Source organism: Rana temporaria, chromosome 1 (assembly GCF_905171775.1).
Source record: "Rana temporaria chromosome 1, aRanTem1.1, whole genome shotgun sequence".
Classification (NCBI taxonomy): Eukaryota; Metazoa; Chordata; class Amphibia; order Anura; family Ranidae; genus Rana; species Rana temporaria.
The window spans coordinates 205,217,666-205,361,844 of record NC_053489.1 but is presented as its reverse complement, the minus strand read 5'-3'; the positions used below and the strand labels follow the sequence as shown (position 1 = coordinate 205,361,844).

The window sequence follows — 144,179 nt, the reverse complement described above, 5'->3', positions numbered from 1 at the left end:
ATAATCTTTTTACAGAACGGATTACATGTTTTTACAAGGACTTTAACTAGGGCTTATTTTTGGGGTAGGGCTTATATTGCAGCCATCCCAGAAACTCACACTAGGTCTTATTTTCAGGGTAGGGCTTATTTTCAGAGAAACAGGGTAGTATAAGCTCTCAGATGGAGATGAAACCAAACTGTTTCTTCAATTTTTTTTGGTCTAAATTATATCACTGTATTGACATGAACTTAATAAACTTCTGGTAAATCTATCAAAAAGGTCAAAACCTCTGGAGCCTTTAACCCATCTATGAGGCCTTCCTATTGAATGTTTACCTAAATACCACTCTCCCTCCCACACAATCACTCTCCCTCAGTATTGGAACTTTATATTCCATTAGTCCTATGTACTTAAAGTAGAACTATAGGTAAAACTTTTTTTTTCTTCATTTTCGATTGCGTGAGGGATGGTTTTAACCCCATGTCAGATTTTTTGTGTCCCACTGCAGAATGTTTCCTTTACTTCCTGTCCGATAGCCAACCAGGAAGTAAAAGGAAATCCCTGAAAATTAGGGACTTCCTTGGAAACCCCCAGGTCACCAGAACCAGTGTCCCCATTCGAAGATTTCCTCTCTATTACTATTCTGGGGACAACCCAAATTTGGGGAATTTCATTTACTTTAACTCTTAATGATAATTGTAAATAAGACAAATGGAGAGGGCAAATCTCCTTAACGGGGGCACAGGCAGCAATACAAACTGACAAGCATTCTAATCCCTATCCGCTCTATTTAAAAAAAAAAAGTTTTGCCTTAAAGCGGAGTTCCAAAAATGGAACTTACGCTTTTCGGAAACCCCCCCCCCCCTCCGGTGTCACATTTTGCACCTTTCAGGGGGGAGGCGGGAGCAGATACCTGTGTAATCCAGGAATTTGCTCCCACTTCCGGGAATAGGTCGCTCCCACATACATACATTACATACATTCAGTGCTGAAAGTGCCAGAACTGCGTTCCCATTGAAAAAAAGCCCTGCATGCACTAAAGTTCTCCAAGAGCAGATATTATTGCATATTCAGTGTGAGGCTGACATACTGTTTGTATATAAACTCACTTATACTTATAGTATATACTCACTTTATTAGGTACACCTGCTCAATTGCTTGGTAACATAAATTGCAGTCAGCCAATCACATGGCAAGATCCTGTTCCTTTAAGGATTGTTATACAGCACAGTGCCTATGCTGTGTCATTTGGACCCCTGTATCATCTAAAATACCTGGCTGATCCTGCCTAGCTATACCCTCCTCTCTGCAAACTGACCATGATAATCATGGCTGCTGTGCCCTGAGATGTTGCCATTCATGCCTGTTCCTGACCATCTATTGCCGACCTGGCTTGTCTGAACACACATCCAGTTTATTGTCTGCCCTGCATGCACCTGCTAGCTCCCACTGGAGCTTTCTCTAATGAGGACTAATGAGAATGAAGATAAAATAATAAAACTAAATAAGCGAACAGAGATTTCTCCTTAAAGCGGAGTTCCACCCAAAAATGGAACGTCTGCTTTAAGTGCAGGTGACCCCTTAACATGCCACATTTGACATGTAATTTTTTTGGGGGAGTAGCGGGTACCCTGTTTTAATGGGCACCCAGCTCCCAAATCCTCCCCTGGCTCCATGGCGCTGGAAGGAAGCTCACCTCTCCCCCCTCCCTCCCTGCAATCTTCTAGGACACTTCACAGAAGCTTGCCCAGCCGTTCACAGCGTCCAGCGTGACTCGCGCATGCGCAGTGTGCTCTTGGCTGTGAAGCCACAGCCGTGCGCCCACAATTAGAATGCTGGCGCCTCGGAGAGGAGGGGGAGAGGAGCGAGGCTTTCTTCACCCACATCGCTGGACCGTGGGACAGGCGAGTGTCTGATTTCTAAAAGTTAGCAGCTACACTTTTTGTAGCTGCTGACTTTTAAATGGGTGGAACTTCGCTTTAAAAGAGCATAGCTCCATCACCTTAGAACGCAAGTAAAAAACTGAGGGGTCACAGAGTGGTGCAGGGTTATTGGGAGGCACCCAGTGGGGAGGCAAGTTCTCAAAAACATACCAGCGCTCAATCACCTGAAGGCACAAGCCTATAATCCAGGGTCTGTGAATACTCAGTCTGTATCCTTTACTGTAAAATTAATTAAACTCAATTTCAATATTGATAAACCTGCAGTGTTCATTAAAAAAATACCTGCTGAACCTACTGCCTAGGCATGGACTACCATTTTCACTATCAAGAAGCTAGTCCACAGCATTATGTTGCAACCAACGCTGGAGTGATTGCATGTAGACAGAAAGTGGGTAATAAAGCTGGAGGAGACCAACAGCGTGACATGCATGAAAGAATGAAATATACGAAAAATAAATGAAAACAGTATTTTGAGAACAAATAAAACACAGCAAATGTTATTGATGCTGCACAGTGCTTTGGCATATGGAATTTCATCCAGTGTGGGTACAGATCTACCAAATACTGATGGCTTAAGCTTATCACATATCACAACTATATCTTAGCAAATTCCCTCCCTTCTATATCAGAAATGATGAAAGCATTATACAGTATATAGTATGGTATATAAAATGTGATAATATATTGTTTCCTCGAGTACTCTGGGATAACCTTCCCAAGCTGCACCTCCATACAATATCTCTCTCTTTCATTTGCTGTATCCCCATTTCCTACTACAACTACTGCCTGAAAAGCAAGCGTCACTCTTAATTAAAAAGAACACTAACACCTCATGCTGAGGAATCAGAATGCACGGAGCCTGTCAGTGCCACAGACCTCTATGAATATTTAATGAAATGGATATCCATTCCCACAAAACATTGTTTTAACAAATGAAAGAAACACAGAGAATAAAAGATTTTAGGTCAAACGCCTAATAAAAAGTATTGATCTTTATAATGAAAAGAAGTTACTGAAAAATAATGAATTGTCTTTTTACTTCATTAAAGAAGATGTGCAGCTCAAGCGTCTGCGTTATGTAACTTGAGAAACTGTTTAGTGTAAATCATCATCTATTGGATTTTAAGGTATAACTTTAAACTTTTTAACAATGACTGTCACAGATAAGTGGATTGAAAACTTTTCCCTAAGCACAGCTAACAAAAAAAAAGCTTTCTTCCACAAACGAGGGATTGAACACCCCCAGAGCGTATCTATGCTATAAAAGGATTAAACAAGCAGATAAACTTTCATGTCCATTGATCCACCTGGGACCAATCCCCATCTTGATATTCTTAACGTGATCCTTCAGTTTAGCAAACATAATCCTGCCAATGAGTCAGGACTCCTAACCTACATACTTCTTCTGGGTCATCAACTTACTTAGTAGCACTGCAAGGACAAAGATGACAGGCCCGCAGATTGCACTTGACAAGCAAGTTGCAAGTGGTAGCTACATTATTTATATTGGAACACTCAACAACCTAAGTCACAAAGGGGCCCAGTGTATCATGGGTTAAAAATGAAATATTACTATTGCTGTAATCATATCAGGCAGATCGTATTTAACGCCCATATGTTTAATGAAAGGAATATTCCCAGAGAGGATGTATGAACAGCAGGGGATAGTAAGCTGAAGCTTGCTTACAGACGTACTGTGTCCAGGGAAAAAAGTGTCACTTAATCGCCCCTGGGGAAGTCTTTTATGCTGTCAATTGATATGCATGTCTTTATCACAATATCAAGATTGAGGTTCCAAACAGTTAACAACTCCAGTACCTTTGCAGTGAATGATGGACAGGTTTAGCATCACAGAGACACACAAGCCTAGTTCACACTATTGTACAGTGTTGCTCATCTTCCTTTAAAAAAGTAATTAGTTACAGTTACAAGTTACTTGTCCGAAAAAGTAATTGAGTTAGTGACTCAGTTACTTTATTGGCAAAGTAACTAGTTACTCGGCAAAGTAACTGAGATTTTTTTGTAAACCAATAAAGAAAGAGGACAAAATTGGGATACGCAAGTTGAAGTCGGAGAGCATGAGCAACACTGACCACAGAACAGAACTGATATTGTTTGTAAAGCTTAAAATACTCCAATTATCTGTCTATATAAGTAATAGAAAGGCCTTAGGCCTGGTGTGGCGAAATATGAACTTTGTGCTACTGGCTGAGCTGACTGACTGCTGATATTGCTTGTAATTAGATTAAAAGACTCCAATTATCTGTCTATAAATATATAACAGGCTGTTATATAGACATATAATTGGAGTCTTTTAAGCAATATCAGCAGCCTGAGTCAGCTCAGCCAGTAAGCAGCACAAAGTTCACATTATTTGCCACACCAGGCCTAAGGCCTTAGACTAGGCCGCTCCCCCCCCCCCCCTCCGGCTCGACTCCTCACCTGGCTCTGGCTGCGCAGGGGCCACAGTCGGTCGGTTGGTGCTGTCACTCACTGTGACCGTCTGCTTGCGTTCTAGGACAGGAGTCAGTCAGGACTGGTATCCCGGAGTCCGGACCACGGCGCCGACCGCGACCGGTGGTGGAGCGGAGCCTCTGCGGAAGACGGGAGATGTCGGCGGCTGGATTGTGAGTGACTCACTCAGTCAGGTGAAGTCACAGTAGGTGAGGAGGACTCGGACTCGGAGTTGAGCGCCAGACTCCCTCGGCAGGCCTCCTCGACACACGACACTGCAGGCGGCCGCGGGCAGGAGACTCCAGGCGCGTGCATGCACCAGCGCCACCCACCCACGACGAGTCATCACGAGTCCGACACTCACATGACCCGCGGCGACGAATCGAATCCGAGACAAGAAGATGATGTGCAGTGTGACCTTCCTTGCCCAATCACAATCCACAGTGACTGAGTGACAGACAGTGATCATCATCACTCAGACAACGACCCCAGATTCTGCCCGGACGGACCGCTCAATGTAATCTCGGTAACGCCGCCCATGTAGTTGGAACGGCGTTGCCGAGAGGGTAAAAGTAATCAAGTAGATTACTAGTTACCCGCAGGAGGCCAATCGTTAGGTAACGGCGTTTATTTAATTGCCATTACTTACAACACTGCTATTGTATGTACTAGCCCACTGGGTAGAACGAAAAAAAAAAACTGAAGAGCTTGGAAAGAGCCGCTGTACTAACTATGTGATGTTAATACAGCGATCTCCCCGGCTAAGCTATTGTGTTCTGACAGGGGCAGCCCCCCCGCCAGGACATACTGGTCAGCCCTTTCAGCCATTGGCCGGGAACACTGAACGGATGGCAGCGTGCAGACCTTTTTTGGTCATGCCCCTGCGACAGAAGCCAGCCAAACTTTCAGCAGGCTTCAAGCAGCTTTCTCTAGGGCCCCTTTTACAGGATTGGACCGATTGGGTCCACCTGTCTGTTTTTCAGGTGTACCCGATTGGGCCACCCATTGTTCTCTATGGGGAGGCAGATTTCAGCGGACAGGCTATCCGTTTTCACCCAATCTCCCCCATAGAGGAGAGCGGGACTCTGACAGGTCATCTCTCTGACAGGTCATCTTTTGGCGGGCTCCGCTACCTCAGTGGAAATCGCTCCGCTGATCCCCGATGAGGAAGCGGAGTCCATCAAATTGGATTTGCCGCATGTGAAAGTGGCCTAAGACTTTAAAGCACCATTCAGCTTCTGTTTGTAAATATTGAATACAGATCTTCATGGGAGTATTTTATCACTTTAAACAAGCTGCAAGCAGGCTTCAGCAAGCTTTCAACAAGCTTTCAACAAGCTTCAAGTAGTAGTAAAGCCTGCCAGCAGCTTGGCTAAACCGGCACACCTTAGGCCCCATACACACGACTGAACATGTCCGATGAAACTGGTCCGCGGACCAGTTTCATCGGACATGTTCGGTCGTGTGTACGGCCTATCGGACCGTTTTCCAGCGGACATTTTTCCAGTGGACCTTTTCCAGCGGACAAAAGTTTCTTAGCATGCTTAGAAACTTGTCCGCTGAAAACCTGTCCATTGGACATGTCCACTGGTTAGTACGTCTAACCAGCGGACCGAAATCCCGCGCATGCGTCGAATTGATTCGACGCATGCATGGAAGCATTGAACTTCCTGGTTTGCGCACGTCGCCGCGTCACCGTCACATCACCGCGTTCTCTGTCCGCGGGGATTTTGGTCTGATGGTGTGTACACACATCAGACCAAAATATCCCAGGAAACATGTCCGATGAAAACGGTCCGCGGACCGATTTCATCGGACATGTCTCCTCGTGTGTACAGGGCCTCACTACAAAACTCTACTACTTCACAAACAGGTATAGTTCTAGTAAGGTTTTTTGTTAATTGATCATTGACAATAATTGTTATTATCAGAAGCCATCCCCTAATTTATGGTTGATGAATATATATATATATATATATATATATATATATATATATATAGAGAGAGAGAGAGAGAGAGAGAGATCTATCTATCTATCTACCGTATTTATCCGCGTACACCCCGCACTTTTTTGCCCTGAAAAACAGGGAAAAATCATGGGTGCGCGATATACGCCAATACCCGCTTCCCGCGCTTTGTTCGAACCACTGCGCCGACATATACCGAGCGCAGTACACTCGGGTATAGAAGGGCAGGCTCGGCTCCTCTCGCGGTCACGTCGTGTGCGTCCTGTATGTCATTTACGTGAGAGGAGCCTAGCCCGCCCGACTATACACGAGTGTACTCCGCTCGGTATATGTCGGCGCAGTGGTTCGAACAGAGCGCGGGAAGCGGGGATGGCCGCAGAAGGACGCCGGACCGGACGAGGCCGCCGATGGACGCGCTGGATGACGGGCAGGACGCGATGGACGACGGGCAAGACACCGACGGACGAGGGGCATCCAAACTGTAAGTATTTTTTTTTTTGCAGGAATCTTCCTTCAAATTCGGGGGTGCGCGCTATACGCCGGGGCGCGTTATAGCTCGATAAATACGGTACACATATATATATATATATATATCTCTATCTCTATCTATCTCTATCTATATATCTATCTATCTATCTATCTATCTATATATATAGATCTATAGATAGATCTATATAGATAGATAGATATATCTATCTATAAAGACATATCTATCTATCTATCTATCTATCTATCTATCTATATATATATATTTGTTTTATTACCTAGCTCCCTCTGATCGTGTGTATGCGGCCTAAGTTTCTAAGGCCGCGTACACACAATCTGTCAAACCGATGAGAACGGTCTGATGGACCGTTTTCATCGGACCAAACCGATCGTGTGTGGGCCCCATCGGTTATTTATCCATAGGTTAAAAAAAGCAATCTTGTTTTAAATTTAACCGATGGATACCTAACCGATAGAAAAAAAACGATCGTTTGTAGGCACGTCCATCGGTTAAAAATCCACGCATGCTCAGAATAAAGTCAACGCATGCTTGGAAGCATTGAACTTCGTTTTTTTTCAGCACGTCGTTGTGTTTTACGTCACCGCGTTCTGACACAATCATTTTTCTAACCGATGGTGTGTAGGCACGACTGACCATCAGTCAGCTTCTTCGGTAATCGATTAAAACGATCCATCAGACCATTTTCATCGGATGGACCGATCGTGTGTACAGGGCTTTAGTGCAGCCCTTTCCCTCCAACTCTCTTATGTTCTCTTCTGGTAATGTATAATTTAGTGTCTATGCTGGCCAAGCTCCTCCACTCCTCCCCTTACGCCGTCCTAATAACCTTTTATGTAGCAGTCAGGGGCGGAGGGAAGAGAAATACTATACAGAATCATTTAAGTGACAGCTCTGAGTATGTTTGGGCTACTGGCATTAAATCCAAGGCATTCTCTAGGCTTCTGGATGTCTACCCAAGAGAGACTATTACAGTTAAAAGAACATGCATAAAAAATGTACATGCACACATAGGGGGTTATTTACGAAAGGCAAATCCACTTTGCACTACAAGTGCAAACTACAAGTGCAAAGTGCACTTCCAAGTGCACTAAGAGTGCACTTGGAAGCAGGGCTGGACTGGGACAAAAATTTGGCCCTGGACTTCATCCAGACTGGCCCATTTTGACAGGTCTCTCCTATGGCGGCCGGACAACTCCCGCAAAGGCCACCCAAGCCCCCTCTCCCCCTTCACTAGCCACTAGCTGTTCTACTTTATTAGAGTATCATGGTTGGTACTGGTACTCTTATAGGCAGTACCAGTGGGGAAGCTAGACATTATTTCACCCGGGGCAAGGAATCAGTTCGGTGCCCCCCCTTATGGGACAAGATTAGGCAGAAGTGAGAAACTCCCAGGCCATAGCTGTTGAGTCAGCTGTCTTTCCCCCCCCCCCCATGCTCCTCTGTCCCCCCCTGCTCCTCTGGTCCTCCCCCTGATTCAGGCACACCCTAATCCCTCTGTGCAGCACAGATTCCTCCTATTGCCCTGCCCCCCCCCATTTCCCCCATAGTGCTGCCAGCTTTCCTCCTCTCCTCTCCCACAGGCTGCTGTGGGCACACTGATGGTATTGGATGAGGGGGGAAAGGGGTTGGTAAATATGTAATTTAATGACCCCTTCCTTTAATAAATTAACACAGTGAGTAATCAGTAGTGTGTTTTTGAGCTTTGGGGTGCACACCCAAATGCTATAGGCTGCGCACACCTATGCCCTCAGATTTACAGCGAATGCACTTCCAAGTGCACTTTCAGTGCAATTTCAAGTGCAGTTTGCACTTGTAGTGCAAAGTGGATTTGCCTTTAGTAAATAACCCCCATAGTCTCATAGGGAGATTGTTGTTAAAATCAATGGACGAGTGATAGGGTCTCTTTTGTATTGGGTTTTGTAAACCTTTAAGTATAAGAAAAGTAAATGATGAATTACAGAAATGTGTCAATTTTGCAATGTTTGAATCATGGTAATTTCCCTGTTAATAACAAGCAATTACATATTTACCAATATACCTAAACAGATTTGCAGCCAAATTATTTGTAGCAATGCCTGATTTCTCATAAAATAGAAAACAAATATTCTAAGAAGGCAAACAAGCGATGTGTAATAAACACAAGTGCACACACCAATGCACTACTGCCAACAATATAATGCAGCTTGCAGATGGGCCAAACAATCCAGAATGTTACAGTGTGCAAACATCCCTCTCAATTAGGGGACAATTTGGTGGAACATCATCTAGAGTGTTTGCATGTACAGCAGATATTTAGGACAGAGTGGGATTTTATTTCTGGATTGTTGAATACTTTGCTCCGATGAATACATAAAATTGAGAAAACAGAAACAAAATGTACACAAATTGCTTATACGAGCTTCCTTATCATTGCCAGCACAGTATCATTTCGCATAATGCATAAAAATGAAGCTTTTCCCATTCCCAGCTTTAAACGTCTAACTAGGCACAGCTGCTGGTAATGTTTCATTCTTCGAGAAAATGCGCCCTTTTTGTGTACCATTCTTCACAAGAATTCATATTTTATGCATCACGATCTTCATCAAGTCCAGATTGTTTTGCAGATACGCTGCACAGGGACTGGGAAGTTGCTGAGGGTGCAATCAGAAAGAGTTACTATCTCAGACGGAAAAGGTATTGAAAGACATATGGACATCTTAAGAAGAACAGCTTTAATTATGTAAAGTCGTTTGTTTAATTCTGTGTCCTACTTACAAGCACTGAAAGCATTTAGGAATTGTAATCTCAGGGGAAAAAGCAGGACTTTCTGAGGGCATCTTATCAAACGCCTACAGACTGCCTGTTTATTACACACTTTCCACCTCTTCATGCAGGAAACAGGTTCTGGTTTGATCCTTTGTTCCCTTTGAATACAAGTACAGAAATATAAAAGAAAGTTGTAACAATTAAACACAGATTAAATAATTTGATGAAAAGATGCCCCACATTGTATTAAGTACCGTATTTATCGGGGTATTGCGCACTCCGGCGTATAGCGCGCACCCCTAATTTTGACCTCTTTTTCCTGTAAAAAAAAATGTTATTACATTTTAATACTTACAGTTTTGGTGTCTTGTCCGGCGTCCATCGGCGGACTCGTCCGGTCCGGCGTCCGTCTGCGGCGTCCTCCTGGCTTCTCCCACGCTGTCTTTATGGCGAATCCCCGCTTCCCGTGCTCAGTTTGAAGCCTCCGCCGACGTATACCAAGCGCAGTACACTTGCGTATATTCGGCCAGGCTCGGCTTCTCACGCATAAACGTCACAGAGCGTGACTATGGGTGAAGCCGAGCCTGGCCGAATGTACCCGAGTGTACTGCACTCGGTATATTGCGGCACAGGCATTCAAACTAGGCGCGGGAAGCGGGTATCGGCGTATATCGCGCACCCATGATTTTGCCCTGATTTTCAGGGTAAAAAAGTGAGCAATATACGCCGATAAATACGGTATATTGTATTTTTAGGAAATGCCTGCCCGGTAAATAATATTCTTATATTATTTACCTATGGACTGGTCTATTATGGATGTGCACACACTGGCTTTGGCTACAATTTAGTCAACAGTATGAGGAATAAGAAGATTCCTCACAATAAGGGTCATTGAAATGTTAGGAGGTCCAGCTGAGATTTTTATTTATTTTTAAGTCAGCAGCTACAAACACTGTAGCTGCTGACTTTTAATAAGCACACTTACCTGTCCAGGGTGCCCGCGATGTCGGCCGCCCAAGGCCGATCCGTCCTCCGGATCGTGTGCCATCCTCACTAAGGGGCTTCACTGCCCGTTTCCTGCTGCGCATATGCGAGTCACGTGTCGCTTTGTGAATGGGCGGCTGTCTCCTGGGACGCACACAGGTCCCAGAAGACACATGTACATATGACAAGAGGCTGGAACCCAGATGAGCAATAAAATGTGAACTAAGTCTTGCTATAATGAATAAGACTCAAGTAAACACTGTCAGAAATAGAGAAGGAAAACATTATAATTGTTTTATCATGCTTATGGCAAAGTTTACGTTTTTGTGGGTTTTAGTCGAGATGTGCAAAAAGAAATCACACAAACACTTGTAGGTATAACATTTAATTAAGTAATGACAGGTACAGATAACAGATTTAAAAATCTTAGAAAATATAACAAGTGCCACGGAGTCCTGTCTGGCGTGGCACGATGATCAACTAGACGTATGCATAACGCAGTTCTGAAGAGGAGACTTGTGTGTAAGTAAAGGACCAACTGTAAGCAACATTACCTTCTAAGAAAGATTCCTGACATTCCTATAGTGTGAAATCATCTAAGGTAATCAGGCTTAGAATTAATTCTTATATATTGTGAGACAATTTTTTAACAAAAATATGAAATTTTCCCATCAAACAATTTTAAACAAGGTGCCCAGTAATACTGGACGTTTAAAACAACTGTGGTAACTTATTTGTGCTCTCACAACATCTACAGATGTAAACTCAAACTGCTCATATTTTGCATTCCATTATTCGTGCACACTGCAGGCTCCTGTAGTCCTAAAGTTAATCATCTCACTGTTGCCAGATGGCTCCCTGATTACTACGGTCTGTGTCCAGGTGGCACAACTGTAGTTTTTAAACACTTTTTTGTATTATTTCCCAAATCCGTTAATTTCTGGAAACATTAAAATGAATTCAGCCAAGAGCTACATGAAAGGGCAAAGCAAGGGTCTACGTAGGTCTCTATTGCAATAATCTAAGGGCAGACTTGTAAATTGAATTTTGCCTGTCTGAGTATTTCAGATAATACATTTATATATTAGTTCTACTGCTTCTACACCCTTATGTTTCCATTTTACAAAGCTACAGCTACATTTTCACAAATCTACTATAGCATTTTTATTTACTAAGAATATAAGGGCCTGTGTCAATGTTTTTTTCTTTGCACCAGATAGGTTTTGTATTTCTATACAGTCTATTGGAATGCAAAATCTCTCTGAAGCAAGTCAAAGTCAGAAGGAAAATAACTGCACCTGTCAACAATTTTTGAATGATCTCAGAAGACAAACAAATGTCAAACTAATACCATGTTACAAGCCCAAAGCCCATCAACATAGGCCAGTACACATAGGGCCAGATTCACATACATTTCCGCTACGCAGCCGCGGCATAACGTAATCCATTTATGTTACACCGTCGCAAGTTTGCAGCGTAAGTGCCTGATTCACAAAGCACTTACCTGTAAACTTGCGGCGGTGTAACGTAAATGCGCTCGGCACAAGCCCGCCCAATTCAAATGGGGCGGGCACCATTTAAATTAGGCGCGTTCCCGCGCCGAGCGTACTGCGCATGCTCCGTCGGGTACATTACCCGACGTGCATTGCGCTAAATGACGTCGCAAGGACGTCATTGGTTTCGGCGTTAACGTAAATGGCGTCCAGCTCCATTTACAGACGACTTACACAAACGACGTGATGTTTTAAATTTCGACGCAGGAACGACGGCCATACTTAACATGGCTTAGAACACCTAGGGCTCAGCCCTAATTTTACAACGCGTATCTCGACGGAAACAACGTAAAGTTAGATCGACGGGTAACGCGGACGTTCGGGGATCGGCATAACTAGTCATTTGCATATTCTACGCCGAACGCAATGGCCTTGCCACCTAGCGGCCGGGATAGAATTGCATCCTAAGATCCGACAGTGTAAGTCAATTACACCTGTCGGATCTTAGGGCTAGCTATGCGTAACTGATTCTATGAATCAGCCGCATAGTTAGGACGGGCGGATCACAGAGATACGACGGCGTATCAGGAGATACGCCGTCGTATCTCTTTTGTGAATCTGGCCCTGTGTTCCCACATTTATATATATTTACCTTTTTATTTGTCAGCTATTGTCATTAAAACAGAACTAACGCCTGAAAAAAAAGCTAGAAGGTAGCAATTGTACCTCTTTTAGCCTTCGCACATTTTCTTTTTTGGCCTACACTGCCTGTGGCCCACAATCGAGCCTGGTTTTATAATACCCTCACTATAGCATGCATGCTCAGCTTTTTTTTGTAGGTAAACTTAACATACTGTGTATATAGGAGGTGGTATAAAATGTTATTGATTTTAAAATGATTTCAGTTATGATGAAATCATTTTTATCATGTTGATATGAGTCACTACAGGCACTAATTACCGGACTATACGGCTATAGAAAGACATTGAAGTCTATGAAAGAAGCAAGTCAAACTGAATTAGTAGAGTGGAGTTATACTTTACCACATTGACTAACGTAAGTGAAAATTCGTCCACACATTTTTTTATTTTTTTTTCAGGCTGCTGTAGCACAGATTGTTTGGAAAGTTGCCATAGCAATGTGCGGCGACAGAGGAAGGTCCTGCCATGTTATTATGGCAACATAGATGTGATCCGCCTTAAATCGTATAATTTCCTGTCGAGAAATAACATTATTTTTGCTTACAGTACTGCCCACTGACTTCTGGGAAATGATGACTCACATTTCCCAGGAGCACAGGCGAGGAAGGAAGTGATGCAGAGCGCCGCAGACCCAGAAGTGGCAGATTAGGAGCCACTACATAGCAACAGGTCATTTCTGGTGAGTAAAAAAAAAATCTTCTCAAATGTTTCTTAATACTATGAAAGGACTGTAAATATGTAAAAATGTTTTTATGGGTGGAACTCTTTACTTTGCTATTGTCACAAAAGTGGGTGGGCTTTGGGCGCAGTGCTCTGTGACCCGAGCCCATCCTTGAAGTCAATTAGAGCCTCATGCTCTAATCATGTGCTTTAAAAAAAAAGATTAGGGGCCGGGTGCATGGATTAGGAGGGCCGTATGGATGGGCCGCCACTGCCTTAAAGCATAACTAAACCCTCCTAGGCTTAACAGTCAAGGAAGCTGACAATTTGGCCTCTGTTTGATCTGCAGTTGCCATGGCGCTTAACATGTGGTCACCAGTCATTTGATAGCTTATCAGTTCAGTTGAGAGCACAGGCAACTGTAAGGCCCAGTACACACGGCCGAGGAACTCGACGTGCCAAACACATCGAGTTCCTCGGCCAGTTCAGTCCTGGAGCCGCCGAGGACCTCGGCGGGCCGAGTTCTCCCATAGAACAACGAGGAAATAGAGAACATGTTCTCTATTTCCTCGCCGAGGTCCTCGTCGGCTTCCTCGGCCGAAAGTGTACACACGGCCGGGTTTCTCGGCAGAATTCAGCCAGAAACTCGGTCGGAAGCTGAATTCTGCCGAGGAAACTGGTCGTGTGTAGGGGGCCTGATAGTTATCAGTCATGGTATGCCTTGAATGTAATTGTTTTGGGAAACAGTTAAATCCACTTTAACGCAATGCACACAAAGCCTCAGGGCACCAAAGTCTGAATTGGGTCTATTAAAATCTGCAGCTCTGAAGCCTCCTATATCATCTTAATAAATCCAGCCTAATAATTCACAATGCACAATTCAGACACACCCCGCTGATAAATCTACTAAACTTATAAGATCTCGAGAGCAGAGTTCATTGGATAATTACTTGTTAATTATGGTAAGATGACCATGCCAACTTTTAGCAGGGCTAAAATACGCAAAGCATGCTGTGCAAAATGATTGGTATGGCCAAATTGGTAATACAAGTGGACTGGGGCTTAAAGGGGTATGGCTGTATAAAAAATTAGCCTAAGGTTGCTTCTTAAAACAGCATGTACAAAAATTCTTCAAAAATGCACTGATCGAGGTCTGTTTATTCTACAAATTCATGTGACACCTAAATAGTATGACAATAAGTTTAGGTAATTTATATACATTTTAGGTGTTGCTATTGTTGGTTATTTTAATATAAAGTAATATAGACCTTTATTAAAGGGTAACTAGGGGGTTTTAATCAGGTAATCTTAAAACGGAACTAAACTCACTTCAACAACTGTTTATTAATTTGTCCCTGCTCAACTCACTCCTACACAAATGCTAACAAAATGTATTCAGTTTTTTACTATTTAGTTGCTTTTGTTCCGCAAGGCAGGACTGCATGCTGTCCATCCTAGGCCAGATATTGTAATTAAATGTTATTAAAAATGACCTTTCCTTTTCAATCTGCAGCCAATGTAATTTTATGAGAATGAATTGCAATATGGCTACATGGAGTTGTTCTGTACACAGAATGTGTACTGACCACTCCCCAGAAACATAATTTCCTGCTTGTGTGATTGGCTCACCAATTTTTTCCAGCAGTCTGCCTAAGATACAAGTCAGATTTTAGGCATCCCCTGCAACAAAAGTGTAATTTTTGGAGAGATACTTTCAATCGGAGCACATCTAAAGGGATGCAGGCCCAGCAGATTTCCTCATTAGTGACCTGCAGCTGCACACCTGACAGTTAATTATGAAACCACTCCCATTAGACCCACTGAGTAAAGAGGCACAGACAAACACACATGTGTTGTTGGAGGCTTTTGGGGAGAGAGCTGGGGGGCCCTTCTTCTACAGTGAAAGGTCACCACAGCATTCCAGGGACTGGCGAGAGAGCTGTTTGCCTGTTGCTGATACTGCTAGCAGAGACTGAGCCACTTAGAGCAAGACATCAAGTGCACCCAATCCATATCACACTCATACTGCACTCTATACCCCACTAAATTTAAACCTAGAGTGCCCCTATACCAACCCTTTACCGCATTACACCAAACCTTTACCTCATCTGAAGCACATCTACCTTGCACCTGTGTTGAGACTATACTGTACCTATGGTGCATGCAGGTTAACTGGGACTGTTATTAAGTGCACTAACGCTTCTAAAGGGCCCCAACGACAGCAAGCAGAAGAACATCTCAGAGCACTGTATTACTTTCTGTAGATTCCTGTGATATTGTAAGTTTGTTCACTCAACTTGGTGTATCAGAGGGTGGGGTTCTTGAGAAGGTAGAGGCAAAGAACAGAGGACTCATCCTATCCTGTGACTCCTTTGGGGGTAGCATTACACAGTTTACACATGCTTTGGACTAAATCCTAAATCATAGTGTGCAGAGTTGAGAGATAAACTGTTCCTATTTTTTAATTCTAATATGAAGATTAACTAGAAAAAAAAACAAGCTAAATATGCCCCAGCAGATTGACAGGTGGCTCTATCTGAATATAAGATTTTTATTTTTTTTAAATCATGTATGTAAGTGTTCTAAATGGACATCTGGAGATTTGGCTATGAAGTGCTCACCTCAAAAGAGAGATTTATGTGTGCTGCATTTTCGATGGATGCTAATAATTTATGATTGCTGTTTCTGCAAAGCGGAAAGCACATTGCTGCCACTTTACCAGTGTACAAGCCCATAAACCTGACTTATGCTCATCTGATTAAACTACATCCAGGCGTGTATTAATTGCATCCTCCATCTTAATAGAGCTTTCTATGTCGAAAAAGAATACAGATGAAACATGCAGCATAATTAATTTTTAGACGGATTCACTCAATAAATATAACAATCCTTTTCAAAGTAAATGTTGCTACTTATTTTTTTGGAGTTTGCAAACTAAATGTGCCCCTATAGAAGATGGCATTCAGATTTGTCTGTCAATCACTGGGGATCCAATTTCCTACTAAATGAAACTCATCTTTACTGCCATAGAAATAAAAATTCATTCAAAACAGCCAAGTCTGAAGGAAGCAATTTATTGAAAGTGTCAGGTTTGCATAAATTAGGCTGAAGAGGATAGTGGTAATGGCCTCAGCCTCTGGAAGGAATACTCAGAGCAGATCTCGCCTGAACAATTAAGACAGAAATTTTTCTTGAGGAGGTGAACATGCTGTAACGCTGATTAAACAGGTGGGCATCAGGGATGAGCTGTCGTATCAATTTATCAAACCTTCAAACTTTGCAAGAGCAAACTTTGTCTCAGTCGGGGCAACTTTCACCTGTGTTCATGGCAGAGCTGGCAAGACATTTGCTACCATACAACAAGCTTCAAAACATTTTCTGATAAGTCAAGGTCAGAAAATGTTCTGTGCTATACTGGGCCCAAAGCCAAAACCTTTTTTTGTCTCTTTATCATTTAAGGTCTCACAATAAATATCTCAAAGGCATAAATAAGTTGAAAAAAATAAATATCAATAAAGGTAAAATACAACAATTTTTCACAAAAATAAAATAAAAAAATGACAATTACGCTCAAGACAAATGGTGTCCCACTTCTCAAGATACAATGCTCAGAAATAAATGGATTTTACCGACATGGAATAAGTACCATAATGTACATCTCTATCATGGCCACCTACAACACAGACATTTAAGGCAGCCAATAGTACATATCTAAAAAAGTACAACTGCTAACTAAACACGTCACAGCATATAACTACAACAACGCAGACAAGACTAGTAACAATGAGCACTTTTCTGGTGGTAATTCCCTTTAAAACTTATAACTTTAATACTTGTACCTAATTCAGGCAAGCATTTGCACCAGAATCGTCATGGGCAACAAATGCATGTAGTTATAACTACTGTCACTTCAAGCACTGTGGCAGAAACAGATTAATAAAGAGTTTGCAGATTAGAAAACTGTCAGTAGGAGGCAACGCCTTCCCAGATGAGATGCTATTAGCCAACCTATCCCTCATCCCCAAGCCGGACAAAGATCATTCACTCCCCCAAAACTTCCGTCCCATCTCTGTCCTAAATAATGATATTAAAATTTTCGGTAGGATCCTAGCTGACAGGCTTGCCCAAGTAATTTCCCCATTAGTACACATAGACCAATCGGGCTTTATTCCCAATAGACAGATCACAGATAACATCAGGCTTGTTACCAATATTATTCAAGATGCTAACCTACACTCACGTCAGACATGTCTTCTTAGTCTTGACATTCACAAGGCGTTCGACAGCGTCAGCTGGTCATACCTGAATAACCTACTACCCAAATTCGGTATCTCTGGAGCATTTTTGCAGGGATTCAATGCTCTCTATAGCTCCCCAAAAACCCGTATCCGTTTACCTGGCATAAACTCTGACTTTTTTCCTCTTGGTAGAGGCACCAGACAGGGTTGTCCCCTGTCCCCACTCCTCTTTGCTTTGGCCATGGAACCTTTGGCCCAAGCGATCAGAACTAACCCAGATATCAAAGGCTACACCAAGGATCAAAAAGAATATAAAATTAGCTTATATGCGGATGATGCACTGATATACATCACTAACCCCCATCTCTCCTTACCTATACTTCTTCAACAACTTGACCTCTTCCATAAAATCTCAGGACTTAAAATCAATTTAAGCAAAAGCTCAGCATTGTCAATCAACATCCCCCCAACTAACCTTGGCCTACTACAATCCAACTTCCCTTTTACTTGGATCACATCCTCATTCAAGTATTTGGGCATTAACATCACTCCACTTCATAGTGACCTATTCAAAACTAATTACATCCCCTTATTCACACGCATCGCCTCCCTCTTGAAACACTGGTCCACTTACCATATCTCCTTCTTAGGCAGAGTCTGCGCAATTAAAATGAATATTCTCCCCAAACTCTTGTACCACTTCCGTACACTACCAATCAATGTCCCCAAATCTAAAATTGAAGCCCTACAGAGACTCATCAACAAATTCATTTGGGCGGATAAAAGACCAAGATATAGCTATGCTCTACAATTTAGATCTCAATCTGCAGGTGGACTTGGTCTCCCGAACTTATGGAAATACTTCCTATCTGCGCGCCTGTCACAAATTTCCCAATGGTTCTCCCCAAATAAAAATATCCCCTGGTTGAGCTTTGAAACCTCATCCATACACCCACTCCACTTACAGGGAATTCTTTGGTCCAAATATGTCCTTTACAAAGACCTTATCAAAAGAAATATTATAGTCGCCCATGCATTCAAGCTTTGGCAAGGTTCTAGAGACATTTTTGCACTATCCTCTGATATCTCGCCACACGCATCATTCTTAGGTGACCCTAGACTCCCCCTTGCATTTAAAAATAAACACCTATTCTCACTTTGGATTCACCATGGCCTGACCTCCTTGGGCTCACTGCAATCCAAGTGGACTTTTAGATCTTTCGATTCCCTTCAAAGAGACTTTAACCTCCCCCCATCAGAATTGGAAAGATTCCAACTGATCAAATCCTTCTTCCAAACATACTACTCTATCTCCACGAACACCCAAATAACATCATTTGAGAGAATCTGCAAATCCTCATCCCGAGATAGGGGCATGATCTCCACACTATACACATACCTCAATGATTTTTCTACCCCGGAAAAAACCCAACCCATGCTTCACTGGGAGTCAGATCTCAATGTAGAACTCCCACTGGAGACATGGAACTCTATGATAGAAAATCTCAAGAAGAGCAATAAGGCAGTCTCCTTCAGAGAATCCCCTATCAAATTGTTTACAAGATGGTATCTCACACCTTCGAAAATTCATTCCTTCTACCCCTCGGCCTCTTCGGCTTGCTTTAGAGGCTGCGGATCAGAGGGTACCCTTCTCCACCTATTCTGGAGCTGCCCTTACCTCTCACAGATATGGTTGGAGGTTGCTCAAAGATTTGAGCGCTCCTCCAAACAAAAAATATCCCCAACCCCCTTAATCTGCCTTCTATACAATAACATCCCGGATATTCCCCTTCCATGCTCTAGACTCCTTCACTCACTGTGCAGCTCGGTTCAGTGGATGATAGCACTTAACTGGAGGTCTAATGTAGTAATATGGTCACAAGTGCTTGATAGGATGGAGCTTTTGAAGATCTCTGAGCGAATATTTCACACAATCAATGACAGCCTACACATCTTCGAAACGAAATGGTCATACTGGTAGATCACAATTAACAGTTTTTTTGACAACTATGTACATTCTTAGCTCTTGTGCTGCACAACATTGTATACCACTTAAATATTGTCAATTATTGTTATAATACCTCATGTATTACCGTCCTCCTGATATGCCTTTTAAAAAAAATTCTATGCCTTTATATACCTATGCTTGTACTTTACTTTTTTTTTGTACTATCCAATAAAAAACTTTTGTAAACAAAAAAAAAAAAGAAAACTGTCAGTAGTTAAGACCATCTCTGAGCTGGCATACAGAGGAACGCCAATACTAGAGTGGGGAATAAATAAGTGGTGCAACGGATCGTCATTGATCCGTGATCCGTCAAATGCAACCACTGCACCCAGCAAATGCAACCACTGTGCCCGTCAAACGCAACCACTGCACCCAGCAAACGCAACCACTGTGCCCGTCAAACGCAACCACTGCACTCACAAAACGCAACCACTGTGCCCGTCAAATGCAGTCACTGCACCCAGCAAATGCAACCACTGTGCCCTTCAAACGCAACCACTGCACCCAGCAAACGCAACCACTGTGCCCGTCAAACGCAACCACTGCACTCCAAGATCCGCTCTATCTCCCCCTCCCACCAACTCTCCGCCTCTGCCCGCTCCCTCGAGTCCAGAATTTTTTTCGACCATGGACAAACATAAGATTCGCACATGCATGATTCGGAGAGTGTTAGTGGATTGGGCGGGGCTGTTGCTGATGTTTAAGCATCTCTCCGCCTCCACCCGCCCGCTCGAGACCATAATGTTTCTTGACCGTGGCTAGCTCCCGTGCATGCGCAGTAAGTTCCCGTGAAGTAGTGCATGCGCAGTAAGGGCCCGCCGCCAGCTGTTTGAGTGACGGAGCCACCCCGGAAGTGACACGGTCGAGATCCTGCATGGGTCCAAATTTTTTTTACAACACCGCAACAAGCTTCCCTGACCTTCCTGATTGCCTGGAGTTCGCTCCTTTCCTGGATCAGCCTCTGGAGTGCATGAGCGCGCTCCTGCAGCACATCCGCAGCCTACACCTGCCTTGGGACAGCCCACGGCGCCGGCCTACCTCCTGGAGTGGCGACCATCTTGCGGCCTAGGTGAGCTCCCCTGCCTTCCCTGACTGCCCAGTGTTCCATTCTCCCCTGGAACGGCCACCAGGCTGCCTGTGGCGGCTACCCAAGTGCTTCCACATTCTGCCTCTACTTTGGGGAAGGAATATTTTTAAATAATTTAAAAGGGTTCATTAACAAAAAGACAAAACTTATGTTTATTTGTCTTGTCTTTTTTTTTTTTTTCTGATCCGAAAAATGATCCGATCTGTGACTTTGATCCGAGAAACGTTCCGAACCGTGAGTTTTTTGATCCGTTGCACCCCTTGAATAAATGCAAGCTTCCCGCGCAGGGCTCAATTCCCAGCTGCATTTAATCTTATTAAAAAGACTACAGTTATACTCAGCTGAGAACCAGTGACATTTTTAAATTACGGTCACATGGCTGAAATAAAGATACTTATCCTTGTGTTAAAGCTTTGTGAATTGAGCTTTTTGACACATAAGTGTTAAAAAGACTGAGGTGAAAGGCTAGTCTAGTGAGTCCTTTCCACTTTAGTAATATAAGGTTTGGAGTTTAGGCACACGGGTATCTTTATTCCCATATATCTTCCGCCACATTTTTTAGTAAAACAGATCAAAGTTGTAGTGCACATTAGGTCACCATAGAGCATATTACTTTTCTAGATAATAAGAGGTCTCCTCACCCACTGTTGAACAGAGAACAAAAACACGTCAAAGAAAAGTGTGACATTCTGCTTGTCAAAAAATAGCATTAAAAGGTGATAAGATTACAATTCTGAATTTTGACATTTATGGTCCAGTTAGTTAGTACAGAAAACAAGGAATTTTCTATAGGCAGAGCCTCAAACTTTTGAATGTACATGAAAAATCAGGAACACTTAAAAACTATGCAAGTACAGTACTTGCCATTTCTACTGGTTAGCAATGGTCTCTAAAGGTGATGTTGTCCGTGTGCTACAATCGGTATGTATCATTACTTAGCCTACTAGGAAATTCTAATTTTAAACTGGATTCCAATGCACTTTATACGCAGTCCTCTGACCCTCTATATAAGGGTCATAAAACTGCCTTTCATATAAGTCAGTCTACAACAATAATGAAAAGCCGTCATTAGGACAACTGTCATTAAAACATGCCATAAGGAAGTTGTTACAAATCAATAGTGGAGTGAATTAAAATAAAATAAACATACCAATAAATTATTAAAACTGTAAGACTGCAGCAAACTCCAGTACCACTTTAACTAACTATCTCTCTACAGATATCTAACATTAAACTGTATAGGTGTCCTATTCGCCATTACTTTTGTTTCCAATATTTTTTATTAAGTTTTCAAAGAGAAAAAAAAAATCAGGGAGAGGGGTATACAAAGAAAGTTAGGAGCGGGGGGGGGGGGAGGGAAAATATGCACCCACAGTCCACATCTGGGGGGGCCATCAATCCAATACAGATTATTGCATATTTACACATAACAGTTACATATCTAGTATCCAGTATCCATAACGTTCCCCCCAGAACCATCTCCTAACAGGGATAATCGTCAACTTAGCCCGGGATCCCCCAGTTGTGGCGCTATCCAGGCCCAAAGGGCCAACATACCCCAGCCCACTACCTCTGAATTGGTAACATATCAGTAGTAGAGCAGAGAGGAAGGAAGAAGAGGAGGAAAAAGGATAGAAGAGGAGAAGGGAAAGAAGAGCGAGAGAGAAAAAAAAAAAAAAAGGGGGGGGAGGGATGGCGCATCCCCATCCACCAGCCTTGAGTTGGATCAGTGTACATTCGTGAGGTAAGTGATCCAGGGATCCCACACCTTATCAAAAACCTTGACTTTGTCATTCAGAATGGCTGACAACCTCTCGTTCACCATGATCCATGACAACTTAGACTTCAAGAGGCAAAAAGGGACAGTGGGGGATCTCCATGACTTGGCGATGGAAATTCTAGCTGCCACAAAAATAAAAGCTATCATTTTTTTCAAGTACTTTGACGTACCCTCCACCGGGCGTCCCAGCAGTGCATGCAGAGGCGACTTAACGAGGTTCACCTGGGTTATAGAATAGATAAAATTGTAGGTGCGTATCCAGAATCGCCTCACCTTTTGACATATCCACCAAGTGTGATACATGGAGCCGTCCTCATTGCACCCTCTAAAGCACCGCGGAGACGCCCCTGGGACAAAGGTGGCTATTCGCGCAGGGACCATGTACCACCGTAACAACACTTTGTAATTGGCCTCAATTAAAGAGGTGTTAATATAGGATCTAGACGCCCCCTGTATCAGCTTGCTCCATTCTGCCATTTCAAGAGCCGTGCCAAGATCCTGTTCCCACTTTTGCATATAAACCAACTTTTGAGTATTAGAGGACAACAAGCTGTAGATTATTGATATGTGACCGGAGTGTTTGTCAAAGGTTCTACAAAGTTGTTCCATAGCCGTTGATGTGGAGAGGTCTGAAGAGCGGTTCAAAGTCCCCAAAAAGTGAGCAATCTGAGCGTATCGAAAGTATTCAGCTTTTGGATCGCCATTACTTTTAACAGGGATTGGATACATAATTTTTTTTTTTAAGGCTATGAAAAGACTGAGACATGAACACAAGGTAATAATCTGCAAACAGAGTGAGCCTATGGGTTTAAACCCCATTGCTACTCCTTGTATGTAAATAGTCTTTCTCAAGGTAATTGCCAAGTGTTTAATCACCAGGTCATATAAATCAAAAGGTGAGTGGCAACAAAGATAAGTTCTGCTAAACATGGGTAAGGGTAATGATCCCATTTTATCTAATCCTGGCTATGAAGGATATAATTTTTCTCACTATTACGGGTGTTTTTATGCCATTAAGGCTGCATTCACACCTGAGCGTTTTGTCGCCTGAAGCGCGACGCTCAAATACCCTAGAGGGGAAAAAATACATTATTCCCTATGGAGATGGTTCACATCTCCACTCCAATACGCCTGACGCCGAACGCCTGAAGCTCAAACAAGTTCAGGACCCTTTTTTGTCGCGCGTATCGGGCGGCTTGGGCGTATTTGAGCGTTTCCATTTCCCATAGAAAGTAATTGAAACGCTCGATTCAAGCGACTAGCGCGATAACGAGCGTTTGCTACGGCCGTTTCATCGCTTTAATCAATAGAACATTTCACCCAGGCAGAAGATTAAAAAAATCTACCAACATAGCAACAAGTGATGAAAAGATGATCATTTTTCCTATTGGCTAAAATAAAAAACGTCGAAGTACAAAAACGTCGGACAACGCTGTATGCAAACATGCAAATACGCATGAAAACGCCCGAACGACCGACGCTCAGGTGTGAATGCAGCCTAAGGCCCCGTACACACGAGAGGATCGATCCGCTGAAATTGATCCGCGGATCGGTTTCAGCGGATAGATCCGCTGATGTGTACGATCCAGCGGATATTTATTTATTTATTTATTATTTATTAAAATTCTTAAAAGTACAAAAAAAGTACAAAAAGCAGTCAGTTACCCGTAGGCCTCGATGCGCCGAGAACAACAATACAGCAACAACCAAAAAAAAACACACACAGGCAGCGGAACAGATCAATTTAAAATAGTAGCAGATTTATCCGCGGATATATTTCGGGCCGACCGATTTCCAGCGGATAAAAATTTCTTAGCATGCTAAGAAATCTATCCGCTGGAATCGGCTCCAGCGGATCGATCCGGTGGTCTGTACAGACTCACCGGATCGATCCGTCCGAACCTATCCCTCGCATGCGTCATAATGATTCGACGCATGCGTGGATATCCTTATATGACAGCGTCGCGCACGTCGCCGCGTCATCATCGCGGCGACGGCGCGACACGTCACCGCGGTGTGAATTCGACGCGGATTTCGATCCGATGGTGAGTACACTCCAGCGGATCGAAATCCTCAGAGGATTTATCCGCGGAAACGGTCCGGAGGACCGTATCCGCAGATAAATCCTCTCGTGTGTACCCGGCATAAGGGTGGCCACTTCTTAGATATTAAATACAATTTATAATAAGCAGGATGCAACACAATTAGGGACATTTACTAAGGCTGGCCATACATGGTCGAGTTTCCTTTTAAAAATCAGAAAATGTGTGCGTTTTGTGATCCGATGGTGCCACCATTGATTTCAAAATTCGACCAACCAAGCCTTCAATTTCACCTCCTGTTGCTATAGAAAAGAATTTTTGTGTCTGGGAATTTTCTTTTCTTTCCGGGAATTTTCTTTTCTTGCACATGCGCATTTCATTTTTGATTACATGTCTCGCACGATTCTCCTATCATTGATTAGAAAATCGTTTGATTTTCAAACAATTTCCAACATGTCCGATTATTAAAATTCAATGGCTGCACGAAAATCGGCTGTTGATGCAGCCCACTAATGGTGCAAAATATAAACGAAAATTCTTAGATAAGATCGCCCTGTCATCTGCCGGCTCAGTGGGGATCAATGGAGCGATCCCCGCTGAGCAAACGGATGAGAAAGGTACGGATCCTCACGGGATCCATACATGTGAAAGGGCCCTCAGGCTGGGTTCACACTACTACACTACTTTCATCCTACTTTGCTCTGCTAGATTGGTCCTACATTTATCCTACATTGGGCCTACATCCATCCTACTTTCATGAACAGGATACTACTTTGGTCCGACTTCAATGATATTCAATGGGCCTGAAGTAGGATCAATGTAGGACCAAAAGTAGTACAGGGAGCATTTTCAAAGTCGGACCGACTTGTGTAGGACGCTACAAGACGCTCTCATAGGGAAACATTGAACACAGAGCAAAGTAGGATGAAAGTAGTGTAGTAGTGTGAACCCAGCCTAAGACTTGAGCACTCAGAATCTGATGCAGCTGTGCACTGTAGCCAATCAGCTTCGAACTTCAGCGTGTTCAATTAAGCTTTAACAATATAACCTGGAAGCTGATTGGTGTATATGCAGAGCTGCACCAGATTTTGCACCGTTAAGTTTTTGTAAATAACCCCCAATGAGTTGAATTACTCCAGGGAGTTTACAGAAGAGAAAGGCAAAGGGGGGAAGGAACTTAAAGAAGGGCATCACTGTTTATAATAGGAACTCTGTCCCAAAACTTTTCAGCAATCTATTAAGACTGAAATGTGATGTATTGTGGGAGTGACCTACCAGTTGGAATTTCCAAGAAACTGAGGCCCCGTACACACGACCAGTTTCCTCGGCAGAATTCAGCTTCCGACCGAGTTTCTGGCTGAATTCTGCCGAGAAACCCGGCCGTGTGTACACTTTCGGCCGAGGAAGCCGACGAGGAGCTCGACGAGGAAATAGAGAACATGTTCTCTATTTCCTTGTTGTTCTATGGGAGCTCTCGGCCCGCCGAACTCCTCGGCGGCTTCAGGGCTGAACTGGCCGAGGAACTCGATGTGTTTGGCACGTCGAGTTCCTCGGCCGTGTGTACGGGGCCTCAGACTTAGCCTTTTAAACCAAATACCAATTCTAAATGGACAACCCTATTAAATTACAAAATTGCTTGTGTAGCAATTAATATTTTAGGAGCACTTACTCTGTCTCAAAGAAAAAATATGTACAAGTTTTCAAATTACATTTTAATTAAAATAATATGAGATATTCATTTTTTGTGACAGTTCCTTTTGGCAAATTATACATGACAGTACTGAATTTTTAAAGCAACATTATATGAACTGCATGGCACAGCAATAAATAAACCATATCTTAGTATAGCCATTAATCAAGGCAGTAAGGTATCGCTCCAAGGAACATTATTATAAACACTGTGATTCTCATCCATTTTTCTAGTCATGCACTTGATTTATATGTGAGAAACATGTGTCACTACATGACTTTCCACTAACAACTGCATAGATTAAAACAAATGTCAACACAGAGATGCTGGATATATTTTACATGCGGAGGCTGATTACCATGCTGACTTTGCAATAAAATGAGGTAGCCCCATTGGTTTTATGATTCATTAAATTAGGCAAGCTAAAATTATATTACACATATTAGTTTTTATTTTTTTAGAATTAAGAATTTAGAAGTAAAGTGTATATAAACCCTAACTGGGTGACATTTCGTTTTCTAAAGCATTCTGTATCATAAAAAATGTTTTTAATTAAAAATATCAATTTTTCACTTTATTTTATCCTTTTTTGTACCTCGTTGTTGCTGATCTCCATCAGCCTCTTCTAGTAACTTCTTGTCTTAGGCCCCTTTCACATTTGTGTGACTTGTCCTGCGACATGGCACTGCAAAGTCGCATGACAAGTCGTTCCTCCATGATTTCCATTGAGTACCTTATCTGTGCGACTTCAAGTCACAGCGACTTAAACGTTGTCCCTGCACTGCTTTGGTCCGACTTTGATGCGACTTGAGGTCCATAGACCTCGAGATTATACAGGCATTGCTTCAAGTTGTGTCAAAATGGTTAGGCCCCTTTCACACTGGGGCGGTTTGCAGGGACTATTGCGCTAAAAATAGCACCTGAAAACTGACCCTAAACAGTGGCTGCTGTTTCTCCAATGTAAAAGTCTGAGGGCTTTCACACTGGAGCGGTGCGCTAGCAGGACCGCTCCAAAAGTCCTGCTAGCAGCATCTTTGGAGTGGTGAGAGGAGCGTTGTGTTTACTGCTCCTCCACCGCTCCTTCCCATTGAAAGCAATGGGAAACCGCTGCTATACAGCTGGCAATGCACCTCTGCAGAGGGGCATTGCGGGCGGTATTGACCCTTTTTCAGCGCCGCTAAAAATAGCGGAGCTATACCACCACCGCACCTCCTGCCCCAGTGTGAAAGGGGCCTTAGGCAAGCTCTACATGATTAATTTTCTTTCATTCAACCAGCAGTTTGAATAAAAGAGAATAAACCGATGCCCCCTATTGTATTCTGACAATGGGGAGGCTTCCCAGCCCTCAGATTACAGTTATAGCAGGCAGCACGAATTGAACAAATCTTTCCAGCCGGCTGGTTGTATAGAAATTCATAGAGAGATCGACTTCTGTACAACCAACCTGCCCATAGATAGATCACAATTTGCCAGTCCCTATTGAACTGGCCAATTTCGATCAATCTATGGCCCCTTGAATGCAGATACATCAGTGTTGTCTGCAAATCATAGCTATGGAACAGCTTTGATACTGATAACAGTGGACCATGTGTAATAGATATTAGCACAACTGCCTCGAGTCTCTACTAGGGGGTACATGTGACAAGGTGGCAATGCATAACAGAATCTGTGAACAAAGATTTTCCTGGAAGAAACATCAATTTCAGATTTAAAAAGAATGAAAACAACTTTTAAAATTGTATTATCGTGGTAAAGCTTACATGAGTTTAAAGTAATTGAGTGCTATATACAACTAGCTAAAATTATTAAAATGGACCTCTACTCGAAAAATGACGATGACCTATAAAGAAGACATGGGCGTGCAAGAGGCACTGTCAGACCACTGGAGACCAAGGACTTTACAGAAAAAATGTGAAGGTGAACAAACACCAGACACGATTCCCACCCCCCTGGTCCCCGCTGAACTTACGTCTGAGGTTGCTTAGCTGTTAGCAACCCCACAGCCACTACTGCAGTCCAGGAATTTTAAACCTCTGCTCTTCTCTGTCAGCACTTCCAGGATGTAAATCGAGTGAAGAAGCGCAGCGCAAATTATAACTAATAAATATCTGAATAAATAATTACACAGTGAAAGAATACACAGTGAAAAAATATATAAATGTAAGCCAGTGATGATAAATGTCCACGTGTCCAAATAAAGTCCTTATATAAGTGTATCAACAAAATGAATCCAGCAGAAGTGAAGGTGAAAAGAAACACCGATAGGGAATCCACCACCGCATGCAAGATGGACTCTCACCTTAATGCTTCGACCCGTGAAGGTCACAAAGCATACCAGCAGTAATCTCAATTGCATCAGATCTCCAAAGGAAACATCATACCATGGATGGTACCAGCAAACAACCATACATAGGAAAAAACACACAGAAGAATCTAGTGCTCTCCGTATAAACCAGGTTTAATGCTGCATAAAGCAATTAAAAAGTAAGCACTCACATTTAAAAGCACTCATGAGCCGAGTGTATGCTGTAACAGTATGTCAGAAACCACAGCGGCGATGATCGGGGTGACGTCCTGTGTAGCTCCTCCCCTTACATACGCGTTACGTCCCGTGGGCGGGACTTCTTCAGCGTCCGCTGTGGTTTCTGACATACAGACAAACTAACCCTTTCATTGTAGATACATTCATCAAGCTGCATAACACATGGATGTTGGCCATTACTGAAGATGTAAACAAGCTTTACTTTCTTGTATTTGTTAAAACCTAATAAAATGTTTGTGGAAAAAAATAAAAATAAATGTGTAAGCACATGTGAAAACACACCTGAATAAATAAATGCATGTTGTTTCTTCCCACATGCAGGTATGCACTTCTTCTAACAGATAATTGTATCTTTTCAAAAACAAAGTATGTTAGCAATAGGCATACGGCTAGGTTAACAATGAATTAGCACCTTGTGATGGGCAGCACAGGATGTCTATACATTATGAAGGAAGTAGTAGGGTGTGATTTGCCATAGCACAGGCTGATCTTCATTATCAAGGAGGAAGCCAGAAAAAGATTCTGCCCATCTAGCTTGAGCTCAGATGCTGCCATAAACAACTTATAAGAACAGCTGTACTGGAGCTTGTAAACACTACTCTGCTGCATAATCGCTACACTGGGTACCATTGCATAGTGCTTGAATTACAAGGTATTTATTTTATTGCATGTATGGCAGCCTTCAGTGTTTCTCATAGCATCTTACTTTGTTTTTAAAACATAAAGTTATTCTTTCAAAATAATATCCAGTTTTGCAGGTAGTTCATTTTGCAAATATAACATTTTAGGAAAAAAAATTGCATTTCCTATATGCACAAAATAGCTGAACACAAGGTAATTAATTTTTTTTTTTTAAGGCAGTGGGCAGACCCCCCAGGAACTACACAGTCTTTGATCTCCAACACTCAAACTGAGCAGCACAAACCTGAAAAGATAAAAATGTTGCAGAAGATGGTCTTTGATTGTGGGGATAGTGTGTGATTAAAAACACACTTGAAACACCTACAGTGTGTATACTGGCTAAAACAAAATTTCCCAGCATATTGGTTTAAATCTACCACCTAAGTTACCATTAAACCCAGACTATGAAAATCTCTCATTACATGCGATATAACAGAGTGTTCATACCCATAAAGCCAATAAAGTATTGGTCTTGTGTAGAGTTAAATGTACCTGGTCACATCAAATCCCAATAAAAGACATTGGGAGTTATTTACTAAAGAAAAATCCACTTTGCACTGCAAGTGCACTCGGGAGTGCAGTTGCTGTAGATCCCGAGGGGGACATGCAAGGAGAATACAAAACAGCATTTTAGCTTGCACATGATTGGATGATAAAAATCAGCAGAGCTTCTCCTCATTTTAGATCTACCCCTCAGATTTACAGGGACTGCACTTCCAAGTGCGCTTCCAGTGCACTTGTAGTGCAAAGTGGATTTGCCTTTCGTAAATAACCCCCATTATGTCTTTGGTTGTAACATGACAAAATGTGGAAAATTTTAAGGGGTATGAATACTTTTTCAAAGCATTGTATCTAATGGAATTGCTAATACCTGAAAAGTAAAAAAAAGAACCTAGAATGAAAATGCGGTCTGAACAAAATGATAGCTAGTGTCAATCATCTTTAGGTCTGCCTATGCCACATTAATGCACAAAAATACAAATCTAGTGTTGAATAAAAATTTATTGGGAGCTGTAAAACAGTTATTTGATAAATTATAATCTAATTTGAATTGCTCTTCTGAAACAATTTTTTTCTTAATCATGTGACTGACACAGCACCAACCATGGCTGGCCAGACACAGACTCACACTGTAGAGAGCATATGTCAGCAGAGTATTAGAAGCCCCTCCCAAGGATCTTTCCCTGCAGATGCCAAAAAACAGGGAAAGATCATGTGACCACATAACAGTGCTTCAGAAATACAGAAATACGGAACAGTGGTATGATATCCATATATGTGAATGACTTCTTGGAGTTCAAGGGGTACAGGATCAGAAGAATAGTGAAACTCCTGATCCGCCGTCGTACCTCTGAGTCCAGCCGGTCGGATCTATGAGGCTGATTCATAGAATCAGATTCCGCATAGATCTCCCTTAGATCCGACTGGTGTAAGTGACTTACACCAGTCGAATCTTAGGCTGCAATCTACCGCCGGCCAATAGGTGTCGTCGCTTTTTTTTAAGCATCGGATATGCAAATGAGGAGAACCGCTTTTTTTTAACGTCATTTGCGCTATATGAGGGGTAGCTAATGTTAAGTATGGCCATCGTTCCCGCGCCGAGAATCTAATTTTTACGTCGTTTGCGTAAGTCGATCGGGAATACGGATGGCCGCAATTGACGTAGCCGCCGCAAACAATGACTTCCTAGCGACATCATTTGGAGCATGCGCAGTTAAATCGTTAGCCGCGGAATTTGCATTCCGCCGGGGGAGTTACGATCCGACGGTGCAATTTTCGAGGTAAGTGCTTTGTGAATACTGCACTAGCCTCGCTAAATTGCACCAGCGGATCGTAAAACACGTAGATCGAGCGGATCTAAAGATCCGCTGATCTACATGAATCTGGCCCCAGGAATGTGGACAGCAGAGAGAGTTGAAACGTGAAGTTCTACTCAAGCTAGAATACTTTCTACTTCCCCCACCACAGCAAGACCTTAGGTTCCTCCCTGAGGCTGATGTATGCTGCTTTGGCATCGACTGACTTAATCCAGGTCAGATGACTGTGCAGTCGAGCAGTCCAGTGTTGGAGGGAAAGACCAATCGTTTGGAGCTCCAGAATGTTGACAGGTAGAAGAGCTCCCATTGGTGATCAACTACCCTGTACTGTGAGGGTGTCCAAGATGCCACCCCAGCCTGTAAAGTTGTCATTCAATGTGAGAACCTTCCATGATAGTGGAAGAAAAAAATCTGCCCAGCTCCAGGGCCAGATTGGTGAGTCACTAAGCCAGAGACAATCTGGACCTCGGTATCAAACATATTGGCAAGTCAATTGACTGTACCATCCTGTCCCATGCAGCCAGAATGTTTAGTTGCAGCATTCTGAAGTAGGATTGGGAAAATGGGAATGCCTTGAAGGAGGCAACCATTAGACCCAGAACTCCCATACAGAAGGGGAGAGCTGGACGACTCCTGGACTGCTGGGTCCAGGTCTGTGAATGTAAAATGAGGAGCTTCTCTTTCAGAAGCAAAATACTAGACTTAACTGTATCCAGGATCAGACCCAGGTATTCCAAATGTCAAGTCATTACAAGTGTTGTTTTTTGAAGGTTTAGTATTCAAATGAACCTTTGTACAGTCTGAACACTTTGAGTCACATTATCTGTCAGGGATTGTGCTGACTGTTACCTAAGAGATCAGGAGGAACGCTGCAGTTTGCCTTGGAGTTGTTAGAGGATCTTAAGTTGTAGAGGCCCACGTGATCGCTCCCTTTGTGCTTAGGATCCAACATACTGGAGTACAAATTAGTAAATTTATGCACAGCAAAAGCACCTTGGCTACTCACAATCCACTGTGGTGAAAGAGAAGGTCATATAGCTCATTGTCATTGTTAGGCTGCAGCAAGGATACATCAAGGAAAATTGGTGACCCTTGCAAGCATAGCAATGGCACGACACAGCCTCATGCTGGAAAGTGAGAAAAAGCATTACAAGTGCTCACATGATACATCCCTAAATTCCTCAATGCATTAACCCTTTCAGGGAATAGTGATAATGTGCCATGCTTATAATGGGACGAACCCCAGACTTACCACAATCATAAGCCTGGAGGGTGTTTAGCAGCTAACAAGCACAGTAACTAAGCACCGTAGAGTACCGAATGGAGAACCCAGTGAACATGTCACATGCATTCTTTGTCCCCACTGCAGCATACTGGGCATACTCCCTAGGGAGTCTTCAGGGATCAAGATCACACAAGAGGCTGTGTCATGGACTGGACCTGTAAAGCGATCTGAAGCTAACAAACTGCAACACATGTGTCTGGGAAAAGCAGATCTTGGTATGGCCTGCAAGGTGGTGCCAAGGATCAGCCGATCCGGACAGCTGCACAATGAATGCCAGCTCAGCAGCCTAACAAAAAAACTTGATTGACTGAAACATAGTCCGAAAAAAAATGTAAGAAACAGACCGATTTCATTGTTTCCTAAAACAGTTAAATTCAAGGCATGCTGTGAATGATAACTTCTAAATTTTTGTGTTTTGGTTAGCTTTCAACTGAACTATCAAGCCATCAAATGGCTGGTGTGATAGCTGATCACATGTGCAGCACCATGGCAACTGCAGATCAAACAGAGACTAGGATGCCAACTTCCATGGCTGTAAAGGATAGGAAGATTTAATTCCGCTTTAAGACTGCACTCTAGTGACAGCAAACACTTGGAAGTGCAAACCTCTTGTTGGTAGTCACCTCTTACCATGTTGTAAACAAGGTGACTGCCAACACAAGGATTGCTAGGCAGCATTAGATTCAAAATAAATTAGTATAGATTAAAGGAAAACTCTACTAATTTCTAATCTCAGATTTATTTTTCTTAAAAACTAAGGAACAAGTATGAGAAAAAAATTCTAAGAAAACACAAATGCTGGCCTGTCAATTTTCTAGCATTTGCGCCACTTACAGTATAACCAGCTTTTAACTGCAAAAACAACCCTGCTATATAGATAAAAATGTATATTTTCCTTGTGGAACCTTTTGGTTCCCTTGATCTTTTGCAACTTTTGTGATCAAAAGCTTTTTAAAAAGGTTAAAAACATTTCTGAATATTATTTAACGCACAAATGAATAAAAAAGCAGCATTTATTTTGGCTTTCCCTCCTCCTCTGCACATCAATGATAACAGGTTTGAATCAAACAAAAATACATACAAATCTGTTTTTCTCTTCTGCCAACGTGTGTGGCCAGCTTATCCTATTTAACCAATAGATAGTTCTGCACATGTGGCAGGAACACAATATGGAGGACCAACAAGGCAAAGATCCGAACATGGAAGAGAGGCCATAAATGAGCTTCTGTATGTATTTATTGCAGTTTATTAGGGAAAGTCTAGAGCATTTTTAGGACCTGAACGGATCCAGCTGGTAGAAAGTTTTAGTACCATATATTTAGAGTATGCATTTGCCAATGCTGTGGCACTTTTGGCTAAATACATCTCGGTTTTTTTTTTATGTACATGTATGCTTTCCTATGCAGGGCAAAGAAAACAGGGTCGCTTTGTTGCCCCCTGCCTCCTGCACCTATACTTTATACTACAACAGCTCTATTCGTACTGTGGGAGGGAAGCAAGTAAGTCTTGTGTCTGTGTATGCTACAAGCTGCTCAAGTTAGAACTCTCACCAAACTGAGGGCTCTCTTCCGTATGCTACTCTTGGGCAATCATCAAGCAACAGTGCAGTCACATAAGAATAAGAGACCAGGGTCACTTGTTTCTCCATATCCAGAAGTACAGCAGCTGAATAGAGAAGTGGGGTGCAAACAAAAGGTGTGTATACTGTGGAGAAGGGCAAAAGCAACTAATAAAAGTCTTCAGTTACATAAATTATATGTAAACCTATTTTTTCCTACACTTTATATCTTAAATATATTGAATGTGTTTTGTTATATCTGTTCAATAAGTGCAAAAAAATTATTTACTCATCCTGTCAAAAATCATTTAAGCTTGTAAATTCAAAGTTATCTCAACCAATGTTTTCAGCTCTGCCCAGTTCATTACTGTTAACTACAGAACATCCCCAAGATATTATGGAGGTCAGGAGAATGAGAGGTGTTCTGTATTCCTAGCAAACTTCTTGTCCTGGGGTGAAAACACTGCTTTTCCAAAGATACAGTGCAGTGTGTGTGTTGGCCCCTATGACATTCATTTCCTTAAAGGAAACCTTTGCTTTTCCCATTCAGAGGCAGCATATACATACCTTTCCTCCACTACCACTTCATTTAGCTGTAGGGAGCAAGAAAAGAAAGCCCTGTTTAAGGTCCCAGCTGCTTTACACAGAGAGATGGGACAAGCACCAAGCACCGTTGCTGACCCATGAGAGGAATAGAAATGAAACACCTGCTCCTCCATCAGTCCTGTTGGCTGAAAAGAGCAGTGAAAGAAAGAGGGAAAGAAGGGTGCGAATGTTTTGCTGAGGAGGGCTTTCTGTGAAGCAAAGCTGTTGCACAGGCAAATTACAGATTTTCCTTACACTGATAAATGTTAAAATGATTTGTTATCAGCTGTAGTAATGCTGGCATTGTAGGCTGAGCCCTGGTTCACATTGATGCGATTTGGAATGCGATTTGACATGTCAAGTCGCATTCCAGTTAGGCGGTAATTGCTGGCAATGGCAGCGTCCGAATCGGTGCGATGCTGCATTTGCTATTGGCAGTGTCCACATGAATGCATACCTGATATAAGTGGAGTAATGGGCAAGATGGGATTTGCCTTATCCCCACGGGTGTACTCACTGTGGACCAATGCATCCCCTATAGTTGGCGCACGCTTGGCTACCAGATTTGGATGGGGGCCCAATATCTGTTTTAGTCTATTATACAACAAAAGGAGATACCAGTGCTTGTCCAGCACTGTTTTAAGATGGACCCAGTGGTTACCATAGGTGGCTACCAATCCCATCCTATCCAATTTCTCTTTTTCCTGTTTCTCATCCTCCACCTCCAACCCTAATGTTTTTTCCCTCTTTTTCTTTAATGCTTTAGATTTTGCCTGTCTAATAATGGAGTTGGGGTACCCTCACTTTTGAAATCGTAGAGTCAATTCTCTATTCTCCTTATGAACGTCTTTACTATCTGAACAGATCCTGTTCCAGGAACTGTCCTATAGGAATGCCTCTAATCAGAGGTCATGGATGATGGCTGGTGGCATGGAGGAGGGTATTGCCTGCTGTGGGCTTTCTATACATTTTAGTCTGAATTCTTGTACCCTCCTTGCAGATCAACAAATCCAAGAACTCTATTTGGTTCTTATCTGCCTTGTAGGTAACAAAAATATTTCTTGAATTGTCATTGAGTTCCCCAATGAACATCTCAAATTGTTCCATTGAGCCCCTCCACACCACCAGCACATTATCAATGAATCTTACCCAGAGGGCTATCTATTCTCCAAAAGCCAGATGACCCCTGTCCTGAGTGCCCTAAGAGCAGTGACCCCATCATCTGCACTGCTAACCCTGTCCACTGTTCTGCTGACCCCATTATTTGTCAGGCTGAACCTTGTACACTGCACTACTGACCCATGTACACTGTACCCATGTACACTGCACTACTGACTCCCTGTCCTCTGCACTGTTGACCCTTGTACACTGCCTTGCTGACCCATGTACACTCCCTTGCTGACCCCTGTCCTCTGCCCTGCTGGCCCCTGCCCTCTGCACTTCTGACCCTGTACACTGCCCTGCTGGCCCATGAACACTGCCCTGCTGGTCCCTGTCCTACACCCTGCTGGCCCCTGCCCTCTGCACTGCAGATCCCTGTACATTGCCCTGCTGACCCCTTTACAGTGCCCTGCTGACCCCTGTCCTCCACCCTGTTGACCACTCTCCTATGCTCTTCTGGCCCCTGTCCACCACCCTGCTGATGTGAAATTGCAAAAATTGTGCCTCACCTGAGTTGTGATGATATAGGAATTGAGCCTCATCTGAGGTGTGAAGTTGCAGGAATTAGGGATGGTTTGAAGTGAGAAGGTGCAAGATTTGGAGTGATCTGCAGTGTGAAGGTGGTGATATTGGGGATGACCTGAGGTGTAAAGGTGCAGGAATCTGGTTGATTTGTGGTGTAAAGGTGCAGGAAGTTGGGTGATTTGAAGTTTGATGGTGCAGAAATTGGGCCTCATCTGAACTGTGAAGTTGCGGGAATTGGGGTGATATGAGTTGTGAAGTTGCATGAAGTGGACCTGGCCTGAGGTGTGAAGGTATAGGAATTGGGACTGACCTGAGGTTTGATGTTGCAGGAATTGAGACTGTTCTGAGGTGTGAAAGTACAGGAAATGGGGTGTTCTCAGGTGTGAAGGTGCAGGAATTGGGCTTATCTGAGATTTTGAACATGCAGGATTGGGCCTCATCTGAGGCTCCATCTGAGATGTGATGGTGGAGGAACTGAGGCTGATCAGAGGTGTGAAGGTGCAGGATTTGGGGTGTTCTGAGGTGTGAAAGTGCAGGAATTGGAGCTGACTTGATGTCGAATAGTAAAGGAAACGTAACTGATCTGAGATGTGAAGGTGCAGACATTGGGCCTCATCTGAGGTGTGATGGTGGAGGAATTGGGGTGATCTGAGGTGTGATGGTGCAAGGATTTGGGGTGATCAGAGGTGTGAAGGTACAGAAATTGGGGCAAATCTGAGGTGTAAAGGTGCAAAAATTGGTACGGATCTGAAGAGTGAAGGTGCAGGAATTGGGACTGACCTGAGAGAACTTTATTAGGTTGCCCACTAGCACCTCACGTGTTGTTTACAAATGTATAACTGAACTGAATTAGCTAGCTGGTATATTTATTTCACGCTTACAATACTTACCTTGCAGCACACAGGAACAAGGGTAAGTTACCATTTACTTTACCACTTAGCATTGATCTTAGAGAGCTCAGTGTTTATTTCTTATTATTATTCATGTTGTTGACAGCATTTACTTTTTAAAAAATCCTTTTCGTGATTGAAAGTGTGAAATTTACATTTTTATGTAGCTGCCAATCTCAATTTTTTTAAAAAACATTTTTCAGCACACTATGCTCAGAAGGTTTCCTACCCCTGGTCTTATATGAAATGCCTGTATTTCTAATGATGATGGCAAGTAAAATATATGATCGATAACTCTACAGGGATAAGCACCCTCTTTACCTTTACTGCCTAAAGGCATAAGCCTACTGTGCTTGCTTATAGCACTTAGGATCCAGCCCAGTGTTTCTTAACTTCAGTCCTCAAAGCGCTCCTACAGGTCATGTTTTCAGACTTTCCATTATTTTGCACAGGTGATTTGATCAGTTTCACTGCCTTAGTAATTACTACAGCTACTACACTACAGTTCCATCTGAGGGAAATCCTGAAAACATGACCTGTTGGGGCGCCTTGAGGACTGGAGTTGAGAAACACTGATCTAGCCCTTAGAACAGGGGTGCCCAACCAGTGGCCTGGGGGCCACATGTGGCTCGCGGAGCCCTCTGATGTGGCCCGCGTCCTCCTGATCTGAAATGGAATAGGATACTGTTATTAAAGGTAAGTTTATTACTAAAATCACAGTGTATATATTGGGCATCTGTTCTGCAGTGGTTACTGGGCTGCTATTAAACTGGTCAGCAGGTGCAGAGCAGCGCACCTGCGGGTTACCTGCACTGAGCCATAGACTTCTATTATAACCTGGGAGTTTGGTACACTTTCTGAAAGTACCCCACACCTCCAGAATATAATAGAAATCTATGGCAAAATGCAGCTAACCGTCAGGAAACCCAAAGATGCACCTGCGGTGCAGGTAAATCTCAGCACATCAGTGTGAAAGCAGACTTAGGCCCCTTTCACACGGTCAGTCTGACCCAATCGGACCCTCCATTCACCTCTAAGGAGTGGCAGATGTCTGTTTTACATCCGCCTACCTCATATCATCTGATCCGCTAAAAAAAAAGACTAGAGTGGGCTCCATAGAGTATAGTGGGCTGTGTCCGTGTCAGATACGGACCTGCCATCCACCCGCTCTGCTCTTTGTGGCCCATGGCCGATTACCAAGTTGCTTAAGTGGCCCTCGCTCTTCAAAAGGTTGGGCACCCCTGCCTTAGAATAAGGACAGGTAATGCAGCTATTATGGTTTTCAAGCAGACAAGAAGAGAAGTTGCTGCATAAAATTATGTGCATTCCTAGTATTCTCCTAACGTAGCTTGTTAATGTCCTGCAGTTTCCCTTGTAACTATTAAATAAACTACCTGTGTCATGTCACTTTTGAATCAATGACCCATGGGCAGCAGTTGTCAGTAGTGAGTAAGTACACATCACGGAAGGAAGCACAGATTTCCTCCTGTGTGTGAATCTAATGTAGAATTGGTAACAGCTGGTCACGTTACCTCTCTGTCACAATTAACAGCTGTAAGATAACAGAAAATAAGCCTAGAGCCGCAGGATTTTAGCAGAAGGCAGCACTATCAAAGAAACCAACTCAGCTCCCTGCCGCCCTGCCAGAATTTAGCAAGTATAAAACACTGTTAATTACAAAGTATTGACCAGGTCCTCCCTCACCTTCACAGGATCAATGGTACACCATGCAGATAAACAGTTCCCCCAGCTGTAGTAAAGACACTGCAGGGGAATTTAAGTCTCCTAGAAGTGTATAATAACTCGAGCGAAGATTCCCTGGAGAAGACTTTCCCAACCCTTTTAACACGCAGGAACCCTTTAAATTACTTTCAGGTCTCATGCCGCGTACACACGGCTTGTAAAAAACAACGTTTTAAATAAATGTAATTTAAAATGATCGTGTGTGGGCTTCACATAATTTTTCGGGTTCTGAAAAACGACAAGTCAGTGAAAGAAGAACCCTCTTACATTGGCGGTCAGTGAGTGAATGACCCCCTTACCAGTGGTGTTGAGTGGGAGAAAGACAGCTTTACACTGCTGTATCCAGGGCCGCCATCAGGAATTTTGGGGCCCTCTTACACAGCTTCAGGCATGGGCCCCCTGGGGCAGAAAACCAGGGGGGGGTGCTGCCGCCTGAAATTGAGGAGCAGGGGGGGGGGGGGGTTTTGCCGCGAAATGAGAAGCGGGGGGGGGGCCCTTTACAAAAAAAAGAGGAAATAAAGAAAAATATATATAAAAAAATGGGGTAGCCATCCGGGCCCTTTAATAAAAATTTAAAAAAGAAACCTCTGGGCCCTTTAATAAAAAATAAATAAAAATATATATATATAAAAAAAAAATTAAACATTTATAAAAAAAAAGGGGGTTGCCATCCTGGGCCCTTTAATAAAAAAAATAAATATAAACAAAAATAAAAAAATAAACATTTATAAAAAAAATTAAAAAAGGGGGTTTGCCACATGGGGCCCTGGGGACCTCTGAGCCCTTTAATAAAATAAAAAAAAAATATATATATATATATATATATATATATATATATATATATATATATAAAAAAAAAAAAAAAAAAAAAAAAAAAAAAATAAAATAATATGAAAACAATATTTTTTTTTTTTATAAAAAAAAGGGGGTTGCCATCCGGGGCCCTGGGGACCTCTGGGCCCTTTAATAATAATAATAATAATAATAATAATAATAATATTATTATTATATAAAAATAAAATAAATAAAAAAATATTTTTTTTATAAAAAAAATATGAAAATAAGGGGGGCTGTCATCCGGGGGCCCTGGGGATCTCTGGACCCCTAAAAAAATTGGCCCTTTAATAAAAAATAAAATAAAAATATATTAACAAAATAAATATATTTTTTTATAAAAAAATAAATAAATAAAAAAGTTTTTTTTTTTTTAAAGGGGGTTGCCATCCGGGCCCCTGGGGACCTCCGGGCCCCTTACAGGTGTACCGCCTGTACCCCCCTGATGGCGGCCCTGGCTGTATCTCTTTGACTGAGGCTGGGTTCACACTGGTGCGACACGACAGCTGTCCTACTTTGGATTCGATTTTGCCCTCCGACTTGAAGCCGACATACGTCCAACTTTCAATGAACGGGGGCTCCCCCAAAATCCATACCAGACCCTTATCCGAGCACGCAGCCTGGCCTGTCAGAAAAGAGGGTGGGGACGAGCGAGCACCCCCCCTCCTGAACCGTACCAGGCCGCATGCCCTCAACATGGCGGGGTGGGTGCTCTGGGACAGGGGGGGCGCCCTGTGGCCCCCCACCCCAAAGCACCTTGCCCCATGTTGATGAGGACACAGGCCTCTTCCCGACAACCCTGGTCGTTGTCAGGGTCTGCGGGCGGGGGCTTATCGGAATCTGGGAGCCCCCTTTAATAAGAGGGCCCCCAGATCCCGGCCCCCCACCCTATGTGAATGAGTATGGGATACATCTACCCCTAACCATTAACCTGGGAGAAAAAGTATCAAGAAAAAAAACACACTACACAGGTTTTTAAAGTCATTTATTAGGCAGCTCCGGGGGTCTTCTTCCGACTTCGGGGGTCTTCTTCTGACTTCGGGGGTCTTCTTCCGACTCTCCGCTCTCTTCTCCTGCTGTCCGGCTCTTCTCCCGCTCTCCGGTGCCTTCTGCCTTCTTCCGGGCTTCTCCACTATCTTCTTCCAGCTCTTTTACTAGCGTTAGCCCAGTCTTCTCCGTCATCTTCTTTCACTCTTCTTTTCTTCCGATTTTGATACAACGATGTCTCCCGCTGTAATACCATGTGTGCGGTGCGCAACGATTTATATAGGCATGGGGCGTGGTCACCAGGTAAACATGTTTTATTTAAAATTTGGCGTGGAGTTCCCCCTCAAGATCATCAGAGCACAAGTCGCATGCAAGACGGCGTTCCGACTTTGATCCGACTTCAACGATATTCAATGGGCTGTAGGATCAAAGTCGGACCAAAGTAGTACAGGGAGCATTTTCATGTGTCGGACCAGTTAAGACGGCTCCCATAGGGAAACATTGATTTTCACACGTCATGCGACATGAGCTCCCAATGTCGGAGCGTATGTCGGACTAGTGTGAACCCAGCTTAAACAAGTGTGTAGCAACTAGTAATACACAGAGCCTATGATGCATTGCATCCACTTTCACGCAGTGGCGACATAGCAGCTCTACAGTATCTCCCACCTTGTTTCCACTTTTGTAGATTGATTCATCTGACATCCTACTCCATTACATGGACTGTCAATTTCTCATCGCTATTTTCTCCATATCTACCCTGTTTAGCAGTGTTCTTTAGTACTGGCTCTCAGATTTTCCTGTTTTTTTGGTTCCACTGCATTCGCCCATTGTGGCTTTAAGGTGCAGTGTCACCACTTTCAGGACTCTGTTGCCAGTATACTTGATACGGACTGTGGTCCAACCAGCATACAGGTGCCGTTGCAAGATGCTGCTTGCAGGAGATTTTTTTATCTCCTGCCAGCGCATCGCCTCAGTGTGAAAGCCCTCCGGCTTTCACATTGAGGTTGCTGGGCAGGAGTTTTTCAGGTGGTATAGCAGCGCTATTTTTAGCGCTGTACCGCCTGAAAAACTCCTCAGTGTGAAAGGGGTCTTACTAATCCACTTCCTCTTGCAGCCAGCTAGGCTGACCTGCACTACAGCTGCCCACACGTATCATAGTATTGAGGCATGTAGCGCCAATATACAGTATATGCAAGTGGTTGCGTTTCTCAAAACATATAGGGTAGTTTAATTGACTTTCACCTAAACTTGGCCTAATGTGTCTGACTGCAGGGATATATGCCTATAAACTCCACTTAGACAAGGACTGATTTGTGGAAAAAGCAACTTTATAGGTTGGTAAGTTTTAAACAGATAAAATAAATAAGTAAATAAAGTATCGCTACATTTCCACAGAGGGTGAATGAATAGAGTGGAAAAGTGTTAGAGCCTCTTTCAGGTTTTATGGCTGTCTATGTTCCTACTGAGATTTCCTCTCACTTTCTGTCAGAGCCAGGAAATTATGGAAATATTTCCAACAAGAATAGAAAAAAACACGGAAAAGGGCTGTATTTTTTGACTGTGCCTTCTTTTCCCAGTGACGACTACTGCCCACTTTTACTTGCCCTAGTGTCACAGGGACAGGAAGTGAAGGCAAATCTACCTAAAACAAAGTAAAAAAAAGAGCTTTAAACAAAAATCCACAGATGCCCTTAACAGGTGACATAGTTATGACATAATCTTGTCAGTTGCCTCAGACCTTTGGAAGTACACTAACTGATCTCTGCATTATAATATAACTAGGATGGGAGAACTGATAGGTGTGGCTGTCAACACGGTTCACAGATCAGTTATTAACATGCAAAAAACAAACTTTCTTCCAAAATATTGGAAGGTATAAAATCTAAATACAGGGATTTTTTTTCTCAGCCAATAGGTGCAGGAACTCCCCCTTTCCAAGTTACCCCGTTTCTCCACCCCCTACCAACCTCCCAGTACCATCCCTTTTAGACAATATAGAACCAAGTATCATTTTGTGGTGCTAAGTAATTTGTATGGAATTTGGTAATGATATCAAGAAAAGCAGTAAAATAAATCCCCTGCAGCCAGCAACAATAGATCCCTTTAACAACAATGGACCACCCACAACAAAATCCCCCCCCCCAGCAACAATAGACTCCCAGCAGCATCAACAGATCTCCACACAGTCAGCATTAATAGACTCTCTGGCTGCCATCAACAATAGACCCCTCCCCCAAGAGTAGATCTCTTTCAGCAACAACTGACTCCCCCCAGCAACATAAGACCCCCCCCCAGAAACAATAGACCTTCCCAGCAACAACAGACCTCCCTGCAAAAATAGATCCCCAGCAGTGAGCACCTGCACCTGCAGCACTCCCCAGCACCCCTTGCCATTACATACAGTCAGTCCAGGAGGTGCCTGAACTGCGTTCCCCCACGTTCCCAAAAAAACCCTGTCTAAATATAACATCAAAAAGAGCCATTTATGTAAGCAATAATTATCTTTCTGACCGATGTGTGAACCTGTGGAAGGCAGCCGACTCCAGGGATCACTTTGCAAAAGTCCCACCCTAAATGTAAAACAACATGTGTTGATATTCAGCATTAATACGCTTACCAAAGGAGACTTTTGTTGCAAGATATCGTCCAAGCACAAATTTCTATATCATTTATGTCACTAGGGATTATTTTTACATAGCTCATCAATTCTATGCCAAGTTTAATGCATTCAGTTCCCGACACATTTGATAGCTTCTGTATTCAGAATCTCAGCCAAATCAGCATGGGATTCAGAGGCGCACAGCAGTAACCGTTCTCAAGAACACTTGCAATGTAGATACAAACACTTGTCTTTCATCCTACATTATGCCAGAACGGATGCTAATATGCATGCTAAGGTTACATGATGATTCTAATAGACCGGGCACCTCCTCAGCTGCACTAATAAATAGAGAATACACTGCATGCAATAAATATACTACCGTCCATTTCCAAGATTTGGCTTCTTACACAGTAAGCTATGCTTGAAAATCATGTAAATTGAGCCAAAAGATTACTGCTTTGATCTCCCACATTTCATGTTCATAAATGCACCTAAAAAAAAAGGAAAGCTTCTATGTAGCTCAGTTCTCCCCAAACCTGCCTTTTCTCTTTGAAGAACAGACAGCACAATGAAGAGTATGTTACATAATAATACACAGCAACATAGCAAGCAAAGTTCTAAAAAGTGATCCAACATATTCTACTTAAGGCAAGATTTACTACACTTTCTTCAGGAAAGTAAAGTTCATCGTATTCCCCTTTATGTTGTTTCTCTTTCTGAAAAAAAAAAAACTGAAACCCAAAATATATATATATATATATATATATATATATATATATACACACACACACACACACACACACACACACACACACACACACACACACAGTAACCCACAAAAGTGAGTACACCACTCACATTTTTGTAAATATTTTATATCTTTTCATGTGACAACACTGAAGAAATGACACTCTTTGCTACAATGTAAAGTAGTGAGTGTAGATCTTGTATAACGGTGTACATTTGCTGTCCCCTCAAAATAACTCAACACACAGCCATTGTCTAAACCCCTGGCAACACAAATTAGTACACCCCTAAGTGAAAATGTCCAAATTGGGTTCAAAGTGTCAAAATTTTATGTGGCCACCATTATTTTTCAGCACTGCCTTAGTCCTCTTGGCCATGGAGTTCACCAGAGCTTCACAGGTTGTCAGTCCTCTTCCACTCTTTCATGAAGACATCACGGAGCGCGTGGATGATAGAGAACTTGCACTCCTCCACCTTCTGTTTGAGGATGCCCCACAGATGCTCAATAGGGTTTAGGTCTGAAAACATGCTTGGCCAGTCCATCACCTTTACCCTCAGCTTCTTTAGCAAGGCAGTAGTCGTTTGGAGGTGTGTTTGGGGTCGTTATCATGTTGGAATACTGCCCTGCGGCCCAGTCTCTGAAGGGAGGGGATCATGCTCTGCTTCAATATGTCCCAGTACATGTTGGCATTCATGGTTCCCTCAATGGACTAAATAAATGTATCTTGGTCTCATCAGACCACAGGACATGGTTCCAGTAATCCAGGTCCTTAGTCCTCTTTGCCTTCAGCAATGCTGGCAGCACTCATACGTCTATTTCCCAAAGACAACCTCTGGATATGATGCTGAGCACTTGCACTCAACTTCTTTGGTCGACCATGGCGAGGCCTGTTCTGAGTGGTGCCTGTCCTGGTAAACCCTTGTATGGTCTTGGCCACCATGCTACAGCTCAGTTTCAGGGTCTTGGCAATCTTCTGACAGCCTTGGCCCTCTTTATGTAGAGCAACAATTCGTTTTTTCAAATCCTCAGACAGTTTTTTGCCATGAGGTGCCATGTTGAACTTCCAGTGACCAGTATGAGAGAGTGAGAGCGATAACACCAAATTTAACACACCTGCTCCCCATTCACACCTGAGACCTTGTAACACTAACAAGTAACATGACACTGGGAGGGAAAATATTTACAAAAATGTGAGAGATGTACTCACTTTTGTGAGATACTGTATATATATATATATATATATATATATATATATATATATATATATATATGTTGAGAAATACACTTTTTCATGTGTGTGTGTGTGTGTGTGTGTGTGTGTGTGTGTGTGTATATATATATATATATATATATATATATATATATATATATATATATACACACACACACACACACACACACATGAAAAAGTGTATTTCTCAACATTGATGGAGACAGAGATGAGTTGTAGTAAATTTATTTCCAATTCAGAAATCCAGAGTAAAGTTTACAATTTTAATCAGGCTGAAAAACATTGAAATAAACATCTACTTAGTTTTCCAATTTCACAAAAAAATCCAATTTCATTTTAAATTACATTTTTGCTGCAACTATTTCATCCTGGAGCAAAATCCCTAGCCAGATTACTCCAAGAAAAATATTTCTTAAAATCCCTCTGAAAACACTACTTTATCAACCACCATGGAGTCTCTGTGTGGTGTTTGTGACATTGTGCCGTGTACCCATATTATTTTAAAGTAATGGTATACGTGTGTATCAATTTATTCAGTATGGTCATTTAAACATTTACTCTAATTAACTATAATTGTATCTACTTACCCAGTATCATTTTACTTCAGAAGATGTAGCAGAATCACCAAATCAGGAGATATCTGAAAATAAACAAAAACATGTTATATATATATTTTTTATTAACATAAACCTAACAAATAAATGGGGCAAGCTTATAATTTTTCCTAAATAAAACGTTGGCATAAAAAAAAAAAAAATTAGACCATTCTAAAGATTCAACTACTACCATAACACATGTAACGATTCTTCCAGTTTCAATCAATGTGACAAGAGTTGCAGTTTTTTTCCATGTATGGTATATTACTGCAACACTAGTTTCCTGTTCATGCAAGATGCAATATGTGTTACTTCAACAGATAACTTACAATTCACCATGCTATCAAGACACAATTTTGAATATTAATGCTAAATATACAAGTGTTTCCTCTCAAGAAGCTACTGTGTCTTCTAAAAAACAGGCGACAGGTTTATACCGTAGTTTACAAATGCAGGCCTCTAGAGCCTTTGAAAATGCCTTAACTAAATAGGCCACAGCCATACCCTCACCAACAAAAGAGCACTTAGTACACAGAATCTTCACTCCCGATTCGTATTTATTCACCAACTGAATTACACTCCCTATAAACTTTCCAGATTTGAGAAAAATGTGTAATTGTCTCAGTATTACTGTATATATGTACTTCAACACCAGTGAATGCCGCCCATGCGTTATGGACCTGCCCCAAGGTGAAGTTTATTGGCAACAAGTATATTCTTTAATTGGTAACACCTTTGGACTTTAAAGTGGAAGTAAACCCTCCTATCATTTTCAACCAAGGAAGCTGCCATCTTGGCCTCAGTTTAATCTTTACCTACCATGATGCTGCACATGTGATCAGTTATGACACCAGACATTAGATGGTTTGACATGTTTGGTTGAGAGCAGGGGTGGACTGACCATTTGGGCACTCAGGCACTGCTCGAGGGCCCCAAGCCACTAGGGGGCCCCATCAGGTTTGCCAGCCTCAGTAAAACCAGGGACAGTATGTAAAAAATTTTTTTTTTTAAATCCCAAGATTATAGCTGCCCCGCCTCTCCAGTACCTTTTCAGTGTGTGTATGTGTATTCTGTGTGTGTGTATATTGTGTGTGTATACTGTGTATGTATACTGTATGTGTGTGTATACTGTGTGGCCCCATAATCTTCTATTGCCTGGGAGCCCCATAATCTTCTATTGCCTCGGAGCCCCATAATCTTCTATTGCCCAGGGGGCCCATAATCTCCTATTACCCGGAGGCCCCATGAGTTGTCTGTCCGCCCCTGGTTGAGAGCACATCCAATTTTTTAAACGGTTAAATCTATGGGTTTACTTCCACTTTAAACTTCCATATATCCCAGAAATCTACTTGATAGTATCCTGCAAAGACATCAATTGCCTAAATTGCCTACTCCAAATTGTTGGTAAGTTTGTTATTTTTACACCAGAAAATAAAATCTAACAATGGAAACACTCCTCAACGTCAGATTTTTAAACCTTCTGCACTATTATTAATGATATCCTACCCGAGGCCGCAATTAGGCCTCATGCACACTGGACATTTTGCAGCTGCTTCTAGGGGCACCAGGCGTTTTTTTTTCCTGCTTCTTAACTCCCCTGCACGTTAGCCTATGTGTCCGTGCACACATGTTTTTGGCAGCGTTTAGAGGCAGGGGCTTTTAGCCGCGTTTAAAAAAAGTCCACTGCCAGTGTGTCCAGGAGCAGCAGAGTTTTGCTAGAAAAAAAGCTTGATGCTGCTAAACGCATCTAAATGCACCTAAGCACTAGTCACGTTTAGCACTTGAGTGTTAAATAATTTTTAATGGCCAGAATAAGTTATTTTTCTGCCCAATTAAATGAATGAATGTCCAAGCTCTTGACGCCTGTAAACTCGCCTAAAAGTGTGTAAAAGCCTTAGACACTTTTACAAGCTTCAGGCTTTTTTCTGCCAAAACACTACTGCCAGGAAGAAAGGCTTCTAGGAGAGTGTGCAAAATGTCCTGTGCGCATGAGGCCTTATTCCAACTGAAATAGAATATTATAGAACTAGATACATATTATATACATATATTCCTATGTATATTTTTATGCATCCACCCTTCACAAACCAGAGAGCTGGTGGAGGGAAATGGGAGGGGGAAAATGCATTGAAGCGTGTGTGTATGGTCCAAAGCATGTTGCTTCTAATTACTATTGCTGTTTGAATTTTTGTATTGCAAGGCCGCATACACACGATCGGTTAAACCGATGAGAACAGTCTGATGGAGTGTTTTCATCGGTCCAAACCGATCTTGTGTGGGCGCCATCGGTTATTTAATCATCGGTTAAAAAAAAGCCAACTTGTTTTAAATTTAAAAATCCACACATGCTCAGACTAAATTAGGGGACGGGAGCGCTCGTTCTGGTAAAACTAGCGTTCGTTATGAAGATAGCACATTCATCACGATGTAACAGACAGAAAAGCGCAAAACGTCTTTTACTAACACAAAATCAGCTAAAGCAGCTCCAAGGGTGGCGCCATTGGATTTGAACTTCCCCTTTATAGTGCCGTCGTACGTGGTTTACGTGTCCGCATTCTGACACGATCGTTTTTTTTAACCAATGATGTGTAGGCGCCACTGACCATAAGTCAGCTTCATCGGTTAACCGATGGAAAAATCCATCAGACCCTTCTCATCGGATGGACCAATCGTGTGTACGCGGCCTTAAAGTAAAATCTAAAATTTCTTAAAAAACAGAAGCCATATATCCTACATAGTAGTGTAAAGGGTATTGGAACACTCCACTGTTCAGCTCAATGGGAAGCCCCTCTACCTCCCTTAGAGACATATTTCGTGCAGAGGTTTGTATCTCAGGAAGATACATTTTTGATAAAATGTTGTACTTTACAGTACAGTTGCATTAATACAATAATTAGCTGAAGAAAAAACAGTTACAACACTGTGCTAATACAACCACAATAAATTATTAAGTCAATGAATGATTAAGAGAAAAAAACACCAGGACCACAGACATAAAGAAATGCCACAATAAGAATGTCCTTTTTGAATCCTTTAATAGTTTCTGAAACAAATCTCCCCACAAAGTTTATTTAAAAATTCTGTGATGCAGTTGAGATAATGTGATCTATGGGTTACATGGTCTTTTGAGAATCAGCACAGAAGTGGAGAGGTAGAGAGCAGGGTGTATTTTGTTTAGCCTACTGCCTCCTCCACCATTACATAACTCTGAGGCCCCGTACACACGTCCGAGGAACTCGACGGGCAAAACTCATCATTTTGCTCGTCGAGTTCTGTGTGAAGCCGCCGAGGATCTCGGCAAACCAACTTTCCTCATTGAACAACGAGGAAATAGAGAACATGTTCGGCCAAAAGTGTACACACGCCGGGTTTCTCGGCAGAATTCAGCTCCGACCGAGTTTCTGGCTGAATTCTGCCGAGAAACTCGGTCGTGTGTATGGGGCCTTAAGGCCTCGGCGGCTTCACACAGAACTCGACGAGCAAAACGATGAGTTTTGCCCGTCGAGTTCCTCGGACGTGTGTACGGTGCCTCACTTTCACAGAATTTCTCCAGGTCTTTGAGCACAGTAACCTTTCATCCCTGTCAGATAGCAGAGGAATAGTTATAAAAAGCTCACTGTCTAAATAAAAGCCAACTGGAGTGACACTGTATTTTTTTTAATTACTGGTGCATTTGTGGTCCATTGTGAAGCAGGTAGACCAACATATTGGGGTGGATGTACTAAAGGAACAAAGGCTGTTCTCTGGGCAATGTGAATGTTCACTTTGCAAAATGAATGAGAGTAAATAAGGTGAAGCTAAATAAAGTGGAGATTGGGTGTGCTATACACCCCCCTAAACAAATTCTTCAATATAATCCGGTGGTTGCCACGGCACACATATCAAAGGGGAAAGGGGCCTGGGTGCGCAGCAAAGCCTGTGGTACATACAGTCCAAAAGAGAGAGCGTCACTCATGAGTCTGGAGGGGTGAACGCACAGTGATGATTTTATTTTGACGTTTCGAAGAGGCACAAGCTCGTCTACGTCAGGACAATAAACAAGTGAAGCAACACAACTAAAACACAACACAGCCAAAAACAATAATGGACAAATGTCCAAATTCGGGAGAACAGAAAAACAACAACAAAAGTTTATACATAAATAAAGGAAAAAGCCAAATCCAGGCACTAAAGACAGATGTCTGAGACAAAATACTGCATGACGGAGTCTAATGCAGACTATCATGCTGCCTAGGCTTGGGCAGTCATCTTGCCTAGGCAGCATGACATAAAATGTCATGCAGTTTATTTGTCTCTGACATCTGTCTTTAGTGTCAGGATTTGGCTTTTTCCTTTATTAATATATATGTGTATATATGTACTTTTGCTGTTGTTTTTATTTTCTTCAAAATTTGGACATCTGCCCATTGTTAGTTTTAGCTGTAACTTTGACATTTGCTCTTGTTGATGTTATTTCATGTGGCTGGTAATGATGGGATGGGTTTAATGCTGCGTACACACGATCGGAATTCCAACAACAAAACTGTGGATTTTTTTCCGACAGAATGTTGGCTCAAACTTGTCTTGCATACACACAGTCACACAAATGTTGTCGGAAATTCCAATCGCCAAGAACGCGGTCACGTACAACACTACGATGAGCCGAGAAAATTGAAGTTCAATGATTCCGAGCATGCGTCAAATTGATTCCGAGCATGCATATAATTTTTGTGCGTCGGAATTGAATATAGACGATCGGAATATCTGACAAGAACTTTTGTTGTCGGAAAAATTGAGAACCAGCTATTAAATATTTGTTGTCGGAAATTCAGATAGCAAATGTCCGATGGAGCATACACATGGTTGGATTTTCCGACAACAAGCTCACATGGAACATTTGTTGTCGGAAATTCCGACCAGGTGTACTCGGCATTAGAGTATATATGTTGTGTTGTTTCACTCAGGAACACAAACATGTGCCTCGTCAAAATGTTGAAATAAAATCTTCACTTCAGCTCTTGAGAACCTGTGAGTGCCACTTTCGCTTTTAAACAAATTCTTCTAAATATGTTGGGTGTGTATAGTACGCTAACAAAATAGATTGGTTGTATGTGCCAAGTACAGCCTCTCTTCATCTCCTGAAGCTCTCTGGCTACATTTATCGACAATTCTTGGCCATCTGCTGCAACAAGAAGAGTTACTAGGTAGCAAAGTTATTATTGCTTCATTGTAACGGGTGACCTTTGATCTGCATATGATGTCAGCTAATGCAAACCAAGCAAATAAAAAATAAACTGTGTGCATTTTTAATTCGTTATTAACCCTTATCAACCTTAATTAACTCATTCCTTGATTTCTCTAGTTTGCTATTATTTTGCTGCTAAATATTTTTTATTTCTATTTTTTTTGGTATCGCGATTACCTTTAATTTTCATTGAAAAATGTAAACATTTTTTTGTGTTAGATTTAAAAAAAACACAATATTGTAAGAGAAACGCTATTTAATTTTAAAATAGTTTTGCTATTTTTGCTATGTTTGTAATAAAACAAGACTGTATTGTCATTAATCACAAGAGATATTATAGACTAAAGTGTGCACTTTTTAAAAAAGGTTTTAAAACTAACACTGATTAAACTAGAAAAAAGGCAATTTTTAACCCAGTTATTCTTTTGTCTATAAATTGGATAGAAAATAAAAAAAAAATTTCAAGACAATATGGCCAAGAGAAAAAACTATTTTTACTTAAAAAAATATTTATTACTTTTATTATTTTAAGCATCGACAAAGTTATTACCGAATCAATAGGCCCATAGCTAATGTGTAAAATTTGCTCTGGTCTACAAGAGATAAACAGGTACAAGAGATGAACTGGTTATTTTTCCCTTGCACTTAATCAGGTATTAAAACTGAACACACCTTTTTTATTAACATTTATTTTATAACATGGACCCTCACATTGTTAGTTCATCTAAGTAGGGATATCCTAAACCAGGGGTGCCCAACCTTTTGAAGAGCAAGGGCCACTTAAGCAACTTGGTAACCAGTCGCAGGCCACAATGAGTGGAGTGGGCAGATGAGAGGTCACGGCTACTCTATAGGCCCTCTGATCCGCCCAAATGGAAGGTGACGAATTCCCTTCTGTTTTTCGGTAATTGGAGGTCGGTGGGCGTAAACATGACATCTGTCGCTCTATAGAGGTAAATTGTGGTTCCCATTGGGTCGGGCTGATCATGTGAAAAAGGCCTAAGACTGCTTTCACACTGATGTGCTGCAGTTTAACCACACCGTGGGTGCAGCGTAGTGCACCTGTGTCTATCCTGAGGGTTAGCTGAACTTTGCCATAGACTCCACCTGTGGCAAAAGCCAGCGCTGTAGAGGAAGAATCGGCTTATGGGGCTCTGCTCCGCAGCCACTTTCTTTCTCTACCACCAGCTTCATTCATAACATTGATGCTGTGGTATGGCGGGTCGACAACCTGCGATCTGGGCTTGCCAACCCACCATTCCAGAGCAGGAGGTCGCGGGCCACATCAGAGGGCTCTGCGGGCCACATGTGGCCCCCGGGCCACTGGTTGGCCACGCGTGTCCTAAACAATTCAGTTGAATATCCCTCATACTGAATGGTTGTTGATTAAATATGCTGTATGGTGTTGACTCTTCTCTATCAAGTGCTAACATTTTATAGACCTAGGAGTACTGGGCATTTAAATGTTAAGATACTGGTTTTCCTATTATAACTGGGACTTTTGTATTAAAGTGTCCTAACTTCAGGGCTCTCTGTATTGCCCAAAAGCACTCAACAAAACTCCCACTTCTATTTTCCACAATTTTCTAGTGCAGACTTATATGATGGTTTCTCTGAGGCAATAGAGACTTTCTGGACAGATTGCAAATGCTTTAAAACTAAATCCAACAGAAATTGTGGATGCATATTACACCAAGTGGTTATTCAAACTAAAAGGCAAGAAAAATCATTAAAAAAAAAATGACATCCATAACAAAATACATATGCAAACAGTCCAATGCATGGTTTCACAATGTCAAAAATTTGTGACAAGATTCCACAAGGCAAAACATTATGCAGCATGTTGCCGTCTTCAGAGTTCAAAGCAAATTTACATTAAGAATATGTTGATGCCTGGGAGAAAGAGCACAATATTCAGAGCGGTTCCCTGCAGATGTTTAAATTGCAGGTTTAATGAGTGGTATGATGGAACCTATAAGTTAAAAGTAAATACATAGCATAAACAAAGCTATGCTCTCATAGGGTTAACACATTCAGTAACTCTCAAAGGAATGAAGCTGCCCAAGATATACAGGGAAGACTGTACTCAAGGCAAATGGTTATTGAAATATAGTATGTATGTATAGTTTCTATTTTACCCGCTAAGGTTTATTTCCTTCTATCCAGTTGTAACAGCTCTGGTGAACGGAGTGAACCACAACTGCGGTTAGCAAGGATTTCAATGCACTTCTCTATGTGAGAATTCAGTATTGGACCCCAGGCGTCACTCCACACAAAACAGGGGGTTCTCTACATCATCTCTCTCTCACATAAAGAAAGGTGTTGAGCTACTAAGGTTGGACGTATTACAACATGCGACCAAAGCTTAGCGTTTAAAATTATAGCATACAGATCAAGATTCCAATGCACTGCTGTATGTATAGTGATTATCAGTACGCTACCCCAGGCGTCACTCCACACAAACAGGAGTTTGGCGGTTCTCTACATCACATCACTTAACCATATAGTAATGCATTAGCCCACTAAGGGAGTTGGTACGAAACAGCATCAACCCTTAGCATAGAAAGGTTAGAGCGAACATGTTCAGCGAGTTAGGGCAAGGCCCATAAGCAAATAACACTTATGTCAAGCACGTAGTAAATAGGAGTTGTTAAGACAACTAATAGTTGCATATGGGATGCGAATATAGCTCAGCTTATTAGAGAGTATATATTAGCTGTAGCAACTAGTAATTGAATATGAGGGGCATCTATGGCCCAACTTATTTGAGAGTATATGTTCCTTTAAGAGTTTGCACAGCAATCTGCCAAAGCACAACAGTCAGTCCCAAGTAGCAAGATGATAGAAAATAAGCCAACATTATCATAGGACTTGTATGACAACAATATGTGTAGCAGAACTTCTTAAGGCACCACAAGTAACACAATATCTACTTATCCGTTTTGTAGGGATCCTGTAGGAAGATCTCTTTAGGGTGTCCCGACAATGGCAATCTGGATTTGCTTCGTTATGGCAGATATCCAGGATGTCCAGGATGGCATGGATTGCAGGAATGGGATGGTTTCCAGGCCGGGATTGATGGTACCTATAGTTCCTTGCAGTCCACGGATTGATGGTTCCCAGTTAAGGAAGGGCAGTAGCTGTGGATACTGCAGCCAAGCCTACGGCTACGGCTGACAATAATAGAACAGTGTTTCTATGTCAATTGAATGCCTTTATAGGCAGGTAACAGGTGCAGCACTGAATGCAGCGCAGCCGTGATGTGCGGCTCACTTCCGCGTTTCAAGCTGGAACGCATGCGGTGCCGGATGATGGCGTCATCGCGCAGTCGCCGTAATGTGTTCCAGCGTGGAACGCATTATGGCGCTAGGAGCGCCTGTTACACCAGTCTTAAGATTTAAGCCTGGTACACATGCACGGTTTTCTCGGCAAGAACTAGCAAGAAAACTGCTGGCAGAGCTTTCTTGCCGAGTACACCGAGCATGTGTACGAGGTTTTCAGGTTTCTCGTCAAGAAAACTGCCCAAAATCTCGACGAGAAAAATAGAGAACCTGCTCTCTATTTTCTTGTCGTGATTCTCAGCAGTGTTTTTCTGCTGAGAAACCCGAGCGTGTGTATACTTACCTGTCGCCGTGGAAACCCGCGCATGCTGAAAATGACTTTGACACATGCGCGGTAGCTTCCTAGGCATAGGTAGGGTGTAGCAAGATGGAGGCGGCGGCATCAAATGTGACGAGTGCATGCGTTCGTGCCATTCAAAAGAACGGGGGTTCTTTTGAATGAAGTGTCTGTACACTCGGCCGGCAAGTGACTCTTGCCAATAATCTCGTCAGGAAAAAAAACGTTTTTTTCCTGACGAGATTCTGGGCCGTGTGTACAGGGCTTCAGGCTGCTTTCACACTGATCAGTTTTTCTTCTATATTTGCAACAAAAAAGCAGATAAAAAATGCCCCTGACCATTTAATCCAATGAAACTCTTCATACTAGTCAGTTACGGATCCATTGAGTTTTTCAAGGTTCTGTTTGTTGCATTTGTTGTGCGGTAAAAAAACTAAGCAAAAAACATTTTTTGGTGTGTTTTTTGAGTCACGTGCCCTTTTTTCACAGATGCAAAATGAACTGGAATCTCATCAAACATGCAGTAAAAACGTATATGCATTTTTACCATATTTTTGCAATGGAGCAGTGTGAAGGTAGCCTAACACAGCCCTTCCTGACAGCACAATGAGCCTACTGACCTGACTTTTCTCTGCTGCAGTTAAGCAACACAACTAGGTCAACTCCCTGCCCCCAGCACTTGTCAGGACAGTAAGGCAATTACATGACTGTATTCATTAAAGGGAATTTGTCTAAACTGGAGAAGATAGAATCTAGAGCAATTATGCATGACAACTAATGAGCCTCTATCTTTTATTTTAAAAGCTTAAATTAACAGCTGGAAGATAGAAGTTGATTGGTTGCCATGCATGGCTGCTTTACTTTTGAAATATTGGTACTTATTACTATTATAATTTTGCTACTTAGGCTCTGTTCACATCTAGACGTCCGGGATCATGGGCAGAATCTCTGCAATTCTGCCCGCGATCCCGAATCACGGCAAATTGCTGGACGCCCAATGCGATCCACGTCACTTCCAATGGCACCCCTTTTGCGGCGCGATTTGATTGTCGCCTGAATCGCAGCAAAATCGCACAAACAAAAGCGCGAGACACCTGTTGCCCAAAATAAGTTCTTGTACGATTCTGCCCACGATCCTGGACTCCTAGATGTGAATGGAGCCTTGTGGTGTTAGCCTTTTCTCTGAATGGAACAGCATTAGACCAGTGGTGGGTCAGCCTCTGCTGGTTGGACAAAGGAATGGCTTTCACTGATATGTAAACAAATGATATGGATACACTATGTAAGTTAAATATTGTTAGGGACCTTATGTCAGAATTGCTACGGTATAAATTGTAACACGTTGTGTTATTGTAGAACACTGCCTCCATCTATCTTCTGCAAAACGTCTCAAGACTGCAGAAATATTGCCGCAATATGTTTTGACTGCAATATACATGTGGAAGGTGACTATAGCTATATTTGATTATTGACCAAAAGGTGTACAGTTGTTTGACTGACAATATAAAATTATATTGATGCTTGAGGGGCAGGATTCTGTTGGAGGCAATTGATTATATTTACCTCAATATTAATGTAATTCTACTGGTTCATTGGTATTTTTTTTGTATGATTTTTAAAAGGATGGCTAACACATATTAACATTTTTAACAGTATTTTTGGGTTTATACTAATGTAGTACCATACAAGGTCCTTTACAGAAAGTCTTTGTGTTATATATCAATGAAAATAACTGTCAGAAATGCACTTTCAGATATCCATAGGGTCTTCTAGACCTTAGCTTCAAGACGTTGTGTCACAGACCTGAAACATACAGTATATGCAGCATTGGAAGTGAAAACTGCTGATCTGCACACTTGTTTTTGGTCAGTTATTTATAAAGTATTAAATGGGTTCAGCACAACACCCATGTACCTTTAATTTTCATAAGGAGCACAACAGTCACATGAATATTTGCTCATGTCAAATTTCCTTTAATGCAACCAAGTTCCTGGTGCTACTGGAAAACCTATAGCTGTGTATTTACCTTCTAAAAATAACAGAATTCAAAGTGAATGATCTAAACTTTTTGAAGCTTTGATGTGGAGACTGTAAAAACTGCCTATAAAGTGCCTACAGGAGCAAAAGTACCTTGTTACTAATACAATTTTCATACAGTCAATGGCCTCAAGTTTGATAAATCTCTTGGGCTATACTGTATATTTAAAGGCCTGTAGATACATTTATTTTCTTCAGAAACTATAATAAATATAGGAGAACCTCTATTTAGGATTACTTGTTTATAGATTACCAGCTATAACTAAGTATTGTACATTAAGTATATCACTTGCACTTAAATACTAATCAAAGTAAGATTTTATGTTGTCCAATGACACATTTACCAAAAAAGTAGGATATGTGAAACTTACTTAAAGCAAACCAGTCAGTCATAAAGTAAAACTTTTGCTTAGGAGCAGGCGTCACAAACTGTCTGCTGTTAATATTATTACATAGAAATACCACTTGTTACCCCTCTAATTCCTGATTTGCTTTTCTACTAAGATCTTGATCTGCTTGCCTTCATGGCCCAAGCCCATTTTCTGAGTAATGCCGCGAACACACGACTGTTATTCATGTCATGGAAAAAAACAAAGTTTTTCTCGACGTGATTCCTCTCAAGCCTGCCTTGCATACACAGGTTCGTGAAAAAAATGCTCGAGCAAAGTGCGGTGACGTACAACACGTACGACAACCACGTACGACGGCACTATATAGGGGAATTTCGTGCTAGTAAAAGTTTTGCTGATTTCGTGTTAGTAAAAGTTTGGTAAGAGACGATTCGCGCTTTTCAGTCTTCGTGCTTTTCAGTCTGTTACAGCGTGACAAATGTGCTATCTATATTACAAACGCTAGTTTTACCAGAACGAGCGCTCCCGTCTCATAACTTGCTTCTGACCATGCGTGTTTTTTTCCCCCTCATTAAAGCGTACACACGACCATTTTTCACGACGTGAAAAACGACGAGAAAAAATAGAGCAGGTTCTTAATTTTTAATGCCCATTTTTCTTGTCGAGAAAAATGCTCTGGAGCCTACACACGACAGTTTTTCACGACATGAAAAACGGTCGTGTGTACGTGGCATAAGCCTCTCCAAAACTTTGTCCCAAAGTAATTTTAACCACCTCAATACTGGGCACTTTCACCCCCTTCCTGCCCAAGCCATTTTTCAGCTTTCAGCGCTGTCACACTTTAAATGACAATTGCGCGGTCATGCAACACTGTACCCAAATGATTTTTATATTTTTTCCCCCACAAATAGAGCTTTCTTTTGGTGGTATTTTATCACCTCTGTGTATTTTATTTCTTGCATTATAAACAAAAGAAGAGTGACAAGTTTGAAAAAAAAACACAATATTTTTTACTTTTTGCTATAATAAAGATTTTTATCGTGACTGTGATATTGCGGCGGACATATCGGACACTTTTGACACATTTTAGGGACCATTCACATTTGTACAGCGATCCGTGCTATAAAATGCACTGATTACTGTATAAATGTGACTGGCAGGGAAGGGGTTAACACTAGGGGGGCGATCAAGGGGTTAAATATGTTACCTAGGGAGTGATTCTAACTGTAGGGGGAGGGGACTCACAAGGGGAGGAGACCGATCAGTGTTCCTCTGTACAAGGAACACACCACCGGTCTCCTCTTTACACACACTGATCCACGGTCTTGCTCTGTTACTGGGCAATCACGGGTGCCCGGCGGACATCGCCGCCACTGGGCACGTGCATTTTGGTCCCAAGTGACGTGGCAGGCGTGCGCCCCCTAGTGGTCCGGGAAGGTGAGGACGTCATATGACGCCCACCCAGAACAAGAGCTGTCATTTGACTGGCTGCTGATGCATACTCACTGAACGGCAGGGCAACAAGTGGACATAAATGATCTCAAAGGGGCATATTTTAACCCTAAAGTCAGGTTAGTAGAATCAATAAAAACAAAATTAATTCAATTTTCCTTTAGATTTACCAAAACCATATAATATGAGGTCAAATCTAAACGCTTTCAATTTGTATGCAATCAGACAGGCCCTTCCACTACATAGTTGAAAAATCTAAAGTATGGCCAGCTTTGGGGGATACACAGGAAGCTTTTAACCACTTGCCGACCGCCCACCGCCGTTATACGTCCACAAGTTGGCTCTGCTGGGCGAGAGCACGTAGTATGACGTCTTCTCTCCCAGCCGCCACTAGGGGCGCGCGCGACTCCCGTGCGTGTGCCCGGCGGGCGCGATCGCCGCCGGGCACACGCGATCGCTCGGTACAGAGCGGGGACCGGGAGCTGTGTGTGTAAACACACAGCTCCCGGTCCTGTCAGCAGGGGAAATGCTGATCTTCGGTTCATACAATGTATGAACCGAGGATCAGTGTTTCCCCTAGTGAGGCCACCCCCCCCCCCCACAGTAAGAACACACCCAGGCATACTTAACCCCTTCCCCGCCCCCTAGTGTTAACCCCTTCACTGCCAGTGGCATTTTTATAGTAATCCAATGCATTTTTATAGCACTGATCGCTATAAAAATGCCAATGGTCCCAAAAATGTGTCAAAAGTGTCTGAAGTGTCCGCCATAATGTCGCAGTACCGAAAAAAAAATCGCTGATCGCCGCCATTACTAGTAAAAAAAATATAATAAAAATGACATAAAAATACCCCCTATTTTGTAAACGCTATAACTTTTGCGCAAACCAATCAATAAACGCTTATTGCGATTTTTTTTACGTAAAATATGTAGAAGAAAACGTATCGGCCTAAACTGAGGAAAAAAAATGTTTTTTTATATATTTTTGGGGGATATTTATTATAGCAAAATGTAAAAAATATTCATTTTTTTCAAAATTGTCGCTCTATTTTTGTTTATAGCGCAAAAACTAAAAACCGCAGAGGTGATCAAATACCACCAAAAGAAAGCTCTATTTGTGGGAAAAAAAGGACGCCAATTTTGTTTGGGAGCCACGTCGCACGACCGCGCAATTGTCTGTTAAAGCGACGCAGTCCCGAATCGCAAAAAGTACTCTGGTCTTTGGGCAGCAATATGGTCCGGGGGGTAAGTGGTTAAAGGTAATAAATACAAGACACCTTATAGTATCTGCTCTTATGCAAGATTTTTGCCTTTATAATTTTTAATAGGATGGCAGGTTTGCTTTAAAACTATTATTAACCATTAATATAAAAAAACATCTGTTGCCAACCAACAAGCAGAGCATGGGTTAGCGTGGTTTATTTAGAATCAATACATGCAATATTGATTTTCTTGTGTGATTCATGCATCTCAGAAACACTTAAACTATCATTAGAACGGGGGGCGTGTCCAGCCACAGGAGTGTATGGACGTGGTGTGAGGGAGCTCTGCTATAACAGACTTCCCTGAGCTACTTATATAGCGACTTTTAAGCCCCGAGTGACACCGTTTTGTTCCAGAGGACAGCGGGAACAAAAAAAGGATGGCGGCCAAAAGAAAAACGAGAGAGGGGCTACGTAAGCTGAGTGAGTTCTGTAGCCCTGCTTCACCTCAGAGAATCCAAGATGGCGCCGGCCCCTCTCCTCATGAAAGCAATACTGCCAGCTCTGACATAGCTGTGGAGAAACATAGTGCTTCACAGGCTGAATGCAGCACAGAGCACCAGGAGGACATTCTGAGCCCTGTGAGGCAGAGGAGAAGGATTTCTGATAAAGAAGGTAGCTTTTCCATCATTAACCCTGACACTGCCTATATTTCAGAATGTAATCCTTATGATGACAAACTTAATGCTATACAGACAGCAGGTCAACCCATACTGGACACGACTATAAAATAAATGATTATGTCCCTCAGGGGTGCCTTACAGCATGACATGCTGAACTATATGCACAAGTCCAAACTAGAAATTGACACGCTGGGGGACAGAGTGGACTATGTTGAGAATAAGATGTGCGATTTTACCTCAGCGCACAACGAGTTAATAGATTCTCACTTTGACCTGGAGGAAGAAGTCAGACAGCTTAGAATTAAGGTCGGAAATATCGAGGACCAGAGCAGAAGAAATAATATAAAATTCAGAGGAATACCAGAAACAGTGAAACCATCAGAGCTGAAAGGCTTTATTATAAGCATGATTTCAGACCTAATTCCTTCAGTCTCAAAACAAGAATTAGAGATTGATAGAGCTCACAGGCTCCCTAAACCACAGCATATAGCTGAAAAGTTACCGCGAGACGTCATTGCTAGAATTCATTTTTTTGAGGTAAAGGATCAGCTCATGCAATACGCTAGACGCCATTCACCACTACCTGACCCTTACGCAGGGATAATCCTTTTCTCAGACCTCTCCCAAGCGACAATTCTAGCTCGCAAGAACATGAATTCAATCACAAAAATATTCCGCAACCATGGAATGATCTATAAATGGGGGTTCCCCACAAAATTGCTTATAGATTACAAAGGATCCTCCTACGCAATTAAAAGTTTGGATCAGGGTCTAAAACTTCTTCGCTCCTGGGGTTTGATGCCCAATCAAGAGACTGATAAAATGGATGTCAGCGCTCCTGGACCAATACCACAAGACTGGAAGAAAAAAGAGAACTTAGTCCACCATTAATTTGGTTCTACCGGTTTTCTAACGTTTGCCTTCAATATTTCATTCGGGAATTACCTGATGGCTCAGGGGAGGACGTTTAAGGGAACTTGTTTGAGTTATTCCCTATAACCTCCTACTTAAAAGTACATGTTATTGTACACAGGAGTTGTTCCACAACTCCTCCTATTTTTTCTGATTTTTGTTTTGTTTTTGTTGTTTGCCTTCCACTATAGTATCTGCACCCTGCTGCTTTACCTGATACAACACCTCCACCTACTGGAAATAAAGTATTACTGCATCTGCACTCTGCTTTTTCCACATTTTAACATGCAACTTGTCTACAAAAATGATCTTGCATATCAGCAATTATCCTCTTATCAGCAATGACCCTTAAACTCTTGTCAATGAATGTGAAGGGCCTCAATAGCCCATACAAGAGGAGAGCTCTATGGGCCGACGCCATCAAATTTGGCAGCGACATCCTCTGTATCCAAGAATCTCATTTCGCCAAGGATAAGTCTCCTAAATTTCAACATCACAAATTTCCACATATTTTTGTTTCCAACCACAAGAAAAAGAAAAGAGGGGTGATTACGGCTGTAAAGGATACGGTTTCCTTTCAGCAATTAGACCTTAAGACGGATGCCCATGGAAGATATATTATTTTAGTAGCCTCTATAGATAACTCAACGTATACTTTTGTCAACATTTATGCTCCAAATAAGAATCCCCACCAGTTTATCCAGAAAGTGATCAAGATGGCAAGGAAGATTCAGAAGGGTTGTCTTATTATTTGTGGAGACTTTAATGCACCCCTAGACCTGGATATGGACACTTCAAGAAAAAGAAAGACTCCTAGGAAAGGTTTAGCTGATATTTTCTTGAAAGAAGATTTGTATGACCCATGGAGATGCTTACACACTACAGAGAAAGATTTTACATTTTTTTCTAATGTTCACAAGTCATACTCTAGATTGGATTACTTCATCACAGACAAAAATCTCCTACCGAAAATAGTGGACGCAAAAATTCATAATCTAACGTGGTCAGACCACGCTCCTATTACGATAGAAATTGATTCTAATAAAATCTGCCCCAACAATTACTTATGGAGGAATAATACATTTATTCTTGCACAGGGGAAACATCAGTCTGTGATGAAGGAATCTATTGAAGAATTTTTTGTTATGAATGACAATAGTAGTGTTAATGATGCTACTTTATGGTGTTCCCACAAGGCCTACGTTAGGGGCCTCCTGATACAATTAACTGCCAGGGAGAAAAAAAATAGAAATATCAAAATAAACTCACTACTAAAAGAGATTGCAAGTCAAGAAGAGTTACATAAAAAAAATCCTCTAGATATTAATTTGGAACGTCATCTTTCCACTCTAAGAATGGAACTCAAATCTATCCTGATAACTGACCATGAGAAGTACTTTAAGAAACTTAATTTAAAATATTATTCAGAAGGTAACAGAGCGGGTAAACTATTAGCTTCCCAATTACGCCAGCGTAGACAAAAAAATAAAATTATTAAATTAGCCCACCACAAATCAGGAAAAGTAATGTTCAATCCCCAAGAAATTGTAGATGCATTTTCACAGTACTATGAAGAATTATACAATCTTAAAGAAGATATTAATACCCCCCAACCTAATACTAATAAAATAGAAACTTTTTTGGATACTGTTAATTTACCCTCCATTGACCCAATATCCTTAGAAAATCTCAATAAACCAATCTCCAATGAAGAAATTTTGAAAGTCATAAATGATCTTCCCAAAAATAAAGCTCCAGGTGCTGATGGACTGTCAGGTGAATATTACTCGGTTTTTAAGGATATTTTAGCCCCATATTTATCCAGACTTTTCAATCAAGCAGCAAATTCAAAAACTTTCCCAAATGAACTTCTAGAAGCTGTAATAATAACACTTCCAAAACCTGACAAAGATCCTGACTCTCCCTTGAATTATAGACCCATATCTTTACTAAATTCCGATCTTAAAATTTATGCGAAAGTCCTAGCAAATAGATTAGTTGACATCACCCCCTCATTAATTAGACCCGATCAAGTAGGATTCGTTAAAGGTAGACAAGCTCCCGATAGCACTAGAAGAATGCTGAATATTATTAACAGAATACATAATGATCGAATGCCCGCCCTACTTTTAACACTTGATGCAGAAAAAGCATTTGACAGAATGCACTGGGGATATATTTCACACACTTTATCTAAATTTGGCCTTGAAGGATTTATACACTCTGCTATTATGGCATTATATACTCATCCCACTGCTAAAGTTTTTTCCTCAGGTATGCTTTCTAGAACTTTCACACTAACCAACGGGACCAGACAAGGGTGCCCTTTATCCCCACTGATTTTTTCCCTTGCAATAGAACCCCTAGCGGAATATATTCGCTCTTCCCCAGATATCAAAGGCATTGCGATTGGTCAGGATGAACACAAGTTGGGCCTTTTCGCTGATGACATTATACTGACTCTGGCCGATCCTGAATTATCCTTACCTTCAGTAATTAATGCACTAGAAAAATTTAAGGAAGTCTCATACTACAAAATCAACATAAATAAATGTTACATATTACCCATAAATATCCCTACTCCATTAACAGTCAGCCTTAAATCAAAGTTTGGATTCATATGGAATAACAACTCGGTAGAGTACTTAGGAATTCGACTTGCACCACTGCCAGCCAAAATGTATGATGTTAACTTCCCCCCCCTCATAGAACAAATTAGTGGCGACCTATCGAAAATGCAGAAAATTCAATTATCATGGGTCGGGAAAATAGCTGCATTCAAAATGCAAACATTACCAAAGATCATATATTACTTTAGATGCCTTCCTATCCCAATTCCGGCTAAATTCTTCAAGCAACTAAACATTAAACTGAGACAGTTTATTTGGAATAAAAAAAAACCAAGGGTAGCCTTTTCCATTCTTACCTCCATTACGGCTCATGGTGGTATGAACTTACCTGACATCAGGAATTACTATTATGCAGCAATACTAGATCAAATGAAATATTGGTTCTCCCCCCAGAAAGATAAACTATGGTTGAACATAGAACAAGATTCTACCAAGGCCTCCGATTTATACATCCTAGCATTAGCTAATATTGTACTCCCAAAAGTAGTCAATCCCAATCTATTAGGTATAAAGGCCACACTATTTGCATGGAAACACATACTTTCTAAATCTAGACATTTAGGAAATAAATCTAAATTATACCTCCCTACAGAAATTATTAACTACTGCAAAATCCGTATGTCAGTAGACGATTGGATCAAACAGGGATATTATCTTTACGTTAACCTCCCCCTGAATTATAAAAATGTCACTTTGTGCAAACTGGGAAGGTGTAAGCGTCTGAGGGATTTTAACCCGGAAAATACGATAGAGATACCATCGTTAATCTGGGATTATTTATCCCAACAAAGGGATTACGTTAAAAAAGGTATTTCATACTTCTATAACATACTTTCATCCCAGCCAGTTGAAAAAAACACTCATATGATAAAATGGGAAAAAAACTTAGACGTATCCTTTTCCTGGGATCAATGGAAAAAATCATTCCAGACAATTAAAAATGCATCTTCATGCATCGAACATTGGGATAACGCCCAAAAAATTACCAATAGATGGTATCTAACTCCCTACAGGCTATCTAAAATCTACCCTACAATGTCCAACATTTGTTGGAGGTGCAAAGAACAAACTGGAAACCTCCTACACACTCTTTGGAGTTGCAAATCACTGAGAAGCTTTTGGAACTCAATATCATCCTTCATAGCAGATTTCACAGGCAACCTGCTTACGCTTACACCTGCCTCAGCTTTACTGGGCATTGACCTGGAGATATACCCTACCATTTATAGAACTGTCGTGACCCATATCTTGATAGCCTCGAGACTAACTGTTACTAAACTATGGAAATCCACAGAAGCACCTAATATTTCCACGGTTATAAATAGAGTGAATACCCAAGCTCAATTCGAGCTGATGCTAGCTTATAAAAACCACACAATCCCCTCTTTTAGGAAAAAATGGAAAACATGGCTAACACATCATAGAGCCTCCGCCTATTTAAAAGATTGCAATATTTAATTTCTACTTGAGTTTTTGAAAACATTTATGCTGGGACCCCATTCACATCTAGGCGTTTTTACGCCTGTAGCGCTACGCCTCTGCCGCCAGAGGGCTGGAAATACATGTCCCTCTGTGGGGGTGGTTCACATCTCCACGCCGAACGCCGGACGCCTGTCGCCTGCGGCGTGAAAAAGGGTCCCGGACCTTTTTTTCAGGCGTCTTCGAGCGTTCGGCTGGGAGGTGGCAATCATCTCCATGGAGGGGGTCATCTTGGGACACATCTGGGCGGGCGATGCCCGCGTTTTGTCGCCGCAAATCGCGGTACAAAACGCCGCTATTTTTGCCGCGATTTGCGGCGACGGGGCGCCGCGGTTTCGTCCGTCTGGATGTGAATGCAGCCTTAGTATTAAGCAGTATGCAGGTGTAGAGCAATGAATATTTTATTAGTTTATAGTGGATATTTTGTTTGTATTTATTTTACTTTTATTTTTATCTTTATTTATTTATTTTTACTCTTTCTATAGTACAGGCTGTACCATTACTTATCGTGATGTCCTTCCAGTCCTACAGTTAGAACCCAGTTGGGGTAGACTGGTCTAGGTCATCAAGGCCCGTACCATGTTTACAAGCACAGCCTTTACAGATCTGATTATATCTCTGCTGTTTTGTTTGTACTGCAACTCTGTCATTTATGCTTTTGCTGTATGTATGTACTATTTTATTGATATAATAAAAAATTTATAGTTGAAAAAAAAAACTATCATTAGAACCTTTAATTATGGGTAATTATTTTAATTTTCTGTAGCTCAGGTCACCTAATATAGAGCTCACGCAATATACAGAAACAGCTACAACTGAATTTCACTACCCAATAGATGGTTTGCCAGATCATACAAGATTATTCCCATTATCTGTTCATAATGTGCTAATAATACTAATTATATAATTAAGTAAGGCCTCATGCACACTGGGCTTAAAAAAAAAAACACTTTTACATGATGCAATTGGTGTTTTTTTTCAGCCTGTAAAAATACCTCTATGTTAGCCTATGTGCCCCTGCACACATAGGGCCAGATCCACGTAGCGGATCGTACTTTTCGGCAGTCGTAGCGTATCGTATTAACGCTACGCCGCCGCAACTTTGAGAGGCAAGTGCTGTATTCACAAAGCACTTGCCTCTAAAGTTACGGCGGCGTAGCGTAAATCTGCCGGCGTATGGGCGCAGAATTCAAATGTTAAAGATGTGGGCGTGTTTTATGTTAATTTTACTTGACCCGACGTAAATTAAGTTTTTTCTGAACGGCGCATGCTCGAAATTAACCCGCAACAAGCCAATGCTTACGACGTGAACGTCATTCTACGCAAAGCCCTATTCGCGAACGACTTACGCAATTGACGTAAAATTTTCAAAATTCGACGTGGGAACGACATCCATACTTAACATTGAGTACGCCTTATTTAGTAGGGGTAACTTTACGCCGAAAAAAGCCTTACGGAAACAACGTAAAAAAATGCGCCGGACGGACGTAAGTTTGTGGATTCGCGTATCTAGCTAATTTGCATACTCAACGTGGAATTCGACGGAAGCGCCACCTAGCGGCCAGCGTAAATATGCACCTTAGATCCGACGGCGTACTAAGACGTACGCCAGTCGGAAATAGCCCAGCTTCAGGCGTATCTTGTTTTGTGGATACAAAACAAAGAAACGCTGGAGCAAAATAGAAGTTACACGGCGTATCAATAGATACGCCGTCGTAACTTTTTCATGGATCTGCCCCATAGTTGTTAACAGGTGTTTTAGAAGGGGGGTGTTTACAGACTGAGAAAAAAACCCCACCAGCACATTCAGGAGAGGAGCTTTTGGGTAGAAAAAACAGAGCGCACATAAACACGATTGTGTGTTATTGCATTGTATCAGCCAGAATAAATGAGCGCCTTGCCGACCAGCTGCCGTCGTTAAAGGGCAGCAATTTGGCTCCCCTGTGCGAATCCCCGTAGCTGTACTACGGCCACGTTAAGGGGTATAGGGAGCGCGCGCGGTGTAGGAGCCAATGTGTGTGGCCGGCGGCCACGATGTTTGAAGGCCGCCCACGATCGCTCTTCAGAGAGCCTGAACAGGAATCTGTAAATGTAAACAGACAGATTCCCCATTCTGTCAGGGAGAGGAGAGAGATCTGCTGTTCCTAGTGATGAGGAACAGCGATCTCTCTCTACTCCCAGTCAGTACACTCCCACAGTTATAAAGTTATTTCCCTTGTTTCGACACGTGTAGAGAAGGGGACAGAACGGTGCAGGAGGCAGCTGGTCTGTCTCACAGTGAACGAGCCTTAGGCCCCGTACACACGGTCGGACCAAACCGATGAGAATGAACCGAAGTTCAGTTTCATCGGACCAAACCGACCGCGTGTATAGGCCATCGGTCTGTTTTCTTTGCGGTCCAAAATTTTAAAACATGCTTCAAAACCGAACCGATGGACCGCTGCCCCATCGGACCAAACCGATGGTTAGTACAGAAAAGCATCGGTTCAAAACACGCGCATGCTCAGAATCAAGGCACAAAATTCTTTATTTACGATGCTGCTAGTAAGTCTGTTGTTTTTCAAAAGAACAAGCTGTCTTGCAAATGTAGCAGTTAGAGGATTGAGACAAACCATTTAACACTGGCAGAGGTGCTTACAATGATCAGTTTCCATTTATTCATGTAAAACCTTTATCCCAAAAAGAAAAAAATGATGTTTGCTGTAACTGAATATAATGTGTTAGCTGGAGTATAGCTACAATTTGCTTAGTGTACCTACTAAATCTGGTAGTACATCTAACACCCCCACCTCTCTGCCCCTCAGACAGCTGTCCAAAAGTGTCCCTGTTGCTCCTTCATCCAGAGTGGGGGCACTCTAATACAAGAGGTGTGTTACTGACCAGATCACCAGAGAAAACAGAAAATTGAAAGCCTAAAAAAAAGAAAATGCTTGCAGCCACCACATCTAATGCCGCGTACACACGATCGGATTTTCCGTTGGAAAAACCTTGGATGGTTTTTCCGAGGGAATTCCGCTCAAGCTTTGCTTGCATACACACAGTCACACAAAAGTTCTCTGAACTTTCGTCCGTCAAGAATGCGGTGACGTACAACACTACGACGTGCCGAGAAAATTAAGTTCAATGCTTCCGAGCATGCGTCGAATTGTTTCCGAGCATGCGTCAGAATTTTGCGTGTCGGAGTTGCTACAGACGATCGGATTTTCCGATAGGATTTGAGAACCAGCTCTCAATCTTTTGTTGGCGGAAATTCCGACAGCAAAAGTCCGATGGAGCATACACACAGTCGAAATTTCCTTTCAAAAGCTCACATCGGACTTTTGCTGTCGGAATTTCCGATCGTGTGTACGGGGCATTAGTATTGGTAGGATGTAAATTGTATTCCTCTCCATTTTACAGCAGATTGGGTGATGGCCAATGGGTGGACCCTGGGAAATGTTGGTGGTCAGGCCCGGGAGGCCTAGTCCTAAAGCTGTGCAAGGGGCCCCAAAATGTCTGATGGCTGCCCTGGGGGAACTATATATAATAATAGGAGCTCTATGTATGCTGCCCTAACTAGTACATACAGACCTTATCAGCCCGACAGGACAACTTCACCTTGAGTTTTCAATGCTGTTAGCATTAGTTGAAAATTGAAATGGGTTCTGGAGCTCACTAGAATAACACAAGGCATGGCAGAAACATCCCTGACTGGTGTTTTTGGGGAGATATCTGTTTTTTACAGCCAGCTTATGTACACACTAATAGCTAGATTCACGTAGGGCAGCGTATGTTTGAGCCGGCGTAGCGTATCGTATTTACGCTACGCCGCCGTAAGTTAGAGAGGCAAGTGCTGTATTCACAAAGCGCTTGCGTCCTAAGTTACGTCGGCGTAGCATAAATGTGCCGGCCTAAGCGCGCCTAATTCAAATTGTGAAGAGGTGGGCGTGTTTTATGCAAATGAATCGTGACCCGACGTGATTGACGTTTTTCCGAACGGCGCATGCGCCATCCGTGGACATATCCAAGTGCGCATGCTCCAATGTGAACGTAAATTATGCCCAGCCCCATTCACGGACGACTTACGCAAACAAAATAAACATTTCAAAATTCGACGCGGGACCGACGTCCATACTTAACATTGGCTAGGCCAGTTTTTTGTTGGACTAACTTTACGCCTGAAAACGCCTTACGTAAACGGCGTGTCTTTACTGCGACGGGCAAGCGTACGTTCGTGAATAGGCGTATCTCGCTGATTTACGCATTCTAGGCGTAAATCAGCGTTCATGCCCCTAGCGGCCGGCCTAAATAGAAAGCTAAGATACAACGGCGCAGGCCGTCGTATCTTAGCTAGATTTACGTGTATCTCATTTTGAGAATACACTTAAAGATACGACGGCTTAGATTCAGAGTTACAACGGCGTATCCAGGCCCGTCGCAACAAGACAGGCAAAACAAGCAATTGCTTGGGGCCCCCGAGCTGGCCTGGGGCCCCAGCAGGGCGGGCCACAGTGTCCAGCGGCTTGAAGAGGCACAGCAGGAAGGATTTTTAGCAGAAGCATATGTCTTTAGGTAATGGGGATACTGTGGATACACACAAATTACACAAAACTAAAAAACAAAACTTCAGCTTCGCCCTTGCCATGCCGCCGCATCCTATAAGCTGCAGCCTTTCTCCTGCAGTCCACGCGGTACAGGAGATTCAGTTTGTTGTTCCTGGCCGGACTGACAGGAAGTGCACACACTGAGTGCTCTGTACCCACTTCCTTTCAGTCCGACTGGCCAGGAACAACAAACTGAATCTCCTGCCGGCTGCCACGCGGTACACGGTAGGGAGGGGGGTTAAAAAGAACATGGGGGGGGCAGTCATCAAGACCCATTTAGTAGTAAAAATATGGTAGCTGACCATAATAACCCTACCTGGATATTATGTTACATCATAAACAAAACAATTAATTACCATAGCTTTCTTTCCATTTTCTTTCTTTACCATCCCATTTCCATCTTATTGCTTCTTTTTTGAATCAGGTAATATTTTTTAAAGCTTTTTGCAAAAATTTACAAAGCAGAGAAAATACTCTACAGTAGACTCTACTGTAGAGTCTTTTCTCTGCTTTGTAAATTTTTTCCAAAACCTTTAATAAATATTACCTGATTCAAAAAAGCAATAAGACCCCTTTCACACTGGAGCGTATTGCAGGCGCTATAGCGTCAAAAATAGTGCCTGCAAACTGCCCTTAAGAAGCTGCGGGGGGGGGGGGGGGGTGGGCCTCCATGTCCATTTTGCTTGGGGCCCCCAAATTCCTTCAAACGGCCCTGGGCGTATCTACGCCGGCTTAACTCTTTCTGAATCCAGCTAAGTATTTTATATTATGTAAAGCTCTGTCAATGTACCAGTTGAAAAAGGGTAGATGATACAATGTCTATTCTACAGGTATGCTGCACTAAGTGATTCCTCTGGGTGAGTAAAATGATCTATGAATAGTATACAAAAATACTCCAGGCAGAAGGAAAGTCCCATGTACTGAAGGTATCCTATATGATGTTGAAATCTCCTATGGTTTTAAAGAAAAGCCCAAATCACCCTCACTAAGCTGTATAGGACATTATGTAAGAAAAAATGACAGTTGACTTACTGAAAGATGTTATCGAACGTAAAACGGAATAAACGTAGAAAATACTCATATGAGTAACATAGTTGGACTTGATGTTTTTCAGAGTCCACTGTCGCATAAAATGAAAGGTACTGGAGGGGTTAAATCATGAAAAGTCATTTTATTTTTCTTGCGGCGGTGTCTTGCAGAGAAGGAATAGATACTACCTATACCAGACACCCTGCTGTCTTCCAATATCTCCTTTTAGGAGGTAAAGGGCATTTGTTTGCCAAATGCTGCCATTTCACATTTCAAAAATTTCTACTTGTCAGATACTAGAATTGGGCGGCTTTCCAGAGGAGGAAGAATGTTCCTCTTAGTCCTGTGATTATGTTTAACAGCCTCTCCATGTGAAACAATGGTGACAGGCATTCTCAGCAGATAAGAATTCCAATGACACTTTCTCTGTCAGAGGAAGTGTTTAACCCTCTCCGACATTGCCTTCTATTTATCAGCACATCTACTAAATATCTCAATTCAAATGTATCCAAATACAGAATGTTCATTTCAGCCATACAAATATAGGATATATATCTATTATGATATAAATACACACAAAGAGGTCTTCAAAAATGCACAAACATATACAAAAGATGCCCTTGTCCTCTGTAAAGACGCTGAGCTGCCATTGCAACTGACATTTTCATTACATATAGTGTCATATAAATAGATGCTTTGTACCAATAAATATCATCATAATGTGAAGGTTGTAGAAGCTCCAATAAGTGTTTTCTCTTGTCATTTGTTTATACAGAGCTGCTGTGTGTGTGTGTGTATACAGGGCTCAAAAAGTCCTAAACTACTAGCCAGGCCTTAAGAGTTACTCGCCACCAGTTGCCCCACCCATCCCCTACCCTGTCCTGCCCTGCCACGCCCCACCCCTAAACAAGCCTGCATAAATTATCTCATTAAATGTTTTATGCAGAATTAAATTATACAAAAATAAATATTAACAACAACAATGTTATCAGTGCCCATCAGTGCCGCCTCATCAGTGCCCATCAATGTAGCATATCAGTGCCCATCATTGCAGCATATACAGTGCAGCCTCATCAATGCAGCAAATCAGTGCCTATCAGGCAGTCTCATCAGTGCCAATTAGTGTAGCCTCATCAGTGCCCATCAATGCAGCCTCATCAGTGCCCATCAATGCAGCCTTGTCAGTGCTCATCAACACAGCCTTATCAGTGCCCATTAACACAGCCTCATCAGTGCCCCTCAGTGTAGCCTCATCAGTGTCCATCAGTGCAGCCTCATCAGTGCCAATCAGTGTAGCCTCATCAGTGCCCATCAATGCAGCCTTGTCAGTGCTCATCAACACAGCCTCATCAGTGCCCCTCAGTGTAGCCTCATCAGTGTCCCTCAGTGTCCATCAGTGCAGCCTTATCAGTGCTCATCAACACAGCCTCATCAGTGCCCCTCAGTGTAGCCTCATCAGTGTCCATCCGTGCTGCCTCATCAGTGCCCACCAACACAGCCTCATCAGTGCCCATCAACACAGCCTCATCAGTGCCCCTCAGTACAGCCTCATCAGTGCCCATCAATGCAGCTTATCAGTGCCCATCGATGCAGCCTCATCAGTGCCTGTTATTAGCATCTTATTAATTAAAAAAATCTCTAACACACTAACAATTAACTTAACAAAATCATGAGACTTGCCCTTAACTTCACCTAACACCTAACTATTCACCTCATTGTAACCATAGAGTGATATAGAAGCCTGAAACCTCTTCTTCTAGGGTTTCCCCCACCGATGCTCCTGGCTCATCCTCTCTGGCGATTGCCCCTATAGAAAGCATGGGGGCACTTGTGCAGGCTCACTCCCGAGCCTTGCTGTCAGCATCTATAGACACAGACAACAGGACTTCCGCTCCCTTGTCACTGGCTTTTATTGACAGCAGTGGAAGCTAGTGGCTCACACTGCTTCTGCAAAGCCAGTAAGACCAGAAAGTGAGGGGCCAAAAAAGCTGCAGGCGGGAACAGCATTGGATCAAATGAGGGCTCTGTTAAGTAAAAGAGGTGGGGAAGGTAAGCCACTTTTCTAGGAATTTTCTCTCAACTGCGGGGACTAGTTCCAGCACTCTATCACCAGGGTCGAAGGTACGGGTCTTGGCAACAGATTATAAACTGTTCTCTGGGCCTCCTTGGCTTGCTCCATATGTTCCCGTACAAGCGGCATTACAGCAGCGATTCTTTCTTGCATCCATGAGATATGCTTGATGATGCTTCTATAAGGCATGGTCTCTCCCTCCCGTTCTCATCGGTTAACCGATGAAGCTGACTGATGGTCCGTCATGCCTACACACCATCAGTTAAAAAACCGATCCAGTCCAACGCGGTGACGTAAAACACAACGACGTGCTGAGAAAAATGAAGTTCAATGCTTCCAAGCATGCGTCGACTTGATTCTGAGCATGCACAGGTTTTTAACCGATGCTTTTGCATACTAACCGTCGGTTTTGACCTATCGGTTAGGCGTCCATCGGTTCAATTTTAAAGCAAGTTATACATTTTTCGACCGAAGGATAACGGACCGATGGGGCCCACACACGATCGGTTTGGACCGATGAAACGGACCTTCAGTCCGTTTCCATCGGTTTTGACCGACCGTGTGTACAAGGCCTGAGTGTCTTGCTGTGAGGTAGATGGAAGGAGACAGCAAGACTAGGACCTGAAAGGTCATGCCTACGAGTCACCTATGCTGTCTAAAGGAATGCTTATTAGCTCATAGTAATTAGGTTTCTGGTTCAGTTTTTATTGTCACCCTTGAGTATATATTTGTGTGAGATACCAAATAAAATGTTAGTCCTGATGTACTCCAAGACTGGAGTAGGCTGTTGGTTTTTACTCTACACTGAGGTGCTGTATGTTGACTGGGGGGCTAAAGAATCTTGGACGGTGCTGGATCTGAACAGAGAAAGCATTGACGGCGGACCCAGATCTGTTTGAGGACAGAGGGTTCGTCACACCATCTAAGGAACTTAACATTTCAGGTTCCTAACTCAGAGAGAGAGAGAGAGAGAGAGAGAGACTTGTAAAGCGCAACACATGCAAACTGAATCGCCTCTGGGCGCTGTATCCATTTCATGGGTAAGGAACCCCTTGACCTCAGAAGAGATGGGTTTTAATCTTTCTCCTGAAGGCCAAGTGGTCCGACTCCAGTCGGATGGTGGTTGGTAGTGCATTCCACAGGCGAGGTCCCTGGACTGCAAATCTTCGTTCTCCTTTGGACTTGTATCTGGCCTTGGGTATCTGGAGGAGGTTTTGATTGGTGGATCGCAGAATGCGATTGGGGTTATGGGCTTTTATTTTTTCGCATAGATATTGGGGGGCGTTGCCTTGAATACACTTATGTATTAGACAGAGCGCCTTGAAAGTGATTCTGTCTTTTACTGGCAACCAATGAAGGGATCTCAGTGAAGGTGAGATTGATTCCCATGGTTTTTTCCCGGTCACTAGTCCAGCGGCCGTATTTTGAACGACTTGCAGATGAGTGATTTGGTATTTGGGGAGTCCTAGATAGAGGGCATTTGCGTAGTCGAGTCTGGAATTGATGACTTCTCCCAGTCACCCACAAAACAAAGATAATGCAAACATTTTCTTTCTCTCACACTTGCACACTTTTCAGATATTTATTTGTAAACAGTTTTGAAAAACAATTATCATTTTACTTCCACTTCACAATTATGTGCCACTTTGTGTTGGTCTATCACATAAAATCCCAATAAAATACAATTAAGCTTTTGGTTGTAACATTACAATATTTGAAAAATTTCAAGGGGTATGAATACTTTTTCAAGGCACTGTATATAGTTGATTATACTGATTAGAGGAAATTCACAGGCATCTGATTACCATTACATGCTTGATTTGACCTACCTCCAATATGGAGGTCCTGCTATCTGGTGAGTGTGATTCCAATTGAGGTGGCAGTACATATGAAGATTATTACTTAGAGAAGAAATTGAGCACTTTAAGTTATATACACAGTTCATAAGGACACTTTATGATTTATAAGGACTTTTTTAAGTTTAATTTCACTTTATGGACACTTGTTACAAGGAAGTTCTGCTTATTGTTTGGTTTATTTAATGTGTGATTTATGAGTTGTTGGACACTGGAGACAGACAATGACAGATAATGATTGGAGACATGTTAAATGAGGCTATTCGTCATTATTGTTATTACAGCCCCCTTACATTTGTGTTCCCTACAGCACCCTTAAAATTCACTTGCGCCCCATTTAATATTTCTCTCAGCAAAATGCATTAAAACAGATCCGAGGAAATAAGGGATGGACAGCACATAAAAAGCAAGATAGTGCAACACAATTAAGCATTTAACTACTAGAAGCAGGTCCAAGGAATATTTTTCTTTCAGTGGCTCCAGTAAGCACTAAAATACAATACTGTCTGCAGGGGCCCCGTGGGCTGCACAGTAAGTGCCAAACGGCCACATGTGACCCCAGGCAACAGTTTGAGTTCCCAGTCTTTCGTTGAATCGGTATTATAGCCCTTTTTTTGTACAGATTTTACAGGCAATAAACCTAAAAAGGACTTTCAGGTGATTTCTTCTTATTTAGAATGGAGAGGATGCCAAACACTTGTATTTCCCCCCACCCCAGCAACTGACAATAATATCAGTAATGCCATTGGTATAATAGATCGTCTTAGCCACCCATCAACTAGAACAGGGGTCTCCAAACTTTCTAAACAAAGGGCCAGTTTACGGTCCTTCAGACTTTAGGGGGGCCAGACTAGGGCTATTGGGAATAAAAAATTTCCAGTGGGAGTAAATAATACCATCTTTGGTGACAGTGGGAGGACTAATGCCCCATCATTGGTGTTAATGGAAAGAATTGATAGTGTCAGTTGGAGGAATAGTGCCCCATTGGTGTCAGCAACAAGAATTATGTCCCATTTAAATTGGATGGAATAATGCCCCAAGGGCCGCATTAAGGCATGCAAAGGGCCACATCCGGCCCCAGGGCCGCAGTTTGGAGACCCCTGAACTAGAACAGGCAATGGTATCTGCCTTTGTGTGGGCATGTCGTCTAAGCCCCTAAAACCGCATATTTCTATAATTTACATTATGATAAATCCATTCTGTCTAGATTCCTGCTGAGCCATGTTGATCTTTCCTTTGGAAGGAAACAGAAGTGATTCACGCTTAATTTAGAATATCCTACAGGTACAGAGAAAGCATCAGAGCATTAATCTTACATCTGCATAAACCTGTCCGAGGTTTAAGCTGTAAAGTACTTCCAAGTGAAATATATTCACTGCATAAACAACCCCAGAGGAAGCACTACATAGCTCCTTTACTCATCAAATATAAGCACTCTGTAAAACCCTACAGATTCTGTGAAACACGTGTACAGCAACACGTTTTAAGCTGCAATTACTGTGTTTGTATCCATTTATTAAATCTGTAATAATTATTTTATCCTAATACACTTGCTTCTAGCAAAATGTTTGCTTATGTTCCTCCATACTCATGAAGAATGGTAATGCTATTGGAGATGTAGTCCCAGTACTAGAGGATCGCCTGGTGTAAGTGTGGAGAAATTTTGATTAAAAATTGCTTTAAATTTGTGGTGCTGATTTAAAAATCAAAGGTACTGAAGTGTGAAGGTCTTGAGTAAAGCAACTAAACTTTAAAATTTAAAGGTTAAGTTCACCTTTAGTAACATGTTACTAAAGCAGCAACCCCCGTACCCTGTACCCTCAGCTCCCCCATTGAGACAGTAGGTGGGGGTCCCTTATCCTGCACTCACTGTCACAAGGAAAAAACAGCACGGCTATGTCATACATTGTAAGACAAGAAATGGCTGCACATGCAGGAATTCCGATTGCCTTTTATTGTTCAAAGTGATAACATCAAAGACACCAACACAAGGTCACGTAGACACGCTTCACACATACATCTTGTGCTTAATCATCACGGTGAAGATTAAGCACAAGATGTATGTGTGAAGCGCGTCTACGTAACCTTGTGTTGTGTTTGGTGTTATCACTTTAAACAATAAAAGGTAATCGGAATTTATGCATGTGCAGCCATTTCTTTCCTTACAAGTTTCCCACGGAGGAGGGCCAGGGCTGGCACTCTACGAGACATTCCACCTCAGGTTCTTATCATACACCTAAAGGCAGCGCCTCTTTTTCTTTGTATGTCATACAATCGCAGAGTTCTGTGAATGAATGATTTACAAGTCCCAGCTTCCACTGCCGCAGACAACTTGTAGTTCTCAATGAACTGCGAGTGGGTGGACCCAATAACGTAAACAACACATGAAAAACATATCAAATGTGACTCATATTAGGATGATTGCAACTGACTGCATACTGTATATTGGCAGAAAACATCAATTGTATTTGTATCAATTGATATGTGAGTTTTAAAAACAAGTGTATATGTATCTAAAACGCTTTTATTTCTATTTTGGATAGGGATGGGGGTGATTAAAATCGCTGTTGGGCTTTTTATATGCAATTTCCCTTTACTACTGTGCTTGCCCCGTAAACACAACAGGAAGCGAGAAGAAATCTCTCCAGAGTGAGGAAAATGCCCTCTGTTTCTCGGGCTGGCCATTCTTTTTTTTTTTTCGATCAGCCAATGAGCTGAAAACAAAAAACAGAAGGATTCCCCAATCCACACATGCAAGGTAAATGGAGGAGTGGTACCTCTCTGTACAAATGTATTCGAACAGCAGTACTCCTTCTTTAGCTGCAAACGTTTTCGAACAGTCCGTTTGACAGAAGTCAATCATTAGATCAACATCTGTCAAGTGGGAAAGGCCATAGATGGACCAAATCTGGGCTGATTCTTGCTGAGCTAGTTGGAATTTAATCCATCTACAAGCCTTTATTCTCCATTGTTACATACAAAAAAAATCAATCATGCCTGCATACAACAACGTAAAGATTTCAATCCATGTATGACTACTGTGGTTGAACAGAAGTCAATCAACCAACCATCCTGGTGCAAAAAAGCTGATCTTCATATTCTGTTGGCGGGAAGACTCCTTGCTTTCAGAATTCATTGACACAACGGGGAGGATTCCCCAGTTTACTTTGAAAGTGTGGATGGGGGAATCAGGTAATTTTTTCTGTCGACTGGGAAAAAAACAGACTCATCTATGACCTGCTTCAGTGTTTTAACCTCAGAACACAAGGTTGCCATTTGTCAATTGAGTGGCCTATGAGTGAGAACTTCTAAGGAGCTTTGATACAATGGGGGTTATTTACAAAAGGCAAATCCACTTTGCACTACAAGTGCAAACTACATGTGCAAAGTGCACTTGAAATTGCACTGAAAGTGCACTTGGAAGTGCAGTCACTGTAGATCTGAGGGGGACATGCAAGGAAAATAAAAAACAGCATTTTAGCTTGCACATGATTGGATGATAAAATCAACAGAGCTTCACCTCATTTCAGATCTACCCCTCAGATTTACAGCGACTGCACTTCCAAGTGCACTTTCAGTGCAATTTCATGTGCACTTTACACTTGTAGTTTGCACTTGTAGTGCAAAGTGAATTTGCCTTTCGTAAATAACCCCCTATGTGTCTACTATTTTACTCATGTTGCCATCTGCTAATACATTTTAATTACTAAAATCGAATATCTCCACATAGCAAATGGAAATGGTGAAAGTGCTTTTATACACAAAGCAGAACTACTAGTGATGTCACAGGGAGACAAAGGTGCACTGTACCAGCTCACAGGTAAATAGGCTAACGCAATACTAGTGTCCTACAGACGCTTGCAGCAATATGACCTAGTATTCTAAATCCAAATGAAAAATGCAGCAATTTTAGAACTCATTTTACTCCTACTCACTTGCAAACAAACATTCCTCCAAAAAATGAACAGAAGAAATCACCAAATTAAACCAAGAAAGGCTACATCAACAAGAAATAACAGTCTAGTGGGAGTGATTGCTCTATTAATCTGCAGCTCTTAAGAGGTACACACATTAAACAGGGAGCAGCAGTTAAAATGTTCTGGATGTACTACTTTTCCTTTCAATTCATCATTTTAATTGAAGCTGCAGCTGAGGGTGGGACACCACAATGCTGAGCTGTAGAAAAGGGCATATTGGTTATGTACATATTTGAACGCTATGAGATGCATAAAATGGCTAATTATGGCGTTTAACAATGTTTCAGGTGACCAGTAAGTTATGATATTATACCAGCATTATATTATGCATAGCTGGGTGTCACTAAACACAAGATTTGAACATGGCTATTAGTATGGAAACTATGCTATATATTTTTACACAAAAATGGCTTCCTCAACATTACCCACATAAAGTATGCAATTATCTAATTACTGTATACAACCTTATGCCGCGTACAGACGGTCGTTTTTTGTGATGAAAAAAAATTACGCTTTAAAAAACGTCATTTAAAATGATCGTGTGTGGGGCAAAACGTCATTTTATGTCTTCAAAAAAACGTGCTTGAATTTTTTGTGTCGTTTTTCAAAACGTCGTTTTTTGTTTCACAGAAATTGACTGTGTGTAGCAAAAAACGACGTTTAAAACGACGTTTTTAAACCCGCGCATGCCCAGAAGCTAGTTATGAAGCGAGCTTCAATGGAAAAAAGTGGTGAACGTAACCTCGCTTTGCTAGAGCATTGTGAAAAAACGATGGTGTGTAGGCAACGTCGTTTTTGAAAATGAAGTTTCAAAAACGTTGTTTTATTTCATTATTTAAAACGTTAATTTTTTTCATCACAGAAAACGACCGTCTGTACACGGCATGAGACACACATAATATATGTAAAAGATAATCCAGCAAAATCATTATTAACATCAAGAAGAATACGTTTTGTGGACAAGTATCAGTAGTCACAGGCACCTCACCCCAATGATAAGAAAAAATGAGAAGTGGGGGGAAAAAACTCTCAAGCATACAACTGGGGCTCAGCCTCCAAGTACCGTAAACGGAAGGGGGATAAACCCAAATCCAAACGTCCTGATATTCCGAGTGATATTACTGGCTCTGACTCCTCTTTATCCTCCACTATTTCTATTTCGACAACAGATCAAATACCGAATGTGAAAACTCACGGCTTTTTCCAACCAAAATCAAACAGAGGAAACATGAGAGGTAACTCCTCGAGATCATCAACAAGGACCACGGTCAACACGCGAGCACAAGCTGCGAAAGCATCTTCAGCAAACGCATTGACTTTATCGGAACCAGCGAGTGGTATGGTCAATAATATGTTCAGTGCATTAAAAACTCCTACGGTAGGCACCTCTCAAAGCAACTCCACAGAGTTGGATTTTCGTCCTGCACGGGCTCTCACCCAGCCAGTGACGGACGACAAAAAATGACTTCTAAATCATCAGATATTGTTCAAACCACCTTGGGGGGTTTCCAAATAGTAAATTTATCCTCAACCCATCTATCCACTGAACAAATTGATGTTTTAAACCTAGGTCTGACATTTTGTCCTGTACAGAATACGGATACCTTTGATTTAATTAAGGATATACATTTATTTTCTCGTAGATTAATGTTAAAAGTACTCTTTGACAAACCCAAACCGTCAGTTGCATCAACCAATTTTGAAAACCCCATCTGGGAAGAAATGACTCTAAAAGATATCAAAGCTCTTGAGGAGCTTACAGAACTTTGGGAGGAGGGAGGCATCGATGAGACCGACCTAATGGAGGCGGTTCTCCTTGATGCATCCACCCTCCCTGCTTCTCTATCCGATGCCTTGGTAACAACACATGTCCCAACTTCCAAACCTAGGGACTACAAACCAAAGTCCAAAATGTTCCCTACATTGCAAGGAAACCCCAGTATATGGGCTTTCACAAATCAGGTAACAAAGGAAATCAGTAGAACAAACTGGTCCCATATGCCCCACTCGAATTTATCGGAGACACAAAAATCTGCTCTCAGCTCCTTACAGACCAATGACACAATTGTCATAAAGCCTTCTGACAAAGGCGGCAATATTGTCATTCAAGATAAATCAAGCTATAAATTGATGGTATATAAAATCTTAAACAACAAAGAATGGTATAAAAAAGTAAGTGAGACACATCTTAGAAATACCATATTGCGATACCAAAACCTAATCAATTCAGCTTATCATCAGGGCCTCATTGTGAAATCTACATGGGAATTTTTGAATGTAATGCATCCTAGGACACCGACGCTGTATGCGTTGCCCAAAATTCACAAAAATTCGACTAATCCACCGGGCAGACCGATTGTTTCGGGTAACGGATCCCTAACTGAAAAAGCCAGTCAACTCATCGACGAGTATCTTCGTCCTTGGGTTGAAAATCTGGCTTCGCATTTACAGGATACTACCGATCTTCTGAAAACATTGGATGGGATTAATATCCCCAAGGATTCGTGGCTGGTAGCCTTGGACGTGGAGGCCCTCTACAACTCCATCCCCCATTCATTGGGGTTGAGGGTTGTAGAGGGCTTCATCTTGGAAAATTCTGAAGCCTCCCCGGCATACAATAAATTCATTTTGGATTTGTTGGACTTTATCTTATCCAATAATATTTTTCTTTTTGATGGCTCCCACTACCTCCAAGTACAAGGCGTAGCTATGGGGACTAAGTGCGCCCCTTCCTACGCGAACTTGTACTTGGGGGGGTGGGAGCAAAATTTGCTACGCACGGATGATGTGCATTCATTTTTTGAGCACATCCCCCTGTGGCGTCGTTTTATAGACGATGTTTTTTTCATTTGGACGGGCCCCAAGGTTGATCTTTTATCCTTCTTGAAAAGTTTGGAGAGCAATGAATATAATCTTAAGTTTACCTCTGAGATGAGCCAACTGTCTATAACGTTTTTAGACATTCAGATTTCAATAGACAATGTAGGAATGATTGAGACATCCTTATTCCGTAAACCATCGGCAGGCAATGCACTTTTGCATGCCTCTAGCTCACATCCGAGATCTCTTATCTCTAATATTCCTTATGGACAATATTTGCGACTACGTCGCAATTGTAGTACTGAATCTAACTTTGAGCATGAGGCAAAGTTATTGCAAACCAGATTCCAAGAGAGAGGATATAGCAAAAAGGGCCTTAAAAAGGCATACCTCAGGGCAAAGCAAAACAAAAGAAGTTCCTTGCTCCATGACCAAAAAACTTCCAAACCCGATCCGGGCATACGATTGATCACACGCTTTTCTGGCCACCACCAGAAGGTGCGTTCCATCCTTCAGAAATATTGGTGTCTTTTACTCAGCGATGAAGCTGTGTCTAGACATTTACAGGACTATCCACAGATTACCTTTAGGAAATCTAGATCGCTGCGGGACCGGCTGGTCCGCAGCCATTTTTCCTTAGGTAACACACGCCTGTGTGGACCCAGGGGCTCTAGACCATGCCACAAATGCCCATTTTGTTGCTACATTCACGCTTCCACCACCGTGAATCTTCCAAATGGACAAATATTGAAACCAACTTTCTCCGTAACATGCCAATCTATTGGCATAGTATATTTGATGCAATGCGAATGTGGGGCTTTTTACGTGGGAAAAACCAAGCGTCCATTTTTTCATAGGATCAGGGACCATGTTACCTTGATTGCTAAGAAAAAGATGGAAACCCCGATAAGCCGCCACTCAGGCATTCACCACCAATTTAACAGTCATAAAATGAAATTCTCTGCCTTGGAATACATCACCCCCGGTGAGAGAGGGGGCGACTATGATAAAATACTGCTCCAAAGGGAGGTAAAGTGGATTTACTCCTTGTCCGCTTTGATTGCTCCAGGGTTAAATGAAGCTTTGAGCTTCAAGCCTTTCTTATAGGGCTGTCTTTCATTTTCACTTCTATTATATCATTATTGTTAAAATTCATAATTCATATATCACATATATATATATATGTTTCTGATTTCATAGCAATATTTATCAACATCATTGTATATTGATACTCATATGTATCTTCTATAAAATTTCATTTTTTTTTTTATTTATTTTTTTCATCTACTTATTAATTACAATTAATTCCTTTTTCTTTATTTTATTTTTATTTTCATTTTTATTTTATTTTATTTTATTTTCATTTTATTTATTTTGTTTTTTGTTTTCTGTTTTTCTTTTTCTTTTTCTTTTTATTGAAATCCAAAAATCACTTAGGATATTTCCAGATGCAATAATCACTGTATGTTTATCATACTGTAACTTCTTATGCAATTATGTATGGATTGTCTCTCCAAATAAAACTTTGTGTTTAATGATTGTTGGATCTGCTTGCTCATGGATCTCATAAAACAGAGTGCTATTTACAAATATTAATTAAGAACACTATATGTCAAAACACCTTGCTTTTTCTACTTTCAAGTAGTAACACTATATCATACTGTTTTATTATTTATATTTATTTTTATTTTCATTGTATTACTTCTATTCATAATGACGGCACACCAAGGAATGTTTTTCCCTTATGCCTCTGGGCGCAGGATGGATTCAGGAGAGCCATACGGACACGTAGGGAGCTGCAGGGGTTAAGAGGGTTTATCACTCCCCTTTCATTATTGTTTCCCCTCAGGTCCCTTTCTTTTAGACCATTTACGCCAGCACATCCATTCCTAGCTTGAGTTTTGTGTGTTTTTTCAGCGCTGCTGCGCTGTCTATTCCATTTGCCTTCCAGCTATCTTGTACTGGAAACCTTTCCAGCCTCCAAAATGGCGCCGATCGTTTTTGGACCACCCACAGAGACCTTTTCCTTGGTCTCATGTGTGCTGTCATTACTTTTGGCTACATTGGGATCAGCTGAGCTTGTCAGCTGGGTGGATTATTTTCCTTCTGCTGACGCCCAGGTCATGTGTCTGCACTGCGGCGCTTTGATTGGTCAATCATCGCCGTGGTGGCAGATTTAAAGCCCAAGCGCTGTGTTAGGCGCTCCAGCTGAGACCAGACCTAATTAATGCAAGGAAAGGCTGCTGTATGCACAGCTATCTAGGTGGCTCTGCCTTTTCATCTTTGGACTTTGTCCTAATCAGGTATTTACCTTACAAGCTTTTTGGCTTTGTGCTTACACACTGTGAGCATTAGGGATTTGTTTGTTCTGTGCATTTTTTGGCACTGAACTATCCCTATTTACTTATAATATACTTTTTTATTTCTCCCCTTTTTTCTTAACAGAGCGGATGCCGCTTTTTGATCAGGTTATTTGAGGGGATGTGAGAGTGTCTTCCTTCCCCTTTATCATCTTTCAATCCATATCTATGGCAAACATTAGACTGTTTCTACTGACAATAGGCATTTTTGCTTACTATTGACAGGTATATATATTACATATATTGTTCATTATAACAAGTTTTTGGAGTGTATATTCTCTTTACCCACTGTTGCATAATACAACTGAGAGTAGTTTGCATATGTGTTTCCACATGTGCTTTCCTGATTTTTCAGATTAATTCTATTAATGGCTTAAAATCCCGCTGTGGCTCTCCTGAACTATTCTGTTTTCCCTGATGACTCTGGTTCCTTCCTGTATGGTCTGCTGTCTTTTGCTGTTTTACCTTTTTGGTAAGTAAATATTATTGTTTTTACTTTTGGCCCCTGTTTATATGTAGTTGAGATCCTTGAGCATGCATTATCTACAATAACTGATGTATTCATGATCAATATTTTTCTTTTCCCCTTTTTTGACATTATTTACCAAAATGTATTGATATATAAATGATTGTTTTCAACAGTCATTTAATTATATGTCTTGTTGTTTTTTCTTTTGATATTTAGCATTGTATGTCTGAAAGCTCCTGAAGAAACTCGTCGGAGTGAAACATGTAGAGCTGACTTAAACAATGCTTCGTCTTGATATCACGTATTTAATCGAGATGTATTTCAAATTTATCGTATTTATGGCATATTAATTATTTGTGTAATAAATTATATTTTCTAATTTTATAATCAAATTTTGTCTGATTATCTATTTGCACCGTTCAAAAGCCCCGGGGTCCTTTTGGTTACCCCCTTTTTTTCCCCCCCTTCTCATTATTAACATCAAATAGTGTGGCAATGTCAGAGAAGACTTTATGCCAAAGATGAGGGTGGGAGAAGCCACTCTGCCCCTCTAAGATGAGGGAGGGATGTCCCTTTTTTTATTGTTTAGGGAATCTTTTATTAGAGGTAAAGAAAAGTCCACAATAAGTGTCAAATGAAGGATAACAAAGTACAGTTCCCTTTAGAACCACATGGCATGTGCCCATTTGTCCTCAAATAGCTCTGTTATTTCAAAGCCATTGTTAACAATTTTTAGAGACTCCTTAACCACTTACCCCCCGGACCATATTGCTGCCCAAAGACCAGAGTACTTTTTGTGATTCTGGACTGCGTCGCTTTAACTGACAATTGCGCGGTCGTGCGACGTGGCTCCCAAACAAAATTGGCGTCCTTTTTTTCCCACAAATAGAGCTTTCTTTTGGTGGTATTTGATCACCTCTGCGGTTTTTATTTTTTGCGCTATAAACAAAAATAGAGCGACAATTTTGAAAAAAAAAATATTTTTTACTTTTTGCTGTAATAAATATCCCCCAAAAATATATAAAAAAACATTTTTTTTCCTCAGTTTAGGCCGATACGTATTCTTCTACCTATTTTTCGTAAAAAAAATCGCAATAAGCGTTTATTGATTGGTTTGCGCAAAAGTTATAGCGTTTACAAAATAGGGGGTATTTTTATGTAATTTTTCTTAATATATTTTTTTTACTAGTAATGGCGGCGATCAGCGATTTTTTTTCGGTACTGCGACATTATGGCGGACACTTCGGACACTTTTGACACATTTTTGGGGCCATTGGCATTTTTATAGCGATCAGTGCTATAAAAATGCATTGGATTACTATAAAAATGCCACTGGCAGGGAAGGGGTTAACACTAGGGGGCGGGGAAGGGGTTAAGTATGTTCCCTCTGTGTGTTCTTACTGTGGGGGGGTGGCCTCACTAGGGGAAACACTGATCCTCGGTTCATATATTGTATGAACGGAAGATCAGCATTTCCCCCGCTGACAGGACCGGGAGCTGTGTGTTTACACACACAGCTCCCGTTCCCTGCTCTGTACCGAGCGATCGCATGTGCCCGGCGGCGATCGCGCCCGCCGGGCACACGCACGGGAGTCGGGGGGGGGGGGCGCGCGCGCGCCTCCAGCGGCGCGCACGCGCCCCCTAGTGGCGGCTAAAAGAGAGGACGTATAGCTACGGGCTCTCGCCTAGGAGAGCCGACCTGCCGCCGTATAATGACGGTGGCTGGTCGGCTAGTAGTTAATGATTGGCTTGGTGGCACAAGATTTGAACAAGACCAATTCAGTGCCTATATTTGAAAGGGGGTAAAAGTCTTTACCTAGTAAATACAGACCGGTTATTTTAACTTCCATAATCTGAAAGATACTTGAGAATTTAATAAAGGACCACACAAAAGTTTTTGCTACAAACAAAACCATACTTTAAAGTGGATGTAAACCCACTCTCATCCTTTCTAAATGACATCCATAGTGCTGATCTATAAGGATATACATGCCTCCTGCAGGTATCCTTACCTGTTAAATGTCTCACCTCTGTCTGTTATGAGATCCGAAATACTGCAGATTCTGTGGGTGGTTCTGTTGTCCGAAGCTCGCAGGTAAAGTCGTGATGTCAGCAGACTCCCAACCCACCTTTACAATCCTCTTGTCAACATGCATTTTCTCCTGTGTATATCTTATGCTGAATTTCTGCTATGATCACTAACATCCAGTCAAAACCCAGAAAAGTCACCACATAACTTCATAATGCCCAATCATGCTGAGGTGTGGAGCAGCCAATCATGGGAGAGCTGGAGAAGAAAGGAGGAGGGGATCTGAAGTACACAGAATGTCTCTCTCATGCATGAAATATGTAAATCGCCTGTCACTCAGAGCAAGGGGGAACAACTGATTCCTAGTTCTCTGTGTGTCAGTTTTCTCACTGAAAAGAGGATTGCTCAGAGCTGGATTAACTCTTCGTGGCAAGACTGGGCACAGATGACATGAAATCCTATACTGTACAAGGTGCAAGCCTTAATTAAAAAATATCGGGTTTACATCCACTTTAAGCAGTAGACAGCATGGATTCACAAAAGACAGATGTTGTCAACCAAATCTGCAAAGCAAAGGTTAGACAAAGGAATGACTGTGGATTTAGTATACTTGGTCTTTGCAAAAGCCTTTGCCACATTTGCCACAGTTCCCCACACACAGCTAATATGTAACTTAAAGTCTACAGGCTTTGAAAATGAACCACTTCAGCCCTGGAAGGATTTGCCCCCTTGATGACCAGGCCATTGTTTGCAATATGGCACTGCGTCACTTTAACTGACAATTGCGCGGTCGTGCGACTGTATACCCAAACAAAATTGACACAATTTTTTCCCACAAATAGAGCTTTCTTTTGGTGGTATTTGATCACCATTTAAAAAAAAAATTCATCAGTTTAGGCCAATATGTATTCTACAAAAAATCCCAATAAGTGTATATTAGTTATTGCGTCTACAAAATAGGGGATTTATGGCATTTTTATTATAATTTTTTTTTCTAGTAATGGCGGTGATCTGTGATTTTTTAGCAGGAATGCGACAATGCGGAGGACAGATCGGATACTTTTGACGCTTTTTTGGGATCATTGACATTTATACAACGATCAATACTATAAAATGCACTGATTACTGTTTAAATGTCACTGGCAGGGAAGGGGTTAACACTAGGGGAAGCTCAAGGGATTAAATGTGTTCCCTCATTAGTGTTTCTAACTGTGGGGGGATAGGACTGACTGAGGGGGGAGACATATCGCTGTTCGCAATTACTACAAACAGCAGATCTGTATCTTCTATCCTGTCAGAACGAGGATTTGTGTGTTTACACACACAAATCTCCATTCTGGCTCTAATGCCCGCGATTGCACGGCGATGATCACGTGCCTGCTATGGCTCTTAAAGGAGCCACACGTAAATATTAGACGATTTGTGCAGGAGAGCCAACCTGCCACCGTATATGTATGTGAGCTGGTCGGGAAGTGGTTAATTTGTAAATTGATAGAAAATTGGCTAAAAGACCACATTTAGATAGTAGTGATTAATGATTCATATTCTAAACAGTCTAAGATTATTAGTGGTGTACCCCAAGGTTCAGTGTTGGGAAAACTTTTTAATCTATTTATAAATGATGTCGAGTTTGCGTTTACCATGTCTGTGTTTGCAGATAGCACCAAGCTCTGTAGTGAATGAAAGTTCTTACAGAATGTCTCCAATATAAAATAAGATCTTAAAGTGGATCTTTACTTTAATCCTTATGCTGCGAGCATTAGTAAATAGATAGGAAGGTATATTGTAGTTACTTGTTTTCAACTTATTTTTCTAAATTTCTTCAGTTGCATCCTGGTTTCTGGCCTAGGCAAATTATGTCACACATCCAAGGAGTCTTCAGGAGGGGAGGAGGGGTTTTCTCAGCCGAACACATCCTTCTGCCTGCATGCCAAAGCTAAGGGCAGATGGATTTCTGGAAGCAAATGCTACATGAATAATCTATTCTTACTCAAGGTGGCCACAGCCAGAAATGCTAGTGGTATTTTTCAAAGTGATTTCTCTGCAAAATAAAGCATAGAGACATGCATGGATGGGTGAATTTGATTTGAATATTAAAAATGAATTAAATACCATTTTTTGGTTTGTGGTGCTCAGATGCAATGTAGTTCCGCTTCAATGCACTGTTTAAATGCACAGGCGCAGTTGTGGGTGTGAGAGCTGCGGGAGCATGCCCCGTGGGTGGGGCGGACTCGATGTCCGCCGGCGACCCACGATCGCCTAGTACAGAGGCAGAATGGGGATCTGCCTTTGTAAACAAGGCGGATCCCCATTCTAACAGATGACATGACAGAGATCTACTATTCTCATTCATCAGGAACAGTGATCTCTGTCATGTCCCAAGCAGCCCACCCCCCCTACAGTTAGAACACACCTAGGGAAAACAGTTAACCCCTTAATCGCCACCTAGCATTAACCCCTTCCCTGCCAGTGTAATTTTTACATTGATCAGTGCAATTTAACCTCCCTGGCGGTATGATTCTTTCAGAAAAAACATGCTGAAAGCGGTACCATTATTTGCAAGGAAATTTGGCGTTTTATATTGTAGGTCTGTAATTTTTAGAAATAACTCACTTAAATCTGACCAAACAAGATTCTAATAGGCATCCCGGGTATGACATTTTTTTAAAAACAAAATTATAAATTATAATATAATAAATAATTATAAATAATTATAACAAATAATAATATAATTATAATAAAAATTATTCAATAATGTAATCAAATCAAAATCACTGAAATTTTCTCAGTTGCAGAATTGTTGCTGTCATTTTTTTTTTTTTTTATGACGAATTTCCCCACAAATCGCTATCGCACAATTCTGCAAGTGATTATAACTTATTATCGCTGTTTTTTTAGCTGATCTAAAACTATTTTTGACATAAAGGGACACTTTTGGTTGCTATGGACAATCTACAGTTTGCAGGGAGAAAGAAACGTTTTTATTATATAAAAGTACATGCAGGACACTGGGCAGACCACTAGGGACAAGGGGTGTGTATTTTTTACATACAGTACTGTAATCTATAAGATTACAGTATACTGTATGTATAGTGTTTGTTTACCTTTTTGAATTCGGCGCCGTTCTCCGTCCCCGTGTGTCGTAACGTCGCAGGGAACGGCGGCACAGGAGGACGCTGTGTGAATCGAGCGAGGTCCCGCTCGCTCACACAGCGCGGTGGCATCGCTGGATCCAGGGACAAGGTAAGTAAACCATGCCTGTGGATCTAGCGAGGCAAGCCCGAGTCTGACTCGGGGTTACCTCTCGCAGCAGGAAAATCTAACCCCGAGTCAGACTCGGGAATACCGCCAGGCAGGTTAATGATCAATGTAATCAATGTAATAATGTCACTGGTTCCCAAAAAGTGTCATTTGGGGTCAGATTTGTCCGCCACAATGTCACAGTCCTGCTAAATATCACAGTTTGCGACTATTACCATTAAAAACAATAAAAAATAAAAGTTCCTAAATCTATCCCATAGTTTGTAGATGCGCAAACTTTTTGTGCAAACCAATCAATATATGTCTATTGCGATTTTTTTTACCAAAAATATGTGGAAGAATATACATCGGCCTAAACTGATGAATACATTTGTTATTTTATATATATTTTTTTTGGGGGGGATATGTATTATAGCAAAAGGTAAAATAAATTGTTTTTTTTTTTTAAATTGTCGCTCTTTGTTTATAGCGCAAAAAATAAAGACCGCAGAGGTGGTCAAATACCACCAAAAGGAAGCTCTATTTGTGGGGGGAAAAAGCACATCAAGTATGTTTATGTACAGCATCGCAAGACCACGCAATTGTCAGTTAAAGCGACACAGCGCTGTATCGCAAAAAATGGCCTGGTCATTAAGGGGGCAAATTTTTCCAGTCCTTAAGTGGTTAAAGAGGAAGTAAACCATGATGGTTTTTACTTCCTCTTTTTTTTTTCCTGCAAAGAAAAAGCATAATGGGCTAGTATGCATTGCATACTAGCCCATTATGTTGCAGTTACCTGCAAACAAAGCCCTCAATGTCCCCGCTGGCGACCGCATCCACCTTCAGCCCTCTTCCTTCCAGGGCCGTGGACTCCGGTTCTTTGACTGTCCGGAGACGCGTGACGTCACTCCCGCGAATGCGCGTGGGAGCCACCAGTCACGGCGCGGGCCCATTAGATATGCCACGATCATGACGCTTCTTCAGTGTGCATGCGCCGATGACATCAGCGCAAGCGTACAGGGTAAATATCTCCTAAACCGTGCAAGTTTAGGAGATATTTCCAGTACCTACAGGCTTACCTGTAGGTAAAAGTGGTGTAACTAGGTTTACAACCACTTTAATGTTGATAAGTGTAAACTTATTTTATTTTATTTTATTATTTGTAAAGCGCCAAATACAGTTCATGGACTGCACCTAAGCGCTTATACACTTGGGGCTAAAAATGTGCTTACATCAATCATTTTAGGAGGAGAACAACTGGTAAAGTCAATAATCAAGAAGGATCTGGGTATTCTGGTAGATCATAGACTTAATAATAGCATGCAATTCCAACCTGCATTTTATAAAACTAGCAAAATCCCTTCTTATATTAAAATAGATATGGACTCCAGAGAGGGAGACATTATTTTGTTCCTGTACAAAGCATTAGTAAGACTTCATATGAAATATGAACTGGAGAAAATTCAGAGGTCAACCAAACTGATGAGAGGTATGAAGGAGCTCCAAGAAAAGATTAGAGGAACTGAATTTGATACAAGGCTAATAAGGGGGATATGTCCACCATGTATAAATACATAAGTGGTCCATATAGTGAAATTAGTGCAGTGTCATCACAAAGGACAAGGGGGCATGTCTGGAGAAAATAGGGTTTTCTATTTATTTATTCTGTTTATTTTTTTATTGGTTTAAGTAGATAGACTTTTGTTATTTTCCAAATTGACTAACTATGCAACTATGTAACATATGAAATTGCTACACAAGCCACGTTGTCATTAAAAATGACCTTACTTTTCAATCTGCAGCCGCTGTAATTATCTGTAAAATTCAATGCAATATGCCAACCTGGAGGCATTCTGTTCATCACTGGTCAGGAAATTGCCCCCAGAAATGTAATTTCATAGTTGTGTGATTGGCTCGCTGATTTTCCAAGAAGTCTGCACTCATACATTTAAAATTGTAGACATCCCCTCTAATTGAAATATCAGTTTTGATGAGATTCTTCCCAAGGGATATATACCTTATATACTCGAGTATAAGCCAAGTTTTTCAGCACATTTTTTTGTGCTGAAAATGCCCCCCTCGGCTTATACTTGAGTCCCTTTTTTGTGCCTGATCTCCTGGACTTTGGGGACCCGGTACTGGTGGGCTGTAGGTCCCCTGGACCCCAATCTTGGCACACATATAGCCCCACTCTTCTTCTACAAGAGTGCACAGTTTGTTGTCCGAGGAACCTACGGCCGGGGAGCACCGATTTTTCAAATCCGGGCACCCCTTCCATAGACTCCTATGTTAAACTGTAATTTCTCTGGTGATTTTAGGGACCCGGTACCGGCCGGTCGTATGTCCCCTGGACCCGGAACTTACTTGGTACACATGTAGCCCGATTTCTTCTCTACAAGTTTGTTGTCTGGGGGACCTACGGCTGGGGCACCCCTTCCATAGATTCCCATGTTAAACGTCAGTCTAGTCATGGACACAGTGAGGCATGGGCAGAGTGAGGCATGGGCACAGTGAGGCATGGACACAGTGAAGCAAAGTGAGACACAGTGAGGCATGCAGATGGACACCCTAGGCTTATACTCGAGTCAATACGTTTTCTCCGTTTTTTTGTGGTAAAATTAGGTACCTCGGCTTATATTTGGGTCGGCTTATACTCAAAGTATATACGGTACTTGTAAATGGATGCAGGTACTGTAACTTTTCTCATTAGAACACTGAAAATCGCACCATCTAATTATAATGAACCAGTCCCTCCCATTCAGATTCAGTCTGCAAAATACATGAAACAAAGAGTAACATAGAACTGTAGAACGTTAAAACCAGGTATCATCTGTATACACTGCATAGTCCAGCATTTAGAACACCTTTTTATCTATTCAGTTAGAGAATTATAGGTGCTTTTAATGTCCTCTTGACCAACGTGTAGAAATATTTAGGAATTTGGAACCGTATGAAATGACAGATAGTAGAGTTGTTTGTTTTGAGCTCAATTTTATAGACACACATTACTTTCATAGACGATTATATAATGGCACACTGAAAAATGAATCTGCATTCAGAGCCACAGACTTGCTGGTGCTATGTAGCGCACAGATGGGATTATAGCACACAACAGGCCTAGGGCTTAGGATGCCTTGTTTTGCTACCAGTTTTCTGGATCTCTTTCTACTGTTCCTTCTAACTGTAATGTAACCTGATGTTAAATATGTTTACAAACCTTTTCTCTAATGATAACCTGCCTTGATAATGTCTTTGGTTTAGAATTAGCAGCAGGAACTCTAGCAATTACAGATAAAAAGTAAATATTAACTCAGGTAATCCGCGGCACAGACCACGAAAAAGCAAGTCAAAGAAAAAGTTGTAATGACAGATAAAATAGTAATGTATTACTAGATGAATATTTCAACGCTGAAAAATGAAAAATGGAGCATATGGAGAATAGGATCACCACAGACAAGTTGTGTAAATGGATAAAGAATAATGAGATACCTGTTGTGTCTATCAAAGCCGACTTCATGGACTCTGCATCAAAAATGACATTCCACTACATCCAACTAAGAAGAAACGGCAGCCACAAAGACACTGCTGTATGAAAGTCTTTCATACAACATGGGTGTCTTTAATAAATCATCAAATAAGGATTTAGGAATTATTTGCATAGCTGTGTTAAAAAGACAAAGGGAAATTTGCACTTCTATTAAACAGAATCTACATTAACCACTTGACCACTGGGCACTTAAACCCCCTTCCTAACCAGACCAATTTTCAGCTTTCGGTGCTCTCACAATTTGAATGACAATTACTTAGTCATACAACATTGTGCCCATCTGAAATTTTTGTCCTTTTTTTCCCACAAATAGAGCTTTATTTTGGTAGTATTTGATCACCTCTGGGTTTTTTATTTTTTGCGCTATAAAAGAAAAAACACTGAAAATTCTGTAAAAATAAAAAAAAATTCTCGTTTCTGTCATATTAGCAGGTTATTTCTCATACACAGCATATGCATACCACAAATTAAACCCCAAAACACATTCTGCTATTACTCCTGAGTATGGCGATACCACATGTGTGAGACTTTTACACAGCGTGGCCACATACAGAGGCCCAACATGCAGGAAGCACCATCAGGCGTTCTGGAGCACCCAGGCCAATTCTGACATTTCTCTCCTACATGTAAAAATCATCATTTATTTGCTAGAAAATTACCTAGAAACCCAAAACATTATATATGTTTTTTTAGCAAAGACCCTCGAGAATACAATGGCAGCCATTACAACTTTGTATCTCGCACAGTATTTTCGCAGCAATTTTTTGAAAGCTTGTTTTAAAAAAAAAAACAGTTTTGTGCTTAAAAAAAAAAGAAAAACAGTAAAGTTAGCCCAATGTTTTTGCATAATATGAAAAATGAAGTTACGCCGAGTAAATAGATACCCAACATGTCACCCTTCAAAATTGCACACGCTCGTGGAATGGCGCTGAACTTCGCTACTTAAAAATCCCCATAGGCGACGTATTGCAAGGTATTGGAGCATTGCAGGGAATTGCAGAGTATTGGGGTATTGCGGAGTATTGGTAGTATTGCAGAGTATTGGGGTATTGCAGAGTATTGGTGGTATTGCAGAGTATTGGTGGTATTGCAGAGTATTGGTGGTATTGCAGAGTATTGGGGGTACTGCAGAGTATTGGGGGTATTGCAGAGTATTGGTGGTATTGCAGAGTATTGGTGGTATTGCAGAGTATTGGTGGTATTGCAGAGTATTGGTGGTATTGCAGAGTATGGGGGTATTGCAGAGTATTGGTGGTATTGCAGAGTATTGGGGGTATTGCAGAGTATTGCACAGGGAGGGATGGATGGCTGGATCTGTGACTGCATTTGTCACAGAACCAGCCCACAGCAGCTGCTGCTGCTTCCACTCCCCCCCTCTCCTCTCACACTGTACCGATCGGTACAGAGAGGGGAGGGAGGAACCGGCTTGTTTACAAGTGATCGCTCCGTCATTTGATGATGATTCCGGGAGCGCGTCCCAGGGGGCGCGCGAGAGGAGAATTCTGGGAGGACGTCCCAGGGACGTCCTCCCAGAACAACTCGACCGCGCTGTAGACGTGTTTTGTCTATAGCGCGGTGGTAAAGAGGTTAAAGAACATTCAAAATAAGTTTTACATACAATCACATGAGCACTCCACATGCTATGCCGTGTCATGCTGAACTTTAGATTGGTTCACATCTTGGCTTCTACAAAACGATTCATCAAACCAAACTGAAAAGGCAGTCCCTGTCAGAAGACCTTATAAGCGATTATCCCGGATATCCTTCATCCCGGAAGAGGACACAGCAGTAGTAGTTGGAACAATCATCAACTCCCGACTCGACTACGCAAACTCCCTCTACCTCGGACTCCCCAAATACCAAATTTTGCGTCTACAAGTCGTCCAGAACACAGCAGCCAGACTGGTAACGGGTAAAAAACCCTGGGAATCAATCACCCCGTCCCTGATGACCCTCCATTGGCTATCCGTGAATGATCTGGTTACATTCAAGACCCTCTGCCTCACTCACAAATGCACGCAAGGAAACGCTGCTCAATACCTATGCGAGAAAATAAAACACTACACCCCTAGTCGTGCCCTCCGGTCAACTAACCAAAGCCTCCTCCACATCCCAAGACCCACTACAAATCTAAAGGAGAACTAAGATTAGCAGCCCAGGGACCACGGCTATGGAACGGTCTACCCACAGACATCCGCATGGAAGAAAAACATCGGGCCTTCAAAAAAAACGTAAGACCCACCTCTTCTGAAGACACAGGACGGCACTGGATGCAAAAAGCGCCTTGAGGCTATTTAGTTCGCATTTGTAGCGCTATACAAGTTACTCACTCACTCACTCACTCACTCAAGAGCTGTCTGTATTTTATGTGCTCACCAAAAGTCAGGAATGTGACTTGTGACCCATTGCAAAGCTGTAATCAGGGTAAGCTAAAGATAGGGAGACAGTTAACACTTGTACAGAAATGTTCACTGTTGTATAATCTGTTTGACCAGTCCTAATTCCAAGAAAAAAAACAAAATCCCCTCTCGGTGATCACATTGCATTACATGGGTTACATTCATGAAAATTCCAAGGTGAAGGAGCATATATAGAATCAATTAAAATCCATCAGATGAAGTTTACATCAGTTTTTCATCAGTTTCTTATCAGTTTCTCCAACTGTTTTTTTACATCCACTACCAAGGAAAAAAACGGATGCAAAAATTGACTGTTCGTCTGTTTACATCTGTTTTTCATCCATTTCGCTTTTTTAACAGAACAAAAATAGAGCTTTGATCCATTCCACAAACGGATGTTGACGGAAGTGGATGTAAACTGATGTAAATGGATAATCATCCGTTTACATTTGTTTTTCCATAGAGATGCATTGATGTCCATTTTTCATCTGTCAACAGATGGATGAAAAACAGTTTGCATGTGTGAAAGGGGCCTTACTGTTGTCACACACTTCACTAGAACGGTATATTGTAAAAAACGTTTATCTATGGACAAGTTTGTCTTTGGTCTTGTGGTGTTTTTTCTAATACATTAAAAGGCATTAAAACGGAGTTCCACTCAAAAATGGAACTTCCGCTTTAATTGACGGTGACCCCCTGACATGTCCCATTTGGAGGCACCCAGCTCCCACTTCCTCCCAGGGCTCTGCGGCGCCAGAAGGAAGTACACCTCTCCGCCCTCCCTCCCTGCACTCTTTAGGACAGGGGTGTCCAAACTTTTTTTTAAAGAGGGCCAGATTTGATGAAGTGAAAATGTGTGAGGGCCGACTATTTGTCCTGACATTCTTTGAAGTATTAAAAGTTGGTCTAAGTGTGTTCGTCCGAGCACTACTACACTGCCCAACAAGAATTTTTTTGCCATTGTGGCTGTGTGTGGTGAAGAGATGAGGTCGGGCGTGTTATTTGTATGTATATATATATATATATATATATATATATATATATATATATATATATATATTGTACAGGACGCCATGGCTGGGTCCTGGAAGGACGTTATATTTCCCCTCTGTTTGGACTGTGGTGCCTTTAAGGGAACGGAAAGGGTTAATGCACCTGCCCAAGGAAGTAGTTTAAAGCAGACAGGAAGTGCAGGTGAGAGTGAAGGAGTGTAGGAGAGTCTATGCATGGTGAATGGTGGACAAGGAAAGCTGTGGAAGCTATGAAAAGCTGTGAAAGGACTTGGCAGTGTGTTGCCTGAAAGCCTGCTACTGAAGGACTTACCTGCAAGGACTATTTAACTGCGATAGCAGTTCTGAGCTGTACAAGTCGGTGAGACTGTTATTTCCTTTGTTTTTGCTGCTGCTAAGCCATTTAAGTTTAATAAACCTTAGTTTTGATTTAAAAAGCCTGTGTCCTGCGATCAAGCTGGTCCCCCAAACATTACACTGGTGCTCGAATGCGGGCAGGACAGAATAACAGGCATAAGAAGAGAAAAAAAAAACTTTTTTTCTTTTTGCATTGGACTTTATATTGAACTGACATTTAAAGAGACAGTACATTGAATTTATGTCCTGGGTTAAAGCTGCACAAACATTGAAAGTTGAAGCAATGGAGGAGCTAATTAAACAGCTGACCTTGGCTAACATGCAAGCGCAGACTCGCAATGAGGAAGCTAATCAGCGCTTAGCAGCCCAGCTGGAGGCACAACAAACTTACCACAAAGAGGTGCTGGCTCTGCAGCAAGAAAATACTCGCCTGTTGGCGGCCCAGCAAGCGACGCAGCAAGGGGTTATGCAGGCTCAGGTGACGGCTTTAAAGGAAGCAGTGCAGCAGCTGTCTCAGGTTCGGGAACAAGCGGCTGTTGCCCCTGGCAACCAGGTGACTGTGAGGGCAAGCCATTTTCTACAGAAATTATCCCTGAGCGATGATGTAGAGGCATTTCTTGCTACATTTGAGAGGACAGCGGAGAGAGAAGGATGGTCTCAGGACCAGTGGGCCGGCCTCATTGCTCCTTTTCTCACTGGAGATCCTCAAAAAGCCTACTTTGACCTGCCACCAGATGATGCTAAAGACTATCAAAAGTTAAAGGCAGAAATTCTGGCTCGTCTGGGGGTGACTACGGCCGTTCGGGCCCAACGTGTACACCAATGGAAATATCATCCAGATCGGCCACCCCGGTCTCAAATGCACGACCTAGTGCAACTAGTAAAAAAATGGCTGCAGCCTGAGGTGTTGTCTGGCCCCCAAATTGTGGAGCGGGTCGTGCTGGACCGATACCCGAGGTCCCTGCCAGATGACCTTCAACGGTGGGTCAGCCATGGAGACCCCAAAACAGCAAACCTCCTTGTTGAGATGGTGGAACGATATACAGTGGTGGAGGACCTGCTCGGACCTACCAAGCGCATAGGGCCCAGTCTGCCACGGCCTGTTCGACCAACTGCTGCCCTTCGAAAGGATGTTCCAAGGAGCCCTGGGACAAACACCCCGGAAGGCCAAGAGTCACTCCCGGTACCTCCTCAGCGTTCTGTTCCTGTTCAGAGAGGAGGGGATGTACAATGTTGGCGATGTCATTCCTGGGGTCATACCCGGACACACTGCCCACTGCAAGAGGAGCCCATGGAATGCGGGGTTCTTCGGAGGGGGTCTTTTTGTGCCCATAAAGTGTGCACCACACACCTCGACCTGGATGAGGAAAAGTTTGAGTGTGAAGTCCAAGTGAACCACCTCCCTGCCCGGGCTTTGTTGGACTCTGGAAGCATGGTAACCCTGGTTCATCCTAGAGTGATTGGGAAGATCGGTCCGGTAAGAAAAACTTTACGGGTGGTATGCATTCACGGGGACACTAGAGAGTACCCGCTCATCACGTTGTCTATCGCCTCAGCATGTGGCACTGTTACTCAAGAGGTGGGGGTGGTAAAGAACTTGGTGCATGATGTTATAATAGGACGAGACTGTCCATTGTTTACAAAACTGTGGGAACAAGGAGAACAGTTCAGAGACTGGGGAGAAACTAGCCCCCCTGTTCCTGCTGCTGAGAGGGATAACCCTGAACTGCCAAATGTTAATGTGGACCCAGATGAGGAAAATGCTAATGATTGGGTTAATGGTGATGAAAGTAGTGTTGATACTATTGAGAATGTCAAGATATGTGGTCCACAGACCTATCAAAACCCTAAGGGGGAGGAGCCTTCCCCACTTCGGGCAATGCTGGGGGAAGAGGATGAGGAAGTGGCCTCTACCCCTGCGCTGCCGGATTTGGGTGTTCCCCAGGGGGCATTTGGGACTGCTCAGATGCAGGACCCCACTTTGGCCCATGCACGGGAACAAGTTGTAGTAGTAAATGGGGTTCCCCAAGAGCCAGGTGCGAATGAGAGGTGGCCACACTTTGCAATATATAATGAATTGCTGTATCGGGTTACCAAGGAGAGAGAAAATGTGGTAGAGCAATTGTTGGTACCCCAACAATATAGACGAAAGGTTCTGGACCTGGCCCATAACGATGTGTTAGGGGGACACCTGGGAGTTGAAAAAACGGAGGCACGGATCACCGACCGGTTTTACTGGCCAGGTCTGAAAGCAGAGGTAAAGAGATACTGTACCTCTTGTCCGACCTGTCAGTTGACCGCTCCGGTGACTCATTTTCGGAGCCCTTTGGTCCCTCTGCCCATAATTGAGGTCCCATTCGAGAGGATAGCCATGGATATAGTGGGTCCCTTGGTAAAGTCAGCTCGAGGTCACTCCTACATGTTGGTGATTCTTGACTATGCCACCCGATATCCTGAGGCGCTACCCCTGCGGAATACCTCCTCAAAGGCCATTGCCCGGGAATTATTCCAGATGTTTACACGGACTGGTTTCCCCAAGGAAATACTCACAGACCAGGGTACCCCGTTTATGTCAAGGGTTATGGCCGATGTGTGTAAGCTGTTCCGGATTAAACAGCTACGCACATCGGTCTACCATCCCCAAACGGACGGGTTGGTGGAACGCTTTAATAAGACCCTTAAATCTATGCTCAAGAAAGTGGTACAAAGGGATGGGAAAGATTGGGACTGCCTGTTACCAGCTCTCCTGTTTGCTATCCGGGAAGTGCCCCAGGCCTCCACGGGTTTTTCGCCCTTTGAGTTGGTATATGGGCGGAGACCTCGCGGACTTCTTGACGTGGTTAAAGAGGAGTGGGAAAGTGAACCTGTTCAGCATAAGAGTGTCCTGGAATATGTCTCCCAAATGCAGGAAAGGATCCAAACCGTGATGCCGCTAGTCAAAGAGCATTTGCAAAAAGCCCAGGAGGCTCAACAACAGGTCTATAACAGGGCTGCTAAAATAAGGCACTTCCAAGTGGGGGATCGAGTAGCGGTGCTAATTCCCACTGTGGAAAGTAAGTTCTTAGCCAGGTGGCAAGGACCCTTTGAAGTTGTGGAAAAAGTGGGAGAGGTCAATTATAGAGTCCACCAGCCAGGCAAGAGGAAACCGTATCAGATATATCATGTCAACTTGTTAAAGCCCTGGACAGACAGGGAACCGGTGACCTCCCTGGCTAGTGCAAGGCTTGAGCCACAGGTTGGGGTGGAGAGTGTCCAAGTAGCAAATACCCTATCTAAATACCAAAGTCAGCAGGCAAAGGAGTTCTTGCAGAGAAATAAAGAGAAGTTTTCAGACTTGCCAGGGCTAACTAGTATCATAGAGCATGATATTATCACGGAACCTGGAGTCAAAGTTTTTGTCAGGCCCTACCGCATCCCAGAGGCTCAAAGGAAGGCCGTTTCAGAGGAAGTAAAGAAGATGCTGGACCTGGAGATCATTGAGGAATCGCAGAGTGAGTGGTCGAGCCCGATTGTGTTGGTACCAAAGCCCAACGGGACTCTGCGATTCTGCAATGATTTCCGGAAGCTTAATGAAGTTTCACGGTTTGATGCCTACCCCATGCCCCGGGTAGATGAACTTATTGAGAGACTAGGTCCAGCTAGGTATATCACAACGTTAGACCTTACCAAGGGGTATTGGCAAATCCCATTAACTAAGGCTGCTAAAAAGAAAACTGCTTTTTCTACTCCAGAGGGGAGTTTTCAGTACAAAAGAATGCCTTTTGGACTGCAAACTGCTCCAGCCACGTTCCAGCGAGCAATGGATAGGATTTTACGACCTCATCGGGAGTATGCCTCAGGGTACTTGGACGACATAGTCATTTTTAGCAGAGACTGGGAGTCACACTTGCCCAAAGTCCAGGCAGTACTGGACTCTCTCTGGAAAGAGGGGTTTACAATAAACCCTGAAAAATGTGCTTTGGGAATGGAGGAGGTGAAATACCTGGGCTATATTGTGGGTAGAGGGGTGGTGAAACCTCAGGTCAGCAAGGTAGAGGCTATAAAGAGTTGGCCCCGCCCCCTCACAAAAAAGCAGGTACGTGCATTCCTGGGCATGGTGGGATACTACAGGAGGTTCGTACCCAACTTTGCCACATTGGCGGCTCCATTGACCGATCTGACTAAGGGCCGGAAATCGGTCATGGTGGAGTGGAATGCAGACGCTGAGAAGGTTTTTTTGGAGCTCAAGTCAGCACTGTGCCAACACCCTGTCTTGATAGCGCCCAATTTTTCTGAAGAGTTCATTGTCCAAACTGATGCTTCCGATGTAGGATTGGGAGCTGTATTATCACAGGTTGTTCATGGTGAGGAGCACCCAGTAGTCTTCCTCAGTAGGAAGTTGACACCAGCGGAGAAAAACTACGCTATTATTGAAAGAGAGTGTCTGGCCATTAAGTGGGCTCTGGAGTCCCTCAGATATTACCTCTTGGGGAGGAAATTTAGGTTAATTTCTGATCATGCCCCTTTAACGTGGCTGAGGCAAGGTAAAGGGACTAATGCCAGGATTACCAGGTGGTTCCTGGCGCTCCAAGAGTTTAAGTTTATAGTGGAGCATAGGCCCGGGAGACTGCATCAAAATGCAGATGCCCTCTCCCGAGTCCATTGTTTGAGCTCCACTGTTGCCTCCACCTCCTTGGCGTTGGGGCACAGGGGGGGGATATGTACAGGACGCCATGGCTGGGTCCTGGAAGGACGTTATATTTCCCCTCTGTTTGGACTGTGGTGCCTTTAAGGGAACGGAAAGGGTTAATGCACCTGCCCAAGGAAGTAGTTTAAAGCAGACAGGAAGTGCAGGTGAGAGTGAAGGAGTGTAGGAGAGTCTATGCATGGTGAATGGTGGACAAGGAAAGCTGTGGAAGCTATGAAAAGCTGTGAAAGGACTTGGCAGTGTGTTGCCTGAAAGCCTGCTACTGAAGGACTTACCTGCAAGGACTATTTAACTGCGATAGCAGTTCTGAGCTGTACAAGTCGGTGAGACTGTTATTTCCTTTGTTTTTGCTGCTGCTAAGCCATTTAAGTTTAATAAACCTTAGTTTTGATTTAAATGGCTTAGCAGCAGCAAAAACAAAGGAAATAACAGTCTCACCGACTTGTACAGCTCAGAACTGCTATCGCAGTTAAATAGTCCTTGCAGGTAAGTCCTTCAGTAGCAGGCTTTCAGGCAACACACTGCCAAGTCCTTTCACAGCTTTTCATAGCTTCCACAGCTTTCCTTGTCCACCATTCACCATGCATAGACTCTCCTACACTCCTTCACTCTCACCTGCACTTCCTGTCTGCTTTAAACTACTTCCTTGGGCAGGTGCATTAACCCTTTCCGTTCCCTTAAAGGCACCACAGTCCAAACAGAGGGGAAATATAACGTCCTTCCAGGACCCAGCCATGGCGTCCTGTACAATATATATATATCTCTTTTGTGGCCCCCAACAAATCCCTGAGTGCCGCTCAGGACTAAGGATGAGCTTGGGCGTGTTATTGGGGATATACCGTATTTATCTGCACCTTCACTTTAAAAAAAAAAAAATTAAATAAAGAAGCAAAATAAGGGTCAGTGCCCATCAATGCAGTCTAATCCGTGCCCATCTGCAGCCTCGCCATTGCCATGAATGCAGCCTCACCATTGCCATCAGTGCAGCCTGATCGATGCCCATCTGCAGCCTCAAAGGGGACAGGGGTGGCGGGACGAGCGCCAACAGATTACATAAGGAGAATCTCCTTTTTACACAGCAGCCTCTTTAATACAATGTCCCTCCTCCTATGATAGACAGAGGAGTCGCCCAATGGCAGCCCAGGAGATGGGACTTCCTATTACAGATGCCGCAGAGTAAACAGGAGATTCTCCTGTATGTAATTTGACAACACTCATTCCCCCCTTCCTGTCCCCTCTGAGGCAGCTCCGATAAATACAGTATATATATCTTGTGGCCCTGGGGGCCACAAAATATATATATATCCAAATTACCAGGGGGGACACAATAAGCCAGAACGGGGGCCGCAATTGGCCAGCGGGCCGGACTTTGGACATGCCTGCTTTAGGGACATGACACATGTCCCAGAAGTTTACCCGGCCAATCATAGTGTGCAGCGTGGCTCGCGCATTCGCAGTGCGTGCCTGGCTGTGAAGCCACAGCCGGGCACCCACAATAGTGATGCCGACGCTACAGAGAGGAGAGGGAGAGGAGCGGGGCTACGTTCGCCAACATCGCTGGACCGTGGGACAGGTGAGTGTCCAATTATTAAAAGTCAGTAGCTACACTTTTTGTAACTGCTGATTTTTAAATGGGTGGAACTCCGCTTTAACGTGGTTGTAAATCTGACCTAGGCACATATAGCTGTAGTTTTTACTTCTTTCTCTCCAAAGCCCTAAAGCCTCATACACACGATGAGAAAACTGGACGAAAAATCCTGCTTTCGACGCAATCATACGATAATCTGTCGTTTTTTTTCTGTACTGAATGGGTAAATGTGCATTTCTATCTTATAGATACAATTTAATTTCCTGTGATACATGACATTTTTAAGGGGCAATATAGGGAGCATAAATATAAAAGGAATAGAAATAGCAGTGATCTCTTAGTATTGTGTAATGTGTATGTTTCTTCTGTCGTAGAGGCTTCTACTTGCCTGTCTGCAGTTTTTTTGTTTGTATACACAGTGCGCAATACATGCGCAGCTCAGTGTACAGTCTTGGCGTGATTCTGTGCCACACATCCAAACAAGATGGTCGAAGAAACTGAACCCAGAAAAAGACCTGGTAAAGATGGACATGGAGGAAATAGCTTTGTTGAGCAGTGGCGGTGCATCCATAGTGGACGCAGGAGCGCCGCCCCCTCTCTCCTGCACCCATCAATCAACAATACTTAGATTCATGCATTGCATGAATCTATGTATTGTCGCCACTACTGCCTACTATTCAGGTGTTCGGCCCCCTGTTGAGTGCCGGCCATCTGGATAACAGTGGTGGGTGTGTTTTGGTAATGCCTGATTAGAGCCTGAGGGCTCTAATCAGCTTCCAAATGGTTAACCAGTGGGCACATGGCTGTGCGTTCCCTGGTTAAACAGTGCTGTGTTAGGGAATCGCTTCCCTAACACTGACCCTCCTCTCAGCCAACCAGGTGCACCGGGTCTGGTTACCGGTCACCTGATTGGCTGAAGCGACAGGCGAGCAAAGATGACATCGTGGGAGCATGAAGGAGGACGGCTGACCCGAGAAAGGTAAGTGCCGGGCGGGGGGGGGCAAACTGGCGGCATTTGAGGGGGCAAACTGGCTGCATTTGATGGGGGAAACTGGCGGCATTTGAGGGGGAAAACTGGCGGCATTTGAGGGGGCAAACTGGCAGCATTTGGGGGGGCAAACTGGCAGCATTTGAGGGGGCAAACTGGATGTATTTGAGGGGGCACACTGGCGGTATTTGAGGGGGCAAACTGGCGGCATTTGAGGGGGGAAAGTGGCTGTATTTATGCGGGGAAAGTGGCTGCATTTGAGGGGGGAACGTGGCTGCATTTGAGGGGGGAAAGTGGTGGCATTTGATGGGGCAAAATGGCGGCAATTGATGGGCACAGTAGCTACGTTTGATGGGCACAGTGAGGCTGCAATTGATGTTTTTTTTTGTCTGTTTGCGCCCCCCAAAACATTTTGAGCACCAGCCCCCACTGCTGTTGAGTATCACAGCACTGCAAGGAATAGCTTTGCAGGCTGAGTGTACCATACTTGCACATTATGGCAAAATGCTCTAGGTGTCCAAAAAGGTTGAATTTTACTTTGATGGTGTAGTTCCACTTTTAAGGCAAAAATCTCTCCTGGAGGAGGTTGCCTCCTGAGAATTAACTCAAGAAACTCAACCAAACCGTCAATGGATTACATTTTTTGATCAGCAGCACAGTGTTTGGACAAAGTAACCCAAATGACAGTATGCTGACCATCTAAAAATCCAATAAAAGCTGCCTGGTATTCCCCATATCCACCCACTGTAGTATTCATATGAATCCTATTGGGCACCCCCTCATCATCCGTAATAATAATACGGCACTCCACTCCTGACCTATCCCAGCTTTTTTAGGCTATCATTATTCATTCCTTTATCCACTATTGCTTTCAGCTCTCTCTCGTAACTGCCTGCCTTCCTCATTACAATCTCTTCCTGAGTTTTTCCGAGGCCACAAAGCTTAGTGAACAGCTGGGTCATAATATTCTGCAATATAGCTACACATTCAGTGGAAATTGACACCTTGCAGCATTTCATCAAAATGTGCAGGGCATTCCTGTGATCTCCGCATGAGGTGGAATAGGTGTTAATAAGCATTTTATAACCTATATGTTAGCAAGAGAAGGTGCATGGAGATGATTGGATCACTGTCAGCAGTCCTATCAATTCAAAAATAATTACCCTTAAAGCTAAGCTACAACTTGTAACAAAACAGATGTATCACATAGAATATTCCCTTATGTCAGAAAACCTACCTATCCCGGGTTCTGTAAATAATAGTAACACCCCTACCTAAAATTGTGAAGTTCTACAGTAGAGATCATTAGCCTAGTAGTTTTGTAATTAAAATTGGGCCACATATAACATTACGTTTTAGTGCTTTCAGGCTGTCAGGGGTGTGTGTCTGTTGCAAGCTATATACTAAGTGCATAATATATTATATATAATATCTATTACCTAGGTCCAGTATATATTAGCACACTTTAAATTATTATACAGAAGGAATATATGCTGTAATTTTAATTATTCTAATCTTACAGCTTGGAATGCAGAGCTTACAGGGAGCTTCACTTACCGTATATACTCGAGTATAAGCCAAGTTTTTCAGCACATTTTTTTGTGCTGAAAATGCCCCCCTCGGCTTATACTCGAGTCACCTTTTTGCGCCTGATCTCCCAGACTTTGGGGACCCGGTACCGGCTGACCGTAGATCCCCTGGAACTTGGCACACATATAGCCCGATTTCTCCTCTACAAGTGTGCAAAGTTTGTTGTCTGGGGGACCTATGGCTGGGGATCACCGATTTTTCGAAGCCGGGCACCCCTTTCATAGACTCCCATGTTAAACGTCAGTCTAGTCATGGACACAGTGGGGCATGGGCACAGTGAGGTATGGACACAGTGAGGCATGGACACAGTGAGGCATGGACACAGTGAGGCATGGGCACAGTGAGGCATGGGCACAGTGAGGCATGGGCACAGTGAGGCATGGACACAGTGAGGCATGCACATGGACACAGTGAGGCAAAGTGAGGCACAGTGAGGCATGCAGACGGACACCCTAGGCTTATACTCGAGTCAATAAGTTTTCCCATTTTTTGTGGTAAAATTAGGTGCCTCGGCTTATATTCGGGTCAGCTTATACTCAAGTATATGCCGTATCTTTGCAAATGAGCACAGCTTGACAAATATGTGGAGGAATTCAAGAAGCCCTTACAACACTTTTCTGGTGGTATGGACCTTTTAAATGGCCTAGCACCAGGTTAAAAAATCCCTACCACCCTTTTTACACTCATTTCAAAAATAATTACTTCCAGTTTGTAGATAATGAAACCCAAGGTAATTAGGACGAAATCTAACTGACATATAGAGACAGGCCAGAGTGACTGTAGCAGGTAGCATGCTTGCCGCTGCTACTAACTCCCTAGCTGTCACTGGGTATTAAGGGTGCTGTCACAGCTGAAGTCTTTTAGGACCCAGTGACGCTGACAGCAGGTGGAGCCTGACCCGGAAGCTAAGACTCTAGTTCCCCCATCAGTCCTGCCCTCTTCATGTGATTGACAGGAGGCAGTGGGTGGATTCTCTAGTCAATAGCAAGCTGTGTACTGAATATGGATCTGCTCATTGCCTGCTGTCAATCACAAGGGGAGCTAGTGTTTGTAAATCCCCATCAGGCTCCATCCACCTAGCTTTAAAAGTCCTCAGTGCTGCAGTGTCTATGCGACAGCTGCAGCAATGGGAAGGAAGCTCAGTTGCACTGAGGACAAAGTGTTTGTATGGACCGTCTTATTGTGCCTTCACACATAATATGTGCCCCAAATTCATGTAACCGTTTCCAATAAAATCTGTTGGAGGCATTATGAAATTCTAAAGGGTGTCAAAGACATATGAACATTATGAATTCTCCCAACTGTGGTATAAATAATTGAGTTTAGTGGTATAACAAAAAATGACAGTACAACTAAAGCCTGGTTCACACTAGTGCAATTTTGGATGCGACTAGAGTTGCATAGAATCACATGACATTGAAATCACATTTTCCTCTATGGTGCCCGTTCAGATCAATGCAGCACAGCACAGCAGGATTTTGGAAAGGGTCCTGTGCTACTTTAGGCCACTTTCACACTGAGGCGCTTTACAGGTGTTTTAGCGCTAAAAATAGCACCTGCAAAGCACTTGTAAAGCGCCTCTACTGTTACTACAGTGTGAAAGCCTGAGTACTTTCACACTGGAGCAGTGTGCTTGTGGAATGTTAAAAAAAGTCCTGAAAGCAGCATCTTTGCTGCGGTCTAGGAGCAATGTATATTGAAATGAATTGCTTTGCGAGCGCAATTAACCCTTTGGGGGGTTAAGCTAGCGGCGGCAAAGCGCTGCTTGAACAGTGGTATAGCGGTAAAGCACCGCTAGAACTAGCGGCGCTTTACCGCTACTGCCCCCACTGCCTCAGTGTGAAAGTGCCCTAAGTTATGAGTCATTGGTTGTTAGGGAGGTGGCATCAGCTGGTGTGGGGTCCCCCTTAATCAGAATTATGTCGGTGGGGAACCCAAAAATAGGGGTTAGGAGACACACTATGCAAAACCATTGCACAAAGCAGGCAAATATAACATTTTAGGGAAAATAAATCACTTTAGAATCACTTTAATGATGAAGTGACTTTATAAGCAGTCTTTAAGGTTGCTTCATTATAAGTCATTAAAATATATTCACACTATTACTGTCATGGGTGAAATTCCAAATTTTGGATTTTCCCTTACTGTCAGGCCTAAGGACAGTAGTGGGCAGGACAAATACAGACATTGATTGAGACTAACTTTATAAAAAAAAATAATGCCCCATACACACGATCGGACCTTTGTCTGACCAAAATCACATCAGAATTCCGAAGGAATTCCATCGGAGTAAAAGAGAACATGTTCTCTATCTAAACTCCAACAAAATTCATCGGAATTTCCGATGTCAATAATCCGATGGGGCATACACATGGTCGAAAATTCCGTCTGACTTTTTCCATCGTAAATTCAGATCGTGTGTACGGGCGTGACTTACGTACATTCCGATTCACGGACGACTTACGCAAAAAAAAGAAAAATTCTAATTTCGACCATACTTAACATGGCAAATCTAACTATACGCCGCAAAATACCAGCTTTAACTATACGCCGGAAAAAGCCGACTAGAGACGACGTAAGAGAATGCGACGGCCGCGCGTATGTTCGTGGATCGTCGGAAATAGCATACCCGATGCGCAAAACGACGTGAACGCCACCCAGCGGACGCCGAAGTATTGCATCTTAGATTCGAAAGGCGTACGAGGACGGATACCTGTCGGATCTAACCCAGATGACGTCGTATCTTGGTTTGAGGATTCAAACCAAAGATACGACGCGGGTAATTTGAAAGTACGCCGGCGTACTCTGTCTGTGGATCTGGCCCCAAGTTTTTAAGTCCCTTCCCAGTCTGTCTATCTGGAAAACAACATGACTAAAAAACATGAAGGTAAAAGAGAATATACCCTTGTTTTTAAATACCTGAAAAGTGTGACCTCAAACTTTACAGATAATGTAAGATTCTTCTTCTCCTGACACTGTAAAAATGAGAATTACCTTCTAATTGTTCAGAACAGGCCAGTAATATTACTCTCTTCATTTGTGTTCCATCTCTCTTATGACTGCATTGCACAATTAAATGATCAGATGATCAGGCAGTAACCAAAATGTACAAGATTGCAAAGAGCTAAGCACAGGCATAAAAATGTAATACAAATTCTCATAATAGTTAAAATGAAATGAGATGAGATAAAACAATATACAATACTGGATTGGAGCTTTCCATGAGCACCATGTTTTGAATGCTTAAAGAGAAACTGCAGTCTGCTCACATATTTTGTAATAAAAACATCTTTGCTATTCTGAAGCTTCCCTCCAACCACTTTGCATATTATTTTATATAAACTGTGATTCTGTACTTCCCAAATATGCTGCAGAAATCTCCCTCTACTCATTCTGACTACATCCATTTTAACCGTGGGCAGCTCAAACTGTTGCCTGTTCACTTCCTGGATTTATACAGACACACAGAGGCTCACCTCCAGCTCTCATTTTTTTTATTTTATTTTTTAAAATAACGAACATGTCATACTCACCTACTCTGTGCAGTGGTTTTGCACAGAGCAGCCCTCCTGTTCTCGGGTCACTTACAGGGGGCTCTTGGCCCCTCCCTCCTGCCGAGTGCCCCCAGAGAAAGCAGCTTTCAATGGGGGGCCCAATCAGATTCATTCTGGAGCTTTGCCACTCCTCATTGGCTCACTGGCCCCTTCGCACTCCTCATTGGCTCACTGGCTTTCTCAGCCAATGAGGAGGGAGAGTCCCCGAAGAGCCGAGGCTTTCGTTCACATCGTTAGATCGAGATGTAAAACTTTTAGAACTACTTTAATTCACCTTTAAAGAAAACAATTAAAAGAAAACTAATGCCAGATACCCTCCCCCTCTCCTGGTCCCCATTGTCCATCTGTCAGCAGCCCCACAGCCACTCTTCTCCATGATGTATCATGCATTTTTTTTTTCAATCTATGACTGTCTCTGAATGTCTTAATGCATAGGATGCATTAAGGTGAAAAAACACGAGGGTTTAAAACCCATTTAAGCTAAGGTAACATTCCCTTGTGCAATGAACAGTCTGTTTGTCTTAAGTAAGTAAATCATCTCCATTAGATCCAAAATGACGATTTTGTTCCGCTATAATATAAGCTTGTACTTAAAACCTGACTTTTTTCTCAAGTTTTTTTCTCACATAGATTAAAACGGTGGACTTAAAGTGATTGTAAATGTAAATAAAAACAAAGAAAATACAAACGTGTCTATACTTAACTGCTCTATACAATGGAATTGCACAGAGTGACCGCGAACCTCCCAGTGCCCCCATAGGGGCACTCATGCGTGGTCGCACCTGAGCCCCGCTGCTGCGTCAGTGATGAGGGAGCCCCCGCTCCCTCATCACTGGCTTTAACAGCAATAAGTGCCAATGGCTACCGGTGCCAATGGCTCCTGCTCAGCCGAAAGACATATCTGTGTGATCTCCCCTGTCAGAACGGAGATCTGCCTTGTCTACACAGGCAGATCCCCGTTCTGTCACTGCAGGAAACAATTGTTGGTGACCGGCGGACATCAAGTCCACCGGACCCACTGATTGGCTCCCCAGCTGGCCAATGGGAGCCCACAAAATTTAGTTCACGAGCCGACGTACACCTATGGTGATTTGTGTGAACGAGCCAACCTGCTGTAGTATGATGACGGCGGCTGGTCGGCAAGCGGTTAATAACCTTTTTTTCATTGCTAGTGATAATTCTTCTATAAGCTTACAAGTGCAGCTAAGGACATCTAAAAACCTTACATCTTTACAGGCATCTAATTCTGTTAAGATGTTCTGTACCATGCTTGGAGTCCTTAGAGGGAAAAGCTGTACATAGAAACAAGTTGTAATATTATGGCCAGTTTAACAGCAAATTAGATTTCTTTAAAGTATCACTAGAATAAAAGAAAACTGCCAAAAAAGCAGATGCTGAAAAGATACAAGATTATTGATTTAAAATGAAGGCAAAAAATTGAAAATAAAATCTGACTTGCTACAATGTGCCTACAGGCAAACGGATATAAGACTAAATACACATTTACCTAAAAAAACAAACAAAAACAAAATCAGTACTAATTACTGGGCCTCTGAATCTAAAAACTCCACAAAATAATCACATGTATTCTGCAGAATACAGCTTAACCATTGTCCAGCTTTAAAGGCTCACATCTCTCATTAAAGTTAGGTGCACACATGGAAAATGGTTTCTGGGCCCCTGATCACACCAGACAGTGAATCTGAACATGTAGCTGCTGGTGTGTGCTGGCAAGAACAGTGCTGAACAGGTGATCCAGGCCCCTTTTTTTTGTCCAAACTTTATTGACTTTTTTTAACATTCTAATCCTACGGCGGCATTGCGATGCGATATGTTGCAGGGCCGGTGCTAGACCAGCTACTTGCACCCCCCCTCCAAAAAAATAAAAGTAAAGGCTTCTAATACAGCCTTTACAGGGATGCTTATCACCTCCTTGCCAGGCTGACCAGGGAGCTGGGAGGAAGTGATGTTGTGCGCAGCACTTCATTGGTTGAACACCTCTTCTTCACAGATTGGCTGAAGACAGTATCATCTCCAGCCAATGTCCGCCAATCCTGCAGCAGTATGCAGAATGTTGCATACTCCCCCCCCCCCTTTACATCAGGGTTCCAAGAGTCCCCTCTCCTTAAATCAAGGACCAGAAAATGCCCCCTTACATCAGGATCCCCCTTTTATTAGGACCCCCAAAGTCACCGCCCTTACATCAGGGCCCTCAGAGCCTCCTTACATCAGGGTCTCTAAAGTGACCTTACATCAGGGTCCCTAAAGACCCCTTACATCAGGGTTCCTAAAGCGACCTTACATCAGGGTTTCTAAAGCCCCCTTACATCAGGGTCCCTAAAGCCCCCTTACATCAGGGTCCCTAAAGCGACCTTACATCAGGGTCCCTAAAGCGACCTTACATCAGGGTCCCCAAAACCCCTTATATCATGGTCCCTAGAGCCCATTCCCTTTCAGTAGGGTCCCAAAAGTTAAAAAAGAAGAGCAAAGTGGGGTAAAGAGAGTGGAGAGGTGCTGTCAGCTGCCATATATTTACAGTAGAGAAAGTCCTGATTGCTGCACTGTTGAAGTAGGGGTGCTGACTGGGTATTTGGGCGCTCATGGGGGGGTTTGAACCCAGCAGAAAATGGTCATGGCTGCTCTCTAGGTAGCAGTGCACCCTAGGCGGCTGCCTGGTTTGCCTAGTGGTAGCACCGGCCCTGATAGGTTGTATCACAACTTGCTGCACTGAAAAAAGTTCTGCATGCCCCCCTTTTAGGAAACAAGTCCTTTTGTCTTGTCTTGAACTGGGCAAGCATGCCCAATGCAGTCCCAGCACACCTAGTGTAAAAGAGCCTCTAACCCTGGTACACACTATAATGCCCTGTACTGTACACACGATCGGCTCGTCTGATGAAAACGAACTGATGGATTTTTTCATCAGATATCTGATGAAGCTGACTTTCCTCAGTCTTGCCTACACACAATCGGTTAAAAATCCGATCGTGTCCAACGCGGTGACGTAAAACACAACGACGTGAAGAAAAATGAAGTTCAATGCTTCCGAGCATGCGTCGACTTGATCCTAAGCATGCGTGGATTTTTGACCGATGGATTTCCCCACAGACAATCGTTTTTTTTCTATCGGTTTTTTAACCATAAGAACATTTTAAAACAGGTTCTATTTTTTTTCACCAATGGGAAAAAAACTGATGGGGCCCACACACGATCGGTTCGTCCGATGAAAACGGTCCATCGGTCCGTTTTCATCAGAGGAACCGATCGTGTGTACAGGGCATTCGTTTTTGTTCAACACGGAAAAAAACTGTCAGCTCTGGTTGAAACCGCTGTATTCATTATGCAAAGTAAGTACAGCAATCTCCCCGGCAGAGCTATTGTGTTCTGACAGGGGGACAGATCCTCCTGCCAGAACACTCCAATCAGCACTCTCTGCCATTGGTTGAGTGCACTGATCGGGAGTTTGTCGGCTGCTGGTTTTCCAGCATGCTTGTCCGACAGTTTTTTTTAACCGGCAAATGTCTCCGGACATTCGGCCCGTGTGTACCTGGCTTTAGTGCAGAATAGGTTGGGTGAGGGGGGCAAGTGTCATCATTGATTTTTAAATACAGCAGTTAAATACACCTTAAATACACTAAATACCAGCAGTACTGCAATTTGAGGGGCAGAACTTTGTCTTCGGATTTGTTTCTATTTGTATGACAGGGATGTGGGTCACACAAGACTTGTGGGTCTTGGGTATGACCGATGATCTCCTGGTCGGCAATATTTAAATAAGCTAACTGTGAATTTAGCTTTCATTATTTCTGTACTGGTTTTTGGGCCACAAATACTGAAGCTTGATCATCATCAAGGCAGCTAGCATTTTCATGAAAGTTCAGTGATGCTAACGATTCGTTTTTTCATTACAGGTTACTGTAAAGTGGTAGTAAACTGCAGCTGACCCCAACAAAAAAATCCCCTGCAAAGGCAATGGCATAATGCGCTAGTATGCGTCACATATTAGCACATGAAATACTTACCTTATATCAAGCCTTATAACAATACTTACCTTATATCAAGCTGAAAAAGGAATCCATCTTCACCTAGTCTTCCTTCCAGGTTCGCGGGCTCCGGCTGTATGAGTGGCCGGAGCCACAATGACGTCACTCCTACTCAGGAGCCGTCGGCTGCGGCACAGAGCTCTGAAAGCCCAGCACGGTATGCCAGACTTTGAGAGGGCATGCGCCAGTAACGTCACTGGCTGCATCCATTGGGAATATCTACTAAACACCGCAAGTTTAGGAAATATTTAATGTACCTACAGGTAAGCCTTATTATAGACTTACCTTATTATAGGCTTACCTGTAGGTACAAGTCCATAAATAGACTTTTATATACTACCATTATCAGCCCCGGTTCACACTGATGCGGTGCAGAATTCATAGCGAGTTCTGTGTTTATTCCGCATCGCATGCAAATCTATGTAGACATGTATGTTAAGTTAATGACACCCCAAAATTGGTTCTGGTGCGAACAAAAAAAAAATTTCCTGCACGTTTTTGGTGAAAATTCAGTGCAATTTGAGCCATACAGAATGATAGCTCAAATTACACTTCTGAAGATTCGCATTTGATTTGAACAGAAATGCGGTGCGATTCCTATTCAAAATCACATGCATTTCCTAAAGACGAATGTATTATCAGAAAAAGATAGTCTCTTGCGAATGTAGAGGCTCAGAACATGGCACTATACACGTACTTAAGAGGTCATTGCACAGGTGCAGCCATCAGTGAAGAAGTGAGGTTTCTGTATAAAAATGTGATCGGGAGGTTTAGAATGTACACTAAAGCCCCATACACACTATCAGTTTTCCTGCAGGTTTTTGTCTTCAGGTTTACCAAAACCATCTAATATGAGGTCAAACCTCAAGAGTTTCAATTTGTATGCAATCAGGCAGGCCATTGCACTACATGGTTTTGGTGAACCTGAAGAGAAAAACCTACAGGAAAACTAAAGCCCTGTACACACGATCGGTCCATCTGATGAAAACGGTCTGATGGACCGTTTTCATCGATTAACCGATGAAGCTGACTGATGGTCAGTCATGCCTACACACCATTGGTTAAAAAAACGATTGTGTCAGAACGCGGTGACGTAAAATACAACGATGTGCTGAAAAAAACGAAGTTCAATGCTTCCAAGCATGCGTCGACTTGATTCTGAGCATGCATGGATTTTTAACCGATGGACGTGCCTACAAACGATCGTTTTTTTTTCTATCGGTTAGGTATCCATCGGTTAAATTTAAAACAAGGGGCAGTAAAGTGCCTGTGCAAACTATAATACAAGAGGTCTTCTGAAAAACCTGTGAAAAATAATAATAAATCAGGGTATGAATACCTGTAATATATGTGCCAAAATACAAGTAGATAAAGTGCATGTGCAATTCATAAACCAGTGTAAAATGTGTATAAACCTTAAATATAAATCACACAAAACCATTTAAACATCCGTCAATTACACAATAAATATATATATGATAAATTGACATATATATGTGCTGAGTACCCCCAAACAAAAACGGGGGAGGAAAAACCTCAGTGAAAAATGGAAATGAAAAACAAACAATAAAAAATACAAAATAAAAATAAAAATATAAAATTACTACATAAAAAAATATATAAAATACCAAACAATATGAGTGATTGTGAAATATTACACAAAAGTGTGAACCAGTGAATAGTCACAGAGAAAAGTCCAAAATCAGAAATAATATGCGTCCATAAATTTCTTATTCTATACTGCTTGTGTGGTAAGTTGAGGAGAAGTAGGGATTACACCTTCACCAGTCCTATCACCCAAAAGTGCATAAAGGATGGCCCCTTACCGCATGGAGTTGATCTTTTTAGCTAAAAAAAGATCAAATAAGCTTTGCTGTCACCCAGGACAGATGGTGGATGGTCTGAGATTCCTAAGGGTCAGCTTAGTGGAACATCATAAAAATAAAGCAGAGAGATGCCGCCATAGTATATTACCATTTATTAAAATAATTTAAAAACAAAGCAAGTGACGAGTGGAGGCTTACTTTAAAAGTGCCCACATCCCGGCACTGAGGCTTTAGGCTAGATCAGAAAAATTGCGATCCTGAGGACCTTTTCCGTGGAGAGGGATGTCCGCGCTGGGGAGTTCTACGGCGTGCGTTCCACCTTGCACCTGGCGCTTCCTGATGACGGATTACTGAAACGTACGTCGAGGCGACACGCAGACCACGCACAGCTTCCTGTCCAGCTGGTTCTCGGCTTCTGCAAGGTGGAACGCACGCCGTAGAACTCCCCAGCGCGGACATCCCTCTCCACGGAAAAGGTCCTCGGGATCGCAATTTTTCTGATCTAGCCTAAAGCCTCAGTGCCGGGATGTGGGCACTTTTAAAGTAAGCCTCCACTCGTCACTTGCTTTGTTTTTAAATTATTTTAATAAATGGTAATATACTATGGCGGCATCTCTCTGCTTTATTTTTATGATGTTCCACTAAGCTGACCCTTAGGAATCTCAGACCATCCACCATCTGTCCTGGGTGACAGCAAAGCTTATTTGATCTTTTTTTAGCTAAAAAGATCAACTCCATGCGGTAAGGGGCCATCCTTTATGCACTTTTGGGTGATAGGACTGGTGAAGGTGTAATCCCTACTTCTCCTCAACTTACCACACAAGCAGTATAGAATAAGAAATTTATGGACGCATATTATTTCTGATTTTGGACTTTTCTCTGTGACTATTCACTGGTTCACACTTTTGTGTAATATTTCACAATCACTCATATTGTTTGGTATTTTATATATTTTTTTATGTAGTAATTTTATATTTTTATTTTTATTTTGTATTTTTTATTGTTTGTTTTTCATTTCCATTTTTCACTGAGGTTTTTCCTCCCCCGTTTTTGTTTGGGGGTACTCAGCACATATATATGTCAATTTATCATATATATATTTATTGTGTAATTGACGGATGTTTAAATGGTTTTGTGTGATTTATATTTAAGGTTTATACACATTTTACACTGGTTTATGAATTGCACATGCACTTTATCTACTTGTATTTTGGCACATATATTACAGGTATTCATACCCTGATTTATTATTATTTTTCACAGGTTTTTCAGAAGACCTCTTGTATTATAGTTTGCACAGGCACTTTACTGCCACTTCATATATTTTTTATCATTATCAGCGCCCCCTATTTATAAATTTCCTTCCATATGTCCATTCTTATTTGAATTTATTCTTATTTGAATTGTTTGGGGAGCAGCTATTCTGTTTACATATATCCTATTTTTTGGCGCGAGATTTTTTAATTCTAAATTTAAAACAAGATTGCTTTTTTTTAACCTATGAATTAATAACCGATGGGGCCCACACACGATCGGTTTGGTCCGATGAAAACGGTCTATCAGACCGTTCTCATCGGTTTGACCGATCATGTGTACGCGGCATGATAGTGTGTATGGGGCTTAAGATATTTACTACATTAGCACCTATCTTCTGATAGTTTTTTGTATAGATAATACCTAGATGTTAAATTTGTTATATTTCATTAAAATCTTTTAACAATAAATATAGCCCCAATCCAATAATTAAATAACATTCTTAGGCCATTCTCAAATTTATCCACTGATCAATAACTTGTTAAACCTGTAAAAAATAGGCAAACTGCTGCCCGATCAAAAAAAACTATTTTTTTTTTTTGTATTTTTTGCAGAAAAAGTTATAGATTGACAAATGGGATTAACAAAGATGACATAAAAAAAACAGATATTAATGAAGCTCTGGATTAATTATTAAATCATATTTTTTTTTTAATCCATGTAAAAGTACCTGACTTAATTTAAATAGTGTCTTGTACAAAAACACTTAAAGTGGAGTTTCCATCCCAAATTTTTTTTTCATTATTGTGCTCATTAGGCCTAAAAAATTAAAAATAAAAAAAATAAACATTTTTTCACTCATCTGGAATCGCCTGTTGCTAAACAGTCCCACGAAATCTGCCTTTGGAATCACCTAGGATCCTGACATCATCTCCCTCTAATGCTCCTGGGAAATGTGTGTCATCATTTCCCAGGATGCAGTGCGCTACCCAATTATCAATTCCCATCCAAGACTTCCAGGAAGTAAGTGCTTGTGGGCTTCACAATGCCCACAAGCAAAATGACAACGACAACTATTTTTTTGAATATCTATGCGGATCGGCGGCGGATTGTAAAATAGTAAGTGACCGGATTTATATTATAAAAACGCATGATGAAAGGACATACATTTAAAAAATGCTAATTGTGGTTGGAACCCCGCTTTAAGCCTGATACAGACGATGAGAATATTAGACGAATGATCGTCATTTTTTTTTTATAGTTAGATAGTTGGTAAGGTTGAATAAGGACAACAGTCCATTCAACCTGTGTAGGTGTGTGTGTGTAGAAAAATACTTTCCCATATCCTCGTATGAATAAAAACTATAACTTGAATATAAGTGAATTAATTAATAATAAAGTTCATATTTTTTATCAAACATTGCAGCAAAACAAAAAACATGAAATGTAATTCTTCTGTCTGAACTCCAGTCACCATGTGATAATACAGTGCAAATGCTTCAAAGTAAAGTGCTTCACCCGAAGTGGTATATCAAAGCGCTCACCAGATTCCCTTGGCCACCAAGTGACCCTCAGGCATGTAGTAAACAAAAGGACTTCTTTACACCCAATCTTCCTTCATAGGATGGTCAGCATATTACTGCTGTCTACAGATCACCAGATCTCAATCCGATCAGGAATGGTATATTTATATATGTAACTTCAGCTCACATCCAAATCCTCCAACTATCTGTAACCATTGGCTCCACATGAAAAGCCACAGAGAGGCATGAATAGTGTGATAATGTTTTTTTAATGATTTAAAGACAACACTTACACTTACAGTGCATATAGTGCAAAGTACAGCGAAAAGGCTGGATACAGCTGCAAGGGAGAGAGCGGTGACCGATCCGATAACATGCGGGTTGTGCACTGCTCGGCGTGAGTCTCAATAGCTGCTTCAGCTGTGTGTGGAGACAGGGGACTCGTATTTGCGTGGTGAGCCTCGGTTTTGTTTCAATACATTTCACGCTCGTGCACGTGTCATGACAATAGAATAAAAATTTGGAAGTGATGTAATGTATTGCATTGTATTTATATAGTATTTTCGGAAGAAAGCTGTACTGATTAAATGAAAACCATACTATCTGGTATCGTATGAGAGAAACTTTAGTGTTTGTCCCTTCGGATAATTTTGGGCGAACTGTTGTGATGTGTATTTTCTTTGTCCGATTTTCTGATTGTGTTTACTAGCCTTTTATTAGGAGAAGGAGGGGCAGTACAACAAGCCAACCATGCAGAGGATTAGCAAAAAAAAAGAAAAATAGCACTGTGAAAATGCATAAATAATGAGGGGAGTTTATACCACCTCAAATCCTAAAGGAGTGTATTTACAGTATGTATAACAAAGCTGGGTTGGTATCAGGGCTCAAGTCCTGCGGGAACGCGTGGGAACGGAGTCCCTGCACTTTTTTCACAGCAGGAACGCAGTTCCCTTTGCAGGACTAGAGCAGCCGAGCCACCCAAGCCGCCCAAGCCAATCCTTCACTAAGTGGCGATGCCCAGCTTGAGTCACTGTCAGGGGCAGACGAACCTTAGTAATTCTTTATGTTACTGGCCGCTTTAAAGTTCTTTCTAAATTCCACGATAACTCGTGGCAGACCTCCGCAATGTCTCCTGGAAACAATGACAAAAGCTCCCAGGAGACATTGCGGCATCGAGAAAGTGACGGAATACTACCCGATGAATCCATATACAGGAAGCGGCCAATAACATAAAGGATTACTAAGGTACAGTGGATCGAAGGAAAAAAAACATGTGGTTTAGTAATTATGCATATGAGCGTATAACATTTTTTTTTTGTTTGGTGGGGGAGTGGATCTTGGGTGGGAGTTCCCACACTTTTTTCCCCAGGACTTGACCCCTGGTTGGTATCCTACAGATTATGAGGGTTATTTACGAAAGGCAAACACACTTTGCACTACAATTGCAAAGTGCACTTGAAATTTCACTGAAAGTGCACTTGGAAGTGCAGTCGCTGTAAATCTGAGGGGTAGATCTGAAATGAGGGGAAGCTCTGCTGATTTTATCATCCAATCATGTGCAAGCTAAAATGCTGTTTTTTATTTTCCTTGCATGTCCCCCTCAGATCTACAGCGACTGCACTTCCAAGTGCACTTTCAGTGCCATTTCAAGTGCACTTTGCATTTATAGTGCAAAGTGCATTTGCCTTTCGTAAAAAAAAAAAAAAACAATGTGTCACTACAATACAAATATCTCCTCTCAGTTTCAATAAAGAAAAATTCACAAAACTGAAAGTATGATCAATGTGTATTTGTCAAACAAATGACACTCCCTTTGTAGTGTTAGAATTAAATATAAACCTATTTTCTACTATTTTATTCTTAAAAACTGGAACCGAGCTGCCACTGTATCATACAGAACAGACGGCATTATTGATAGAAGAAATTTAAATTTGCTGTGAAAGGAGAAAGCAGAAATGTACAGATAAGCAGCCTAACATATTTTGAATAAAAACTTAACTCATTAGTAAATGGGACAAACTGTCAACAGTTAAGTCGTATAAGACACAAACTTCAAGAATAAAATCCAAAGGCCACAATTATTAATAATAAAACAGCAGATTTTACTGCAATAGAAACCTTCAATCTGGCACTGTCCCCCGTAGTAATACTTTTCTGCCACTAGATGTCACCAGTCTTCTAGATTGAATGGCAGCCTACAATGTTCAGTGTAGTCCCTCCGAGCACAGGCTATCGTGGACACTCAACCTGGGGGTTGCCTACAGTGGATGTAAACCAAACTCATGAAATTTGAGCTGGGCACATATATCTGCAGTGTTTTCCCATCTCTCTTCAAAGCACTGAGTCCTGTGGCCTCCTCCTGCTCCGTTCTTCTGTTATCAGCCTGATAACTGCTAACAAGTAAAACCAGCCAGAAATTTGTGTCAGGGTGGGTGCTATAAATAGATTAGCAAAGAGCTGGTCTATTCACAGCACAGCTCTGCAAGTCTCTGCTTATGTGGAGGGGGTGTGTGCCTTTCCTCAAATCAGCTGTCTCACAGTGTATGGCAAGAATCCACAACCACAGGTGAAACAGGAAGATACAATTCTAACAGGACGAACAGTATATAAAGCTGAAGACAGCAGATATACATATAAAACTTATGTAGGGAGATTTGTTGTATCCCTGTGTATCATCTGAGGATATTCACTTCACGGGGTATATGTAAAGCCTCGTACACACGCTCGGTTTTCTCGGCAAGAACCAGCAAGAAAACTGCTGGCAGAGCTTTCTTGCCGAGTAAACCTTTCGTGTGTACGAGGCTTTCAGGTTTCTCCTCTGGAAATCTGGCCAGAATCTCGAAGAGAAAAATAGAGATCCTGCTCTCTATTTTCTCATCGAGATTCCTGTCGGCCTGTTTCCCGACGAGAAACCCGAGAGTGTGTATACTTACCTGTCGCCGTGGAAACCCGCGCATCCTCGAAATGACTTCGAGAAGCAAGATGGCGGCGACGGCATCGAATGTGACAAGCGCATGCTCGATGTACGCGATGACGTCACCGCGTTCTTGCCTTTCAAGAGAACCGCGGTTCTTTTGAAAGGTCTGTGTGTACACTCGGCCGGCAAGAGATTCTTGCCAAGAATCTCGTGGGGAAAAACAACGTTTTTTTTCTGACGAGATTCTTGCCCGTGTGTACGAGGCCTGAGGGTTTACATCTACTTTAATCACATCAATCTGGGCTCAGAATACTACTGTACTAAACACTGCTCACAAATAATTATGGAGGGAATTTATCAAAACTGGAGCAGCCAGAATCTGGAGGAGGACCAGCTGGTCCAGATTCTGCCTGTTTCGTGAAGTCACAAGACTGGCCAAAACACAATTGTGTATTATTTTTTTTAAAGTGCAATTTATGTTTATTTAATATGTTTGAATTGATGGCTGATATGTAATGTGCTTGGATCTTGAACTTGCTTTAATGTTTTGCACCAATGTGTATGATGTGCAAGGGGAGAGGGGGACTGTAAAACCTAGAGATCTGCTTTACATACTTACAGTAGATCAGAAAATCTGCTAGGATGATTATTTATCATGTGTACTTCAAATCCAGTGAGCTTACTTGGTTGGATCTCAGTGATGGGTGGTTTGGAGTGAGACTGCATGCTAAGGGCACAGAGTTTAGCACTAGGCTAAGGGGGAGGGGAATTTGGGGTAAGATTACTACAGACCTAAAGCACCTAGCACCAGTTTTTTTTAATAAATATTAAATCATGGTGCTCACATACTGTATTTGATACATTGACGTATGCTGTATATTGAGTTTTATGCGGGAAGCTGCTTGTACTGCATATGAATTCAGGTCTCTTATGCCCAGCGTTTGTAAAATACCGCCCACAAGCTCTGAGCCCCTGGGTGTCTATCTCTATAATAAAATAAGATCGAATGTGTCCACATGCATAGGGATACTTTTGCAGACATTAACTTTAGAGGTTAGGTAAAGAATTTATAGATGAACTGTGCCACCTGAGGGTGCCCAGGGCTCTGGCAATAATGTGAAGTATGCACATTTATCTTCCAAAAGCCTGTCCACCCAGCAATGTAAGGTCCCAGTTCCCTCTAGTCAGTTTACCACAGCTGCTATCATCTCCTTCCAGTTTCTACCAGTCTGACAAGAGACAGCATAATGCCTGCATATAGGTTACTTACATGTACATGGACCTTTACCCCTGGCACCCTACAGGGGTCAGGAGTGCATAATGTACAGAGTACAGGGGTCAGGAGTATGTAATGCACAGAGTGCAGAATGTAGGAGTGTGTCACATAAAGCACAGGGGTCAGGAGAGCGTAATGCACAGGTCAGTATACAGAGTACAACAAGACAAATGACCTTTCTCCCCAAAGTCAAAAATCCCCCAAGCAGTACAGCTCCCCCTCCCAGTAAAACGCTCCCCCTCCAGTACAGCTCTACTCTTCCCAGTGTAACTCTCCCCCATTGTGCAGCTCTCACCCCTCAGTACAGCTCTCTGCCCCAATACAGCTCTCCCTCCTTCCCACTACAGCTCTACCCTATCAGTACAGATCTCCTACTTCCATAAAACGCACTGACCAGGTTAGCTCTGAAATGACAGGCTGTTGTTTCAGGTGCCCGACACAGCTATCAGCCCTAGCTGCTGTGCCATGGAGGAGGTTTTTGGAGGTTATTTCTTTTGGGGATTTTTTTCCTGTAAGTATTGAAAATCGCAGTTCAAAAAGACAACAGTATTGCTGCAAGACAGACTTTAGGAACAAACTGTCACAGTGCATCACATGAAATAATACAGACTAAAACCAAATACAGATCTGAACTGAACCACTAAATAAAAACCTCCACCTCTCATTTGCAGTTATTATACGGTGCACCACAGCAATCAACTGCTCAGATACGAACAAGCCCTTTCAAGTTCTGACTCAATCTCTATACAAAAAGAAAGGAGTACTGTGCATTGAACAATCTATTGTACGTGTTAATTTTCGGAGTAGACATTTTGAAAATAGATTTAGGTCCTTTTTTTTACCATTAAAAGTTTTGACAACTGTAATTAGGCCAGACAAAAGATCTGTCTGTTTCAGATTCTTTTATCTTTTTTTCCTGTTTTGTTTGGGCAATCATTTCTTCAAGCCTATCTGTTTTTTTCCTTAAAAAGATCATTGTGATCTTTTATTTGCTTACATTTTTAAGACGTAACATTAATAGGGATGCATTTACAGCCACATGCCTATTTGAAAAATGTCATGTAAATTCAAACTTTAGGATATTTTTGTTTTAGCCTATGGGAAGCACTATGGGGAGGAGACCGGGTCGTACAGGCAGAACACCTGAAATACATTTGAAAAAAACTACTGAAAATGTTTAAAGTGATTCTAAACCTCTAAATTTAAACATGAATAAATCATATCCCTCTATAGTGTGCACTAAATGTCATTTCTATCTGCTCCTTAGTTTCTCTGCTATCTGCATGAGTAATTTCTGAAAATACTTACTGGCACTGAGAGATAAAAAGGTGACAGGGGAGTGAACACTAGCACACAGCATGTGATTGACAGCCTCAGCTTTGTTCTTGTGTGTTGTGTAAAGGGGGTGTGTCCTTTCCCTCTAAAGAGCTTTCACTTCAGCTCCCTGATTTCTGAAAGCTCAGACACACTGTATTAATTCTGCACATTGAACAAGATGTAGAGAAGAGAGGCTTTTCTGATTTAAGTTACTCCGCCGCAAAATTCCAAAGTTAGGTGCCGATCCACAAAGCACTTACCTGGAATTTTGCGGCGCTGTAACTTAAATCCGTCCGGCGCAAGGCGTTCCTATTCAAATGGGCGAGTCCCATTTAAATTAGGCGCGCTCCCGCGCCGGACGTACTGCGCATGCTCCGTCGGGTAAATTACCCGACGTGCATTGCGCTAACTGACGTCGCTCCGACGTCATTTGCTTAGACGTTACCGTAAATGGCGTCCAGCGCCATTCACGGACGTCTTACGCAAACGACGTAGAATTTAAAATTCGACGCGGGAACGACGGCCATACTTAACATGGCTTAGGACAACTAGGGCTTAGCCCTAGTTTTACGCGGCGGAACTCGACGTAAACGACGTAGATTTAGAGCGACGGGCCCGTCGGAGCGTTCGTGGATCGCCGTAACTGGTCATTTGCATATTCTACGCCGGCCTCAATGGCCTCGCCACCTAGCGGCCGGCCTAGAATTGCATCCTTAAGATCCGACAGTGTAATTCAATTACACATGTCGGATCTTCGTCCTAACTATGGGAAACTGAGTCTGTGGATCAGTTCCATAGTTAGGACCAGGGATACGACGGCGTAACAGCAGTTACGCCGCCGTATCTCTTTTGAGGATCTGGCCCCTAGTTCCCTCTTCAGCAGCACCACTGCCAGTGTCTCAGACTGTATTGTGCAGCTCTCTGGGCTCTCTGGGCTCACTCAGCCTACAGTTACATCACTCTGCTGCATGGGCCCACTCCCTGGCCTCTCAGTAGGGGATCTTCTGGCACCCCAGGCTCTCTCACCCTGCTAAGACTCACAGACCCCGTCCACACCCTGGACTCACCTAGACAACTCAGCTATCCCTGTCCTCTAGACACATTCAGCTTTCTAGACTCTCTCAGTTATGTGGGAATCTCTCCAACATACAGTGCAGTCTCTCGAGTGGATCACTCTCCTAATGGGAGTACACCAGTTTCCTGGATGCAGCACACCACTGTCTCCTGACAGGACCACTGAGCTATGGTCAGGTCCTTGCTTATAATGAGTGTGCACACCTGCAAACTCACACAGTCTGCAGGTCTCTAAAAAGACCTGGACACGGTATTGGAGACTTCTTCCCACCCAAATCTCCTTGAAGTCTCTAAGCTCCAGCTCCCGATCCAAGATTATAAAACCTGGATAAAACTGAAACCCTACCCAGAAAAAATACTCCAGGGACCCACACTCTTCATTATTGTGAGCCTTGTGTTGCTTTTCCCTATACTCACACAGTGGCAGGGCGTAGCACTGTCACTATATATATACTGTATATAATGACAAAAAGAGAGAGACCATGACAGAGAGAGTCCTGGGGAGGGCTTACTTCTCTCCCAACATGTTGCTGTATGCCTACCAAATCCCTAATCTCTATCCAGAGTTTTCTTTGAGTGAGAAACCCCAGATCAGGTTTATTTACTCCTCAGTGCTAACAGTAAGCTGATTTGTTGTTTGCTCCCCAAAAGAAACTGGCAGGCATAAGGTCTGGTTGCTGGGCATTGAGGGAACTGCGTTTAGCAAATTTAGCAAATTTGACAAGAGTTTGTGGAGTAGGATGTTGTAAAACTTAACATAAATGTGGTCTAACAGGGTATAATTCTGACATGTATAGCATGTATATCCACGAAACGCAGAGACCCCTTCTAAAGATATACATTTAAAATTTGTGATGAATTATTTTGCTACAGCTTTTTTTGTATGGTGTTTAGCAATGTTGAATTTGAATCTATAGTCCATAAAATTGCAATTTTTATATAAATTGGATATTATTGTGTTGAGTGGTTGCCAGTGGTATATTTAAAGTCCCATTTAATTAGGAGTTTCTTATTATATAGAGTCTTAAGGTTTATTTTTACTATTCATGTTATTTGGCATGTTTCCATAATGCACCTTTAAATATAGCACCTGAAAGAACATCATATTGATCCGACTATTCTGAAGACTGTTGTGTGTTTGTGTTGTGGGCTCATTCACCAGATCACAAGATGAAAAAATTGCAAAGAAGATACCAAATAAAAATTAAAAACCCCAAAAGACCCAAGATACTTTCTTTTTAACATGTTCACATCTCTGCAGGGGAAAAAATGGGCAGGTGGTGTAGGAAGTTAGGGCCAGATTCACCAAAGAGATACGCCGTTGTATCTCTGTTTCTATCTATGCGACTGATTCATAGAATCAGTTACGCATAGATATCCATAAGATCCGACAGGTGTAATTGTTTTACACTGTCGGATCTTAGGATGCAGTACCGCGGCCGCTGCTGGGGGGAGTTTGCGTCGTAAATCAGCGTCGGGTATGCAAATTAGGAGTTACGGCGATTCCCAACGGATTTTCGCGTTCACTACGTCGCTACTAGTCTAGTTTCCCGTCGCAAAGTTAGTCGTCGTTTGACCTGCCCTAACTTTACTCAGCAATCGTATTGCTGTTTAAAGTATGGCCGTCGTTCCCGCGTTGAAATAAAAAATAATGGCATCGTTTGCGTAACACGTCCGGGAATACGGAAGTATGCTACGCACGTCACCGTTTCGAAAAAATGACGTCACGGCGCGCAAAGCACGACGGGAATTGCGAAACTGAGCATGCGCAGTAGGTCCGGCGCGGGAGCGCGCCTAATTTAAATGGAATACGCCCATTTGAATTGGCCCGCCTTGCACCAGGGGGCTGCAAGCATAGTTTTCATCGCAAGTGCTTTGTGAATCAGGCACTTGCGATGAAAACTTGCGGCGGTGTAACGTATCTACGATACGTTACGCCGCCGCAGTTCTATGTGAATCTGGCCCTTAGAAGCTGGCTGCAAGTGGTTAATATATATATGTATTTCATAGTTATCTCATTATGTATTGTCTGCCATACTGTTGTAAAGCGCTGTGCAAATCGTTGGCGCTATATAAATTCTGTATAATAATATAATAATAATCTCATTAGGTTAAAAAAATTGTTGGTATTGAACTTAAGTAAATTATCTAAAAATATATAAATGAGCTTATAAGAACAACTGTATTTTGTTTTCAATTATAAAAAAAAATTGTAGATGCCGTGAAACCTCCTACTACAAATATTAAACGCTTCTAGAATTAGTCAAAATACAAAGTAATAAAATAACAAATACGTAATAATAAGCCAATTTAAGGCAAGAATAAAAGCTGCTGCCATAAACACTTACTCAAAGTAAGCGGACTAAAATTCATAAAAAAACACAAAACCTAAATTCTGTGTAGGTGGCGCTACATAAACCAACAACATCTCACGATAGGCTGACAACAGTTTATTGCAAAAAAAAATTTGTCAGCATACCGTGAGATATTGTTGGTTTATGTAGCGCCGCCTACACACAATTTAGGTTTTGTGTTTTTTATGTATTTTGTTTTTACTTTACTTTTTATTTGGTTGCCCTTATTCCCCTGAATTCTGCCCACCTGGTCTTATATTTACCTTCAGCCCTGCTCATGCTATCTTTACTGTGCAGCCCCGCTCCTAGCAGTAAATGCTTTCCCCTGCAAATTGCTAAGGGCCCTTTCACACGTACTGATCCCATGAGCATCCGTTCCTTTAACACCCGCTTGCTCAGCGGGGAACGCTCCGTTGATCCCCGTTGAGCCGGCAGATGACAGGACGGTCCCTGCACACTGTGCAGGGACCGCCCTGACAGATCTCCGCTCTCCTCTATGGGGGGATCGGATGAACACGGACCGTCTGTCCGTGTTCATCCGATCCGCAGACGGATGGAAAAATAGGATTTTCCTCCATCTGCAGAAACGGAGCATAGCGGAGACTGATGAGATCGGATTTCGGCGGATGTTCATCCGCTGACATCCGCAATCCCATAGGCATACATGTATGTCTGTTTTTCAAAAACGGATGGATGGAAAACGGACATACGTACGGTCCGCATGTGTGAAAGAGCGCCAACTTGTACCTGAGTGTAAAGGTAAGACCAGGCCGGCAGCATTCTGGGGGATGAGGACAACTAGGGGAAAAAAATGTAAGTAAAGTTGTACTTTAAGGAAAAAACATCAAAAGGTCAGATTATTGCAAATATGGGTTAAAGTAAAAAATTAACAATAACAAGAGTTTATTTACCCCTAAAATATAAATTTTAACACCATCTAATGAAAACCAGTGCTGCTTTGTTTCCCACAGTTGAAAAAAATTAAAGAAAACTTTGAACAAACCACTAAAGTTGTACTAACAAAGAGCAGCATGCACATAATGACACAAACATTCTCGGCTGTCAAGTAAAAAGTTACAGAGGCTAAATCATCTAGGTTTTCCTAGATTATTTAATTCAACCTGAGGCATGCCTAAAACATTTAATTCTGTCTAAGCTTTGTGAACACAGTTAACTAAGTGGAAATAAAGACCTCTTATTAGGCACTAGCTTGTCAGCCTTATCTATCGCATACAGAGCCCACCAGGCACTGGCCTGCAAATCCATCTAGGGATTACACCAATTATAAGGGAAAATGTTTAGCACGTAAAACAAATTACAGTTTCCTAACATCTAACCTCAGTATTTTTATTAAAACAAAATAAAAAATGTAAACTCTTTTGAATCTGTAATGGTCAAATACAGTCCCAAAACGATATTAGAAAGCAAGCCACTTCCAGTTTCATTGGAGCTCTGTGAAGCCGGGCACATGGGGATCAGCTCTTATGTCTCCCCGGAAAGAACAAGTAACAAAGCAAAACTTTTGTGGCTACAAAGAAGCCACAGGAATTCTGCTTTTGATATTCTTTTTAAACAGCGCTTTTCTTTTGCCATGTATTCAAGTTTTATTCTCCCATTCACTTACATTGTAGGCTGATGGAAAGACGCACAGTATGTTGTCCCGTCGTTTGGCTCTATGAATTGGTTTTATGGCATTGTATTGATGGCCTATTCTGCCAACTTTCCTTTTCAGTCTTCTGTTACATCTTGCACGGCATCTTTCTGTCATACGTGACAGATTTAGTTAGTCTTTGTTATTTATTTATATTTTTAAAATTACATTTTGTTTACTTTTACTGAATATAACTGTCAGAGCCGGTTCACACAGGGGCAACCTGGGATCCAACTTGAAGTTGCCCCAAGTCGTGCCACAACAATACAGTGCTGTCTGATCTGCAGCTCTGTATTACTATCCTACATCCCTGTCTACCTGTTACCAGCACCGACCCGGCTCTATCTGACTATGCAAACCTCTCCATCCCTGACCTCTGGCTCGTTTGACCCTGCTCAACTGATTTGCCTACCTGCTGTCAGACCCTTTGCCTGAACCAGTGACCACGCTAAAGCCCTCCGCATCAGTTGCCTGACTACCTGTTCTGACCCAGTCTGTCTGACTCTGCTATTGCCTGCTGATTGTGCTTAACCCGGCTTGCCTCACCAGCTCCCGCTGCCGCTGTATCAGTACCGCCAGCTCCTGGATCGCTGATCTACTACTTCCGCTCCTAGGGTCCTCGGTTCCAGCCGTTCCTGAGGAATCATCATCCGGTACCTGACTACTGCTTCCAGTCCGGCACTTCTACCTCACTGCGCTCCTGAGCTTGCTGTCCCCACTCCAGTGACTCACAAGCCAGGGCTGTAAGAGAGGCCTTCTCCTGCAAACTAGGCTCTGATTACCAGGTACGTGCCCAATCAATGTCAGATTGGGATACTGAACAACACATCAGGACAATAAGGCAAAGACAGCAATTCAATCTGAGGCCTCGTACACACGACCGAGGAACTCGTCGTAAATAAAACATTGTTTTCCTCGACGAGCTCCTTGTTAGGCTTGTCGAGGAAACTTGACAAGCTTTCTTTGCGTACACACTGTCAAGACCAAATCTCGTCGTTCTCAAACGCGGTGACGTAAAACACGTACGACGGCACTATAAAGGGGAAGTTTGATTCCACTGGCACCACCCTTCTGAGCATGTGCGGGTTTCTAAGCATACACACAAACGTGTTTCTCGTCGAAAACCAGCCTGACGAGGAACACGACGAGGAAATTGAGACTCCCAAAGAGGAAAAAGAGAACGTGTTCTTTTTTTTTCTCATCGAGTTCCACGACACTTTTTTTGTTGACGTTTTCCTCTGCAAAAAAGCTCTGCCACTGAGTTTCTTGATGGATTCTGTCGAGGAAAACGGTTGTGTGTATGAGGCCTCACAGAGGTTCTAACATTTTCCTATTCCATTAAAAAGAGGGTATATGTTGCACTATACACGATGTCTATATTGGAACTACTACCCAGGACCCTCCTGTCCTTCTAATATCCTGTAGCTCAGACAAGAATTGAGGTTAAATCTTCCTATAGTTCATTCATCTTCAGACACATAATCATACAGGAGATTCTGGTAAAGTTATTTCAGCACCTGGTCCTGCTCAATTAACTTTATCCTAACATTTGTGAGGTATGTTGGGGTTTTGAGAAATAGATGGACTACAACGATCTGTTTGTATAGACAACAGAGCAGATTGGTGGGAGCTTAGCAAGATCACTTAAGTTTATATACCTTTGTATAATGATACTGAATATATTTTTTAATTTTCTATGTGAGGTTTGGGTTTTTTATTTTATATAAAATATATTATACAATTATAATATTCAATATATATTATATTATATACAGAATACTAATATAATGAAATGCCAATGACAATTGTGCACGTAAATAACCAAATTTATCATAGGTACAGACATACTTGTGCAAACAAAAACAAAATTTATTGTGTATTTTATACCATAAATGCCATAAATACATAATTATCAAAGTTTGTATCATCTGTTGTTTCAGTCTCTTAATGAAAGTTGAGTCAAAAGCAATTCACCAGAAGCCAGTAAGGCAACCTGACATATTAATAGTAGCAGATAGACTACTGTATATACCTTTTATAAAAGTAACAAGCATTATGCAAAGTACTTTGTGTTTCTCTGGAGATATTTTATCAGAAGTCTAATCTTTATTAATAGAGAGGCTGGTATTTTTCCTCTTTTGATACCATGCCCTAGCGCAATTTTGCAAATGTTAAAATCTAACCTTTAAATCTTTTGTCAATGTCACAAACTGCAAAGTAAACATTAAACAAAACAATAAGACCAGCATTCGGGAAAAAAGTCAAGTAGTTTAATTATGTTTTTAGTGCATAATTAATGCTGTGCAGCACTTCCGCCGCAGCTGGGTATGCTGTGACATCTCCTTAGAGGTAATCATGGGAATTGAGGCTCTTATTAAGCATGTTCAAGAATTGTTGTAATGCAATAAAGAAATTTAGAGAGTGAGCAATTTGCTCATGAATTATATATTATTCATTAACTATTTTTACCTGGATGAAGCGACAGCAGTTCAAACTCTATTAACACCTAAGAGAAAAAAGCATTTTCGAAAGCAATACATCAGAAATTCCATAACTCTGACAACTGATGTAGGAAAAACAATGGACAGCTTAAATAATGTGTGAATGCACAGTTAATATAATTCACTCTTGTCTCTAGTTGTATATAAACAATGGATGAGTGAATTAAAGTATATTAACACACAAAGAAAAATATAAACTATTAGGGCTCACTCTTTTCCATTACTAGCAAGGTAAAAAGCAGCAGCAGCAGGTTGAAACAGGAGTCCAAGCCCCATCTAAATGGTTGCCATTTTTTTTATTTTAAACTTTATTAAAAATTCAATTACAATGTGACAATCAAACAAAACTTTGTACCACAGATCATTTACAGCATACAAATATAGTTATGCAAAGGAAATACCATCTGTATAGGCCTCACAGAGACTAAATACCATTAAATCAAGATTACAGACAAGATTACAGCAGTAAATAACTATGAAGCCTCGTACACACGGCCGAGGAACTCGACGTGCCAAACACATCGAGTTCCTCGGCCAGTTCAGCACTGAAGCCGCCGAGGACCTCGGCGGGACGAGAGCTCCCATAGAACAACGAGGAAATAGAGAACATGTTCTCTATTTCCTCGCCGAGCTCCTCGTCGGCTTCCTCGGCCGAAAGTGTACACACGGCCAGTTTCCTCGGCAGAATTCAGCCAGAAACTCGGTCGGAAGCTGAATTCTGCCGAGGAAACTGGTCGTGTGTACGAGGCCTACTAATTCAAAAATGGTCATGCCCATGAGAAAGAAGGTCAAGGGAGGGGGAAGGGGGTGGGGAGAAGGAAGTGGTCAAACAGAATCCATCCCCGAGGACCATATTTTGTCATATTTGGTACGTCAGCCTCCATTTAAATGAGTTGTCAACTGATACATAGGAAGTGCAGAGCTAATCGCCAAACATTAATCATTATAGCAGGTGTTTCAAATTGGCAGCCCTCCGGCTGTTGTGAAACTACAAGTCCCATGAGGCATTGCAAGGTTGACAGTTACAAGCATGACTCCTACAGGCAGAGGCATGATGGGACTTGTAGTTTTGCAAAGGCTGGAGGGTCACCCGTTTGAGACCACTGCATTATAGGATGGTGTGGAGGAGAGTTTCCACTTAGTTGCCTAGCATTACAGGTAGTATAACAAAAAGTAGTTTATCATGTTTCTGAACAGGAAAAGCATCATAAATACTCAGCAACAAAACAAGGGGGTCACGTGGTACAGAAAAAGGGACAGCCTTTGGACAGCCTAATTCCAATTTGGCCCCAATAAGCAAAAACTTGGAGGCATGTGGTAGAAGGTGCCAGTGGTAGTTCAGCATTTGTTACAAAGTGGGGAGCGTGTAGGGTCAATAGCTGCTGAGGTGTATAACATATTCTATGTAAAAACTTCAGTTGGACAATTTTTTTCCAAAAATCATAGATTTTGTGTACTGGGCCTCCACATCTTCCCATTCCTCCTCTGAAAGATTAGGTATATCCTTCTTCCATTTCTGGAAAAAGTATGAGGTCCTAGTTCTGTGATAGGTGATGAGCATAAACCGAGGAAGGGTTTAGTGAGGTCAGCAGCTCTCAACAGGGAAAATACATGCCACTTTAGGCAAAGGTTGGACCGTAGACTAAGGCCCGGATTCACAAAGCACTTGCGCTGACGTATCTCAAGATACGCCGTGTAAGTGCAAATATGCGCCGTCGTATCTGTGCGCCGGACCCACAAAGTAAGATACGCCTAAAAATAGGCTTCATCCCGCCGACTTAACTTGCTTACGCCGGCGTAGCGTGGGCGCAAATATGGGCTAGACGCATGTTGCTTCTCCCATTGATTAGGCATTCAAATATGCAAATGAGGGAAATACGGCGATTCACGAACGTACGTGCGCCCGGCGCAGGCTACGCGCAGTGCGCGTAAGTTGTATGTCCGGCTTAAAGTTATTCCCCATAAAGGAGGTGTAACTCAGCAACAGACGTGCACAGGTCAGCTGGAGAGCAGCTGCAGCAGCACCGTTACGGACGAGCTGAGCAACCACACTTGCAGGACAACACATCTGTATGCCAACATGCCAGGGGCAGCCATGGTCATAGCACTACTGTGTCCACAGGCACAGAGGAGGGCACAGGAGAGGATATACCATACACGCACAAACGTCTTTGACATGGGGGAATCGGAGATGTATCGCATCTTCAGATTCAGCCCTGATGCCATCCTGGAATTAGCCACAGCCCTGCATGATGAAATCACCAGCCATACAGAATGCTCACATGCAGTGCAGCCACTGGTTAAGGTACTGGCAACACTCCATTTCCTCGCCAGTGGATCTTTCCAACGAACAAGTGGAGTCGTGTCTGGGATGTCACAATCCACCATGAGCAGATGCGTGCACCAGGTTGTCCCCGCAATCCTCACACGCATGTCCCACCACATCATCAAACCGACCCATGAGCATCTGCGGCAGAAAGCAATGCAGGATTTCTACAGAATTGCCGGATTCCCACGCACCGTGGGGGCCATTGATTGCACACATGTGGCACTACGGTCCCCCCGTGCCACAGAGCACATATACCGCAATCGTAAGCAGTGGCATTCCATCAACGTACAGGTGATAGCCGATGCCCAATGCCTCATATGGCACGTCCGTGCCAAACACCCAGGGGCCAGCCACAACAGCTACATATACCGTCAAAGCAACATCCTAACAGAAATCGAACAGAACGTGTACAGGGACAGCTGGCTGTTTGGTGAGTGACATGGGTGTCAGGCATGACTGTCCGACCCCATGATGCAGACATCACGAGGGACACATGCACGACTAACATCCTCCTGTCTTTTCCCTTCCAGGTGACTCGGCATATGCACTTGAGCCCCATCTCCTGACTCCATACCGGAATCCTCAAACCAGAGGCCAGAGAAGATACAATGCTGCACACATACGCACCCGTGCAGTGGTGGAGCGCACAATTGGCATCCTGAAGTCCCGTTTCCGATGCCTGGATAAGTCCGGGGGGACCCTGTTGTATTCCCCAAACTTTGTGTGCCAGATCATCGGTGCATGTTGCGTGCTGCACAACTATACCATGAGAAAGAGCCTGGAGATTGACATATGTGATGACCTGACCCCCGAACCAGACAGTCCCCCCCTGCCTGAGGCTACCCCGTCTGCTGAGGGAACAGCAGTCAGGAGTTGCCTCGTGGAACGCATCTTTGCACGTTAAACACACACATTCATCATGGCACACAGACAATGCATGCATGCACACCACTGTGGTCCTTAGCTCACACACCACATCCACCTCACATTGGTTTAGCCCAAGTCCACCGTGCAGGACTTGGGAGCAGCAACGCCACGCCAAGGCCCCAATGATGTTGCTGTCCATTCATACCACATTCACACAGTTGTGGGGATAACCTCTCCCCGACGATCCAAGGTGACACGCCTTGCTGGCAGGAATGTCACACACACTCACACACCATTCACACTGTAGCAGCACCGGGCAAACCCTGCCCCTGCAAAATGGTGTCCAGTCACCACTTCTGCACTCCTCACCGTGTGCAGTGACAAAAAAAATAAAAAAAATAGGGATCATGCCCTTACAGGAGGACGGCACATACCTCTGTGCACGTCCAAAAAAAAAAAAAAAAAAAAAGCTCATACTCTGAGCTGTAAACGTTCAGAGGACAGTCATTTGCCCTCTCGCGGGACAGGCCTCGTGCCAAGGCTTCGGCTCCGGAGCTGTCTTGTTGACGACTCTAGTGGGGGGGTGGGGCATCACCTGGGCTGACACTCCTGGAGGTTGTGGCGGATGATGCCTGCATCCCTTCTAAGGCAAGTGCAATGCGTGTCAGCACGCTGTTGGTATCGGCCTGCAACTGGCACTGCCGGGCGTTGTTCTACCGCTGGAGGCGCCTGTTCTGCCGACCCTCCATCTGGATGGCGGCAGTGTTGGCCTGCAAAACCTCCCCCAGGCTCTTCACCTCCGCCACGATGCCTGCTGCTGTGGCCTGCAGCTCCCCCATAGCCATGGTGTTGCGATCCAGGCTCGCCTGGACATTAGATGCCTGGTCCCCAGATGTGGAGGGAGCCCCTGCTACCATGTTGTGACGCATGGCATTAAGGGTCTCAGATTGGTCACATAGGCATGTGGCCATGGCTGCACAATTTGCATTTATCTCCTGCAAACTGTCAGTGATGGAGCTGGTATGCTCAGCCTGTTGGCACTGTGCACGCAGCCTGGGTCTTGGCCGAGGACCCAACAAATGAGGCCAGGCTGTCAGCGACACGGTGGAGGTCACATGCAATATCGCCCATGTGCCGTGTCTGCCGTGCCTGCTTCCTCTCCAGCCCTTCTTGTAGGGATCCGGCTTCACCACGGGTCTTCCTCAGAGCCTTCCGTGAAGATGGAGAGGCTTATGTCTGTCTGGACGAGGTAGCCCGGGAGGGGCTTCCCCTGGATGGGGTAGCCCTGGAGGGGGTTCCCCTGGATGGGGTAGCCCGGGAGGGGGTTCCCCTGGATGGGGTAGCCCTGGAGGGGGTTCCCCTGGATGGGGGTAGCCCTGGAGGGTGTTCCCCTGGATGGGGTAGCCCTGGAGGGGGTTCCCCTGGATGGGGTAGCCCTGGAGGGGGTTCCCCTGATGGGCGTGGAGGTCCGGGGAAGATGGAAGCCTCCTCAAAGTAGAGGCATTCCTCCAGCTGGAGATACACGTGCTCCTCCACAACTACCTCTAGAGCAGACGTGTGGGCACTCCCCTCCATCGCTGTCTCATGGCTTCCCAGGGGGTCAGGCTGAGGATGTCCAGGGGGTTTGGTGTGGGTCGGGCCCAGCTCCCTCCAGCACATCTGTGGATGACACAAAGCATTCACATGTTGGTGGAACCACACATTGTTCCCTTCCACCCCCTCACATGCTTCACACCGGATGGGGGATAAAACACACTTACCTCTCCTCAAGTCCTGGTCACTGGAGTCAAAGCCCTCCAGGCCCTCCACCTGCTCCTGCTCCAGACAGCTGACAATGACCTCCTCCTCAGCTGTCAACTTGACTGAAGAAGCTGGTCCCCCTCCCGTGCCCTTGAGGTGCTTTTTGATGCTGGCCAGCTTATCCCGGACACACCGATGCATGTCGTTGATTTTTTTCTGGATGTCTTTGCAGGTCCTGGTTTCATGCCCAAGGGCATTGATCTCCAGGGTGATCTTCTGGTAGATCTCCTGCTTCCTGGCCTTGCTGGTCCTGGCACTCTGTGCGCCATGGAGGTAGGCATCAAACTTGGCGATTGCTGAGGTCAGGATCGCCCTCTCTTCCGCAGAGAAATTTTTCTTCCTCCTGTCCCTGTCTACCTCAGCATCTGATATGGCTCAGACCGCAAAAGTACTCTGCTCCAGGGGGAAGACAAGCAAGCTGGTGTACTTTTGCGCTGGACGGGCGTATGGCTGGGCGTATTTCTGTGCTCGGCGTAAGCCGGTGGGCCGGCGTATCTTAGGAAGTTGCGCCGGCGTAGTTGTGAGCATGCGCATAGGGGTGCTGGGCATACGTCTGCGTCACGGCGCATGCTCTGTTCCTGATACGCCGGGCGTAAAACACTGCGCCTCGCTCGGACCATAATTTGCATGGGGTCACACCCACTTCCACCTACGCCGGCCTGCGCCTTCGAAATCTATGCCACGCCGACGCAGCTTTGGGAGCACTGGCTTCCTGAATTCCATGCTTGCCTCTCTGCGCTGCATTGGCGTAGCGTACATTGAGATGCGCTACGGCGGCGTAATGTGCACCCGCTCTCTGTGAATCCGGGCCTAAATGTTTAGGTCTTGGGGTGTAAAGTGCATACAGAGAGATGTAGGCCCAAAAGCTTTGTGTCCAATTTTGAAGTCTGCACATACAATGTCTCATTATAATGATCCACTGGATAGGATGGGCCATGCTGTCTCCTTTATTTTTACCATGCTTTGCTGTGTTTTGTTCTCTACTGTAACCTTATCTAATGTGTTTACTGACCTATGGCAGCTTGCAAACCTAGCGTTATGTTGCTGATGCTCCTGAATTTATGACAGCCTACAAACATATCTCTATGAGCAGTTCAGTGACAAATTAGAGCAGCCAGGTTCATGAACTACACTATAGTTGAAAGGTATGGCTTCACCAGTGGATACTGCAAAGCCTCGTCACAATAATAACACAAACAAAAGTAGCTGAACATTACACAGCAATTTAAAAGAGGCAAGTGCTATTGGAATACTTAAAAAGAAATGTGATTTTTTTTTAACTCCCTCTTTTTTTTCTTTAAGTCATCTAAACATTTTAAATATTTATATTTATTTATGTGCTCACATCTTAACAGATAAAAGGCAATCAATCTCCCAGTAGATCTAACCATCAAATGTTCTCAGGGCTGCAACCAGGTGGGTAGCTCAAAATGGGAAGCAGGTACACAGAATCAGGTTTGCTAAATACATTACACCAGGTACATACCTATTCTTAGGATGTGCTGGCTAAGGAAGACACCCATTGGTAGACAACAGAACTGCACCCTTTGTGTACCAGCAGGTGATCTAGTTCCTAACATACAACTGCTCCATCAGGCATTACAAGGGTAAGTCAATACTGCCCATGATGCATAGCTGCAGCAGGCCTTCGATAAATATGGGTGCCCACTGGTAAGTAAAGCACCTTGCTCCCAGCAGACACCTGTACAGTCAGACACCCTAGCTATATGAATCAAATCAGCCTTTTTATTATGCCTCACAATAGATTTGCCAACTCAATCACCAGTAGCATTCCTGGTGCCAGTCAGTACAGTTGCTTCAAACATACAACCGATCTGCTCAATCTGCTCTTTACTCCACTTTAAGAATATTGTAGATGCACAGTCTTTGGAATAAAGTTATGCTTTCTTAGGAAGGTAGGTTACAGTAAATTAGAAACAACTATTTATTATCCTTATAATTAACCACTTCCATACAGGGCACTTATACACCTTCCCGCCCAGACCAATTTTTAGCTTTCAGCACTGTTGCACTTTGAATGACAATTGCGCGGTCATACAACACTGTACCCAAACTAAATTTTTATCAGTTTGTACCCACAAATAGAGCTTTCTTTTGGTGGTATTTGATCACCTCTGGGATATTTATTTTCTGCAAAAAAAAAAAAAAAAAATGACCGAAAATTTAGAAAAAAAATGTTTTTTTTTGTTTCTGTTATAAAACATTGTAAATAAGTACGTTTTCTCCTTCACTGATGGGCACTGATGGTACTGCACGTACGGCACTGATGGGCACCGATGAGGTGGCACTGATGTGGTGGCATTGATGGGCACTAATATGCGGCACTGATGGGCGGCACGGATATGCACTGATAGGCGGCATGGATGGGCTTGGATAGGCGGCACGGATAGGTGGCACAGATGAGCACATATAGGCAGCATGAATGGGCACGGATAGGTGGCACGGATGGGCACAGATAGGCGGCACGGATGGGCACTGATAGGCGGCATGGATGGGCACTGATAGGCGGCATGGATGGGCACTGATAGGCGGCACGGATGGGCATAGATGGGCACTATCGTATGTGTTGTACTAATGGATGCCAATCAGTGCCAAACAATGCCTGCCAATCAGTGATGCCCATTGTGGGCACTGATTGGCATCCATTGCGGCACTAATTGGCATACATTTTTTGTGTCCTTCTCATCCCTGGTGGTCTAGGGTAGCATACTTTTTTTTTTTTGCATCCCTGGTGGTCTAGTGGGCATCCCTGGTGGTCCAGTGGGCATCCCTGGTGGACCAGTGGGCATCCTCGGGGGGGGCTGTGCTGATAATCGATCAGCACAAACCCCCCCTGTCACAGGAGCAGCCGATCGGCTCTCCTCTACTCGCGTCTGACAGACGCGAGTGAGGAAAAGCCGATTACCGGCTTTTCCTGTTTACATCGTGATCAGCCGTGATTGGACACGGCTGATCACGTGGTAAAGAGTCTCCGTGAGAGACTCTTTACTTTGATCGGTGTTGCGGGGTGTCAGACTGATGGGGCGCGCAGCGGCTCAAAATCCTAAGGGAAGTCATATGACGTCCACTCAGGGTTCTACAACCACTTTGCCGACATCAATATGTCATTGGTGGGCGGCAAGTGGTTAAATAAAACTACAGTGGAACCTCGGACTGCGAGTAACATGGTTAACGAGCACTTCGCAATACGAGCACTGTATTTTTAAAAATCCTAACTCGGTTTGCGAGTGTTGTCTCGCAACACGAGCAGGATTCAGGCCAAAGCGGTGTGCAGTACCGCGTTTGGCCTGAGGTGGGGGGGCACCGGAGCCAAGTGGAGCCGAATCGGGCCGTTCAGAAATGCTTGGAAAGACTTGGAAATACTCCATTCCTGAGCCTTTCTGAGGTTTGCCGAGGTCAGCCGAGCTGTTCTCAGGCCTTTCCGGCTGTTTACGAGGCTCTCCGGCATACCCCCACCTCTGCCCGTATGTGATACTGCATGCCATTGAAATCAATGCGGAACAAATTATTTTTATTTCCATTGACTTACCTCACTTTGATATGCGAGTACTTTGGATTACGAGCATTCTCCTGGAACGGATTATGCTCCTAATCCGAGGTTCCACTGTATACAATTTAAAACCATAATTTGCTATTGTGAGAAAATCAAATTTTTTAAAATAATGTTATGCTCAATAGTAAAAGTTTAATGATGTATAATCCAGTGGGACTGATTCATTTCCCGAATTCTAATTTTATTATATCATAGTGGTAAAGGTAAAATCTGATTGCTTTTGAGAATAAATTTTGTGCTCATTTTAGTTTCTACAATTTTAATTCACCAGCCCCAATAAAGTAAGTATCTATACATAACAATGTCAGTAGAAAAAGAAGCTAATGAATTTGCCTTTGTGTTTTTAAATTGTGGGAGGAAAGTGGAGGATTCAAAACAACAAATCAATATAAACTTACTTGAAAAAGGTCAGAGGAGTGCAGATGAACTGCACTCCTGTGATTCATAGGCGAAGTAGGGCCAAAAAAGCTCTGGCCAAACTTCTCCTACCGTTCCACTGTCCCTGTGGCTGTGATGATTACAACATAGTTTTATTTTTGTTTACATTTGATAAATACAAGATGCGTGTTCTGGATCTTATGCTAAATGCTGTGGGAATGTTAGACTAAATTTGCACTACAAAGTAAATATGTATGCATGCTAGTATGAAAAAAATATCAAAAAACTCCACAAAACACAGTTAAATAATATATTGATTATTCAGTTTTAACTGTCAGATTGGCCTGCAGGTTATACCAACCTTTACTGATGCTGTACATGTGAGATTTGATGGCTGTTCAACGGCAACTGCATTCATCATCTTACTGAAAATAGGGTGAATGTAACTGTGGAATGCAGGCAGAATCCTGCTTAAAGTCACTTGAGTGAATATCTACATACTGTATACATATATACATATTCACTGAGCAAATTGCCTAGTGAATCATTAATAAATATTCAGAAAGGTCTGTGAGGGCAGTACAATTTTGTGCATTCAGTTTGAATCAATTACGCAATCCATTTATGATTTCTACTCCCACTGATTGTAAAGGCAGAAGGCTTGTTATCTTAATGCATTCTACGCATTAAGATAAAAAGCCTTCTGTGTGCAACAGCTCCCCTCACCCCCCCCCCTTAAAACTTACCGCGGTGAAGCGCTATTGGCTCCGCTGCTGTCAATCAAAGTCATTGAGCCAACATGGAAAAAGAGGGGGAGGGGCCTAGCTGCAGCTTTGTGTCTGAATGGACACACAGAGTTGCGGCTCAGCTCCGGTGACTCCATAGCAAGCTGCTTGCTGTGGGGGCACTCATCAGGAGGGAGGGGCCAGGAGAGCAGAAGTGGGACATGAGAAGAGGAGGATCTGTGCAAAACCACTACACAGAGCAGGTAAGTATAACATGTTTGTTATTTTTAGGGGGGAAAAAATAGACTTTACAATCACTTTAATATCTCTAGAGCTTGAATAATAGGATACAATTAACTGTTTTTATCCAATGTTACAATGGATCAGTCAGTAATTTTTATAAAAATTACACTTACTGCATCCTGTTTTTATATAAAATGCATTGTCCGAAAAAGGGCATATGGTCAGAAATGTGTTAATATTTTCAGTTTTCAACAGAGCTGGACTTTTCGATGTATCTAATTCTGGAGAGTTGACATAGTAGGAAGCTGAACTGCTGAACCAGGAAGATAGATTGCTTAATCAGAAACAATGTATGTCACCTCTCTGGTTCTGCAGAATGGGAAATGTGTGTAAATCACAAGAATGACTGAACAAAATTAGAAAATCTTTAGCAGGTAAAATATTAGGACCCAACAAGATTAATGTGCTGCAGTCATTTGCAGTAAAGGGCTCAGTTTAATGCATGTTACTACAATTTAAATAGCACAGTGTGTTGCAGTGCTATTACTTTTGAATATCTTCTTACCACACTACTACAGTACACACCTGCATTGCAGTGCACCACAATGCATGCTATACATAATGTTGTGCTGCACTCCTGGCATGACTTGATTTTTTTTTATTTGTAGCGATGGGGTTGTACATTCCAATGAATGGGCTGCCTTAATGCAACACACATCACTACACTAGATAGCAGGTCCTACACATAATGCTCAACTGCAAATTTAGCTATTTGCCTAGAGTTTTCCTTTAATAAACATACAAATGGGTCTTTATGAAATTTCAGCAAAACCAATTTTGCCTTCAGTTAATTTTTTTTGGAAAATTCACCTCCAACTGACTCCACTGCATTTCACTGTAAATGTCTTAAGCAACATATATAATTTCTAAAGGGATGAGTAAAACATTTTTAAAGGGATGAGTAAAACATTTCTAATGGTATGAGTAAAACACAGATTTATCCTTAAAGTAGAACTATAGGAACCTTTTATTGGATTTCCCCTCTACAGTGGAACCTCTGTTTAAGAGTAACTTGGTTTGAGAGTGTTTTGATTTACGAGCAACTTATTTTTTTTTTAATTCTGATTTGGTTTGCGAGTGTTGACTCGCAAGACGAGCAGAATTCAAGCTAAATAGGCCTGCAGTACCTCATTTGGCCTGAGGTACGGGGGCGCAGGAGCAGAGAAAATCCGAACATTGGCCTGCAGTACCTCATTTGGCCTGAGGTACGGGGGCGCAGGAAACGAGCCAAAGTGTCCTTGGGCCTTTTCGTCCCTTTTCGGCACTCTCTGGTCCTTGGGCCTTTTCTTGTCCTTGGGCCTTTTCGTCCCTTTCGGCACCCCCCACCTCTCGCCGCATTCGATATTGCATCCCATTGAAGTCAACGCGGAACTAATTATTTTTGTTTCCATTGACTTCAATGGGAAAACTTGCTTTGATATACGAGTACTTTGGATTGTTCACACTCCTGGAATGGATTATGCTCGTAATCCGAGGTGCAACTGTATTTCTGTTCTGATGACAACCCACAATGTGGCATTTTCTTTCACTTTTACCCTGGGTGATAACAGTAAATAGGACAAATGGAGAAGACGACAGCAATAAAAATTCGACAAAGGGTCTAATGCCTTTCTACTCTTTACAAAACGAATAAAACATGTCTAGCTATATTTTAAGAAACATTTCAGAGAAATGTAATGAAAAGAACTAGAGGTGAAATGTAGCTGAATTATTAATGTACATTCCTACGTACCATTAGTAAACAAAACATTTGAATGTCCCCTGATCAAAGTCTATATGCTTTAGGGCCATCCCACTATACATTAATACTACCTGTATCATGACAACCCCCGAAGCAAAAGCATTGGTATTAATGCGATGTGTGTACTTTTTCGTGAGTTAGAACATTTGCAAAATTGATTTTCACATTAGGATTTATAAGCAAACATTTTGCCATTCTTTGATCTGGTAACTTGGAATGGTTCACAATGAAATAATCCTTTTTGGCCATTCGCTTCTTACTGAAGAGAAAGTGAAGTGAAGCAATAAATCAGGGAGGAGAAAAGATAATGTGCAAAGTGCATTAACCCATGGCAACCATAAAAATGTGGCAGCTGTAAGCTGAAATCTGCTTGGTTTGAGTTACCACCCTCTGCACAAACCGATTTGCTTTTTTTTTACAGAGTAGAAAGCAATCCTGAAAGTACATTAAGCTTAATTTGTAATAATGTGTTTATTGCAGGCTTTCTTAAATGAAAGGCATGTATAAATGACAAACAGGCATTCCTATTTAAAAGCCTGGAAAATTGAACATGGCTTGGTTACACAGTCTAAAAGCATCTTATATTACAAAATTAATAATAAACATGTACGAAGAAAGAGAGAGAAGGCAAAGACATGGACACAAACCTTAGCCAACAAACCATCTTGGAAAGTTACCCACTCTACTATTGACTCTTACAGGACAAAAAGAAAAAAGATATAACTGAAAACTATTTTGTGGTTTTGGTTATTTATTAGTGATCAGTGCATTAAGCTTAATTTGACCTACCAGAGATGCTTAAGCATTTGCTGACCAGCCTATTGGTTGCTATAGCAATGTGACTTAAATTAATTAATAAAAAACATATGGGGGTATCTGCGCTGCCCAGAAAAGTCTCATTTGAACTATAAGCAGCCA

General features: G+C 42.5%; 1 long non-coding RNA gene across 1 annotated transcript; it reads left to right on the top strand.

Annotated features, from left to right (window-relative positions):
- The first annotated feature begins 84,033 nt into the window (after positions 1 to 84,033).
- LOC120935840 lies at positions 84,034 to 85,068 on the top strand. Its single transcript, XR_005748530.1, has 4 exons — positions 84,034 to 84,296; positions 84,439 to 84,578; positions 84,709 to 84,825; positions 85,039 to 85,068. It is a non-coding gene; the product is annotated as an uncharacterized LOC120935840 (long non-coding RNA).
- The last annotated feature ends 59,111 nt before the right edge of the window (positions 85,069 to 144,179 follow it).